The 143,554-nt window shown below is 42.3% G+C and overlaps 9 protein-coding genes across 12 annotated transcripts in view; 4 read left to right on the forward strand and 5 right to left on the reverse strand.

Moving 5' to 3' along the window:
* Positions 1–32,904: 32,904 nt before the first annotated feature.
* ankrd66 (ankyrin repeat domain 66) lies at positions 32,905–33,931 on the reverse strand (the record flags this gene model as incomplete). The annotated part of the gene is made up of 3 exons (XM_080849824.1): positions 32,905–33,064; positions 33,401–33,629; positions 33,793–33,931. The coding sequence occupies 3 exons, from the start codon at positions 33,929–33,931 to the stop codon at positions 32,905–32,907; spliced, it is 528 nt and encodes a 175-aa protein (XP_080705950.1).
* A 10,797-nt stretch (positions 33,932–44,728) lies between these two features.
* smc6 (structural maintenance of chromosomes 6) lies at positions 44,729–60,973 on the forward strand. The gene is made up of 27 exons (XM_080849792.1): positions 44,729–44,827; positions 45,804–45,957; positions 46,065–46,182; positions 46,334–46,439; positions 46,697–46,833; positions 47,426–47,487; positions 47,569–47,649; positions 47,753–47,854; positions 48,224–48,343; positions 48,438–48,533; positions 49,188–49,334; positions 49,943–50,031; positions 50,197–50,361; positions 50,913–51,091; positions 51,321–51,522; positions 51,705–51,819; positions 52,159–52,322; positions 53,381–53,516; positions 53,995–54,075; positions 54,163–54,333; positions 56,762–56,899; positions 57,430–57,575; positions 57,764–57,889; positions 58,141–58,246; positions 58,715–58,867; positions 59,516–59,613; positions 60,403–60,973. Exons 2-27 carry the CDS (start codon positions 45,820–45,822, stop codon positions 60,500–60,502), a joined length of 3,276 nt encoding a protein of 1,091 aa, XP_080705918.1. The 5' UTR covers positions 44,729–44,827; positions 45,804–45,819; the 3' UTR covers positions 60,503–60,973.
* Positions 60,974–62,961: 1,988 nt separating this feature from the next.
* On the reverse strand, positions 62,962–64,877 carry vsnl1b (visinin-like 1b; the record flags this gene model as incomplete). Of its 2 annotated transcripts, XM_080849586.1 has the most annotated exons (3): positions 62,962–63,159; positions 63,796–64,011; positions 64,716–64,877. In XM_080849586.1, the coding sequence occupies 3 exons, from the start codon at positions 64,875–64,877 to the stop codon at positions 62,962–62,964; spliced, it is 576 nt and encodes a 191-aa protein (XP_080705712.1). The 2 variants fall into 2 exon arrangements, with proteins under 2 accessions (XP_080705712.1, XP_080705713.1); XM_080849587.1 differs by lacking the exon at positions 63,796–64,011.
* A 3,918-nt stretch (positions 64,878–68,795) lies between these two features.
* On the reverse strand, positions 68,796–79,164 carry LOC308373956 (sex comb on midleg-like protein 4). Of its 2 annotated transcripts, none has more exons than XM_080849635.1 (8): positions 78,824–79,164; positions 76,182–76,440; positions 74,757–74,886; positions 72,509–72,709; positions 71,942–72,118; positions 70,827–71,048; positions 70,350–70,480; positions 68,796–69,751 (listed from the first exon to the last, which is right to left on the reverse strand). In XM_080849635.1, exons 2-8 carry the CDS (start codon positions 76,410–76,412, stop codon positions 69,626–69,628), a joined length of 1,218 nt encoding a protein of 405 aa, XP_080705761.1. In that variant the 5' UTR covers positions 76,413–76,440; positions 78,824–79,164; the 3' UTR covers positions 68,796–69,625. The 2 variants fall into 2 exon arrangements, with proteins under 2 accessions (XP_080705761.1, XP_080705762.1); XM_080849636.1 differs by having other exon boundaries at positions 76,182–76,443.
* afg1la (AFG1 like ATPase a) lies at positions 78,533–87,567 on the forward strand (the record flags this gene model as incomplete). Its single annotated transcript, XM_080849634.1, has 13 exons — positions 78,533–78,650; positions 79,056–79,261; positions 79,621–79,672; positions 79,787–79,888; positions 80,559–80,689; positions 81,072–81,171; positions 81,411–81,469; positions 82,083–82,165; positions 82,259–82,329; positions 82,833–82,933; positions 83,054–83,194; positions 84,915–85,022; positions 86,094–87,567. 13 exons carry the CDS (start codon positions 78,533–78,535, stop codon positions 86,220–86,222), a joined length of 1,401 nt encoding a protein of 466 aa, XP_080705760.1. The 3' UTR covers positions 86,223–87,567.
* A 556-nt stretch (positions 87,568–88,123) lies between these two features.
* On the forward strand, positions 88,124–102,544 carry foxo3a (forkhead box O3A). The gene is made up of 3 exons (XM_080850744.1): positions 88,124–89,435; positions 100,157–101,455; positions 102,066–102,544. The coding sequence occupies exons 1-2, from the start codon at positions 88,875–88,877 to the stop codon at positions 101,429–101,431; spliced, it is 1,836 nt and encodes a 611-aa protein (XP_080706870.1). The 5' UTR covers positions 88,124–88,874; the 3' UTR covers positions 101,432–101,455; positions 102,066–102,544.
* A 28,923-nt stretch (positions 102,545–131,467) lies between these two features.
* On the reverse strand, positions 131,468–136,069 carry zbtb24 (zinc finger and BTB domain containing 24). The gene is made up of 7 exons (XM_080850242.1): positions 135,907–136,069; positions 135,110–135,219; positions 133,687–134,671; positions 133,378–133,545; positions 132,870–133,037; positions 132,571–132,652; positions 131,468–132,434 (listed from the first exon to the last, which is right to left on the reverse strand). The coding sequence occupies exons 3-7, from the start codon at positions 134,648–134,650 to the stop codon at positions 131,495–131,497; spliced, it is 2,322 nt and encodes a 773-aa protein (XP_080706368.1). The 5' UTR covers positions 134,651–134,671; positions 135,110–135,219; positions 135,907–136,069; the 3' UTR covers positions 131,468–131,494.
* Positions 135,250–138,445, forward strand: ddo (D-aspartate oxidase). Of its 2 annotated transcripts, none has more exons than XM_080850747.1 (5): positions 135,250–135,565; positions 135,963–136,269; positions 136,414–136,522; positions 136,946–137,119; positions 137,340–138,445. In XM_080850747.1, the coding sequence occupies exons 2-5, from the start codon at positions 136,098–136,100 to the stop codon at positions 137,899–137,901; spliced, it is 1,017 nt and encodes a 338-aa protein (XP_080706873.1). In that variant the 5' UTR covers positions 135,250–135,565; positions 135,963–136,097; the 3' UTR covers positions 137,902–138,445. The 2 variants fall into 2 exon arrangements, with proteins under 2 accessions (XP_080706873.1, XP_080706872.1); XM_080850746.1 differs by having other exon boundaries at positions 136,016–136,269.
* A 1,276-nt stretch (positions 138,446–139,721) lies between these two features.
* Positions 139,722–143,554, reverse strand: part of LOC308374806 (uronyl 2-sulfotransferase) — a 9,412-nt gene continuing 5,579 nt past the window's right edge. The window contains exons 5-8 of the mRNA XM_080850745.1: positions 142,720–142,873; positions 141,063–141,160; positions 140,375–140,532; positions 139,722–140,071 (exon numbers count right to left, since the gene is read on the reverse strand). Coding sequence (XP_080706871.1) covers positions 139,824–140,071; positions 140,375–140,532; positions 141,063–141,160; positions 142,720–142,873 — 658 coding nt within the window. The 3' untranslated portion in view covers positions 139,722–139,823. The remainder of the gene's footprint in view (positions 140,072–140,374; positions 140,533–141,062; positions 141,161–142,719; positions 142,874–143,554) is intronic.

Consider the following 143,554-nt stretch of genomic DNA (forward strand, 5'->3'; position numbering starts at 1 on the left):
ATCATTTTATCTTAGATTATAACCATTTATAATTAACTGACATAACGTTTCAGAGCAGTGGATATGTGTAATTGTGGAGATGCTAAACATAGTTATAAAGAGTGCTACAATGACTTCTAGATACTTTTAAACGTCATCATTGAAGTCCTTATAAGACCTTATAAAGGCAGGCTTCATAGCAAGTGTTACCCGACAGTCACATATTTATAATGCATTATTCCGTCTTTAATTATAACCATTCATAATGAACTGATATAATGTATCATAAAGGTGATTATGAGTCATCATGAAGACATTATACACAGTTATAAAGTAACTATAAGTCATTGTAGCAATCGCTATAAGTCATTATTAAGGCCCTTATAATGTCCTTATAGGGCCTTATAACGCTGGGCTTCATAGAAAGTGTTACCGAATAATCTCCTTTACCGCACGAGAGGATCATGCATTGTGGAGCGAGACCTACTCACCACGTACATTCGATTTTTCGTATGACATATAATTCTTGTAAATATCCTGTATAGTCAGATTTTGTAATAATAATATTATTTAATGGACATAGTGCATTTAAGATATCATGCTTTTAGCTGCAGTGGGTATCTCAGACACACTAAACTTTGATTAACAGATAAACATCCCATATACAGCTGCTTCTCTGAACACTAACTTAGAGCACATGCAAGACACACCTCCGGGACCCTCTACTGTAGCCTCCCAACACACCTTACTGTGCCGTCACTCCTGTGGACTCACACCTGAGACTCTCACCCCACTGTGCCGTCACTCCTGTGGGCTCACACCTGAGACTCTCACCCCACTGTGCCGTCACTCCTGTGGGCTCACACCTGAGACTCTCACCCCACTGTGCCATCACTCCTGTGGGCTCACACCTGAGACTCTCACCCCACTGTGCCGTCACTCCTGTGGGCTCACACCTGAGACTCTCACCCCACTGTGCCATCACTCCTGTGGGCTCACACCTGAGACTCTCACCCCACAGTGCAATCACTCCTGTGGACTCACACCTGAGACTCTCACCCCACTGTGCCATCCGTCCTGTGGACTCACACCTGAGACTCTCACCCCACTGTGCCATCCGTCCTGTGGACTCACACCTGAGACTCTCACCCCACTGTGCCATCCGTCCTGTGGACTCACACCTGAGACTCTCACCCCACTGTGCCGTCACTCCTGTGGACTCACACCTGAGACTCTCACCCCACTGTGCCATCACTCCTGTGGACTCACACCTGAGACTCTCACCCCACTGTGCCATCCGTCCTGTGGACTCACACCTGAGACTCTCACCCCACTGTGCCATCACCTGAGACACACACCTGAGACTCTCACCCCACTGTGCCATCACCTGAGACACACACATGAGACTCTCACCCCACTGTGCCATCACTCCTGTGGACTCACACCTGAGACTCTCACCCCACTGTGCCATCACTCCTGTGGGCTCACACCTGAGACTCTCACCCCACTGTGCCATCACCTGAGACACACACCTGAGACTCTCACCCCACTGTGCCATCACACCTGAGACTCTCACCCCACTGTGCCATCACTCCTGTGGACTCTCACCCCACTGTGCCATCACTCCTGTGGACTCTCACCTGAGACTCTCACCCCACTGTGCCATCACTCCTGTGGACTCTCACCCCACTGTGCCATCACTCCTGTGGACTCTCACCTGAGACTCTCACCCCACTGTGCCATCACTCCTGTGGACTCTCACCCCACTGTGCCATCACTCCTGTGGACTCTCACCCCACTGTGCCATCACTCCTGTGGACTCTCACCCTACTGTGCAATCACTCCTGTGGACTCTCACCCCACTGTGCCATCACTCCTGTGGACTCTCACCCTACTGTGCCATCACTCCTGTGGACTCTCACCCCACTGTGCCATCACTCCTGTGGACTCTCACCCCACTGTGCCATCACTCCTGTGGACTCTCACCTGAGACTCTCACCCCACTGTGCCATCACTCCTGGGGGGTCTCACCTGAGATTCTTTTTTGCAATGCTTCTTGTGGCAATTCTCCAGGACGGCGAGGATCTTATTTTTGTCCTGGATGTGCTTGTAAACGCGAGAGCCGGGAGGAATGCTGGAGTCCAGGAAGTCTCCAAACGCCAAGGGCTCGTTTATGAGAATCTCTGCTGTACAGAACATCTGGGGCAGGAACAGAGGTGGGAACACTGCTGTAAAGAAGAGGCAAGATGCACACAGACGATAATAATAATAATAATAATAATAATAATAATAATAATAATTCATTTTATTTGTTGAGCACTCTTCATTCTAAGCAGAATCTCAGAGATAGCTAACATCCACAAAGAAAGTCAACAATAGGTAAAGTGTAGAGAAGAGGACTACTTTAAAGTTGATCTGAAGCTCGTTGGCGAGGATCTGGTAGAAGAGCACCCTGTCTCGGTCCTCTATGAGACGATCATGGAACACACGTGTGGCCTCATGGGCGAGCAAGTTAGCAGCCGCCTTCTCTGACCTCAGCTCGGATTCATGGGACTGCATCAGGCCATGGACCACCTAGGAGGATGTTTCCATAGAGTACTATTATTCATGACTAACTGTAATGTTTTAAATGGCTTAACTTCACAGCCTGAGACATTTAAAAAAAATACTTACGAGAAATCACTACAATCTTTGCAACATTTAGGGTTATTATTTAGCAGCACATTCCTGAAAAAAGCCACCAAACCCTGTCATTCTACTTACATGTATAGCACATACCATCACTTGATTTTAGAAAATGGTTTTGTGTGGTATATGGTATTAGTGGTATACGGTATTGTATTGTACAAGTAATAACTGATCGTTAGTATAATTATAGGCCACCACTAGTAGCTGCAGTGATGTGTCGTACCTTGGACAGGTCTCTGAGGTTGAATGTGTAGTGGTATTTTGCAGGCGTGGGCAGCACAGTTTGGCACATCTCGGTGTAGACAGCGATGGACGCCGACACTAGTGGCTCACGGCAACTTCGCACCTCCTTACAGAAGTCCTTAAAGCCAAAGAACTTCCCCAATTGAACCTGTTTAATAAGGTATGGTAAGCAAAAAACACGTGTTTCAAGATGGGTGTATGTGTGGGTGTTAACATTAACAGTCACTACAATGTAACCCCTCCCTTGAAATCGCCTCATTCAAAATTCATTGCCTCAAGCTTCAATTCTGGTTTCCAGTCCGACATTTTAATAACTGATTTGAAAGTGAAATGATGTAAACTTCACTGGTAAAATGACACAAAAGAGGCCACTGTGAGAATAAACACGACATCTGAGAAACACTTTGAGTTTCATACCGGCAATAGTGTCTACACCAGATAGATTCATACCTGGAAGATGTGCTGCATGGTGTTATAGGATGGGTGTGGCAGTACCAGTACGGAGAAATGCCTGAGCAGCCGCCTGCTCAGTTGCTGACGCCCACCCCCAGGGGGAGCACATGCCGCACAGAAGGTCACATCCTGTATGCCCTGCAGCAATAATGGCAAAGGGGTTGCATGTGGTCACCTGTGGGAGCCTCATAGAGGACATTTTCTATCTGACTTGAGGTTTCAGGAAGTTGTTTGCGGGTCGAGATGTATCTCTTTGGACATGCTGATGTCCCCAATCTTTCATAATTCAAAGGACATTTTAGGTTCTAATTCCCAGATAATTGTAATGGTAAAACCTCCCATAAGACAACTTGAAGTAAGCCAGGAAGGACTAAACACAGACTCCTCCTCACATGTGACTGAGGCAGAAACAGGAGCATGCCTGATGCTTTCATTTGAAAGGATCACGATAATGACCTGCTTAAAGAGAGGGCAGCCTAAGTACCTTCCAAGTGAGTGTCTTGGCATCATGAACTCCCTGGAGCTCGATGAACTGCCGGACCAGCTCCATGGATGGCTGATCGCCAGCGCTATCTGTGACTGGCATGTTTATGTCATCCAGAAAAAACAATACCTGGAGACACCAAAAAACTCTTTCAAATTACTGTTCGAGGACATGGGAATGAAGCAAAACTATCATTTGAAAGAGGCAAATAAAAATAAAAAATTGTGTGTGTGTGTTTATGAACCTTCTTATTTTTGGGTGCACCCAGTAGATTCTTGCCCCTCTTGGTAAGGCCTTGCAGCACATGGGCTTGTATCTGCGGGGGCTCCGTGTGCGCGGTGCACTGCAGGGTCTGTGTGAGGATGCCCGTTTCCACTGGGCTACCATCAGACTGCTGCTTGCTACTCAACCTCCCAAACAGATCAGCTGAGGAAAGACAAGACCACACATACGTTGAGTAAGAGCCGTTAACAGTGATTTTATAAAGGTATTTCTTTATCCTTTCTGCACTTTGGGCAAGTCAGCTACCTTAAACCCTTGCAACTTTACTACACATATTTTGTGCAACATACTGCAACATTTCAGGGTGGTTATGAGTGTGTGTGTGTGTGAGAGAAAGAGAGAGAGAGAGAGAGAGAGAGAGAGAGAGAGAGAGAGAGAGAGAGAGAGAGAGAGTGAGTGAGAGAGAGAGAGAGAGAGAGAGAGAGAGAGAGAGAGAGAGAGAGAGAGAGAGAGAGATAGAGAGAGAGTGCATCTGAGGAAATCAGGCTGATAACTATAGCACCACTATAGGAAAATGGCAACAAGGCAGATAAGTAGGACTTTGAAAAGGAAACTCATACCCATAGCTCCCACTACATCAGGGGACTTGTCACCATCTGTTAAGCCAGCAGTAAGTTGAGACACATCTTCCAATATGCTGTAACAATAAGATCAATACAAATAAATTCAGTTAGTCCCAATTAGTTGAGTTAATTCCAATGTGTTGTATGTTTGTTTTTTATTATCAGTAAGGCAAGTTAACTGTCCCTCCAGTCACCCTCCTGTGTATGATCTGTTTGGAATGTGGCCTTTACTGGAATATATCACCTGGCTGTTTTGGCTTGGTGATGCAGGAACACATGTCCAAGAATAGTTGATGGGTTTCCGATTTCCTCTTGATCCTTCTGTAATTTCTTAAGCATGCTCTCAATCAGCATTGACTTCCCCACCCCTGATTCTCCTGTGGTTTAGAAGCCCCGGAGACAAACAGCACAACATGACCTATTGCATAATCTGACTCTTTTGCATATTCACATGCAGGAAGATGACTGTGCAATACCTGTGAGCAGAACTGGCTGGTGGTGCAGCAGCAGCAGACTGAGCAGGAAGGAGTAGCGGATGCTGTCGATGTTGCTCACGTGCTCGCCACTCAGGCTGTACTGTTGGGTGGGTTTTGCTTGAAAGCAAAGAGAGTCATGATGACATGGGGCCAACATGCTCATCCCTGAGGAAGAGCAGACACACACACATTTTTACCCTCAAGAGCAGGGTCCACTTGCGAGACGTTGTCTTTCAAAGATTAAAGACTACCTTTGCGAATGAGGCCGTCTGTTGTGGGAACAAGCTCTTGCCACAGCCTGAAGGCATCGGTCTGCATATCTACAAAATAACTGAAGAGTGTGCGATTCCCAGTGGGGAGAGTAATGCCTTTGATGAACAAAAAACAACATGCAAAACATCATAAATAACAAATCAGGATGAAAGGCAGTGTTTCAATCTGAAACAGCAACACATTTATTTCAGCTATATGATAGTAAATTGTAAAGAGGACCTATTATGCTTTTTTCCTTTCCTTAAGTGTGTTATATAGCTTTTCCCTTTCCTTAAGTGTGTTATAGAGCTTTTTGTGCATGTAAAAGGTCTGTAAAGTTAAAGCCTAACACCTAAATGGAAATCCAGCCCTTATTCTGTCACAAGAAGACGCAATCTCACAACACAATCCTTATTGCCTGCCTAGCTGACCAATCAGAGCACACTGGGCTCATCAAGTGTGTGTGTGGGGGGGGGGGCTTAAAGACATATGAGCACAGGAGAGTGAAAATCAAATTATGAACATTGAAAATGTGGTCTTCTTTAAAGAATGAATGTACCATGTAACACAGTGTAACACATCATCTTGGGTACATGTAATTATCTTGGGAAAGGCAAAATAAAACTACACAGTACTAGTTACATCTCAGCATACCATAACGATGGCCTCCATCAAATAACTCTCTGAGCAAACCCTGAAACTCCTGTGACAACATCGTCAGGGGGTCACTCTTTTCTATTGAGGCCATGTGAGAAGCGTCAAATCCATCCACATGGTTGAGGACTCCACCAAAGGCCCAGGTGTAAGCAAACACATACAGCTTCCCCAACAGAGACGTCAGCTTTTCCGGATACTTCTGCAGGAACCAGTTACACTCCTCACTGTGGAAATAAGGTGGAAAATACAGACATAAGGAGAAAATGTATTAGAAAGTGGTGAAAAGTGGACACAGGGAAACAGAAAGAGAGGGAGATTGTAAGGAGGGAAAACAGGAGGCAAATGAGAAGAGGAGAGGAAGAAGGGCTGTCTTTATGAACTTGAACCTTGCTTTTGATGTCTCACTGTGACAGCCTTTTGCTTCAACTAAGGTGGAAGTCTTGGGAAAGTCTGTCGAAGGTGGAGGTTTATCTTCATTCGTACGTCCTTCATGAAAACAAACACAAGAAAGTTATTTACATTTACATTTAGTCATTTAGCAGACGCTTTTGTCCAAAGCGACGTACAAGGGAGAGAACAGTCAAGCTAAGAGCAATAAAACCTGTTGTAACAATAAATAATGCTTTTTTTTTTTTTTCAAGAAGTCATGCCATGCAGAAATACAAACCCATGTGTGATTCTTTCACCATACCTAAACCATTGTTCTTATGCAGCAGGTTGAAGATGGAGCCCATGATACTGCACAGGGTCATGACTAGAGACAGCTCGGGGACGGGGAGGCTCAGCATCTTCCGGTGCTTGTACACAAACGCCACACCGGGGCCCACAGTGCCATCAAAGAGCTTCTGCAAGTAGGCGACGCCCTGGCCCTGTAGGGGGTCGGGCAGCTCAGTGAGCCAGCGCCTCACGTACAGCTTCCACGCCATCCCTAATGGATCCTGCCAGAAAAAATTATACCTCTTATGTAGTTTCATCTATACTAGATTACTTAAGCTGGAATAATCATACATGTTGTAACATGGTGTATTCTGGATAAGGTCTGGACACCTGTTCGTACATGTGTACTTCTCTACTTATGTGACAAGCTGGTAAAAGCCCATGATAAATGAATAACTTGGGTGTTTTAAGTGCATTGCACTCAAATTGGTTGTATCCTTGGTCATTCAAAACAAAGTGTTTCGGCAACTATTTAAACAGGTTCCCTAACAGCGTAACCATATTGATTGTGTGCAGATCTCTATGTAATGTCTGATAACACAGTCTATTCACTGTATAATACAAGACATTCACTGAAGGCCCAAATGGAAAGCTGTACCACATAGACCATAGCACAGCGGCTGATGGTGGCCGGGGTGGCATGAGTGAGTGAGTCGACTTCAAAGATGAAGTTGAGTCCCTCGGGGAGGATGATCCTCTCCCCGTTCATCAGGCACATAGTGCGGCTATCGTCCAGGGCTGTGTTCAGGCTCTCTACCCACTCGCTGTCAACCGGACCGTCCATAATAACCCAACGCCACTTCTCAATGTCATCTGTTCCTGAGCATCACAGAGGGGGGGTGGGGGGGGTGGAGAAATTGCGTGACATGTTACAACATTACAAAGAATTAAAATCTTTGAAACTACACTATTAACACTTCCTGTAGTAACTAGCATGATACCTTGCGTCTCATTATGTATATACTTTATTTAATTCTGCTTTGGATAAAAACAGTCAAACATGTTTTTAGAGCATAAAAGCATTTCAAGTGCATATTTTGTGTGTGCATGGACCAAGTCCTCCCTTTAGTGGGGAGCAGTCATAGAGCAGCACCTTGATAACTTTGCCTGTTGCCTGTTGGCGCCTGGGTGACTGAGCGGGGTTCTGTGTCATCTGAAGTAAGTTCCTGGAAGAGGTGGAAAAGAGGGGAATCACAGGTTAGGTTGTGTGGGTGCTCAGTGAGCATTCAGAGCAAGCTCAGTTCCATGGAACAGCAGAAATATTCCACCTTACAGAAAGCTGCTGGGCTGGTTTGGTTTGGTGCTATTTGCAGAGTTGTATGAACAAACAAGGTTTTTTAAGTTTTATGTTTTTTATAGCATTGCTACATTCGATAATCGTGATCCGAACTTCACAGTGCAGCAGCCTGCAAACCTAAGTGCGTAATTCATCCACCAATACAAATGAAAAATAAATTAGGGTGAGAATGTTCATTTAACCCTTTTAACTGATGATCATGCCTGGTCATTGCACACAGCTCTAGACTCACATTTGAGGATGTGCGAGTTCTCTTCTTCTCCACCTGTGAGAGCTCTTTAGCGTATGTCCTTACTGCCGAGGCTACCAGGCCGTCGGACCACTTCAGGGTGATGGGGTTCATGTGACCAAAGAGATCTCCCAGGCCCAAACACTTGGCGTTAATCGTGAAGCAGTCCATACTTGGAGCGCTCTGTGACAACAGCCCAAATAAATAAGACACACAGGAAGTGTATTATTCGCTTGTCCAAATATATAGAGAAACACATATAGAAATATTACATACTCCATAAACAGGCATACGTGTATCTAACCTGAAACGCGTTACTGGTTTTCGTCCTCCTGAGATCAGGCAGCAAGTCTAGAGTGTGTTGCAGTATGAGTCTGATTGTGGTCTTCCCTCCTCCTGTGGGCCCCACTAACATGACTCCCACACGGGCCTGTGTCACACAGGAAAATATTTACAGTTACAACACAGGTAACATGGAACTGCCATTTAAGATACAAACGTAAAAAAAAAAACAGAGGATATCAAAACAACATACAGGCATTAATGTTTCAAGTAAATTCACATACCATTGGATGTATTGTTAAATTATATTCACATAATTCATATAATTTGTATCATACAACATTTATATGTAAACTTATGTTAGGTTTATGTTTAACATTATGTTTATGAATTAACGCTCACCAAAATCTGATTGTAGAGCTGTGTGACTTTCTCTGCTTGACTTGGACATGGCTCCAGCCCTAGAATCTCTGTAGCCATGGTGATGGCCGTCTAAAGGACCAATGCATTTCATTAACGCAATTAATTTTAGTTATGAACTACTGGACATGTGTTCCTATCAGCCTATCTGTTACAGCCCTTATCCTCTTCTCTGATTACCTCCAGTTGAGGAAGAACAGCTTTAGGAGCCACGACACCCGGAAACAGGTCCTGCATGATGCTCTTGAAGAGGGGCACATCTTCAGAGGTGAGCTTAGGTAGGTTGAAGTCTTGCAGGGCACAAATAAGGATGTAACACTCTTCCTCTAAACTCACCCTTATGATGAAGAAAAATACTTTTGTGAGACTGAGAGGAAATTGTTCTGTCTTGGATCTTCAGTGAATAAAGATACCAATTCAATAGTGAGTAAAAAAAAACATTTGCTCACGACATAGAGGCTGGTTTCCTGTGACCAGCAAGTAGCAGAACAGACTTGATTGACCTCATGCTAAAGTCATAATGATCCTGTGTTAGATCACAAAAAGGTCAGCTAACGGTTAAAATTCTCTAGATTTTAGAGGACAAACACTTGTGAACAATACAGTACAACACTTTTACACAGAAAGGGCTACCTGCAGGGACAGCTGTTTGCTTGCAATTTGGTAGCAATGGACAATCTTTCTGGAGAGAGTTTTGGCAGATTTGAATCCCTCCGAAAAAAGAATGATTTCAGCAATGAGGTGGAAATCAGGGACCATCATGGCCACCGGTCGAACCAGGATCTTCAGGTTGTCTGGGAGCTCTACTCGACCTCGACAGCTGACAAGAGCAGTCATGGTCAGTGTTCAGATTTCATTTAATGCTACAACAAAACCAAGATGCAAACAGCAACTCTGGGTATATTCAATTGTTAAGCTAGGATAAGACTCAACTACAGAATAGCATATAGACGGCACGTGCTCTGTAAGAAATGTGTGATGACCTGCATACATTTCTCTGCAAGAATAGACTGGCTACTCAACCTTAAGACAGGAGTTTTCATAGTTGCTAGCCAAGAGAGAAAGGGAGTGCTGGGACCTACCTAGGGTTCATGGTAATGAAATAACCACATGAAGCATTCAGACGTATATCTCGTCCCTCAAACATAAACCTGCATTCACAGAGGCCAATGCTTAAGGTTCGTATTTTATGGAACTTAAATGCTACCAGTTAAAACAACGATGGAATAATTTATATCAGACAAAACCATGCACTCAAATGGAGCAAAACTGTTGTGACTTATGCATACCTCAGACTGTGGCTGTTCTTGGCTGCCTTAATTGCCTGAAGCTGGGCAGCGATGACCGAGAGCACCTCCACGCTGATGCAGTTGAACTCATCAAAGCAGCACCAGGTGCCAGATTGCACCATGCCAGAGTACAGCCTCCCCATCATCTGCCCACAGATAGTTGATTTAAATTCAATTCAATTCAATTTTATTTGTATAGCGCCATAACAATATAATTGCCTCTAGGCGCTTAACAGAGCCCAGAGCCTAAACCCCCAAACAAGACTGAAGCAGTCACTAGGACAGATGTGAACAAAAGGACATTTCTCCTCACCTTGTAATCCAAACTAGCTGAGCAGTTCATGACTAAGCAGAATTTTCCCAGGCCCTGTGTGTCAAAGTAATAACAGCTGGAATGACACTTTCCAGAATCCGTATTTAGTGTTGGGAAAAGGAAGTCAAGTGAAAGTAGTTTCCTTAAAAAAACACAAATACCACACCTTTGCCAGGTCTTTCACAGTCTCAGTTTTCCCTGTGGCTGCAGGTCCAACCAGCGCCCCCCCTAGGTGCAGACTCAGGGCCCCGGTGATAGTAAGCCAGCAGCGGTCAGTCAGTGGGGTGATGACCAGTCGCGGGGAGCAGCCCTGGTACTCATACCCATAGGGGAAGGAGGCCTTGGCCTGCACCACATAGCAGAGCGAGGTGGTGTCATGCCAGTCATAGAGCAGCTGCCTGCAAAGCAGCACAAAGGAGCATCAGTCAGAGAGCCATGACAACCCACTCATCACTACAGCACAATCATTTAAACAGGCTGGTTGCCCTTGAAAACAAAGTTGGCCTTAATTATAGGGCATAGCATTACATGAATAACCTATGTGACTAGGCAAATACAAAAGTGGACTACTACCCATTGATTGCTAAAATGCTCACTTGCAATATTAATGGGGGAAGTTACACTGCCCTACCTGATGCCAATCCCTCCTATCCCTTAACCAATCCCTCATGTGTGAAGGTAGCAGGACATTCACACCATTGCAAGCATCCAAAAAGCAAATGAGCCTCTACCACTGATAATAATTCAAATTATGCATTATGCATTTGATGATCAGTTGTTTTGTTTACCCAAATGCACTTCCACTTGAGCGGCACAACCAAATTGTAATTTGATTAAACCGCATATAGCATTTCCAATTTCCCTCTATGAACTATGGTACCAGGTAGATGCAATGTATCATGAACTGTACCAGGTAGATGCAATGCAGACAGCATTGAGATGCACCACCTGCAAATTAATAGCAAAGCAAAAAGGGTCTGAGTTGCGTCACCTCCTCCACTCAAAGTCTTCTGCACTGGAGATGTTGTGGTGGATCAGGTGGGAGAGAATGTCTCGGCAGTGCACCAGGATGGTGAACAGGGCCTCTACGGTAGCCTGCTGATGGCAGAGAAGCGGCTCAAACACCAGCTTCATCAGGTCGTCAAGGCTGCCAATCACCTGCTGCTGCACCGCCACCAGCCCCTCCCGCTGACCACTGATGCCACTCAGACACTTCTCACAGTCCATGCTGAACATAATCTGAGTCTGAGCGAGAACGAAGACCATAGAGGGAAACACAGCAAGGGAGAGAGAGAGAAAGCGAGAGAGAAAGAGAAAGCCAGACAGCTTAAGAGTGAGTGAGACAGAGACAGTAATCCAGTTTGTATCATATGCAAATGCTAAAATAAGGAAAGTTAAGGTGACGTTCATCCTCCCTAAATTCACTTACCACAGTGAGTACAACTTGCCCGGGATGGGACAGAACCCAGCTCCTGAAGTCTGCAGGGTTCCAGTCCAACACAGCCATCTTCATATGTCTGAAAACGTTTTTTTTTTAAATGGCCCTGAAGGTCACTCAGGTACAATCACATTTAGTTTGTTGCTAGAAAAAGCCTCACCGTTTAACTGAGTTGTACATGGCTGTCTCCACATTTCCCATCCACTGCTCAACAGGCCCACGTATCTGAACATTTCTAAAAAAATCAAGAGCAACAAAAACTAATTGCAGAGTTAAACTCAAAGTCTTCAATATCTGAGCCAGAGGGAAAGGGAAAGTAAATACTTTCAGTTGTATGAGTAGAAGAGTATTTCTGTTCTTATACCGTGGGCAGGTATTTTATTTTACTCATAAAGAACAGATTGGATTATTATTCTCTGTTGTGTTAAACAGCCTTTCTGTTAATGTACTTATTGCTGTTAACTATGTCTCTGTAGAAGTAACCTATCTGTAAGCGAGACTACCAAACTTACTTGGGCATAGTGACAATCTCCCCTTCCACTGAGTGCAACTGAACCAGTACTGGATGCACCATGGCCTGCTCCTGCATCTCCAAGTGATGGATGTTAGAGAAACATTTCACCAGATAGGGCTGCAGAAAATTCCAGAAAAAAAATAAAATCAAAAAATACTGACCTACTTACCTTTCATGGCAATTTTTATTTTGAATAATAAATGGATTGTTTCAAGAGAATTTACCTAAGCATTTAGTCTCAATTTTCTTTACCAGTGGTTTCACTGAAAAAAATATGTATTTATATAGTATATACATAAAAAGTACAGCACCTGTATGACACTGAGGTTTCTACTCTGTGACAGAACATTAATAAGTTCTTCATTGCTGAGGAAGTAGAACCTTGGAAAAATGGTTCTCTTGGACTCCAGATAGTCCTGTAAAACATCAAACACTTAATAAATGTCTATATTTTTTATGAATGTCAATACAGTACATCAACACACATTCAAGCAAAAATGCAAGAGTGGTTCAGGGACTATAGGTGGCTGTTCACAGCACCTCCAGACACTTCTGTATCTTCTCCAACTGCATGTTGTTGTTTTGAAGGATCTCCTGCACCCCAGCGAAAGTACCATTCCTCAAAGCATTTGGGCACTGTTCGGTTTTCAGCATCAGTTGCTTCCAGGCCTTGTCAACCTCCCAGAATAGCTTGGCCTCCTCCGGAAGCTGTCTGTTGAAAGACGGGCGAGGCTTTAGGTAGCTGCAAGGATCTACAAAACCTGCATGCGTGCGTAGATGCTTCCTTTCACTTGAGTGTGTAGTAAAATACTCATACTTTAAAAGCACTTTTTTTCAACATATTAGCACCAGTTAGCTGACAAACCTTTGGACTCCCCCAGATGAGAAGATGGGCTCCAGGTACAGCCAATGCTTCTGGCACATGGCCCATTCCCGCAACGTATTTGAAAACTGGTACAGTTTGCGTTCCCACTCATCTATCAGACCCTGCCCGCATCACAAGATCAACAAACACATTTAAATACTCTATATAATACACTTAAGAATTCAAGACTCGCATAGCAGAAAATGAAATCATATGATCAACACTTAACACATCAGTATGACAATCCAATACTACTTGGAACTATTTTGGGGCATAGGTGAGTACTATATTCTATATTCCACACAGTGGAGTTTCTTTCCTTAAGCTGACAATCAACAGGTGTCCATAGTGAAGCCATGGCCATAGAAACCCAACCGTGAGGGATACCTTGATTGGCTGAACGTAGCGTGACGACTTCATGCTCATGATGGTGGTCTGGCTCTCCTCCAGTTGAGCCATGACATCGTCAGCTGAGGCGATAATCTTCACAGTGCATGAGTCCGAGCTGTGGGCGATGAGACGGAAATCTGTGCTCTCCCACAGGTTGATGACTTTGTTCAGCATACCCTCAAGGGCGGCCTCATGTGTTGCTGTGGTGGAGATATCGCTTATCAATCGGCTGTACTGCAAGATCTGAGGGAGAGAGGGTGATGTCTTAGTTCCAGTTTCATGGCTTTGTTCAAAAGGCTGAGAAATAATATCTAAATACCTAGGGAAAACACTCCAAAACATGAGACAAGATTCAAAGGTTTCCTTGAAGTGTTAAGGAATATTTCCCTCTGATAAAACAAAATGTGTTGGTCTTGTTTGTGTATAGGCTTTGTTCACCTTCAGATCTAGCAGGTGTCCCAAAGTGAAACCCTCATCTGACACAGAAAAACATCCAATATTTCTCTGGATTTCCACTATGTGCCTTTTGCGAAGATGGGGATTGCGCAGGGCAACAATGATAGGCAAGCAGAGCTTAAAATCTCCCAATTTCTGCTTCAGGTGTGGCACTATGTCATTTTCAGGTAGGCCTGGAAAAGAGAAAACTGTGTATAAACTTTGTAGCTATCATGAACCTAATCATGTCCTGTCAAACCTACAAGTTTCCATAAAAAAGCCTGCTCATATATATATATATATATATATATATATATATATATATATTTAAATGCACCTTTCTCCAGCATGTAGATGTTCTGGGTGAAGTGGCTGACATTGTTCTGCAGGTTGTCCACATTCAGAAGATTGAAGGCGGTTTTCCTCCACAGTCCATACTGCTTGTCCCATTCCTTCTGCATGTCCCATAGCATCCCTCGGAGGTTGAGTGCATTGCTCACATCTGTCACCTCGAACTCGATCACAGAGGACGCCACTTCCTCCCTGTTGGCCACTGCCGGAGCCTTCTGCTTGGAGAAGGAGCTGCCCAGCAGCTCCCTGAAGCTGAAGCAACTGTAGGCTTTGCTGGAGTAGATGGCCAGCTCCTCTGTAAGGGCCTGCAGAACCTCACTTGCCATCTCAGGAGGTGTGGTTGAGCAGAGAAGTAGTGGATTGTTTATCTGCCAATACAAACATCAGCAACAGACTGAAAAGGTGGATTTTGCATTTTTTTTTATGCATCTCCATCACCCTTGCTTCTTCTAACGTAGACATTCTCAGGTGTATTCCAATGCTTCCTATCCATACAAAATCAATGTTGACTGATGAGGGCTGCAAGTCATGTGCCATCTCCAATTTACTACCAGCCTACCACCATTTTTCATTAGCCCAGAGTACAGTTCCACAGGGAGCTGTAACACTCTATACTATGCACAACTCCAACCGCTCTATACTATGCACAACCCCAACCAACCTCCCCACCCCTCCTTTTTTCACACAACAATTTCACATTGCTCTTCCAGGGTCTCCACAATTTCCAGAAACAAACTGAAATGAGAATTGTTCTGCACATGCTTATGGTGACTGTCTTACCTTTATCTTGATGAGAACGAGGTCATGTCTGAGTTTAGTCAGTTGTTTGTTTAGGTCAGCATTAAACGCAAAAATGTTATCATCCCTTTTGGTCTCACAGATCAACACTGAAGACTTGAGGTGGTAGAAGCTGGGGACAAGGTGATGGAACAGAGCCAAATCCTCGGGTGAAATAATGATGTTGAACTCTTTTATAATAGTATACAATTGCACGAGGAAGTAGTACTGTCTCTCCAGAGTAGGGAGCTTCGTACAGATTTGAGTCAGGAAGTTCAGATGGTCAACAAACTCCTCCAGGGTGTCCATATGAAATTCAAGCTTTTTCAGAGCAGCTTGAATGACCTGAAAAATGGACAACAAAACATTTGTACAGTGTCAAAGTTTTACACAACTGACAAAGTTTTAATACACAACAAAGTTTTAATACAACCAGACAGCTATAACTATACTATACTATACTATACTTTACTTTATATATATAACTATACTATAGGGTTGCTACTCTTTATGACGACTTTGCCTGTGCCTTTGGAACACAACCAGTTTATCTGTCACTGATTTGTAAAAAATAAACTGCCCACCTCCATCAGGTCAAGGTTTTTCTTCTTGGCGAAGTTGGGCAGCCCGTAGTGGATGTCGGTGATGACTCTCTGCGGGTAAGGCAGGCAGTCCCGCTGGTACTGCTCGCAGCACAGCATCATCATGTTGATGCGTGTCTGCATCTCCATCCTTTGCATCATCTCCACGCTATCGGTGTGGGCCATCAGGATAGCCTTCATGTCCTGAGCCATCCACTTCTCCCCGTCCATAAACCTGCCGATGTCCAATGTCATGGTTGTTTGCACCATCTTACAGAAGCCCTCTATCTTGGTGCAGTGTCTCTCCGTCTCTTCAAAGCCAGTCTGCACCATGCTCAGGATCTCTGCGACCTTAACACAAAATGGTGGACAACTGTGAGTGGAAACCTCAGCCAGGTCAGCACGTCTTAGAGCCTCACTCATCTTATGGAACCTTTACTGGGTCTACTTACGACCATCTGATAAGGCACTAACTTTATTGCATTTTTCGGATTCTAAGGATGAATGATTTCCAGTCCTGAATTATTCTGAATTTTGGGTAGGCTGTACTCACATCATCACTGAAAATATATTAGTAAAAGCTAAACCAAGGTTATGTGCATATGCTGCATACATAGTAAGTGGTAAATACCAAGGCTAGATACCTGCATCTGGTAGACCGAGTCTTGACCCAGCAGTAGCTCCATGTCAGGCCAAGGCCTCAAGATCTGGCTCCTCTCCTCCTCAGAAATCACATCAACGGACAGTTTACGGTCAAACACTGGAGGAGAGTACAGGGCCAGCAGACTAGGATCCTTCTTAAAGGAAATCTGTTTGTCTAGTGGGGAAAAAAACAATGGAAATCTCAGCCATGAAACAAATTCCAACATGATATTAAAAAGTGTCACGACAGCAGCTACCCTAACAGGAGCTGAGGGTGGAGCTGATCTTGGCTGGGTCTTTGCCCAGTCTAATGTTACCCGAGTTAGACACAGAGCACCCATTTTGGGTAATCCCTTACCGATGACACCCCGGAAGCCATCGAGCACCTCTTGTATTTTCATCACAAAGTCATCCATGGAGGGGCTAAGGGTCATTTTTGACAGCTTATTTGGTGCTAAACTGAGAAGGAAAGTGAACAGAATGGAAAGCTTATACAGGAGGTCAAGGTGCATCGACAGACGGCAGACAACATGCTATAATGAAAAGAACAGCTGTGCAGGGCCATGCAAAGTGTTTTAATTCAGCCCTTACATTTACAAATGTTCCATACTGAGAGTAGAAGGTAGATTGCGATGGAGTACCTTACAAGAGGTGTACCTTCATTGGGGACTTCTTTCTGACACTCTGGCTCCCCTGCTGTGGATGTGAGACGGCATAGGATGTAACAACATTTGGATATCCTGAAGATAAAGATCCCTAAATATTTGCAACGTTAACCTACTGGACCAGTTGTTCATTGTCTTTGTCTTCAAAGAAGTGGTAAGCTTAACCATAATTCTGTGTAATTATCTTTTGCCAATACCTTTGCATATAAGCACCTAGATGCCTAGTGAAAATTTGAGGGACAGATTCTGGCTTTGAAGCAGAATTTGTAGCAGAACTTTTTGAACAAAATCAGGAACTATTTTCATCATCAGGGTATGTTTGAGGACCTCTGTATAACAGGGTTTGGATTTTACAATCTTTTTCAATCCTTGCTCTTTCTGTTTGTGTGACCTTTAATACAAAGAATGACATTAATGATCTTGGCCAAACCATATTACTCATTACATGTGCAACAAGGGATGACTTTTTCCAAATTTCCGCATACTATCACATTTTGACTAAGCTGCTAGAAGAGATATGTTCTCTTGAGAGACCGGAAACAGAATGTACCAACATACGGTGTGAACAGAACAGGCTACACCCACCCTGGTCACCCGGCTGGGGGGTGCTTCCCATGGCGTCTGTGGTGGCATCTGTGTAGATGGTAAGCAACACATTCACTTCGAATGCTGCTCTCACTTCCTGCGGGGACTTACAGGCACATAGACTGCACAGTCAACTAAAAACCATTTCACACTGACAGTTGTTTCATGTGTCCAATCAAGACAAGGGTTAGCAAATTGGAACACATACATGTAAGTCGCTTTGGATAAAAAGTGTCTGCTAAATGACTAAATGTAATGTAAATGTAGAAAATTCTTCATCTGGATCTTCAATTACGCCTCTGGTTCTGAAATATCCTCTATATTCTGAAACCTCTTCTTCTATTTCACTGTCATTTTGCTAATTTTTGTGCTTTTTACAACGGCAAAATCTGCTTCAGCACTTAAAAACTGACTCCTCCTACCTTACTCCCTGAGTGTGAAAGTCCAATTTCCTTGTGATACTGATAGATATCATCTCCCTGATGGCATCTGAAAAATGAATTATGGATTTTATAATTAGTGCTGGCTTTAATACGTTTATGTAGTACTAAACCTTCATGGAAACAGAGCATCACTAGGACTGTAACTCAAACTTCTAATGCTTCATGAAAATAATGGCCTCCATGTAGCCCCTCACCTGGTGCCAGTGTCCAATTTGACATCCGCCCGTGTATTGTGGAAGGACCCCCAAAACGCTGAGTGCAGAGTGAAGACAGCCGCCTTCAATAGGTTGCTCAGCTCAGTCTCGAACAAATAGTCCACCATGCTAAGGAAGCATCCAAATTGGCACAACAGGGTCCGCCACTGTGCCACCTGGGCATACAACGGGCGCAAGGCATGGTCCGGCTCCCAGGAATGGAAGAGTCTCCCTGCGCCCTGCAGCTCTGCAGTCTGGAGGGGACAAGCACACTCAGGTGGCCTCAAAACTGAAATGTATGCTCAAGGCAGGTAAAAAAGAAAAGAAAGAATGAGTAATAGCACATGGACAAAAGGGGGAGCAACTTACTTTAAAGCAAGCCGATCGAATCATTGAGGCCACTTTGTTATGGAGATGCTGAAGTTGCTTTGAGGCAAATTCTCTCTGCTGGTTTTGAGCTTCGCAGAAATCCCACAGGGAGTGTGTTTGTGTTTCATCCCACTATGAGAGACACAGTGAGTTAGCTAAAGCAAAGCCTTCAGCAATGGTCCCTCTAGTTATATCTTTAAATTGAAGAGAGAGGACTAGGTCCTCAGTAGCACCTTTATTAAAACAATGGAATCATCCGAGGTAGCACGGTATCCAGGGTTAAATGATGCCTCCAGTAAACCTTTGATTTGCACCAGGCATTTGGCAAGTAAGTCATCTAGAAAGAAAAGATTCTTGGACAACCTGATCCTGCAAACAGAAATCCTTGTTACTTGGAATCAGCCAGGCCAATTTAATATTACATTTCTTCAGGATTTTACTCATTATTTAAGAATTATCATTAATTCTTACTTTGATTTTGAAATTTTTGAATGCCTTATGACTGTCTTCCAGATATTAAAAGATTTGCATAACCTACGATGATAAAAAAAAAAACACCAAATAAAACAACTGTGAGTGTTATTAAAAATGATAACATATCAATGGTCTCAACTGATTGTCATTTGGCCTTTGCCAGCAGACAGTGACTGAACACCACCTGAACTTTGAAAAGAAAAGCAGCTGGTGGATTTTTTGGAAGAGCTCCCTCTCGGCCAACCAATCCAATACTGGCATGATCTCCTCACTGGACTGTTCCACTACATATACCTGTATGAATGGGTAAAAAGTGCTCTGTCTAAGAGTCCAAACAATAAAACCGTACAAACATGTGTACCAACGACACAATTTCTTAATCCCTTGTCAACACACGGGTGTCTTTTGCCAGCTGCCTTTGGTGGTCACTCAAATTGGCATTGATGGAGTTAAACTGCAACTTAGATTACAAAGACTCGTGTTGTGACAACCCAGCACAGCTAGGCACAACAGAGGTGATATGGGACTGACCTCATGTATGTAAGAAGCACTGACTGTCCAAAAGTGGTTGTGCTGCTTTGCTGTCTGAACCGAGACCACTTTGAGATCATACAGGCCATGGTCATCATCTCCGCTCCTTTTTATGCAATACACATATTCCCCTGTGTCTTTCATTTCATGTGGGCTTTTCTAGAATACACCATTAACTCTTGATTAGCCACACTTTCTTAGCCACTCTTTCTTTTAGATAGCAGTCTATATTGTTCATCACAGCTAAAACAGAGGGGTTGCTTATGTAGATCAACTTCAAGGGAAAGGTAAATGATAAAACTTAAACAAGACAAAAGCCAAACCAGAGCCTCCTACTATGTTTTGCAGTTGCACATTTTAAAATCAAATAACTTCACATAATGATCTATAATTGAATTTCTGCATACTGTCTGCTTAGTCAAAGAGATAAAGCATAGACCTGACAAACCTGTGGATAATCTGAGCATTGTCTTCTGCCAGGTAATTTGGTAGGCCAACCAAGTTTACTTCGGAGTCTTACAATATGATTGACAACATTATCATCTTCAGGTTCTGAGGACAACAAATAAACTGTAATTTTCTATGTGCAGAACAAATCTCATTGATACCTTAATGTAGAATTCATTTCTGACACAAAATGTGCTCCAAATAAGAAGATAATTACAACTAAGTAAAGCTAAAATGGACAATAAAATTTAGATAATCTCTCTGGGCCTCATCCAAGACTTCCTCATTTAAATGATATTTTTAGGTTGACTGGTATACCCTGGGATGCAAAACATGACAAATAACCCCATTAACCGGACCCTCCATTTTAACATGAAGATGTTGCTAGACACATGAAGCACATCTTCTCATGTAGCTTCTCATTACATGGTCAAACAGATAAGAACAGGACCCTCAGACCTGCTTGCAAGCAGTTACACGCTACCTGTGTTGTCAAAGCGGGCACCCTTCACCCTAACCCCTTTGTAATTCCATGTGGTTGGAATGACGAGGGAGTCCCATGTTGCTTTATGTGATGTAGGCGCAGCTCTCTTTGTCCTAAGAGGCTCCAGGCTGACTCTGCCGTTGGATCTGGCAGGATCTGGAAGTAGAGTAAGCCCTTATAGCCATTGTATGGAGCAAGCACTGATTTGCCATCTGTGTTATGGAAGGGAACCAACCAATGTAATAAACAAAGACTATCTGGTATCGCACAAATAAGGCCTTCTTAAAATAGCTTGAAATGTTATTACCAGCAGAGAAAATCATGCAGAATACTTTCATCCATTTCATCCAATAAACCTATTCCTAATACTACGTTGCAAAATGTGCAAAACAGACAGATAAACATACTTTTATCTGTGGACAACGATTGGCGTGGTGTCCTTCCTAGAAATGATTGTTCTTTGAAGTATTGCTGGTCCATCTTTGGATCAGTTTCCAACTTGGGTAAAGTCACGATGCGTTTATCCCTCGCAGCATTGACGTTACGACCTAACCTAAACCAAGAATATGATGTATAAGAGTAAGCTAGAATTTATAAAAATGTAACCTATACGGCTCCTCAGAATGTTTCCAAAAATGTCCCGTTGATTTGAATGCCCCCCCCAACCATCGGAGGTCTTCTTTATATTTACCACTTTGAAAAATGTATGACCGCTCTCATTGGCAACAGGTTTTGAGCTTCTAATTCACACCGATCATATCATTCCGCAAGTCAGGTCATTTAATCAATGAAATGGAAAGTCATTGTAACTTGAAGTCAGGAAGTAATGGCTTGCTACGCATCCCTCCAGGACGACACAGTTCGTGGTAGTCCTGTTCGTCACGTCGGGATATTTCGTTTTGATAATGACCGCCGGACTATACATTATCCCTTACACATGGCATATAGCATAGTAGCCGTTAGCAGTTAAAAGTTACACATTCCTTCTTCTCGGGCATTGCAAGAGATACTTACATTAAGCTGCAAACGTCTTCATCCTGACGCACCTGTTTCCGATGCATTAACGTGTCTATCCGAAAATTCGATGGCTGTTTGAAGCAAAGACTCAGGTTATGATTTTGTCTACATTCTAACATTATTTATTACATTCAGCCATCAACAATGCAAATTCAATCCAGCTTCACTGCCATACTTTTCTTGAAAAGGATGCCCCCCCCTTTGTTTTTTTTACCTCGATAACATTGTTTGAAGAATATCTACGTGATTTAACTTCTTAGCTAGTAAAATAATAGACATATTTTCCTACCCAGAGAGTTTGGCACAGGCCACATATCGATACATACCTGCATGATTGGGAAAGAGACCTCTTTTGAACATAAATGAAAATGGAAAATGTATGCCTTACTCCAAGTAACATTAATGTATTTTCTTAGAGAGAGAGAGAGAGAGAGAGATAACTGCAGCAGTAACATTAGCTATCTATCACGAGCTACAGACGTTAAACTTGCCTGTTGCTAGGTAACAGTGGCCACTAGGCAGTGCTTGTTTACAGCCATGGTTTCAGCTTGTTCAACTGGAAGGCCTACTGTGAGGCATTGGGTCAAGTCTAGTCACTCACTTTTACATAGTACATCTGAAATTAACAGTTGTACCAAAGTTGTACCAAAATGTTTTCCAATCGAGGTCAATAAATTGACCATAAATATAAACTTTAATACAAATAATAAGCGTTAAAAGGACTAAAAGCATATACTATACTAGGAATAAAAGTGAAAGAATAAAAGACAAAATAGACATAACAAAATAGGCTAACAAAATAAAACAAGACAGAAACAAGTAAAAGCTAATCGCAATGTATGTGAGTAAAAGGAATAAGAATTAGGCCTCAAAAGCAACAAAAAAATGAGAACGGGGCCTAAAGGCAAAAAAAAAATGTTTTTAGCTGTTTTCTTTGGTGTATTAATCCTTTTTACCAACTACACATTAAATGTTGTAGGCTAAACAGTGAATAGAACTGGAATTTATTTGAACATTTTGATATTTTTTTATGGGTTGATGCCGGGATCAGATTGGCCTGTTCAGAGGGTCCTCAGGGCATGTCTACAACCATTCTTGTGCATGTGCTATTGCAGTGCTTATGCACGCAGGCTAATGCAAGTCTTGTCTATCACAAATGAAGTCAGCATACAGCAGCTGTTGCAGTAAGCACCACACAAGCATCTGTATTAACTTACAATTGGTGTGCCTGCCTACATGGGAGGAAGGTTTGTCTGTGGGTTTTGGGTAGGTTTGGGTGGGTCAGGTTTTCTTACCTTGGAAGCAAACTGATTTCCATGTCACAGATGTGTTGAAACAAACCTAAAACATTGAACCTTTTCGACCCCTGTAGCCTAGTGTGTAGTCATTTCACATTCAAGTAAGTACAAGCTGTATTATGGTATCAATAATTTGACAGTCAAATCTGTGGGTTTTAACATAGTCATACAAGGAAGCTGTATTTGTTATCTATCAAAAGCAAATGATGAAGGACTACTCCTTGCAACTGTTTGGCTTCTCATTTGCATATGGTTATGATGAATACACAGTAACTATGCCTAGTTTAACACAAGGCATCAGTTCAGACACCAGATACAGTCTCATGTTCACAGTACAGATTATGGATATTCTGGTCATATTCACACATTGAATTGTAGTCATTTCTTCAAAACCTTGGCAGTAAGTGATTATTTTCTTTTCTCAGTAAAGAGGTGGTTTGATTTTAACCCCAGACGTCTTTATTTGGATCAACTGTTCAGTCAAGAGAAATATACATGGAGCTGTTACTTCTGATGAGCCTGAATTCCCTCCTACTCTTCAATGCGTATGTAAGTATATTTCTGGCTGACCATAAACATTAAGCTGATGAAACCCTTATGAAAGCTGACCACAGTGAGACCTGGAGTTAATATAATGTATTTTGATCACATGCATGTATTACTGCTATTATTTTAAAAAAAGCATTGTACCTATATACTGTGCAGTGTTCATCATTGGAGTAGCAAAATCATTACTTAATTAACTAATACATTAATTTGTATCACTCTTTCAACCAGATTACCTCAGCAGGTAAGATCATTTAAAAACAATTATCATAAATCATGTGGCTTTCATTAAGGTTAAAGGTACAGTCAGCGATTCTAATACACTAAAAAAACCTGTTGTTCACACACATTCCTGGCTCTGTAAATAGCAATCAAACATATTGGCTTTGACTGAGACATACACATTTCCAGCCAATCAACACAATGCTTCAGAGACACAGAATTTGATTGGCTGTTGAGTTTAAATATCATTAATCTCCCACCAGAGTCAGCGGACGCACCTTTATATTATCAAGTGCTGCATGCTGTAATCAGCATTGAGGCCGATGCAGAGGGAAACTTAACAGAACTACTGAACACCTATCCTAATGTCACGCATGGAAATGAAAGTATTGGAGAGATTAAGACCACCAGAGGTAATATTAGCTGATTTCTATCAAATATAATTCTCTACATTTTGAAACTGTACAAATACGGTAAAATTAAGTTTGATATGTCGTTACCATCAGGTTTATTGATTTGTGTCGGTATGTATTTCGATTTTGATGTATTTATCAAAAAATGCATGTTTCTGCTTTACGCAGATTGCCGGAGAGAAGGTAATACTAATAAATGTGAGTGCACAAAAGACTTTAAGGAGGATGAAGACAATGCCAACCTGTGTATCCCTGAACAAAGAGGTAGAGTGTTTAGGTTTGCTCTCATCTGCATCTCTTATAAGATCTCTTTTAATGAGCGCCTCTAGCTCTGCTTTCATGGTTGTATATGTTGAGAACTTTTAAACTGCTTTTGTACATATAAAATTAAATACTACATGTGAAACTAGTCTCTACTAAGTAAGTACTGGGAAAATTGAAAATTGTGCTGTGATGAATGATGTATTGTACACATACAGTGCATTTCAACATCTTCTCTTCTCCTTCATCTACCAATATATCAGTCTCAGTCACCGGAAAAATTGTCATGGTAAACTACACGTATGACAACGAACTCACAGATCAATCCTCTGAGAAGTTTAAAAAATGGAACAAAAACCTGACTCAAGAGGTATTTTTACTGGTGCTCCTGGGGGGGGGGGGGGGGGGGGGTTACATTTCTGAATAAGTTATTATCAAAGTCATAATTAGTGCCTATAAACCTGACCTGACTTGATAAAGATTTGATTTAATAGGGCAAAGCTTTGTGAAGTGAGAGGCGAATAGTGAGAGTCCACTTATCCCTTATTGCTATTTTTCACCATCTAGTGGTAATATACTCACACTGCATTGTCCACTGGTGATTGATGTCTATGGGGGGAAATAATCAGGCAGGTGTGGAATATTTTAAAATAAAATGAAAGAACAGAATAATCATAGCCCGACATTCAAATATGATCTCTTTGGGTACGTTCTTGACCGATTGCTATTATTTATTGTAATCAATAAATAAATCAAGATATACTACCATCAAAGATAATTAGGCCTATAAGTAGCACATCTGTTGCCAGTTGTTGTAGAGGTATAACCATGTTTTGTAAATCAACAATTTCTTCTAGTTTTCAAAATTTTACAGTACACTGAAGTGGTTTCGATCCCTGACCATTTTGCAGTTCAGGTAAGCACATATCACCGTAACATTTCAGAATTTATTCACATACACTATATCTTAGTTTAAATAGCATGAAACTAACTATCTCCCCCATTTACCAGGAAGGGCTCTGTCATTGTAGATCTTGAGATTACTTTTGATACCAAGGAAGGACTGGGGGATATTAGTGAAATAACCAAGCGCTTGCAGAATTATTTTGGGGAAACTACACTTGTTACTCATGGTATTTCCTATTCACATTCTGTCCCAACCAACAAGTAAATTGATTTGAACCAAATTTAACTGTTGTTCTCTGTGTTATAACTTCTTCCCTCCTCTAATCCTCCTACCTTCTCCATCTCTCACAGGTTTTGTCACAATAACAGCACCAAACTCTATAGTTAAATTTAATACATCAGTGCAACTTAGCTGTCAAACAAGTCAACTCATAGGGCATGCTAAATGGTATTTGGTTTTCTCGGAAGACGGAGAAAAAGAAGAAGACGTCAGTAATGGGACAGAGGTGAAATTGGTCAATGATGAGAACAACAGTGAAATTAAACTTAGTAACACCTCACATTTCTGGAGAGGTAAGTTGCAATTGGAGCTGATCTTGAGAAACACAGTCATACATCACTGACAACATCGAATATAGTTGTTTCCTATCTAATTAAGAGACATTACGGAAAATGTACATTTACTGTCTATACACATTCCCATGCAGAACAATCACAAGTTGCATACCCTATGGAGAAATATTTGGATTTGGTCTTCTGTGGCTAAGTTTAAAGTATTTTTTAAATTATTGATTATCTGCCCTTTTTATTCTTTAGGTAAATACATATGTGAATTTCAGGAGGAATCAGTGAGACACCAAGCTGAAGCCTTTTTAGATGTAGCCCTCTTGCCAGTAATACATATGTACGCCAAACCTCAGTTTCCCAACTGCAATGAAAAAGGACGGGTTAATGTACGGGTACGGGTGACTTGTGCCATTAGAAATACCACTGAACCGTATAAAGTTAACTGGCAAGATGGTGACTTCATCCCTGAAGATATCAGTAAGTTAAGCAAATATAACTTTGTATAGTATGTTTCATATTTTTATATAATACAACATGCCTGTCCAGTCTGTAGCTATTAAAACATAAATACAGAGCTAATTACATTTACAGAAATGTGTATGTGTGTAATTGTGTGTTTATGATATGAATATATGGTGCATGTTATATTGACTTGTAGACTTCAAACATTATTGCAACTTTTTTTCTTGTTTATTTTCATCACAGAGTATGAACATGGTGATCGATTGTACGTCATCCAAAAAACCATAGATTGTAAAAAGAACCACATCAATGTTTCATGTCATTTCACAAACAGGCTTAATCAATCTCAGATTCAGGATGTCACTATTCCTGTCATCCAGAGTAAGTCTTTAATGTTAACTGTATTCAGGCCTCAAGTGGTCACAAACAATACACAAAATCTTAAGGTTATATATACCATTCACTGACTTTGCACGTTTGTATTTTGTGGCATGTTTTTGCAATTCGTTTTGATATCATCTTCAAATTCATTTCGATGTTATTATAAATAGCATGGCTAGATGGAGAGAGCATTTGTAGGACATTGATGAAAAGAAACATAGAAATATGGAAACTCTCCGTCTTCTGCTCACTGAGATGTTTTCATACCCACCCAGAGGACTCAAAGGTGTGCGACAAGGATGGAGACTGGCCACAGGCCAAGGCTGGTTACAATGCCACACTGAAATGCGAGGGTGCTCAAAGAGGGGAGAGGACAAGGGAATGTTTGCTAAACGAGACCTGGGCAACTGAGATTTCTAGTTGTGTAAACCTTGACCTGCAGAAGATAGCTGGAAAGGCTGAGGTAATAGACTGGTGTCACACCAGTATGTTTTGTATGTTCCCATACCAGTGGCCTACGGCCGAACACCACCCGTGGGATTATCCCTTACCTACACCACTCCCACTCGTGCTATATTGCTTAATTATTAAATGGTTAAAAGTGTTAAATGGTAGCAATCTTGAAAATATTACATGTTGCAGTCACTCAAGATACACAAAATTACTTTTGTTTATTTAATGTAATGTAATGTCATTTAATGTGCTTTTTACTTTCCTTGCTCTATGTCACTACATAGACAGTGGTATGCTATTCAGTAGGTTTCACACACATTACAGTCATTTGGCTACTAATACTTCCTAGTAAGAGTGCAGCATTGGCCAGTCCGTATTTACAGATTCATGCATTGACTAAGAAAGATAACGGTGCGTCTAAATAATGTGCATCACTGCTGGCAGACCTCTCGGCTTCATAGATGCGATGTATTCACACATGTCAATCTGTGAAGTGTCCTGTATAGTTAAAGCCTCAAAGCAGCTAAAAACCTCATACAGTAGCTTGCAAAACTATTTGACCACACACACACGCACACAGACAAACTAGTTATCTGCTAACATTAAAAGTATATACGTTTAAAACTGCAATCTACTACTTCCATAAGTATTCAAACCCCCATGCCTTTGAATTCCAGATTAAGGCAGATGACAAATTATTCACAAAAAGATACAGAGGTGTTCTTTAGTTGACCATTATTGATCATATTAAGGTACTACCTATTAGTGGTTAAAGTAGAGATTTCATTCTGACAATGAAAATCAACATGTAAGGGTCATTAGGCAGGCTGTGAAATAACAAGAAATGAGGACTAAAGTGAGAAAAAACGTAAGTAACGATCCCTAAAAAGAAATTGCAAGATGCGTCACACTACCCAGATGCCTTGTAGAAAAAGCTGTCCCCCAAACCAAGATCAGAGGAAGTTATTAAGGGAGGCCACCACAGTCCAGCCATCACCCTGGGAAAAAAATGGCTGGAATTGGGTGCAGGTGTTGGCCTCCCTGATTTTAAGAGCTATTCATACAACTACTGTAAAACTGTAAAACAGTAGAGTGGCTCAGTAAAGCCTTGATCAAAATCCTACCAACAATGTGTGGCACTACAGTCCAGCAACGCCATTCCATCAACATAGATCTTGATGTTGGCTGCCAAGTCTTAAGAATTTCGCTGCACTGAAGCAACTTGGTGTATGCGACACTTAACACTTTGACTTTGACTTATCTGCATCAACTCTACCAAAACACACCACAGAACCATGTGCAAAGCTGGTACTGTCTCACCTCAAGACTTAAGGCTGTTATTGCTAACATAAAATACAGTATATGTAAGTATCTTTTGTAATTGTAAAAATGGTGATGAATTTCAGGGGGGACGAATACTTTTGCAAGTCACTGCACCTGTCTAATGACCACTGCTGTAGATTATGTTGTCCTCTGTAAGCATCCAAAACTGTGTTAAAAAAACTAAACAAAGGCATACATTTTCAGAATTTGTGCTACATCGGCTGGTAACTTTTTCTTGACAATCTATCCATACCACTCCATTTGTAGAACCTTGAGAGAGGCCTCGGGGATTTCACAGAAGTGGCTCCAAAGGTGTTTGAGGAAATGAAGGTATCGACACAAGGAAGCATAAACTCCACAGCAAACATTCTTACGTCAGTGTCCATTTTTGGAACCATGAGCAGGGTTTCCTCCCAAAAAAATAAAACTCTTGGTGAAACTGTGTTACCGGTAAGTATAGCAATGCTCAATGAGTCACGAGATAATAATGAAAACGTATTTAATCTCTGGTTTTATTGAAGGCATGCAATTGATATGATGTAAACCAGTTGTAAGACAAACCCAACCAGTCTAAAAGTCTGTGAGCACTCTGAGGAGTTCTTGATTATATTTATGTTTTATAAATCTGCACTAGAACACTGCACATAATGTCTCTTCTCTGTTATCTGTTGCCTTTAATGTTTGGTATCTATGAATAATTTATCTGTCAACATTATGACCATGCAAAGGGTATAGGCAACTCTCTTTGTTGTTTTACCCAGTTACAGGTTCTAGGAATGAAGTTATATGCAGGTGAAAATATAATATTTAATACAAAAAGAATAATACCTCTTTGTCCACTCTAGGATTTTCTGATATCTGCAAGCAACATCATAAATGATTCACTGAAGGGCTCCTGGAACAGTGAATTAGCTGCGGAATACCTGCTTGATGTTAATGAATTATTGGAGCAATCGTATCCAAGTGAAGATTTTGACGACAAAAAAGCACCAAACATACAACTGGAGACCTGCCCCGGATCAAAATGCGGAAAGGTCTACAACGTAAGCATGGACTTTCACATGGACGCTGGCTCATCAGAAAGAGTAAATGTCACTGGATTCCGAACACTAGGGGAATACCTGCCACTTCAAATTGAGAATAAAACTGACCTGGAACCCCGTGCCACAGTTCTACAAGTTTTGGCTCCGAATGCCGAGAGGGTTACATTCAAGTTTAACAATGTCAATCGAACCAAGAACCATGAAATGCACTGTGTGGTTTGGTTGCCTGAGAAGAAGACATGGTCCAGCAAGGACTGTAAGTGGGGTGGTGCAAATAACCCAGACGTGTGTGACTGTAAGCTCAGCAATAATGTCAGATCAGGCAAATATAAAGGAGGGTCATTCACAGTGCTGATGTCCAAACACCCGGTGAACATCCCCTATGTGGACCAGCTGACTACCATAGGCCTGGGCGTGTCCATCGTCTCTCTTATTTTGTGCCTCCTGATTGAGTTTGCTGTGTGGAACTCAGTGGTCAAGTCACCCATTTCCCATTTTCGCCACACGGCCGTGGTCAACATCTCTCTCTGCTTGCTGCTCGCCGACAGCAGCTTCATGGCCACAGCATTCCCAGACTCCCATCCTTCCCAGTGGTGCCGCTGGCTCGTCGTCATGAAGCACTACTGCTTCCTGGCCATGTTCTTCTGGATGCTGTGCTTAAGCGTGGTGCTCCTGCACTCACTGATTTTCGTATTCCAGAGGCTGAGGAAGAAGATTTACTTGGGAATGTCATTCTCTGTCGGCTATATCTGTCCTATGATTATTGTGGTGTTGACCGTCATTGCGTTTGATAATGGCGAAGCCGACTCTTACTACCTTACCGAAACTTGCTGGCTTAAGTATGAGGGTTTGTTTAAAGGGTCCTTTTACGCATTTGTGATGCCAGTCGGCATCATTGTTGCAATTAACGTGATTTCCATGCTGGTGGTCATTGTACAACTGTTGAAACCATCTGTGTCTGAAGGCCATTCTCAAGATGACAAAGATGTCATTAGAGGCATCCTAAAAGCCGTGATCTTCCTAACTCCTATCTTTGGAGTGACATGGATTTTTGGATTTTTTGTCCTGGCAACTGACCACACTATAACACCCTTGTCTGAGATTGTGAACTACACCTTTACAGTGTGCAATGCGTTTCAGGTAAGGCTTCAAGTTTATCCAGTGACAATTTTTAGAGGTTATTTGTACAGGGTTACAGATGTCCATGACTTCATGTCCATGTCCATTCATTTCAGGGGTTATTCATTCTTCTTACTGCATGCCTGGGAGAAAAATTGGTAGGTTTACCACAATTTACTATCAAATAAATACAGATGCATGCAATTAAATAAATGCATTAATGTCTTTATTGTGCTTGTTCATCTTTTTTATCACTGCTGTGTTTTACAGGTCCGAGATACACTTTTTAAGAAGTTCTGTCGCCATTCAAAGGTAAGAACAACGTATTTTCAGAACACATTATGGGCATGTCTGGAGTACACTATAAAATGTTATCTGTATTTTGAGGTTGAGAATGAAGCTTCATTTTGTGGAGCTGGCTATAACGAATCCTCTCGATAACCCTCCATTGCTAGGTTTACACTACATCTAGAGGCGAACGCTCCAACTCCAACTCCAGCTCCAACTCCAACTCCAACTCCAAGACCTCCACTGAAAGCTCTTTTAAAAAGAAATAACATCGGAGTCCAGTCTTGTGGAGCACCATTGGTCCCTTTTCTTTTTTCAGTTCTTTTAATGTACTTTCACTTTCCTGTTTCACATAATGCTGTTTTTGCCAGCCTAATAGGACCTTAATGCGAGTAAAGGGGAAGTGTAAAGCTGTTGCCTTGGCTCAAGATTCAGTGCAAACATGCATCTGAATGCTATGGTTGGAGTCAGTGCAGTACACAGTCATCCATCAAAGAAACTCTTCTGTGTCCATGCTGTAGAGCTGCCATGTGTAGCTTTTGATACCAAAAACATAAAATTCTTTAAAATTGACTTTAAACAACATCATTTTAAACGCATAATTAAAACACCATTTCCGGCAACAACATTATCTACAACAAAAAACTTTACTTTTCTTTAACTTTTTGGGGTATCATTTGTAAAAAAAAAAAAAAAAAAGGAATTTCGTTATTTCATACCAAAATGTACCAATAGCTGAAGATGTTGCTTATGTCATACTAATATCAGAAATGTTCTGTGATAATACTAATAAGAATTTTTGCTAGCATCTTTTACAAACGTCAATACTGGGATTTTACGTAATGTCAAAAAGTTGTGTGTGTGTGTTTAATAATATTAAAGGCATCACACAATACAAATGTTACGTTGTCTTTTTGTCATATGAAGATCACAGATCTATTTTCATTGTCTTTGCTTCTCCCTCATTCAATGTTGGCTAGTTATCATGTTTCTTTGCTGTAAAGTAGCATCATGAAGTTTTGGTCTATAACTAGTGATTTACCGACCTAAAAAGCATGTAAAAAAAAATTGCAAACACTACAGCCCAGTTGGCAATGATAAAAGCATGCCAACATGCTAAGTGGCGTCTTATGGCAATATTATGTGCAATGTCGTGCTTTGAAGGGTTTTTATTACATTTTTGAGAGGGTTTCCGACCAAATCCACAGAACTACACAGCACGTAGCATAGTGCATAGTGTAACTTTAAGATTCAGTGTGTAAGAAGTACCAATCGCATTCACATAACATAAGCTGAAGTCAAATTTGACTGAACACTAATATTCTCATCTCGAGCCATACTGGACTGTAGATTGTGGAATGGTACTAATGAAGCAAGCCGGCATAACGTGAAAGTAATTTGTATGTAAATGTAAACTTTCATGTAAGATTCTACAGAGCACAAAGGCAGGTTCCTTGTCATACATCCAATTTTCCATTGCAACTAAGCCATTTGTATTTACTGCATCTTCACCATTTTAACACAGTGATGTTATACGTTAGGAATGTCTTGGAAATCTGCCTTGAATCATTTAGATTGACGTTTTAGAATTTCGCTGAAATGACTTGGACTGACTGGAATCTTTTTCCTTCATATATTTTGATATATTAAAGTTACTTTTTAATTACAAAATGACAGGTTTCAGGTTTGCTTTACGGCATCTAGAGTTTCTGTATCATCTGACAACGGTGCAGAGTAAAGAAAGTGATGAAGTTCATATACGCAAAGTCAGATTCATACCCAAGTTTTACATTGATTTACGTTGATTTCATTTCTGGTGCGTGCGCCTTCACATTCTGTGCCATCCTTTTGTGCTCAGTGGACTGCTTTTGCTCCTCCCATTCTTCATCCCTGTCATCCAGAGACAAGCCTGACAGCAAAGCAGAACGGCGATACTCCTGATGCTCTGCCTCTGCCCTGCAACAAACAGTCCATGTTCTCATCAGAAAAACCGCAATGCTCCCCTTTGCATCATCATGGCATCACCACAAAGACACACTGCTTCACACTTGCAGCGCACCTCAGCCTGCTGTGATGCCTTACGATGTCTGTACTGCACCAGTCAGGTATATCAGCTGGCCATGTGAATGCTCCAGTGTATTTTTGCTTCCCAGGTAATTTGTAAAATATACAAGTGATATTATGGGGTCCCCTGATCTCTAATAGCACAAATATGAGTCTGATGATCTGTTGATGGCCTAGAAAAATGCTCTAATGTCAAGGAGGGCAGGGTAAGTGTTTAAGTGTCTATACCTTTTAAGGAACTGCACGCAGTCCTTGTGTCCATAAACCTCAGCAATCTGGACAGGCTTGTCCCCACAACAGTCCTCCTTGTCGAGAGGTGCATGGAAGGCATGGAGAATCCGCAGCACTTGCAGTCGCCCTGCCTCCGCTGCAAAGTGAGCCGCAGTCCACCCACTCTCTGTGCAAAGGCATGGACGAGCCCCATGCTCGATTAGAACCCGCACTATCTCTGCCTGACCTGAGAAACAAAACAGGTGTGCAACAAACTGTTGGTTTCACATAAACACATTATCTATCAGACTTTTTCACCAATCAGATGAATCATCTTAAAATATCAGAGAAGTCTTAGTGAAGGTGAAGACACCTCAGGTTGAATCGGTAAATGAACATAGATAGTTTACCTCGAGCAGCCGCCCAGTGTAGGGGAGTCTTGTTGTTCCAATCAGCATCCCTCTGATTGGGATCATATTTGTTCTGCCTCAAAATCTCCTCTACTAGGTCAGCATCCCCTGACGCTGCAGCCTGATGGAGTTCTGTCATCTGTTTAGAGCTGCTGAAAACACACATGAGAAAACAAACAAAACTTTTGATTGCTCAAGACCATTTTGACACGCGTCAATCTTAATCAGTCTCAATCAAATCACATTGATTCTGCTAACCACTCAGGGCAATGAAATACAGAAATCTGCAGAGTCTGTAAACCTGCCTGTAAACCTCACAAAAACTGTGCAGTTTCTTGTTACTGCCGGATTAACCTACCTAACCCAGACCTTTTAGTTTAGGCTATGACTCAGTTGAATATATTTTTGGAGGGGGAGGAGTTGACAAAGATGCATCTAATTGAAGATGATCCTGACATATTGTATGCCTGGCCTATAGGCTACTCGAAACAAAAACAATATAGTCCAGGCAAAATAGCCCATTTTGGAGCCAAAAATAGAATTAATTGTAAAAGTCCCCTTTACTCCTATCAAAATAAATATTTACACAATGAAAGTACCCATGAAAATTTAAAAAAATGTTGTATTACAAGTTTCTTTGAAAATGAATTTGAATATGCAAATGAGCCATACACTAATCGAATATGCCCAAAATACACCTAATAGGCTTAATTTTTTCCTTTACTCCTACCACAATACAACTTTATATAGTAAAAGTATAGGCCAACTTAAAAAGTAACTTTTTTTGTATTACAAGTTTCTTTTGAAATTAATTTGAATATGCACATGAGCGTCACACTTATTGAATATGTCCTGATTGCATAGGCAGAAATACCATACCCCTGGCAGGTACTAGCAAGCCAGGCAGTTTTCAGGTTAGAGGCCAGTCTAAAAGCAACATTGGCATCTCCCATTGGCAGTAGGATGATAGGATGAAGATTGGGCAGATGTATTTGTAATACATATGAATGGTGTTTCTGCCTATGGACATAATCAATAAGTGTGGAGCTCATGTGCATATTCAAATTAATTTCAAAAGAAACTTGTAATACAAAAACATTTACTTTTCATGGTTACTTTCATTGTGGAAAGTTTCATTTTGATAGGAGTAAAGGAAAAGATTACATTTTTGAGGCATATTTTTACCATGCATTATTAGCACACATCTCAGATTGATGAGAATTAAACATATTTCCTCAATTTGGATTTCTAAGGACTTTTAGTATGTTGTTCTGGACACCTCATAGAAATTATCTATGCTGAAAAAAATATTTTACAATTAGTCTGTCGTAAAACGCTATTTTGCCTGGACTAATAGGCAAGTCGTGCAAAGGCTACTACAATTATACTGTAGGCTACTGTGCCGTCATTCGCGGCATCCAACAGACTTGCCAACCTTCACTTTAAAATGGTTGGTAGGCCTAATGCCTAAAAGACAGAACGATTACATTAAGTTCTAAAACAAAAAAGTGAGAACAGATGAAATAAACAAAGGTCCTGTCTGCGGCATTTTACCAGACCTCAACAACTTTCGCGTTATTGAGGTTCATTGAAGCGTCAAAAAAATACCGTTTTTTTATATTAAAGAGGCAATGAATCATCACATAATCAAAAGTATTCAACCGCATACAAATATGCCAATGAAACAGACTAAAGAGCCACCACTGCACACCTTCCCTACCTGATTCCAACAAATCGTGCTCTTCCTTAGTTACAATGTTTGTTTGTGCCCTGACGTATGCAGCGTTCAACACTTACTGTAGCAAGTTCCGATGATGTGGAGATTTCATTATCATGAGGAGATCGATCGTTACTTTTATAATGTTGTTTATCTTTTCAAGTAGGCAGCATGTATACTAGACAGTCCCTCCACTTTCTGGCGATTCCGCAATTTGCGAATTAAACGCTGTAGCCTTTATTTTCTTACTTTTCGCATTACTGAGAATGAGAACCAGGGCATCCAGAGGATGTTTCTTATACCTTAACTGTTATTTCATTTAAAGTTAAATGAAATATTTACATATTATGTTATTGTGTCTTGTATTCAGTTGTGAAATTGTAAATAGTATTCGAACATTTGATTAAACGTTAGGGCATATTGTTGTGTGTGTCCAAGTGTTCAGTCATCCGTTTATGTTGCATGGGGACATTGCATTTCAAAATAAAAGACCGTTCCTAAATTCAAGCACAGGCGTATTGAAGGGTAATTTCAGTGAGTAAAATGCCAGCAAAGTAAGGCTACGAGTGGTCATCAACACACTTTGAATAATCATGTTTTCGGTTCAGTTTTCAGTGCACAATTACGGTTCTGAATACTACCAACAATGTTTGATTTTGGAATAGCAAGGTTCAAACCAAGGAATGACATTTTTTAACTTGACCATGTAAATTAGATGACACATTTAAGAGTGTACTATTGTCTATATTGCAAGATATGAGGATAGAACACACAAAAACTGAAAATAAAATACTATTACACAAAAAAAAAAAAAACCTCAGTCAATTAAAAATTACACAAACCAAAAAAAAAAAATTCTCTAAATCCTGGAGGGACTGACTAGGCACTCCCTGAAATGGCTACAAAATGCACTCCACAACAGACTTGGACAAAGGGACTACACTACAATAGCTTTTAAAAATCTTGGTAAATGGTCAATCTTAAAGACAAATGGGCAACATTAAAACGACTAAAATCAGTAGCACTCATCAAAACAAATGAATACTTAAATGCTTGATAATGCCATGATTTAGAGACAGGCAAAATGTCAAACTAACCTGATCTTCCATCCATAAATGCAAGGTGATAATAGGGAAGGCTATAGATTGAAGAATCACACATTATACATATAAAGTATTGACTTTTATTGAACATTTTCATAAACCACAATAATCAGTGATTGCTTGCTTTAAAATTGACAGAACTCAAGTTGTTCCATTTAAATATCCATGTACAGATGCATATTAAAAGTTTGTATATAGATGACGTACGTCTTGATATAATTTGATAGACATCCATGAAATGCTCTAAAAATCCAGTTATTCAAAAAACATTGCCACTGAAATCTGATCTCCGATGGCTTCAAGTTTCATCAGATGATACAAGGTGATGCTGCTGAAGAAATGACTTAGATCAGTTAACCATCAACACAATGCATGATCAGTGAAAAAGTGGTAGATATATCAAAAAAGGAGTATATTCTTACAATAGATATCAGTTTAACAGCTTCTATATATTTTTATATTTGTTGTAAATTTTACCTGTTGCTGGTTCTTCCACCGAAGTTGAATGGTCAGTGAAACCCATTATAACAGAATCTTCAGAGAATTCTAACAGAGATTCGGGTTCTATAGTGGTGCCTGCCTTGTCAAGACGGATCTCCCAGACACGGTCAGAGTTCTTGATGAAAATACAGTTCATTTTCTTGACTTCTCCATCAGCAGTTTCTCTCAATGTAGTCATCAATTCTTCAGCAGACAGAAAATTGAAACCATCATAAAGGCAGCAGTGAACACTGAGTTTTGGAACTTCCAGAAAGCTCTTCTCCAAGCATCTGATCTGGCTAGACACAACAGTCGCTTGATTCCCAAAATCAATGAACTCCACAAGGATTGTGCCATTGCCATAAACCTTCTTTACTACTGCTCGATACCAGGACTCATCATCAGGGTATAAGGCACCTACCACATCTCCCTCCTGTAAAGTTCTCACATTTACATTAGACTGACTGCATGGCTGGTCTGTATTCAGTTCCTCCACAAGAGAATGTATTTGGTCTTCATCCTCCACCAACTGGACAAACAAACTGCCTGGAGAGTTGACATGGGAAATATAGACTTCTGTTACAACTCCTGGTCTGATGGGTTTACTAGGAAGATCTGTGAAGTTGAGCAAGCCTTCTGGATATGATTCAGAGGGGCAGGGGACATCTGTTGAAGACTCATCCTTTTTTGTCTCCAAGAGATAGTCTTTGGCCATAGGTGAAGTACTTGCCAGCTTTGCCAGGGCGTTTTCTGGTGTGGTTCCTGGATCCGCAAAGCAAATCTCCCAGACAATGCCACACCGCTTGACAAATATGCAGGTAATCTTCTTAGTCTCTCCTTCAGCCATGCCCTTCAATTTGACAGTCATTTCCTCATCAGATGTATTTCTGAGCATGTCATGCACATTAATACTGCAGTGAACGCTTAGTCTGGGAGTGTCCAGAAAACTCTTCTTCAAACTTCGCACCATGCTGGACATAACTGTTGCTTCGTTTCCGAAGTCTACGAATTCAACAAGGATGGAGACACCGTCACTCTCCTTCATGACGACAGCACGATACCAGGACTCATCATCAGGGTATAAGGCACTCACCACATCGCCCTCCTGTAAGGTTTTCAGATCCACATCAGAGACAGAATTCGGCTGATTTTGGTCTGCATTTAGTTCCTCAACAAGAGAATGTATTTTATCTTCATCCTCCACCAACTGGACAAAGAAACTGGAGTGAGAGTTGACATGAGAGACATAGACTTCGGTTGCAACACCTGGTCCAATGGGCCGGTCAGGAAGATTGGCCAGTTTGGGACAGGATGCAGGACATGGCTCAGAACGGCCATGAATGCCTTGAACAGAAACAAGCTTTTGTGTCTGTGGGGGATTCGCTTTGGTTGTAGATGGGGCTATGACACCCATGACCCAATCTTCTGTTGCTCTTTTCACTGGAGGGCCAAAAGGTTTAGTCTTACTGACAACCTCTCTCCTTGGATTATAAGAAGGTTTCCTGTCAGGCTTTTGAGACATGGGAAGGTTGGCAGACGTATTTCTATTATTAGGGACATTTGTATTTCCAGGAATTGGTTCTGCATCACCATGCTGAAAGGATGGGTTCCCTTGTTGTTTTATACCATAATTTCCCTTAAACGGTGCTCTCAGGTCTGACATTTTGCTCTCTCTCAAAGTAGTAAGATCATGGGTTTGAGACTGTGTGGAATGGTCCAGTACTTTAAGAGAATTTGGTCCTGCTCTCTGTGACTTCTCCCTGATGGCTTTGTTCACATTTAATTTACCATCACAGAGTTCCACTGTACATTTTCCACCAGGATATTTTTCCAACAATGTGGCTGTGAAGTGTTGACCAGTGGCATAATTTTCAAACCATTTGTTCACTTCACCGCTTGTGTCTGCAGGAGCATCTGACAAATTAAACTCTACAGCTTGAGCAGGAATGGACATGATTTCACTTGCCCAATAAGGAACTGGGAGTATGTCTGATTTGTTTACAGCCACAATGTCCCCATAGTCTAGGAAATGCACCAGGACGATAGGTTTTGTTATTTTAAGATGTCCTCTGTACCATTGCCCATCACAATACTTTGCAAAGCAATGGGCACCAGGAGAAAGAGAGCATTTGGTGCCTTGTAGCTGACCACGGAAAAACTCAATTTTTTCATTGAGTTTCTCAATCTTGCTGGAATGCCTCACCAGCTGGCCATAGAATTCATGTACATTTTTAACACACGTTATCCAAACCTTCTCCTCTGACCCTACCTCCATGTCAAAATCTGAGCACATCATATCATATGTGCCATCGCTTCTCATGCTGTCCCCTTCGGTTAATTCTTCTCCTGAAGCCTCGGCTGTGGAGCACCCAGAGTCTACTCTCACTGGTGAATAGCGGTCACCTGCCACATCTTTTACTGCAAGGCCCTCACTGCATATCATTTCATTGATGGATCTTTGTCCAGCATTCTTGTAAAACAATTCCACCGTGTGTTTATCCTGACAGTGGGCAGAAACATGCATGTCCAACAATATCTGACTAGCCTCATCCACGAAGAAATCAATTGCCTTTTGACTCCAGTCGGTACCAATTGGGCTTATACCAGAGAGGGAGCATTTGAATGCAAATGCTGGCAATTGTCTGTGTTCGCTGCAGAGAATCCTGAGGTCTTGCTGATCCACTATAGCCTCATTTCCATAGTCGACAAAACACACTTTAACTTTCGTCTCATGGACTGCTTTGACGACTGCGCGATAGAAAACTCCACACTTGATCAAGGCTACACACAGAGTGCCCACTTTTGGACTTTGGAGGATTAAATAATTTCCACTTCCATACATGTCAGACATTTCCATCTGCATTTCATCATGTCTATCCATAGCCAGTTCTGTCTGAACCCAGAATTCAGAGGGAGTTTCAACAAACTGCACAGTCACTGTGTAATATGAATCTGGTTTCAGTACCTCAGAGAGGAGAGTATTTGTATTGTCTTTATGAGTTCTGGGCAACGAGTGATTTGTCCATTTTGATCCATGATATTTAGTCCGGAAAGAAATGCCAGTACCATTGCTTCTGTTGCTGCATCCATTGGACCACTGTTTATCTGCTGCTTCTGTGAAGCAGAAGAGGAAAAGTTACAATATAATCAAGGCCTACTTAATTATTTGAAAAACAAAGACAGAAATGCAGGACTCCAGTCAATTCAACAAAAATGACCACACCAGCTATTTACTAAGAACAAGCACAGTCACACAGGCACATAAGAAAACCATGATCAATCCTGTTAACTTGGTTATGGATCCGGTGCCATCTAAGACCATTCAAAATGATTAGCCAGTTGTTATTGCATATTGACCCTAAGCCAGGGTCTTGAAAGTGTTTCTCCCCTGAATTTGCATGAATTCTCAAAATCACAAGATTGCAAAAGGAACTGCTAAACTATTGAGCTTAAAATCTGGGTGTAGTAGTGCCTGGGTTCACACCATTAAAGGATATAGGGGTGGGCCATGTGGATTATTTGTGCACTGTGTCTTGTAAAGGTGCAATCCGCGATTCTAATCTTAAACACTTTTTGTCAAATGCTCCTCACGGTCCTCTAGCTGTCCGTTCAGTGGTAGGTGAAAACCTACTTGGCAGTAAAAAACCTTTCTGATTCTGATTCAGGAGCATGGAGGCCAGGGGTGTAATTTGATTGGCAGTTGAGCTCAAATAGTAACAACCTTCCACTAAACCCAAACGGAATATCAGACTGTATTTTTAAAAACTGTTCAAATGCATATGTATCTTTAAAGAATATTTCTCTCAAAAAGAAATAATTAGGCCTACTCACATGCTAACTGTAGGAAGGCATTGGTAGAATGAAAACCGCACTCTCAAGCTTTTCTCTTTTAACAATAAGACCAGTTTATTTTAGTACAGACGCGTTTCGGCCTTACGCCAACGCGTCTGTACTAAAATAAACTGGTCTTATTGTTAAAAGAGAAAAGCTTGAGAGTGCGGTTTTCATTCTACCAATAGTTTACATTCTTTTACTCGAACCCGAAAACGCATTTATATATTTGTTTTGAAGTAGAGCGCGCCTATCCCTACGAACTGTAGGAAGGCAACTGTCGGTAGGTCGGCCTATGGCCTACAACATAAGGCCTAGTGCTTGGGCCTTAAATCACTGACGGAAGAGTAGGTGAGTGAAGTAGGAGTAGCCTACAAACAGTAGGCACAACAAGCTGAGGTCTGATCTCCGTTTAACAAGCACTCCTTAAAGAAGTCACATCCCTGGGTTTTTTCACACTATGTCAGTATTTTTTGTGTCAAAGTTAAATCTTGAGCAAGTGCCATCAGACAGTTCTAGCCTAGTCTACTCCTGCCGCGTTTGCTCAATTATTTAGCGTTGGTTTGGAGTGCTTTTGGTGAAGTCAACTCTTGATAAGCCGAACGCTAGACCACAAGACATCTGCATGTAAGAGTAATAGGTTTCTGGTACTTATAAGAGAGAAAGAATAAAGGTAATAAAGGCACTCCTGAAAGGTAGGTGATACGTTGCACACGCGTGTTTGAACCAATGAAGATTGTCTTTGTCGAAGCCACAAGCAGTAGGCAGGTGAGACACAAACGAGAAACATGTACAAACTTACCTCTCCCTCCAAACTCTTTAAATTTGCGTCTTTGTTGAGATGACATTTCTGACGACAACTAAACAGCAGTCTTCAGCCCTTTGCTTCCATTTGTCGTATCCGTTACTGAAGACTATCCAATCAGTTTGTTTCATGTCTGGACAACGTTCTGACGTAATCAATACGGATTAGTATACGGTGTGTGTTTTTTTGTTTCAAACTTGGACAGAGAATTTAAGGGGCTCTGGTTTGGATCCGAGGTTAGGTTAAGGTCAAATCCGGCCTAAGGTCAGCTGCCTCCCGGGCAGTATCCAACATACAGAAAACCTCTGATGTCTCTGATGTGGTCTGATGTGGTCATGGCCAGATATGGCATCGGGGGAGTCACCCCAGACAATCGCCAAATGATTAAGATTAGACAAGACTTTTAAAATATCGTTCATATTTTCTACAAATATAATTTAGTGGAAGAGATGCACACATTTACAAAACGCTAGCACTGACGTGCGTGAACAACAGCAGCCGAGCTGGTGCGGGATTTGGACTTTGGCCCGAGCAAAGTCTAGGAAAAAGATGTTTTAAAGGTAATAACTGTTAGTAAGTAAGTAAGTAAGACTTTATTTATATAGCACATTTCGTACAGGAGTTGCAATTCAAAGTGCTTTACATAAAATCAATAAGAGCAAGCAGCAGGAGCAATAAAATATTGGTCAACATCGTATCAGAACCTGATGTTCCGATAGGCTTAAAATATTAAAATCATAATAAAAGTAATAAAACCCTTCTGCCTGGTATTTAGCGCAGTCGAAACCATAGTGCTGCTCCATAGATTCCGACCTACCCTATTAAATATTTTCCCTAGCTATGTTTCCCCGGCCAAAGGCCACCCTTCCTTCTATACCCTTCCTTCAGAGGCCTCTTCGTCTTCTTCCACCGAACGCACTTCAGGGCTTCGGGAGAGACACTAGCTCTCTTTTACAGGCTTAAGGAAGGTGACTGCACCTAGGGGACTAGAACATTTGTTATGGAAATATCTCTGAGAATAATATGTGATATAATGAGCCACAATATGGTTTCCGACAGTGCCATGGTACCCTCAAAACAGTTTTACAGAGAAATAGTAAAAGTAATAAAAGTCATAAAACCCTTAAAACAGTTTCAAAGAGAACAGAGAAATAAAAAGTGCCAGATAAAATTAATAAAATGCTTTGGTAAAAAGGTGTCTAGCGTGTTTGCTTCCCTAATATTAACGGGTAATGTGTTCCATAATTTTGGGGCGTAGTTGACAAAGGCTGCATCTCCAATCTTCTTATGACTGCTTCTGGTGACCTGTAACAGACCTGTATCTGATGATCGCAGTGTTCTAGCTGGTGTGTAGTTAGTAAGAGAGTTAGCAATGTAGCTAGGTCCTTGTCCATTTAGAGCTTTGTATGTGAGGAGGAGGACCTTAAAGTCAATTCTAAAGGTAACAGGAAGCCAGTGTAAAGTAGCTAGGACAGGACTAATGTGTTCTCTCCTTTTAGTTTTGGTTAATAGTCTAGCTGCAGAATTTTGAATGAGCTGGAGTCTTACAGTTGTTTTCTTGGGAAGACCAGTAAAAAGTGAATTACAGTAGTCTAGCCGGCTCGATATGAAGGCATGAATAAGCTTCTCGGCATCATTTTGGTTTAAGAATGATCGTACCTTTGCTATGTTCCTGAGGTGAAAGAAAGCTGTTTTGGTGACTTTGTTAATGTGGGAGTTGAAATTCAAATCTGAGTCCAGGGTGACACCAAGACTAACCACCTCAGGTTTAATCCACCGGGATAAACCTCCTAGATTCTTGGTGAGCATCTCTCTTTTTAATTTAGGGCCGATAAGTAGGACTTCAGTTTTGTCCTCATTGAGTTTTAGAAAGTTATTGTTCATCCATTTGTTTATTGCCAATAAACAGTTGGTAATGGAGTTTATTGCTGTTGCATCATTTGGCTCAGCGGAAATATACAATTGTGTGTCATCCGCATAGCTATGAAAATCTATACTATGTTCTCTGATGATGTCACTGAGTGGTAACATATAAAGAGAAAAGAGCAATGGACCTAAACAGCTCCCTTGTGCAACCCCGTAGCAGCTTTCATGTTTCTCGGACATATGGTCTCCTAGACTGACATAAAACTTCCTTCCTCTAATATATGTTTTGATCCAGTTCAATACACACTCAGAGAACCCAATAAGATTTTCAAGTCTATTGATTAGGATGTCATGATCAATGGTATCAAATGCTGCAGTAAGATCTAACAGGATAAGGATAGAAACTTTATTTGCATCAGAGTTTTGTCTGAGGTCGCTAATTGGTGAGAGCGGTTTCGGTACTGTGATATTTTCTGAAACCTGACTGAAAGACTTCCAAGATGTTATTTTCTTCCAGATATGAATTTATTTGGACTAATACTATCTTTTCCAGGACTTTACTAATAAATGGAAGATTGGATATGGGTCTATAGCTTGCTAGTGTACTGGTATCCAATTTGGGTTGTTACCATTATTATATAATTCATAATGGAATTGCAAGGAAGTGTCATCTTGATATACTTCTGTGTCTAATGTACACAAGTGTGTTTAGTGTTTTGCAAATTACTTGTGTATTGTTTCGCAAAAAGTGTGATGTTGACACGTGCTTATAGTGTGCAAATCTGAGCCGATGTTTTGCTCCTTGAGTGAAGGTTTTAATAATTGTGTAATACTTTTGATTTTAGTGTTTATCCAATCGTAAAACACTGAAAATACAAAGTTCTGCTGTAGCGAACGCTTTTATTTTGGTGACAGATGTGTTCAGCGCAGTCTAGGCTACACTCGGACAGTTCAGGCAGAATCTATTAAAATTACATGATGCCTCACACACTGAGTCTCCGTGACAGACCATACGGACTGAAGGTTGAGTTTCGGAGACTGATCAAGGACTAGTGGCTCAAAATGGAAAGTAAACAGAAGTCTGATGTCTGTTACAAACACGCCTACTCTGTTTTAGATGTCTAACCCGGAAGTGTTAGAGATTCAGCGTAGTTTACTTTTTGCGGTAAGACAATACATTCTTTCGCTATTTATTTAAGATTCAACACCAAATGGATTAACTGGAAAAGAGAGGTAACATTTCTGGTTTTACAATGGGAATAGCGTTAGGCTAAGGCTACGTAGCCTAAGATAAGCTCTGCTCTAACATTTGACCAAGGGCCTAACAGTCGCGACATTACAAGTCCATTCTCGCAAACCTTCGAACCATTCATGTAGGATAAACAACCTAGACCACGGGAACATTTCAACAAGTGCTTACATTGTAGTTTTACTGTAGATGTATTCTGCGTTCCTATGAATGGCTGCATAGTAATGAGCACATCACCACACTTTCTAGCCAGACTATTCTTCGTCTGTAGAAATTGTCAACACGCGACGTTGAAATTAGAAGCATTAGACTGCTGTTTGCGACCTTTTCTAAAAAAAAAATAAAAAAAACTATGAAGGCTTAGTGACTCATATTGTCTAGCCTACACAATTCAGCATTTAGTGTGAAGCGTCTTACAGCAAGTTTTAAATCAGGGGGTCTAAAAATTATATTGATCAAAACGAAACGCCGCCTTTACGGTTCAAAAGCTGCGCGGCAGGCTATTATATTACAGGTAGGCTAGGGAGTCCATAGTCCAAATGCAGACGACGTGTATGTTGTGTTTTAGGAGGCTTTATTTTGCTGCTGCTTGTGAACGTAATGCAGAGTTAATTTCCACTGCTCACAATTTAAAGTGAGCCCAACAAGGAGTGTAGCCTACTAAACCCTCTAATTCGAAAGAAAAGCGGAAGAAGGAAAGGCTGAAGTCATCCTTGTTGACTGCCTATGGGTTTTGTAGCCTACGCTATGGGAATTTGCTGTCTCGTGTTGTAGAAATGTCTGCTAATCGAATAAATTAGTTTTTTTGGTAAATACTATGTCGCCTAGGTTCAAATACTTCTGCTTAGGCTGTTATACCATATGCCTGAAACATGTCACAGACTACTATCGGGCCTATACGTGATAGAGTAATATATAATATAGTACTTGTTCTGTTTGCTTTGTGTTGACCGTTCACAGACTACATGTTTTGCTCATGACCATGAAAAGAAAGTCAAAAACACAGACTGAGGCAAAAGTCAGCAAAAGTGTCAGAATAGATGAGCGATGTTCTGCACAGGATGATGATTTTGAAGATGAAGAGAGTTTGGAGGACCATTCGTTCTCCACTTCGGTATGGCTGCATACAGGGTTACAAACATGCTGTTTTTTTGGGGAATTTATTGAAGATTTCAACACATTGAGTTGGCAGATTTGGTAATTGCGTATCCTTGTTTCCAGAGTTTGGGAGATATCGGTGTCATTGAGAGCATTACACTGAAGAACTTCATGTGTCATCAAAACCTTGGTCCTTTCCAGTTTGGGCCAAACGTGAATTTTATTGTTGGAAATAATGGGAGTAAGTGTTCAGAATGTTTTGCAGATGTTTTTTTAAGCATATTTTATTAATTAGTGAGCTAATAAACAACACTCATAAAATCACACATCAAAGAAAGTATATATAAAAAAAGTGTTCACCATGTCCTCCTCTCATGATTTTGTTATTTCAGGTGGAAAAAGTGCAATTCTCACTGCCCTTATCGTGGGTCTTGGGGGGAAGGCCACCATGACAAACCGGGGAGTTTCACTGAAAGGATTTGTTAAAAATGGAGAGGGGTTAGTAACATGTCATACACTACACATGCTTAGGCTCAACATGTCTGCATTATTTGTGTCAGTCAAAAATGCCTGTTTGAAATGATTAAGAGAAGTTAATAAGTCAATGTTGTTTAAAATGCTTCTTGATACCCTGGGTCTACTATGTGTTTATTTACATGACTTTAAATGATAAAAGGAAAAAATCAGTTGGACAGCTATTATTGTCTCATCTGTATGCCTATATATGCTAACTGAGCTGGTGTTCACATGTACAGCCATGCAGATGTCACTGTCAAGCTGCGCAACAGAGGGTCAGATGCGTTTAAGGGAGACATATATGGAGACTGCATTATTGTTGAACAGCGCATCACCAGTGATGGGTGCAGGTTATGCAAGATCAAGAGTAAAGCTGGTAAGTGAAGGCATTCAATTCACTTTTCCAATGTGTTACATTTCATGTCAAAGAAAAATCCTACCGTATATTGCCGTCAATTAACCGCACCATATATATATACCGCATTACTGTAGTTTTACAAAAGAAACCAGTGAATTGACTGCACCTGTGTATTGACCGCAGCTTGTTCAATGATACGTCATCGTAACATGTAGAAATGGATGCTAAATGTTTAGGCCTTTTATGTTTTACACCTCTCATGAGTGACGGAGGTTCACACTCCATAACAATCTGTTCATAACAGTCGGGTGGGAAAACACAACACTTACTTTATTCTGTTATGGAAGATGGAAGAGTGTGAATGAAAATTTGTTATCTATCCCATATTGTTCTTACCTGATACATTAATGGGATTTACCTATTAATAGAGCTTTACCTGGCAGATTTGCTGTGCATGTTGCTGACCTCCAGCAGAAAAAATGCATTTCCATTTAAAGGCCGCACTCAAATATTGACCACAGGGCTGCACAAACTTTGCAAAATGAATATATAAACCACAGTTAATAGTCGGGACGTTACAACATAATGTTTGTCTGTGTGTCTTTTTTAGGACAAGTTGTCTCCAACAAGAAGGAGGAGTTGATGTCCATTTTAGATCATTTTAACATTCAGGTATGACATGGTGTCTCTGTTTTTGTCTGCATACATCATATGGTCATCACAGCCCATTTTTAAACGATCCTCCTTTTTTAGGTAGACAACCCAGTCTCAATCCTTAACCAAGAGATGAGTAAACAGTTCCTCCACTCAAAAAGTGAATCAGATAAGTATAAGGTGATGATCCCATCTTTAAGAAACCTGACTTATGGTTTTCTGTCCCGTAAATCTTTATTGTGGGCAGTGGACGCCCTTGTGATATTGTTGTTTCTTTGTGAAGTTCTTCATGAAGGCGACACTGCTGGAGCAGATGAGGAGGGATTATATTCACATCAAGCAGACCGAGGACGTGACGCGGGACCAGGTGGAGCGGCAGGAGGAGGTAGGAGAAAGGGATGATGAGGAAGGTGGAGGAGGAGTGGGAGGGAAAGTTGGGCAAGATAGGGCTTGTAATTCACACACACACACACACACACACACTTATACAGGTATACAAACATACACACATACACACACTCATACAGGAATACACACATATTTATTAAACTCTTTACTCGAGCTTCAGACCAGACACCTTTGTGATTTTTATCAGCTGGCTGGGCTGCAAAAGTGGACTAAGCCTAAAACCTTTCTGATTATTGTTTTTCTGTTTTGCTTTGTGCAGTCTATAGAGTACATGCGAAGAATAAGAATGACTCACACGCTCTTAGGATTTGCATCACTTTGCATCATTTTTGCATCATTATTGCAGTGTCTGAAAGACGTCAAGCAAGACTATGTACTGAAGAAAGAGAGGTACGAGAGTTTGGCATCCCTCGACGAAATGAAGAATAACCTGGAGGGCCTGCAGAAGAAGATGGCCTGGTGCCTGGTGTGTTTGACAGAAACGCCTATACATTAATTCCTGGCCTTTCAGTGCAATTAAACAAACAAATAACAACACTGTTTGCTTTCATACTGTTCAGGTTAGAGAGAAAGAGTGGCAGATTGAGCAGCTGAAGGAACAGGTTGAAAAAGAGGAGGGTGATGGCAAATTCGAGGAGAAACTTCTTCTTTGTCAGGTATGTGTGACTGTTTTCTTTGTATTGGTGACCATGAACAGGTGTCTCAAACAATGGGATGCATTGAAGAACACAGTGCACTGTGATTAAAACTGCCCTAGTGCTAGAGCATATATGTAACATATCAGCTCAATTATTGGGTGAAATTATGAACAAAAAGATTTAAAGCTGGTGTATAATAAAAATTTGCAGTGGTAAAAATATTTTTTATGCAGTGGTGAATTTGTTTTTGCATACAGATATAAATGTGTAACGAAACTGAAATTACAAGTTTACAACACTCACAATGAATTTTGACCCAGTTTTTAGCTGACTAGCATCAGCACATTGCTTGCTGGCCAATCAGCACTTTACCCATTGACTATTGACCATTGACTGAGGGTCGCGTTATCAGAATGGACTAGAACCTTACCACCAAGATCGGTAGCAGTCACACAAAACTTTTTCACACGTGCACAAAAAACAAATCTTTTTGTACCTAATTTAATACTATGGCAAGTAGCCAACTAAGTCAGTTTGGAATATATGACTCCTCTGACGTGGGCTGTTAGATCTCATCTGAGGCTTTTATCTTGAAGGAAGTATCCAGCTATACCATTCATTCCTAACATCACATATTAAAATGCATTTAATCCCTGTTTCTTACTCTTCCAGTCCAAAGTCACCCAGGCTATGAAGAAGAGCAGTGACATCCAACAGAAGCTGGACAAGGTCAATGAGGAGGAGCAGTCTCTGGCCGAGGAGAGTCACAAGCTGAAGGAAGAACTGAAAGTCAAAAGTAAAGATCAGAAAGGCCAAGAGGTGAGCCGTGCTTCTTTATCTATCCCTCCTTGGCCCACACTGCCTGTAGAGATGGAACTATGAGCAATGACCAGTAACCATAAACTGGGACTTGAAATGTAAAGCCATCTCTGCAAATGCAGGCTGGAAGCTAGTTTGCATCCGATGAATGTCCCCAGCTGCATATGATGTTCAGTAGATAGCACCAATATCTAATATTGGTAGAGATCATCTGTATAAATGAGATGGAAATAACACAGCATGCTTGGTATTCTGAAGACCCGTGAGGTCAGACTGATGGAAACACTCATAAAACTCACTTTAGGGCTGAGAGTAAAGGACCCAACAGTATGGCCTAGTGGCCATTATACAACTTAGTGCTCGACCAAATGCCTCTGTCAGGACCCCTTACATTCTAATTAACTAGAATTCAATGCATCATTATTTTTCTCTCAGTTTGCAATAGGCTAATCTTTTCTCATGGGATCAGCGAGTGAAAAATGTGCTTCTTTTCTCTCCCACAATATTTGCAAGTCGAAGTATAGCAGAGAAAATAAGTTGTTAAACTCAACTATAACATTTGAAATACACCACAATAACTCTGTGGGAATGAATTTGAATTTTTCCAGGTTGTGTACTTTCGAGCAGAAAATAAACTCAAGCAGTTGGAAAAGGAACGGTGCCTTCTCATGGAGAGAATACACAAAACCAAACATATGTAAGTAATCCTTTCAGAAAGCTATCCTTACATGTTGACTACATTTTGATGCACAGTTTTGTTTGTTTTCAAACAGTTGTGTGGTAGGGGTGCTGCGGCTGACGGCTCTAAATCGGCCTGATTGTGTGGATATATCTCAAGTGCATGTCTCATTTCTGTGAACAGTGAAAGTCAGAATCAGGAAGTGGAACGCGTCAAACGCCTCAAGAAGATATCTGCCCTGAAGAAGCAACTGGAAAAACATGAAGCCCAATCAGCTGCACTTAATCAAGAGATAAAGGATAAGCAACAAGCTCTCTTCAAAGGGAGGGAGGAGTATGACAAACTCAGGTGACTACATTTGGTTTGGAAACCAAACAAGTATTTGCATTTCAGTTCACAAGAGAGTCTTAAGAGCAAGAATGTAGAAATTCTTATTATTAAGATAATAAACTTGTTAGATTATAGTCTTTTTTGAAGGCTCTTTCAGTATGTATAGTAACTGTGTACTACATGTGTTGTAGCTGGGATGAAAGTCAAGAAAGGAGAGTTTTAATCTCCATGACAACAGTACTGGTTTTACAGAAGTTATCAATCTTGTTACTTTAGCTGTGAATGTGACTAATGCTTTGGGTTTGAGTGGTTTATCAAGATCTCTGAAATTCCCCTGGATGTTATAAATGTTATGTTTATTTCATGGAAAGATAGAATTCTATAGCAAGTGTGAAACTCCACCCTATGTAGCTTTTTAACTGGGCGTGACAGGGCAAGGTTTTATGGGGATCATTTTGACTAAGTGAGTGTTTTCAGATGAAAAGAAATCCCCAGCTTTAGCGTGCCATTTTCCTTACAGTAGCCTGTCATATTAGATTATAATCCTCTTCACCATTGTCTTCTGACAGCATGGAGGAGAAGAATATCAAGGTCTCCTTGGAAGCTAAACTGAAGAGGAAAAACCAGCTGCTGGCCAGCAGGTCCAACAGGCTCAGGATGTTTGGAGATCGGATGCCAGAGTTAATAGAGTCTATTAACAAGGCACATGCCCAGGGACGCTTCACACACAAACCGGTTGGGCCCATAGGTAATGCCACCTCTATGGATTTAACTGAAAGTGTTCCCATTGAATTTATTTCCTATGAAGTATTTTCCATGTTATCTAATGCTCGGTTATTATTGTAGGACATCCCAATGAATAGTGTAAATTGTTAAATATCCTAATGCCATTGGAAAGTGATTATATATGATAATATAATATATAAATGTGTTGAGCTGTAGTCTTTAAATAAGTGTGTTGGGGATTGTGTCACAAGGTTCCTGCATCTCCCTAAAAGACCCCAGTCTGACCGTTGCGGTGGAAAGCTGCTTGCGTAGCTTCATGAAGACGTTCTGCTGTGACAACTACCGCGACGAGAGGGTCTTAGAGGAGCTCATGGCTCCACACTTTCCCCGAGGAAGTCGGCCTCAAATCATTGTGTGCCACTTCGCTGAAAAGGTTTACAATGTCCAGGGCAGGTAAGAGTGCCCTCTAGGGGCGGAACTCTTTGGTCACATTTCATACTTCTTCACTGACTTTACCTGGATATCAGGTACTTTCACTGTAATGTGAAATAAAGTTAGTCATGTCAAAATGTATTCTGTACTGCGCAAGTACAACAGGATTGATCTCTGAACTGTGTGTGTGCTCTTGGTGTCAGAGGGGTGAAGCATCCTGAGTTTCCATCTGTGCTTGATACGCTAAACTGCTCCAGCCCCGTCATCACCAACTGCCTGATAGACATGAGGGGGATTGAGTGCATCTTGATCATCAAAGTAAGTCTTGCGTGCACGTATACATACACATTTCACAGTTCTTGTCGCCATCATCCGCATATACCACAGAAGATAGTACTTGTCTTTTGGATCTCAAAAACCTGGTCTGTTGAAGGAAGTGTTGGTGTACACATTTTTGAGATGCCATTTTATAAAACATTGCGATACAAGAAAAGATCCTTGTTTTTTATTTCTGTTTTGTGACTGTTAGGCATTAATGGTTCTCTTGTAGTATACCGAGTTAGCCTAACCTTTGTGTCTTAATTGTCAGTTTAAAACAAACCTACAATCAGTATATGCTTTAGCATGGTACAATTAGCAATGGTATCTGTGCCCAAGGATAGCGCCATGGCCAGGAAAGTGATGCAGCAGGGCAGGCCGCCTCGTAACTGCAGAGAAGCCTTCACTGCAGAGGGAGACCACATCTACACCAACCGCTACTACACCCCAGAGGCGGAAGTGCTCGTCAAGTATCTGGGGGGTGACCCTGAGGCAGAAATCCGGCAAGTACAATTACGCATGTTTGGAGTGTCATTTTTTTTATTACAATTTTCTATGAATTTTTAGTGATTTAATGGTCAACTGAAGGTATTATTAACTTTGAGCAGTATAGATTCTTGTAGTAACAGAGCTACATTTGAAGAACTTTGTCTATTTATAACATTAAGGTCATACATTTTACCTTATCTATCTGCCTGGGAACAGACTTGTATTTCTGTGTCCTGTGTCTCTTCGGTATATGAAAGTGAGTAAAATTTCACCTACTGTGTGGTGTGGAAGAAATTGATCAAACCTATTTGCATTGATAGGAATTGCTATGGAAGGCTGTATGTCTTCAATATAATCAATATGATTTAAGTTATTGATCGAGCTAATGTAGTAGTCACTCACACAGAATGTTTCCTCACGGGTAAAGGGTAAAGATTTTCTCCTCCCCCTGTGTCATTTACGAGGATCCATAGCTGTTTCTCTTTGATTACCCACTGCAGTAGGGTCTCACATTATTGTAGATCACAAATAGATTTTTCTGGCTTTATGTTGTCACACAGAAATCCACAGATAGGAGCTCCAATATAAACACAAGATATTAGTGAAGACTGATTTATAGTTGTTCCTATGCAGAGTCTATGCCAGTGGCCTATACGGTTGAGAAATTATACTTGTAAGCCCGTGCGGCAATGCTAGTTAGAAAAAATAAACAAAGATGCAGGAGCAAACTCAGCAGACGACCGTGTTTGGGGAGAAATGTTATTTGTTTGTTACAGAGCAATAAACACTGTACAATCTTATTACCCGTTATTGTAACCATAAAATACGTCTGAGGTGATTTGTGAGGCATCTTTTGTTGTGTTGTGTTGCACTACACTTATCCATGGATGGGCAGAACAAGCTGTGTTGCCATGTGATTGTGCAGAATGGAGAGTACTGTTGTATGTTGTCTGTGTGCTGCCTTGTGTCACAGGCCACAGGGGTGTGATGTGGTGTTTTTAATGTTTTTATTTGAGGAAGTACAAGTTCTGCGCTGTTCTTCTAAAGTTGTGTAGTGTCTCTTCCCATTCAGTCTGGTGGAGTCTGAGGTGGAGAACCATCGAGCCCAGCTATCCCGCTTCCAGCTTCACCTGAGCTCCGTCAAGCAGGACATCCAGGCCATGGAGGACAAAATGAACAGTGTCATCATCGCCTGCAAGAAGAATCAGGTGAGGGGAAGAGGCTCTACAGTTAAAACCACACACCACAAAAAAGAACTATAGTTGAACCTTCACCACTCACGCACTCAGATGCAATAACTGTCTGCAGTTAAACCACAGCAGGCTTCCATTCAGCAGTCACGAGAACCCTCAATCTCCAGAAGCTTTTCACAGTTTAAAAGTACATGCTCTCTCTTAAAGGCGCAGTGAATAGGTTTTATTGTCGGTGAAATTAAAACACCTCTAGACATCGATCTGAAATCATGATATAAAATGTTGAAGATTTGTGAAGATCTAGAGCTATTTTATGTTTGATAACATAAGCTACACACTGCACCCTAAAAGAGGAGGAATTAAGAAAAAAAGTAATTTGATCAATACAATTCATGTATGCATGATGCAAATACTATCAAAGTAGAGTGGTTCTACTGATAAGACATGAATGACAAATCCATGCAGAGAACAAAGGAGTTTTATTTCTTTGCAGGCAAGTGTGAATCAAGTGAAGGCCTCCATTTCTGAACTGGATAACATTGAGGAGTCCCAAATAGAGGACATCAGCACCCTGGTAAGCTGACCTTTTCTTCACAACCCAGTAGTAATTAGAAGTACACAAAGCGCTCTCTTGATTGTTGTTTTATATCATATTTAACAGGAAGAGGAGGTGCAGGAGATTCAACCGAAAATTGACTTGGAAAAAAAGAATGTTGAGGAAACGAAGGCTGAACTGGACAGGCACGATAAACTTCTTTCGGATATTGGCCAGAAGTTACAAGATGTCAGGGATAAAAACGAACATCTTACTGACGACTCTGATCAACTGAAGGTGAGAGTAATGTGTGAAGATATCAGAGATATCTACCTAATCCCTTCAGTGCACACTTTGAATATTTAATTTACATATCAGATTAGTGTTTGCTCTTATTTTATGGGTGAATGGTACTTAGATTGGCCTTGGTTCTCCTGAAGTCATTAATAGTCATAAATGTCTATCTTTCAGATTATTTGAATTTGGTATCACTCCCTCACTTAAATATTGAGATGGTTTTTCTGTAGTAATGTAGTCAGTAGTTTATCTGTCACCATATCAACCCTCTGATTATATTTTAATGCTGACTGACTATTAGATATATTGTGATCTGTTATTTTTCTGTAAATTATGTCCTGAAGGATATTTGAAAATTATAGATTTTCTTTGCTTAAAAACGTTTACAAACCATAAGAGCATTCATAAGCATTATATGGTCAGCACAGCAGTACAGGATGCAAGGGGAACAAACCCCTCTGCCTCTCCCATAGCTCTGTTGTTCAGGAGGCCTGCTTTCCTCCTGCTTGGTGGGGATACTTAAGATTATTTATGACACCACAAGATTGCTCCTTGGTGCACGAAAGGGATGCAGCTGTGAAATCAGCTCTGAGGTTTTCAATTATGTTTTTTTTGGGGGGATGATCAATTAATTAAAATCCATTGGATATGGCAAAAGACGGTAGGTTAATGATTTAGTAAATACAGTAGGTGTAAAGATGTACAGAATGACATGTACAGTACCTTGCGTAAGTATTCACCCCCTTGGATGTTTTACCCTTTTATGGCTTTTATAAATCAGTCATGGTCAATATAAGTTGGCTTTTTGGACAAAAAAATTCACAAAATAGCTCTCTTTAATGTCAAAGTGAAAATATATTTCTACACAGTTATGTAAATTAAATACAAATATGTAATGAAAATAAGTGCTTGCATAAGTATTCACCCCCTTTATCACCCCCTTTGTATAGACTGACCTAATTCAACAGAGGTCCAGCCAATTGGTGCTAGAAGTCTCACAATTTGTGTAATGGGGGTCAGTGTGCAGTGAATGTGTCTCAAGTGATTGTAGTATAACGACACCTGTGTCTGGAAGGTCCATTCACTGGTCAGTATTCAGTAATCAGTATTACTGGCTATTGTTAAACCATTAAGACCCAAGATCACTCTAAGCAACTCAGAGAAAAGGTTGTTGAAAAGTATAAGTCAGGGGAAGGATACAAAAAAATGTCCAAGGCACTAAACATCCCCTGGAATTCTGTTAAATCCATCATCAAGAAATGGATGGATTGTGGCACATGTGTAAATCTGCCTAGATCAGGCCGTCCTCACAAACTGAGGGGCCGTTCAAGAAGGAGACTAGTAAGATAGGCCACCAATAGACCTATGACTACTCTGAAGAAGTTTCAAGCTTCAGCAGTTGAGATTGGAGAAACTCTGCATACCACCACTGTTGCCTTGGTTCTTCACCAATCTAAGCTTTATGGAAGAGAGCCACTTTTGAAAAAAAAGATCGACTACAGTTCGCCAAAAGGTATGTGGAAGTCTCCATGGTCAAGTGGAAGAAGGTTCTGTGGTTTGATGAGACCAAAGTGGAGCATTTTTTCAACAGTGGCTCTCTTCAATGAAGCTTTGATTGGTGAAGAACCAAGGCAACAGTGGTGGTATGCAGAGTCTCTCCCATACCAGCTGCTGAAGCTTGAAACTTCTTCAGAGTAGTCATAGGTGTCTTGGTGGCCTCTCTTACTAGTTTCCTTCTTGCATGGTCACTCAGTTTGTAAGGACGGCCTGATCTAGGCAGATTTACACATGTGCCATATTCCTTCCATTTCTTGATGATGGATTGAACAGAATTTCAGGGGATGTTAAGTGCCTTGGACATTTTTTTGTATCCTTCCCCTGACCTGTACTTTTCAATAACCTTTTCTCTGAGTTTCTTAGGGTGATCTGTGGTCTTCATGTTGTAACAGTAGCCAGGAATACTGATTACTGATTACTGAATACTGACCAGTGAATAGACCTTCCAGACACAGGTGTTGTTATACTACAATCACTTGAGACACATTTACTGCACACTGATACTCATATCACTAATTGTGAGGCTTCTAGCACCAATTGGCTGGACCTCTGTTGAATTAGGTCAGTCTATATAAAGGGGGTGATAAAGGGGGTGAATACTTATGCAATCACTTATTTTCATTACATATTTGTATTTAATTTACATGACTGTGTAGAAATATATTTTCACTTTGACATTAAAGAGAGCTATTTTGTGAATTTTTTGTCCAAAAAGCCAACTTATATTGACCATGACTGATTTATAAAAGCCATAAAAGGGTAAAACATCCAAGGGGGTGAATACTTACGCAAGGTACTGTATTTGTTTGAAATTTGAACATGGAGTGAATGGGGGAAAGCAATATGTCTAACATTACCATGTACTGTTTAGGAAGAGCAAGTGAAGAGGGAGGCTGAGTGCAGCAAGCTGGATCAGACCATGAAGATCCTGGAGAAGAAAGCCAAGGTCCACGAAGAAAACGTCCAGGGCATGAAGAATGAGCTTGAAGCCAAAGAAGAGGAGATTCTGGTACAGCTTATAAATGTCAAGATAATTGTTATTTCATGAGTGTATAATCACCTGTACCTACAAATCGTTGTGTTGTTGTTGGCTTAGAATGAGCCTTTAGTATTTACATAGGGAGCGGGTCCTCTTCCTCATCAAGTTGCGCCGCCATGTTCTAACAGTAGCCAAGAAGGGACACACCAAGACTCTGGCTCTCGAGAGGCCATTTAGCGTTTTTATGGAACTTGATGGCCACTGTAGGTTGTTTTACTTGCTTGGAAAGCGAGAGGTATTCAGTTGGTTGAATTTCAGAAACCTCACCCCTAGATGCCACTAAATCTTACACAACGCACCTTAAATAATGATCTCAGACTGGTTTGTCCTCTCCTCTCTGGCATAGTTGTTATGTAAGCTTTGCTAAGCTTAACTATGATATGTGTGTTTGGAAATAAATCCAAATGTCATCTTAGGTAGTGGCATCCTTGGCCCATTAAAGTGTTGCAATACAAGGCCAGTGGTGAGTCATATCTTGCTTTTTGTGCTTTGGAATTCAGGATTTCATAGAGAAGGCCAAACAAATCAGCTCAGAGCGGCAAACTGTCGACCGGAGCACAAAAAGTCTCGACACAGAGATCACTCGTCTGCGACAGAAAATCACTGCACAGGAGCGTAGCCATGGAGACAAGGAGAAAGTAATGAGGTAAGCAGTCAGGTACAATCAGTTTATCTGTGACAGGGTTTGTGGCTGCCCATTGATTTCTTTCTAATTGAAATATATGCATCTCCAAACATGACTCCTAGCAAGCAAACCAGTCCTGACGTAATCAGAAAATATAAGATTTTTATTGTGCCTAATATAGTAGATCTTATATCTTTTTTTCTTTTCAGAGATTATGCTGAAGCTCATGAAAACTACAAGAGTAAGTCAAGCCAGCTTCGGGATTTGAAGAAGTTTATCGATCGTCTGGACAACATAATGACGGACAGACAAGCCCGTTACAAAACTCTTCGAAGGTACAACTTTTAGTGCTGAAGTCACTTACAATATTTAGACTGGTCCTGGACCAAAATGCCACTGCTTGTCAAAATGATAATACCCTGTAAAGACTACTTTGCAGAACATATTAATGTATGACATCCATACCAATTATACACTCACATGACAGTCAATGCCAAATTTGGGCTACACCCCTTTTAGAGTAACATGCTGACCCATGTTGATGGGTGAATTCTCAGATATGAGTATTTTTGTGTTCTTGTTGCAGGTCGCTCTCTGTGAGGTGCAAGCTCTATTTCAACAACTTCCTCATAAAACTACAGTGCTGTGGCTCCATGAGATTTGACCACAACAATGAAACCCTCTCAATATCAGTAGGTTCCTCTGCACTGTCTGTCACTTAAGTCCAAGCAGTTATGGTGATGCTTATGGCATCTGTTGTCATATGAATAACTCCCTATTGCAGAGTTTCCATTGAAATCAACTGCTGATGTCACATAAGAAATTATTTACAGATTACAGATATAAAGACATTATTTACGGATTGACTGATATTATTCACAGATTGATTCATGTTTTAACACTGTATTTTTAATTGGTTAATCCCTTACATGATTTTGAATTTAGAGACTTGATGGATGTGTTTGTGTGTTAATGCAACATAAACACACAAAATATGCTCTTAACACATCCACACACAGACAAACATATTCTTTGTTGCTGTCTCAGTGGTTTCACTGCTTGTGTGCTTATGTGTGTGTGTCTGTGTGTGTGTGTGCGTGTGTGCGTGTGTGTGTGCGTGTGTGTGTGTGTGTGTGTGTGTGTGTGTGTGTGTCTGGCAGGTGAAGCCACCTGGTCAGGAGAATGACAGTGTGAGTGACATGCGAACGCTGTCAGGAGGGGAGCGCTCCTTCTCCACCGTGTGCTTCATCCTGTCCCTCTGGGAGATCACGGAGTCGCCCTTCCGCTGTCTGGACGAGTTTGACGTCTACATGGTGAGTCACTGCAGACGGGTCACTAGGCCGGAACTCCCCCGGCCTTCAGAAATCCCCAGTCAATGAAAAAACAAATGTACAAATGTAATGCCATGCCAAGGGACAACTGATGAAAACTAGCTAATCAATGTACACTGTCCTTTTTTAAATAAATGCATAAATAAAATAAATAAATAATGGATAACTCATCATTTCATGACACAGGGCTAAATAGAAAGATGTTGTGTTGGTGTTCACGCATTTGAGGAATTCGTACTATTTTTTCATTGACCAAACTATAAGAACAGCACTATATATGGAACAGCAAGAAAGGACAGACAGGGGGAAGCTGAACAGTGTCTTTCTTCAGTAGAAGTCAGTCAGCTTTCACTCCTCTCCTAACTTTTCTGACAAAAAGATCTTAGTTCCTGTGTGGTGGCAGAAAGGTTTTATCTGGCACATGAGTAGAGAGCTACAGCTGAACTGAGCATGCTCAGGTCTCTGGTCATACCCTGTAATGTTGGAGATGGAAAACGGGAGCACAGTCTCATCGACAGAACGAGTAGAACTACAACTCAGTGGGGTTTTGTTTGTTTGTGTGTATGTATGTAAATATCTTGTTTTGGATTTACATCAAAGACCTGTTTGTTTCTGGATGTTTCAATGTAGGATATGCACAATCGCCGCATCTCGCTGGACCTGCTTCTGGAACTGTCTGAGCGTCAGCATCTACGCCAGTTCGTCTTTATCACACCTCAAACGACAAGGTAAGCATCAGTGGCCACCTTTGATATAGTCTCACTAAGGCCATTCTAGTCCTAGCAGTTATATCAGAGGACATCTTCAACCTCATAAACTGTTTAACATTGTAATAGCCGGATATAATACTGTACATTTTCTTCTCCTCTTTGTCCCTCAACATTGTCCCCTGCTGGTCAAAGTGAGGAATTGGTCTGCTCCTAATCTAATTCAGTTAATTTTGTAGTGTTTAAAAGGCAGAATTCCCTTAAGGGTCATGGTGATAATTTTTTTCTGTGTTCTTTTGCGTCCCCTCACAATACTTTCACATTCCCTCACAACACTTTTGCATTTCCTTACAATACTTTTAGGCTCCCACGCAATACATTTTGCGTTAGCTCACAGTACCACTCCCTTGCAATACTTTTGTGTTATCTAGAAAACACACAGTACATGCAAAGGTTTTCAGCGGGAATGCAAAAGTTGCCCCTAATCACCACTATATGACCCTTATGGGACTCCGTAGCATTTTTCTGGTCCTTGTGTAGTTTTGTTTCTTGACGATCCAGTGGATTGTTAACAAACAGACTACCTTGGTTAATCTAAAACCCACATAGCTACATAGACCTCTCCAATGGTGACTGAAGATGATGCATTTCATGTAAAGCATTACTAGAACTTAACATAAGGAAATTATATTTATTAATACTGTGTGCAATGGTTTGTTCATATCAATTAATGGGTTAACCAATGAAAAAATATTGTATGTGGGTTTTCTGAAATTCATTTTTATTTTGTGCTTGTGTTTTTTTCTCCAGCAATCTTCCCAAAAGTGATCACATCAAAATCCACCAGCTGGAGGACCCAGAGAGAGACCGAATCAATGAGGAGGAAGCTTCACAGAGGCCCCGGAGTTGAGAAACAATTGTGTTCGTGTGCCACAGACAGATGATGGGCTCTAATGTGGTGCAGGTGTCATGGTAATGGCTTCTATCACTGAAGCTAAACAAGAGAAGGCTACCTAGTGTAGGACTGACTAGCACAATTACCCATCATCACAGAGGATTTTATCCAGTGCAGCTTTTTTTATGTACAGGGTTCATGTCAGGGGATTTTATTCTAACTTTTCAAAACGACATTTTTTTAAACTTTATTTTTGTAATTGATTCATTATCATTTTAGGAATATATGTTTTATTATACATTTTAAAGCTTTAGGTTTAATTAAACCAGACCAATGTTGCCACTGTGTGTGTTCTGCTAAAGGACATTAATTGTAAAAGATAAATGCTATGCGCTGCTGCTAGTTATCCTGGTGCCTTTTTGGGATTTGACTGTACTGTTGGTATGGCAAAAAGGCAATAATGCATAGGGTTCGGAGTCACCCTGTTGAATAGTTTAAATGCTTTTATGACCGTCTATTGTATTTATTTTTTAACAAAATAAAAAAATGTGGATAAAGGCAAATCACTGAAATATCCCAGTGGGTATGCTTTTTTATTGTTGATTTTTGAACCACAATGTAAGTAGTGCAATCATGACATTTGTTACACCTGGAATTAAACACATGCCACATATAAAAACATGAATATAGGTCTGACACTGTTAAATTACTCACTTGCTTAATTTTGGTATTTCCTTTATGTATTAAGTACAAATATTTACAGGGCAAAATACACTGTAACCAGCAAGAGTTGGAGATTGTACAAACAATGTGTTGTTTTTTTTTCTGTTTTATTTTTTATTATTTTTCTGCTTTTGTTTTTTTTTTGCTCAGGAGGGTTTGTCTTTGTGTGTCTGTGGGATGCAGCATCCGAGGATAAGTAGTACTGGAATGAGTGCTCAGTGCAGGGCAGAGCTAGCAGGCTCTCCACGCACTACCAGTGGAACACAAGGTCGCTGCCCTGTCACATGAGAGTAGCATTTAACAAATACATTTAATCCCTAGAATCCAATTAACCTTAGTTTGCCAGTAATCATTTCCACCTAATGATTATTTATAGTCTTTTCTCTTGAGGGGGATGCTGCATCCCTGCCAGACCTGTTCTTAAAATACTTGGTGTGTTGGTCTTCGGGATGTAAACTTGAATTAAAAACGGTATCTCAATACAAAAAAAACAGTCAATAAAAATGCAGTGCCCTTCAAGTAAACTTGTGTGACAAACACATTGGGAGGGGCTTGTCATGTACACAAAATGGAGAACTTGAGCGGGGGAGGGGGCGGGGGCACTTTACCAAACTGGGGAATACTCGTAGCATATTGCCCTTTTCATCTAAAACACTTCTTGTGGTAAAAACACAAATAGATAATGCAACCACACTGAACATGTTCACATCAATGTGTTATAAAACCAAATTTCTGGTAATAAAACAGCAATGTGCTACCTTTCATGTTCCGTATGGTTTGATCTTTTTAAGCAGGGCTTGTCAACGTTGACATTTTTTGCTAGCTTGAGATGGGAGTCAGACCTATTATGGTCTGTTATCTTTCAGGAAGGTGACCCCCACCCCCAGCAGGGGAGCTCTCCATCCCATTTGCAGCTCGATGCATAGACTGACATTTAAACACGTTAGCGTGATCGAGGACATCTCTCTCGGGGCAAGGGTTCGAGAGGAGTGTGCTGAGGGAGGACCACAGACAAACACACATACTAGTACGGAGACATGCTGGCACAGGAATGTGAATAGTTTATAAATGGATCACGAGTGAATATCCCACACAGCGAGCAAAATGATGTTCAAGGGCTTTTTCTTCCTGTTTTACTCTTAAAGAGGCCTAACCTGAACACAGCACATGCATGCACTAGCGACATTTAGAGTTCGGTGGTCTGAGCATACCGGGAAGGGCTAACTGTTTGCCCTCAGGTTATCTGACAATAACTGGTTTTATCTCTTGTTGTATTGATATAACAGGTGGTATTATGTGAAGTATTTATAATATTTTTATGGGGATATTTTCTCCTCTTGACAACTATTTAGAACAGAAAAGCAGGCTTGTATGCCAAGCATGACTGTACTGTAAAAAACATAAATCTATGGCGCACTGCACTCAACCACATTCTAATGATCAAATGGGTGGATATGGAATAAACTAATTTGCACACTTTACAATTTATTTCATTATATATTCATTTTTATAAGTACGTGTGTGTATATAGCTTATTTGTAGCAGGTGACATTCTCATGCATATATAGATTTATTTATTCAACCAGAAGAAGCAAGTTCGTTGAGAAAAGTAGTCCCACATTTTTTTTTCCTCCTTTTTTTTCTTTCTTTTCTTTGATCCGGTGGAGATGGGAGAGAGTGGATGAAAAGAGTAAAAGGTATTTTCCCCAGTCCTGGCAGCTGAGATGCAGAGAGAGAGTGATGCGGCTCGCTCACTTCTGCATGTCGCACTGCAAGAGCAGCACAATAGACGGGTCGCTCTTGGCTGCCTCCTTGAACTCATCCAACGAGATCTGTTGGTCGTTGTTCTTGTCCATCTTGCTGAAGATCCGGTCCACCCGCTGCTCTGGGGTCAGCCCGTCTTCGTTCATCTTCATCATGATCACAGTGCCCACCATCTTATAGATGGCCTACACACACAGACACACACACACACACACACACACAAGCAGCACAATTAAGGTTAGTAAGGGAAATACACAGTGACTATGTAAAAATTGGCAAAAAATCTAAGTCAGTGGCAAAACTGAGGAACACAGAACCGGAAAGGAGGGAACAGCTTAGCAAGTGCCAAATTAGTACAGAATTGGTGACTACACTATGGCATTATATTCATATGGCATTTATATTCACTCAGTTTTAAACCAAACTTTGTGCACACTCAGCAGGTTCTCAATATGTGTGCATTTGGAGACATGCCACCAGTCAAGCAGGTGGCCCCTTAGGAAAGTACTGACATTTAGACAGAGCTGTCCTTGTGTGTGTCCTTACAGAATAACCATCTGCTCCTACTACGGGAGTGCCTGGGACACTGGATAGCCCGACAGCAGGGGCTGATCGAGATTTGTTACCTGTTATAGAAGTGGGCTCCGTCCAGAATGAAACTCAGCATCTGATCAATACGTAGTTGGTGCTAAATATAGTTCTGTTTTTGTATCAACAGAACTAATCGTTCATGTCTGATGTGAACATGAACCTTTCGGTCCATTAAATGTTCACTGAGAGGACAATCTTCAATGAAGCAATGAGAGCTATTTGATCCATACCTCAATGATCTCCAGCATCTCCACCCTAGTAATCTTGCCGTCTCCGTCCAGGTCGTACATATTGAAGGCCCAGTTGAGTTTCTGCTCGAAGCTGCCTCGAGACGTGATGGACAGGGCGCAGATGAACTCTCGAAAGTCGATTGTCCCATCGCTATTCTTGTCAAAGGTTCTAAATGCATGCTGTGCAAACTTTGAGGCATCGCCATATGGGAAGAACTGCAGAAAAGACATTGGACAAAACAAAGTGAGGGGTGATGTATGAGAAAGAGGGGTAGGGGAGATGTGAAAGAGATTCATCAGGAGGGAAAGGGAGAAATGTAGCAGAGCTTGCCATGACAAAAAAATGTGTCCCATCCACCTCTCCATATTTGTTTTCGGAAAAAGATTCAGACTCATCATTAAACAAATATTGCCCCTTCTCTTCATCCAGCGTGTGGACCAATTCATTTCATTTCTCATCTATCTGCTCCATCTGTTTCTGCTGCGGAGTGACAACATTTTGTATGTTTGCTATAAATAGCTACCTATTTATAGTGCTATGTGATGTGAATGATTAAATGAACCACATCTGAATGTGTTCAGTCTAAATTACATTAAAGGAAATTGATTAATGGTGATTTAATGTGACTAGAAAAAGCCATCTTGCCTCAAGTCATTTCAGCTAGAAGAACCATCTCGCCTCAAGTAATTTCATTATGGCAACACATGTGGTCTGAAAACCTGGCCTCCAATTCAGAGGAGTATTACAGGAGCCTGTCTATAAAGTAGTGGTATGATGAAACCAATCATTCCCAAAAAACAACCCCCCCTCCCCCCAGCCCAAATCATGCTCACTTCAGCCATCTAGAAATCTCTGAAATATTAGTAGCCACACCCGCTTTTCCATATTCACCTCATCACACAGGTGTAAATGCCCTTACCTTGACATAGAGTTGCTGGAACTCATCCAGGTTGAGGCGACCACTGGGGCAGTCCTTCAGGAAGCCCTTGTACCACTGCTTGAGCTCATGTTCATTGAACTCTGTGTTCTTCACCAGGTCCTCCATCACCTCTGGGGTCAGCTTGCTGTTTTGCTTGCCCATAGTGAGTTCTGTGCAAGAAAATTGAGGTCGGTGACCTTCCCACACTGCTTCATTTTAAAGCATCAGCTCTAGAGAGCAATGCAATGAGAGGCTGGAAAGTTTGCTCTTTCAGAACATTTCCAGGTGACATTGTGAATAATGTATTAAATGTTATACATAACAAAGTATCTGCCATTGATCATACTTTAAATTAACTGGTATCAGGTTTTAGTAGATTGTGAATAAAGTATTAAATGTTATACATAACAAAGTATTTGCCATTGATAATACTTTTAGTTCACTGGTATCAGGTTTAAGTACAGTAGGTCCTGTTTTTGCTGATTTAGATGGTAGACACCATTGATAGAGAAAACATTTTGATTTCAGTTTAAGCTTTTTATAGTCATTAATCTCAAAGCTGCCAGCTGTCAGTTGCTCTCAGTCTGGACCAGCCACGTGATGACGACCAGCAGCACAGTTTCATTATACTTTGCCCATAATCAATAGTCCCAAAGAAACATAATCTCAAAATGGCCATTTAATGACTCTGACAAAAAAAAATCAAAAAGCATTGATAGCCTTACAATGTGTCTTTACATCGAAGCTGGTCTAGTTTTGTGCACTAGTGGCCTAGATGTTCTTGTTTTCTATTTCTGTTATGGCAAAAATTCCCCAAAGTGCTTGTGCTGGCTAAAACAGTCACTGTTGAAAGTATTCCCACAATGCTCTGAATGTGTGACCTGAGACGTCCACCTGAGCATGACCAGCAACCCAGAAACATCCCTTGACATGGGAACTATGCCGAAATATACAAGGTCTTATAGGCTACACAGAGGCAAAGCGATGACTATGAGATGGCTATTGCCATACGAGTTAGCACTTTGTAGCGCTGCTGGTTAGCACTTACTTATTCAAAGATATTCAATGGCAAAGCTGCTTGTGGAAAATCTTGGATGTGTTGGAACCTACAGACCCAACTGATGTACAGATGTATAGAATGTGTTTAATAGATCTAGAGAATCTCAACCAGCAAGCTATCATTGTGCAGCTCATCAATTATCTGTTCCACATCCAGTTTTGTGCTAGTATGGCCATAAAAGCATTTCTGTGATGTGTGTCAGATGCCTCCATGTAGCTGAGTGCTCTTTGCAGTGAGCCTCAGACATCATCAGTGCTTCAGTCATGAGGAGTCTGCAGTAGCATGTGACCCTTCACCACCATACTCCACTTAAAGTAACACTCCCCTGTACTGCACCCATCCTCCCTTCTTCTGGCTCTGTGGAGGATGGCTGCTCACCTCATGAGGCCAAACAATTCACCTTTTGCACAAGGGCTCACATCAGTTGCAACAGCGTGAATTATTTTAGACCATTTTAATAGCACGAAATGCACCATGGAATGAACGTGGCATGCGTGGAGAACAATTGGCTCTTTAGTCTGTGTTTGTTTTACAACACGGGGGAAAAAACAGTCTTCGACTGAGTCATCTCTGTTTTTTGAATTAGCACAAAATAAATTACATTTTGAGCTCAACTGTACCCCAACAAAACATACATTTCAGATGATCAAAGCGCTGCGCCAAATTAATTGCGTAAATGAAAGAACAAAATATAGCGGGTCAATCTAAATTATTTCCCGATTTCTTGGTTATATAAAAAATAATTAGCCTAAAGCAGATATCATTTTCGAATCTATTCTGTTGACAAAAGACTCAGTCCGTTATGTAACGACTGTTTCCCATCAATCTTGGGCAACCGTATAGAATGACCTTGGGAACACAAAACGTCAAGGAGTAAATGTCATTCCTACACAACATACGAAAATGACTAAATGTGGTTACATGGGTTAATTCATGGGATGAAATGGTGGAATACGGATCATACGACCAGTGCTGCTTTGCAACCACGTCAAATCTGATGACTATTCACCTCAAATAAATCGCAATTAAGTGAATTAACTGAAATAGTGCTCAGTGACAGGCTATGCACACTAGCTCAGGATGGGATAAATTAGGTAGATTTGCAGTCCTGTGCATTCCAGCAGAGCGTAAAGGAGAAAAACGCAGTCCCGTTTTGTCTGCACTGAACTCACGCACCACATCGCCGAAGCTAATCAACTGCTCTTTTGGAGACACATCTGTACACATCTGTTACACAAAACCAATATCTAAGAAGTGTCGTAAACCTGACATAATGCATATGTTAATGCGGACACCACTAGGCAATGGTGGTAAACAAGAATGGGCTTTTCTTCAACGCTTATTTCAAGTTAAATTAAATAATGACCATTATCATTATTGTATCAAGGCATTATGGTGCACGAGCGAACATTAGTGATCATGTCACTACCATCCATGTGCCAAATTACTCCGTCATGGAGGCTACCGCATACGCACACCGATTGAAATAATTAAATGTACCTGCTATGACTCTGTTTTACAAAACACTATTAGAGTACAACAATTACCTGAATATTAAAGCAGGCACGTATATGTACAGTTTTTTTTTCCGAACCGACACGACGACAAACATTAGGTTACCTCTTACCTTAAGATGGATCTTGGAGAGGCTTGAGGAGGTGAGCCCTGGCGGGTATCAAAGCGGTTCAAATGCGCTAATTGTACTGTGTCCGGATTTTCTAGACCCGTTTGTTTGGCCTTGGTTTAAAATGGGGGACTACGCTGACACGCAGTAGGGACCGTTCCCACTCGCGTCTTAAGAGCTCGGGCTATGCGACTCTAGACATGCGGCGTCATACAGTGTGAGCATCACGCAAGGGAAGAGCCAGAAGAGCCTCGATAACAACAGGACTCCAGCGATGCACGACGGGGCTTTGAGCACGGAGTTTGTGTGAACTCTAGCTCTACGCCTTCCTTTAATGCGTGTCGTATATTAAACCATGTAAATGAGATTGCAATATGTAGAGTTGCCGAGGCTGTAACATAGAATGGCGTGGTGAGGTAGGCTATGAGGTGTCGTCAGCCTCGCAGCTTGAAAGGGTAGGTTAATCACTTAGGACTTAATGATTTCCTATATGCCTTTAATCAGGATGCCGCAGCAGGAACCTTGTTTTCTTATATTTGTTGTAGCGTGAACTGGACACCTCTGAGCTGATTGCTACTAGAAAAATCTGGTAGAAGCCCATGAGACATTGCCAGCTTACATGTCAAGTACTTCAGGCAGGGCTCCACTCTAGATTTATGTAAACTTTTTCTGTTAAATAGGTCATTGGCCTCCCTCTTGGGGTTCTCTTGGCACTGCCAGTGGGTTGAGGTGATGTGCCCATGTAGGAAACCAGGACCATCTTTAAAGAACAGGTTTTGTCATAGTAATCTACTTTTAATTTCCAATTAAATTGGGTGTTGTTTTTTTGCTTGTCAACATGGGATTTACGCTACATTCCCGTTATCTTTTCCTGGTGATCCCTTAGCTCTAGCATGTAGGCTATACTTCTCTTTTTCGTGATATGTAGAATAACGTCTTTGACCAATCTTATGTGCACGTCCCTCACATTTGTTCTGAGAGGCAGGAAATGTCACAGGGAACCCAGCAGAGTTTTGATTAATTATGGAAATGCAGGGGATCCGTGAAGCACTTGGTGGTGCTAAAGATAGCTGCTAGTAAGTATGGGGGAAAGGCGAGCCTTCATTAGAATGATAGCTGCCAGTGAGGCTTCATGAGAGGGGTGCATGCTATGATTAATACCACAGAGAGGTTTCACTCTTTGCCTTCAGCTTCAGGTCAGAGGAGAGATACCAGATCACGTTAAGAGATTATATCTTTTAATTAATGGAGTCAGTTCACCAAACCTTTTGGTTCATTGTAGTGGATTATTTGAATGATGAATTGAATGATGAAAAAAGTCCAGTCAGTGGCCGATCAGTACATATATGCTGGTCAAAGTAGTCAATTTCTTTTAATTGTGGCATGCATAGTAATTTATTTAAATAAGTTGCTTCCCTAGAGGCACATAAAAAGAGCATTAAATCACATTTGATATAATCATTTCCCCCTCATCGGATCAGGTGTTTTAAGTGCATATTGTTTCCCCGAAAATGTTTGGAGAATTGCACACATAAGCACCTGAGAGAATGACAACTTCAGGTCTGAGTCTGATGATCGTATGCTGGTTGTAGTAGTACCCCATAGGTCTGATCAAAACAATCCAGTGTGATAACAAGCTATTACTGAAATGATCCAGTCCCAATAATGCCAGTAATGCACTCACTTAATACAGTAGGCTAACACAAAATACTCTCTCACTCGCACACACACACAAACACACACACACACACACACACACACACACACACACACACACACAGAGACACACACACACAAACACACACACTCCTTGCACACAGATTGAGGAATGTCCACAGAATTACAATGCTATTGTGAGACCACCATCTTGACAAAGAGAAAATTAGCGTGACACTTGGTCAGTGTCACCATTTGAAAATTACACTGCACAAAGCTTCTGCCAACAACTGCATGCTGACTCAATAAGGGCTACACAGTGGGCTTCTTTTTCTGATATCCGGTGTATGTGCTCGTTTAGGACCTGTTATGCATAGCATATCATGGTTGTGTCATATTATTACTCCTATGCAAAGTAGTTCAGATATACTTTGTGGCCCACAATTTTAAACTAGCCATAATGAGAGAAACTGGCAGGCTACTGTCATGAGTGTAGAGGGTCTAGGGCCGCCTGTGGCCTTGTTGGGAGTGAGAAGGGCAGCCCCCCAGAGGTGATCCCCAGTCAGCTGATCAGAAGCGACTCTGCTTCAGTTTGTCGATGTGGTAACACAGCTTGAGGGCAGGCCCCAGCTTCAAGCCCAAGTACTTCATGATCATGTCACTCTTCAGTAGAAGCAAGGCATTCCCATCAATCTCCTGCAAATTACAAGACCAAGACAAACATTTCCAAAACGAGTTAGCGGCAGGAAGCATCCGGGCGCCAAATGTAATTAGCATTAAACAGTAATTAGCATCAGCGGTTTCTGGAAGTGTCAGTGTAAATGTTGAACGCTCTGCTTAATTAAATAATGGGGCTAGCACTTATTAGGATGTTTTCACAAAACATAGCATGGGGATCACTCAGACCACATATTGTCAGTGACAGCCTGTTTTCCTTGTTTCATTTCCAGCAAGTGCACTGGGAGGATAACAGAAAACTTAAAGGTGCAGTCTGTGATTCTAATTCAATACACTTTTTGTCATTAATTCAGTTAATTGTTCCTCACAGTCCTCTAGTTGTCCTTACTCAAATATCTCAATTATCAACAATCTTTCACCAGAATAGCGGACTGCATCATCATCTTTAAGAAGTGCGAGTATTCCCTCCAGTCAAAACGTCAGGGTAGCGTACAATAGGGTATCTTCAATTCATTGTTGCCCACTCTTATAATCACATTAGAGTATCAAGTGAGCAAGCTGCCTGCTCTGTGTTGTGCTGTGTTTGGTTATGTGGCTGGGGGTTTGTGAAGCATACATGCTTCCTGAACACGTCTATGTGTGGTCCCAGAGCTTGGGCATCAGCCTCCTTGACGAACCAGATGACATCCTCCACACTCCAGGTGGAGGGGTCCTTACTGAGGTGGCGCTTTGGAGGATCCTGGGAGTCTGGAGGGGTTAAGGGGGGAGGCACAGCAGTTTGTCAAGGGAACATCATAAGTTTAGGCTGAACTGGGTTGATCTGAGGGTACATTTAATTACATTTTTAATTGAATGAAGACGAACAAAAATATTCCATTCCGTCCATCTTATGTACTACATGTTATACTCATCATGAGTGCAGAAATTATGCACCATGCATCACATTTTACATACACAAATTATACACCAAAGTGATGTAGGCTTCTTGGCCCTGCCTCCTGCACTCTGCCAATACCACACAATGACATGATGATGTCTCCCTCAAACACCTCTACAGGAGTTGGCTATCATGTTAGACACCTGCCTCTCCTACCTGCTCTGTTCCCCTCCAGGAAGCTGCTGCTGCTGGTGGTGTGCCCGCAGTGGGCACTGCCAGGGGGTGCGTGGTGTGGCTGGCAGAAGCGGGAGCTGCCGAACACGTGCTTGGGCGGATAGGGTGAGTTCATGCAGCTAAAGGCCGAGTCGCTGGGGTCCACAGAATAGCGCTGAAGCTCGGAGGCTTCAGACAAGTAGTCGTCCTGCATGGGTGCCTCACCTAGAGGGCAGCAAGTAGATTAACGCTATAGTACTCAAAGTTCAAGGCTTGAATAACACACATGTGATTAATTAAGATGCATTGCTATATGTTTATTGCGTCATTGTGTACAGCTCTAAATATTTACTTTTGGTATGTATATCATTAAAGATGACGTGTACAAATGTCTCCTTCAGATCATAATATAAAAGGTTGCAAGCCCATAATTTAAGCCTCAAGTTTGGCAGGGCATGTACAGCAGTGTTAATGGGTAGGAAGCCAGATTGTCTCATTGTTGCTGTCAGATGAGGCTCAAGGTTTTCTGGAACTGTCAATGATTGACGCAGCAGGAACATAATGGAACATTTCAAGCCACTGAATGAAGAAACAAATGAGTGTGATGAATTAAAAGGATGCTACACAGCACTCAGTACATTAGGTTATACACTGATACAGAGATGATGTTCTCTGTCCAAAAGTGCACTACCATTTCAAGGTTGTAAACAACTGTTGTGTCAGCTGCTATGATATGAGTTTGGCTCCCGGTGCCAACGCTTTGTGGGCACAAGGACTCCTACCAGCTATAAGAACACCCCTGTGGTAAAGCATCTGTACAAGTTGAGTCATGGTGGTAGTTCCTATTGTGGCAGCATCTGTCCGATTCAAATTTCACAGATTCCCATTCGCCACCGTATAGAGTATGCACTGCCTTTGATTATGAAGAGGTTATAACAGTTTGACTGAATAAAACTCTATACAACTGATAATACACACCCAACATACTAGACTTAGACTAGTGCCATGACAACAGCACAGGGTAAGGTTAACAGGAAGCAGTCTTGTATAAACAGGTTGAAACATGTGGTGTTAACACATAAATCCTGTGGTGACTGGTGTGCGTGTACACAACCTACCAGACAGTGGCATGGTGTCAGTTTGGTAAGAGGGCCCATTGTGCTGAGTGATGGGCTGGTCGCTGAAGAGGTTTTCACAGTGCAGGCTGCGGCAGAGCTTCTTAAGAAAGCGCAGCACGTAGCCCACGCTGTTCACCACCGGCAGGCTCAGCAGGTGCTGCTTCCCATCGAAGGTGGCTGTAGACGGGAAGACAGCGGTGAACGTTAGCTGCACGCTAGCTCTCTTATTTCCCCATTATGTATTAAATAACATAAAATTGCAACATTGACTTTGATGATGTGAACGTGGAAATGAATACAAATACATATTTCATTTACTGAAATCGATTTGTGTGTGGTCAGCACAGATGAGTAAAGAAAAAAAAACGGCAAAATGCAGAGTGAGAATGGGGATCCCATAGATGGAAGATCAGATGTCCTATGCAGAGTGAGAATGGGGATTCCATAGATGGGATGCAGAGTGAGAATGGGGATCCCATAGATGGGATGCAGAGTGAGAATGGGGATCCCATAGATGGGATGCAGAGTGAGAATGGGGATCCCATTATGGAAGATCAGATGTCGCACCTGAGATCTTCTCTCCTCCGTAGCCCTGGGTGAGCAGGGTGAAGACGGCCTTCTGCTGAAAGGCACAGTCAATGCAGGCCTGCACAGCCTGCTGAAGCACCACAGACGGCCGGTCCGGCCCAAAGTGGTCCGGCAGCTGCTGCACCTTCTTCCGGTCCAAGTTGGGCCCCACGTGAGCCAGCTTGTTTATGTAGATGCACACTGCACATAAGATTAACAGAGAAAGAAGGTTTACTATGTTCTTTGTCTAAAATATACATAGGAAATGGCAAACTGACTATGATCACATTTTCACTATTCTTTAAATTTTCATCTCGGTAGAATGAATGGATGCTGTATTTTATCTTCTGTGAAATCCTGTGGAGAATAATACATCTGCCTGATTCAGTAACATCATTTCTCAAAACTTGATGGTTGTCTCTTAAGCAGTATATGATGTTTTATAAAATGTGCTGTATTTTGATAGCACAGTCTGATATAGTGCATGGTTAAACAGTTACGCAGTGGTGCATAAAAGTCTGTGAACCCTATGGGATAAATATGCATAAATATGACCTAAAACATCATTAGAAGTCCTAAGACAAAAGACACAATGAGACAAAAATATTATACTTTGTGATTTATTTATATTTGAGGAAAAGTATCCAATATTACATATCTGAGTGGCAAAAATATGTGAACCTTTCAGTATTTGGTGTGACCCCATTGTGCAGCAGTAAATGAAACTAAATGTTTCTGGTAACTGTTGCTCATTCCTGCTCATCAGCTTGGAGGAGTTTTAGCCCATTCCTCTGTACAGAACAGCTGCAACTCTGGGATTGATTGGTTTATTGACAACACATCAGCTTTTTCCTTTACAGGAGCACTGTTCTTCCTGTGGTCAAACTTGCTGCATGATGTTGGTGGGTTTCCTCACATGAACTGAATGCTTAAAATCCTTCCACAACATTTAAATTGGATTAAAGTGTGGACTTTGACTGGACCATTTCAAAATGTTAACTTTATTCTTCTTTAACCATTCTTGGTAGCACAACGTGTGTGCTAGGGGCACAGTCTTGCTGCATGACCCACGTCCTCTTGAGATTTAGTCCTGCCATTTTCCTTAAGTATTCGTTTGTATAATTTGGAAAGTATTGTTCCATCAATGCTGGCAAGTCATCCTAGTGCAGATACCGCAAAACAGGCCAAGACCATGATACAACCACCAACTCTAAATATATATATTTTTAAGCAATTCGTACTGTTTATAGATAGTTGTTATATTCTTGTATTGTATGTTGTTGTTGTGTTATATGTTGTCCCTGGTCGCACCAACATGAGCAGTACTCCAAATTTCGTTCTATGCGAATATAATGAAAATAAAGGCTTTTCAATTCTATTCTATTATATTCTTTACACAGATTTCACAGATGTGATAAGGTTATTCTGCTGTAATACAGTGTTTTCCTTTCTTTAAACATAACGCTTCTCATTATTACCAAAAAGTTCTGTTTTGGTCTCATCCATCCACAAATAATTTTTCTAATAGCCTTCTAGCTTGTCCATGTGATCTTTGCCAAACTTGCCACTCACAGATGTAATATTGGATCAATTTCCTCAATGAATAAATGTCCATGTAAAATATTTTGTACGTGTGTAATATTTGTTTAAATGGGTTCGCTTTATCTGACGATGACGATCATATTTATGTAGAGATACAGAAAATTGTAAAGGGTTCAAAAACATATGCCACAGTACATTATTTTATAATGCACGTATTTTCGTAACTGGATCAAATAAGTCAATTAATGCTTTTTTAATAGTGTGTTAAACTACAGGATTACTTTTGTTGATCTCTCAAAATGCTAAGGGAGGGGATATTTAGATTTGCTGGTGTCTGCTAATGGTACTGGTGTGAGCTGCATGAATGTGTTTTAAAATAAGTTGCAAGCTCTCATATGAAATGATAACTGACCCCTTGGTCCTGTGAGGCTTATCATGTTGACATTATAGTGCAGTACGTTTACTCGGCTCAGGTGTGACCAAGTAACCCTTACTGGCTATGCAATAGATAGAGGCTATAGATGCTATATGCCAGCAACATTCAGCTCAGCTGCTCACATATGGAGGACTGGGCAGTCTGCACAGCCTGGAAGTCCCTAGGCACTTCTCCCTACCAGTGAACACCTGGGCAGTCTTTTAATCTGTCAGCTCCTGGGCAGTGTGCCTTCTCTCTGTGCACACAGGCGGTGGAGGAGACTTACTGTACCTGTGAGCTCCTGGTCGGTGGAGGAGTGAGGGACGGTGGCAGCGTCCTGGGGGATGGAGCTCATGTCAGGCTCAGGTGTGCTGCTGGGCGGGGAGATGGCCAGAGGAGTCATCAGCATCCTGGGCTTCAGCTGTAGGGGAGAAGAAGGAGACAGCCGTTACGGGCCTGACTGTCCTTAACTGAGTCTGTTTGGATGCGATTGAAAGCATGAGAACGCAGATGGCACTGTGTGTTATGATGAGTCTGATTCACAGAACATACTGACAAATGATAGGTCAGTTGCATGAGTCAGGAACAAAGAACATTGGGGGCGCAGTTTGTTTTTCTTATCAAATTAAACAACTGCTTTACAACATAAAATTATGTTTTTCCCAACATTCCTGTTACAGTTATTTACGAAGTTTGTATAGCCAATACAAAATACTTTTTACAGAATGTAGTGAGTTTCAAATAAGACAATGATATTAAAATGAGCAAAATAAAATGCCTAGTCTCAAATTAAAATGATAACTTTACTGTACTAATGGAAGTTTTTTTCTTGTTGATAGCATATGTTCCCCCTTGGGCCTTTAGTAAATCAGACTGTAAATATAAACAAGATGGTGACAAACACCGAATAATGATAGGCATTAGAGTGATTCAGAGAAGCACACTGTCAGTCTACGCCAAGACAGATCATAAGCGCACTAAATATCAGTTTCATAAATAACCATCAGAGACACAATGCAGGACTCTCTCTGGAACTGAACACCCGTGATGCTTTCAGTGAAATGAAAATATTCAAGCTCGATCTGAAATGGAGTGTCAAACCTTTTCTCTGAGTGAAGCCCTGAAAATGAAATGGAATATAATCTCATGGTAATACCTTCATTCTCAATTTAATTGTAACTTGAGAGAGAGAGAAATTCACTCATTGCACCACATGATCATATAGGCACTAAGAGTTGAGGAAATGAGAGAATAATGCAAATCGCTTGGCAGTAAATGATGGCATTAATCTATTTGATAGTGACACTGTATATAATGAAAATTCCAGCCGCAAGCACACATTGGCTGATTGCCAGCTACTCTGTTATGAGCTTTGCCAAATGACACACTCAAAGCATAACACTGTCCCAACCTATGTGTATAAATCTTTCATTCTGTGGATGATCATTTCAAAAAAGATTCACAAAATGGTCTTTCTCTACTCTGTAGACATATAATACACTCAGAATATTATGGTGCATGTGTGCGCTTCTCTTTAAACATAACTGTATTCTAAATAATAACAAACAATTGATAGGTCTGTCATTATTTGGAATAGCTATAGCTATGTAATAGCTATGTAGCTAACAGACACACGTATCATTACAAAGGAAAACCCCAGACACCATGTGTATCAAGAACAGGAGACCCCCACATCTTATCTCTGTGTAGACTGACCTTGAATCCTGGTTTTCTTCCCCTTTTCTTGGGCACTTTCAGAGGAGGAAGCACCTCTGGGTAGTGGTTGGGAAAATCCATCTTAGTGAGGTTGCGGTGCAGTGGGGGTCTGCCCCTCTTCCGGCCCGGAATCTTCCCTGTCGGAGCCGGCAGGAAGGAGGATGTTGCCGGGGGCGACTGCATCTCGCTGCCGCTGTCTGCTGTCTGTGCTGAGGCTGCAGGACTGCTCATCAGCGCCAGCACTCACTCACACACAAACCTGCTGGCGCACACACACACACACACACACAACATATCTGCTTAAACATACATGCTTAGTTAAAACCCACACATGCTCGCTACATCCTACACATTGACACACACACACACACATTGACACACACACACACACACACAGACATACACCCCCCACACACACACACACACAAACCTTCTGAAACACATTAGCATTAGCCTGCTCACAGACATATGCTCAAATATACATGAGCCCTTGCTTGCTGCTCCTCAGACACATACGCTTACTGGGACATACACACAGGAACCAACATCACTGATTCCTCTCTGTCCAACACACACACAAAGAAAAATGAGGGAGGTACAAGCAGGCTCAAAAAATGACTGTGCACACAAAATACATCCAGATATGATTTACATTTACAGTGGCTGCTACTGCATTAAGCACATTTATGAGCTCCCGCTCAAAGCCCCACTCTAGTCCAGCCCAGGGGGAGAAACCCCCAGCAGGGCAGGGCTGCTGTTACCTGATCCTTATTCCCTGGCTCTCTGGATCTCCTCTCTCCTCTTGGGCTTGCTAAGCTTTTTTCTGTGGAGTCTGATGTAGCACAAAGACAGATTCCTTCAGAGGGCTGCTGTAAGAGACATTTTTCTTCCTGTCTCTCGCTCTGCCTCTCTCTCTCTCTTTTCCCGTTTTCTCTCCGTTCTGCCACTCTTTCTCCTCCTGCTCCTCCTCCTCCTCCACCTTCTCTTCTCTCTACCTCTGTCTGTGCGTGGCTAAGTTCCCCACGCTCGCGAGGGCTCAGTGCTGTTGCTTACAGGAGCTCAGGCTGCAGACGGCTCATTAGACTAATGCATTCAGCTGTAGCAGCGGCAGCAGGACGAAAGGGGGGGTTTGCATCACCGTGGCGACACACAAGAAATACCATCACAGCTTTGAGCATGGCAGCTGCATGCAGACTCTTGTAAACAAACACACATACAGCGGTGTAAGACTATAACACAAACACATCTGTTTCTATTTCTATCCATTTATATGAATAATTTACAGTGTGGGTAAATAACTATGAAATGTTGAAATCAAAGTATATGATATAAATAAAATAAGTGTGAGTAAGGGGGGGAATCTGCCCCAGTATTCTCTTCATCTGTGTTCATCTCTGTTTTATTCTATATTTTTGTAAATATGTTTCCAAAAATAACACTATCAATATGTGTGTATCTGTGTATTTTTGTCAGGGAGTGGGCTAGAAATTGCATGTGCATGCCAATGTCTGTGTACATGCACTCTACTAGAAACAGATCTACTGTTGTCATGGCAACAGGACCCTACTGCCTGAACCACACAGTTTCTGCCTGTATGACAGAACGGATACACTGAAATGTAAAAAATGAATGTTAGGTTTAGGATCAATGTAATAAATACATGATATTGCTTCTGTTTGTTTTGGCACTAAACACACCTTGAAATTAAGATGAACCCAATGTAATATTGAACCAGGCCACAGTAGCATCAGATGTTTTGCAGGGGTTGGTTACAGTTATTCTTAATGTTCCTGAAAATACATTTTCAACCAATGACTGGACGTATAGAATCAACATGCCAACCTGTGCTGCAGAATGGCTTAGGAAAGGTGTATTTGGTCCCCAGTATTTTGCCTACAGCTTACATATTTCCAGTTAAACGCTGAAAAGCAGAGGTGGTCTGGACAGTCTCTTACCTGAGTGTGCTTTAAACAATATAAAACAGTAAATAAAACAAAAACGGGATGTGGCAACGAACACTGTTATGATTAGGTCTTCAATTCATTAGCATGTGATAAATCAAATATTTAAACAATATTTCTGTTACCCTATTAGGCTATAGCCACTAGTTTTGCTGCTCCTTCGTGTTTGATATATTGGTTTGACTTTAATCTAAAACAGACTAATTTAGAGGGTCGGGAAAAATAGTCAAATATCCTGATCATTTATATAGTACTCGCGTATTGTTGCCCTTATTAGTCTGTCTGCATCCTTCCCACCCTCCGTAACATAGTGCATAGCAAACTGCCCATCTCGATGACGCCAGTGCTGTTTTGTCTCAAACAACCAATAAAAGTAAGTCTCAAACCAAGATGGCTGCCTGCACAGCGCCCTTGGGTGCTGCTAGCATTCGATTTCTCTTTAAAGACCATTATCTATTGAAAACGAAGCTATTAACAATACCTTACAACTTGAAATGGGTTAAACGAGGTGAGCAATTTTACTTAAAGCTATTTTGATGACAAGCTTAATTGGAGGTTGTGGTGGCATAGCTCACGTAATGTTTCTAGCTAATGTAAAATAGCTAGTGTCATTCTAACTTGTTGACATTTTGATTGTTTAAGTTAGTCTGCTAGCTGATAACAAAAATGAGGTTAACATACCTCGATCTTTTAGTCTTGGATCCTTGTTATGTGTGGCATGGTTTCGTTTGGTAGTGTAATGTGTATTGACTACCAAGCCCATAAACAAATTGAATTGACAGAGGATTCAGGCTTGCTAGCCAGCTGGATGAGGTAGCGTGTAATGTCCACTTGAAAAGTTGTACCCAAGAAATGTCCCTTCTATCAACAGTGGTGACACACGGTAATAAATAATTAGCTTTTTTAACTTCAGGGTTTGCGGCGAATGTGTTGTCACCACAGTCCGTTGAAGACAACGTAAGCCCCAGCTACGGAGGACCTATCGAACACTACACACGCCTTGTTGAAGAGGGTATTCTGAACACTGACCCGCATCAGAAAGCGGTGTTGGAGAACCTGGAAAAACTGCAACATACGCTAAGGGGTTACAGTAACCAACCTACATCTTTCTTTTCTAAGGTGACATGAGTTTTAAAATTGACCAGGGTTAGTTGTAAATAAATGAACTGTTGGGTATTCCAAATACGTGGTTTAGTGATAAACCTGGTTAAATTAATTCAGAGTAAGTGGTAAACCTCCTAGAAGAGCCCTATCGCGTTGTTTTGCTAGGAGAATGAAGCCACGGGGCTCTTCTATTAGGAGGTTTAACACATACTCTGAGTTCCCTTACCCATGTTTGTCACTAAACCACTAGGATACCCTCCTGGAGAATATCACTAAACCACTAGAATACCCTCCTGGAGGTTTATCACACTAAAGCAAACATTTTAAAGCAGTTCGTGTTTGTTACATATCATGTTTCACTGTTTCTCTTACAGATGTTTTCTAAGCCCAAGGCACCCAAAGGTTACTATATCTATGGAGATGTTGGTAAGCTATCTTTAATGTGGCATTCATTCTTTAATTTATAGAAATTAAAAATGGATTTCGTAGGACTTTTTTTTACCAACGCTGTCTTACTTGATTACTTGGTGGTCCTTGCAGGCACGGGTAAAACAATGGTCATGGACATGTTTTATTCCTATGTTGAAACTAACAAAAAGAAGAGGGTCCATTTCCATGGCTTCATGCTAGATGTGCACCAGAGTGAGTTGCTCATTGTTTTGTACCCTTACCTGTGAAATAGGGTGTATCTCTTGTTTTCTCTAAACCAGGCTTCATTTTTCAATTCTACATTATCCTTCAAAGTTACACTATGGAGTTTCTGGAGCCACCAGGTAGAGGGTTACTTTCAGCTGGACTATTCAGTAACGTATTTGCTGTCTTGCTTTGTCTTGTGTTTCACTTGCTTTATGTTTGACTGAGTTAGGAAAGTTGTTGGCAAGCTAGCCAACATAACTGTCACAATAACATTACAAAGAAGCCAACGCAAGAGCACTTATTACTAGCATCAATGTCCAAGCGTGTTATAACATGCTTGCTAACTTCGCTAACGAGATGTCTTGCTAGCGGCTAAACTTAGCAAAACATGTTGAAATGTCTTACTTTGTTTATGACAAACTAGCGGGTCAACAACTTTCCTAACTCAGTCAAACATCAAGCAAGTGAAACACAAGACAAAGCAAGAGAGCAAATACGTTACCAAATAGTCCAGCAGAACCTGGTGGCTCCAGAAACTCCATAGTGTTACTTTTCACTTGCAATAGAGACGGCATAGATATTGTTGTTTAATGTTCTCTCAGTTTAGAAAGTATGTCATATTCAATCTGTTAAAGAAAGCTAAATCTAAATCTTGACCTGGTAAAATCATTTTCAGGGATTCATCGTTTGAAACAGTCTATGCCTAAGAGAAAAGCGGGAAGAATGGCCAAGTCTTATGACCCCATAGCTCCTGTTGCAGAGGAAATCAGTGAGGAAGCATCTCTCCTTTGCTTCGATGAGTTTCAGGTACACCCAGCAAAGCAGCTCTCCTGCAACTCAGGACACAGACATTTAAGATAAACCACAATTCATTGGCTTACTCACTTGCCTTTTTGGGCGACAGTGGTACAGGAAGTAGAGGAGTCGTTTAGTAATCGGAAGGTTGCTAGTTCGATTCCTCTACTCCTCCTTACCAAGTGTGTAAGTGTCCTTGAGCAAGGCACTGAACCCCTAACTGCTCCTGATGTCAAAATGCAGTTTCCTTGTATGTTGCTTTGGATAAAAGCATCTGCTAAATCTCTAAATGTAAATTTTTAGTAAGAATAAGTGAATGATCAGTTTTTGCGTTTCAGAATTGTGTTTTAGGATTATATGCCTTTTTCTTCAAGAGTCTTTCTTCATTTTGTAGGTGACTGACATTGCAGATGCAATGATCCTGAAACAATTATTTGAAAACCTCTTCAAAAAGGGTGTTGTTGTTGTGGCAACCTCCAATCGTCAGCCTGATGGTGAGCTACTGACTTATTCCCCTGATTTATGTCATAGGGAGGATCTGACGCATTTGATCAAAGTAACTGCATGTAGAATACTCTGTTGCAGAAATGTAGTGACTTAAAGCGGAACAGTTTCAACAGCATAATGGCGTAATTGTCAGGTGCATATCAGTTGCAACAGTCGTTTTCGCAACCGTCTGTAGGGAAAGAATGTCAAATAATGTGACCCTTCTGTTTGACTCTTCCATTTGCAGACCTATACAAGAATGGACTACAGAGAGTGAACTTTGTGCCCTTTATTGCTGTGCTAAAGGTAAGAATTGTATTTGTGTTCATGTGGATCTCCTTAGTAAGAGACAGGGATGATTGTACTGGAAGATAACATACTGGAAGATGACCTTCTGCACTGTATGTTTAAACCAGAGAGGACTAACTGACTTATTGAGAGAGCAACACCATACCACTGAGCTGGGGAAAAAGGAGGACTGGACTACTCAGACCTTTTTTGTTTGACACCTTTAGAACACAATTAGTCTGCGATGTTTAAAATAACAAATGCCTTCCCCCTGAGCTCAGCTGAGAGAGGCGAGCTAGAGTGTTGTGCTGGAGCATAGCGGGCCTGTTTAGATGGGGAGCTGGTGAGCTCAACAGAGCAGAGTGCCCTGCGTGTAGTGTGAAGGTTAGCGTTCACTGTTTGGATGGAAACTTGAATCGTGTGATGTCAGTACATTTCTGCCTTATCAAAATCCATGCTCATGGGTGTTATGACTTCATTGTTTTTTTTGAGGTACCTGTTCCTGTAAACAGTCTCAAAGGAGATGCTTGCAAGATCAGGGGCAAAATCAGGGACTTTTGTATTTTGGATCTCACTCTCTGTCTCTCCTTTTCTCCTCCTCTCTCACAATTTCTGTATTAACTCCCTGCAGGAATATTGCCAAACACTCCAGCTGGACTCTGGAATTGACTACAGGAGGAGGAATCGTCCTGGTGCTGGAAAGCTCTTCTTCCTGTAAGCACTGACATTCTGTTGCCATGTTTGTAATGCATATTTGACATGGGACTTGCCAGAGCTCTTTTAAAATGCAGTTTATTTTAAATTCAGCACAAGTGACCCAGATGTGCACGCTACCTTGGACAGGATGTTTGATGAGATGGCATTTAAGCAGAATGATAGTAAGTTGGTTTTCAATTTTACTCTGTGTTGCTTGATGGAGATGTGTGTGTGTGTGTGTGTGTGTGTGTGTGTGTCGAGCGTGCATGCATGTGAGGGTGCGTGCGTGCAAGAGCATGCACTGTTTAAGCTCTTGGCTCTGAACCTCACTGTTGTGAGTTTGGTCAGTTTATGTGTGATCTCATGTGGCCCTGAGAGTTCTGACATTGTGTGACAGCTATGTGAGTTGGAACGTTATACATGTATACATAAATGTGATGTATGAGGGTCTGTGGGAGGTACAAGTCTTGATGCTTGCTGTTGAGGTGTCGTGCAGCCATGGACTGCATCTCGGTTGTATTAAGTGGAACTTGGTTATGGTTATGGTTGAAGACTTTCTGTTTAGTCTGTACCCTATCCATGACAGGATTCTCCATAACTAAATAGAGGTTCTTGCTTTTGTCACAGGTTTTTGTGCATGTCTGTTGTCATGGCGTCATGGTAACATCGTCTTGGTTTTCTACAGTAACGAGGAAGAGGACTCTTAACGTGCGTAATCGGAAGCTGCTTCTTAGCAAAGCTTGTGGGACCATCCTGGACTGCACATTTGATGAGCTGTGTGACCGAGTGAGTGAGCCATTTCTCCTTCTTTTTTTTTTTGTTGTTTTTTTTTTTCTTCTTCTGGTGGTGGGGTTTTTCCCCATCTTCTTTGAGTTTCTGACTGAAACCTTTTTTTGTGCCTTTCAGCCCCTTGGTGCTAGTGACTACTTGGTGATTTCCAACACCTTTGACACCGTGTTCATCCGGAATATTCCTCTTCTCACCATTTCAAAGAAGTCACAAGCCCGGCGTCTCATTACTCTCATAGATGCACTTTATGATCACAAGGTGTGACCTCTTCTTTCTCTATCTTTGAAGTTCTTGTTCTGAACACACCTGCTGAGTTTCATTTAAGATTATAAATTGAGTTATGATGAGATGGCCAAGCAGGCCAGAGTTGCCATGGAAACTTGATGTCAGTATGCCAAGGGCATGGCCATAAGCTCACAGCATGTTCCATGTCAATTCACTAAAGATTGGCTGAGATTTAAGCTCATTTCCTGTTTGGCAGCTTCAGGGCCAAATTCGATTGGCTAAAATGGATGACTATACTATTGTGAGGCTCTGTCTGAAGATGATCAGTGTCAAATTTGGGTGAAGATTGGACAAGGTGGCCACATACATTGTTGTCAAGTCCTGTCTTTGGGGTCTTCTAAGATGTCACCACACATAACAACCACTTTTATATGACCAAATCAAATGTTATTAAGACAAAGGCGTTTTTTTTGTTTAGTGACAGTACCACAATCAGTTGCTGAGATATGACCTCACTTCCTGTTCGGTGGCTTCACCACTGATTTTGATTACCGGTACCTGTAATGGACAAATGGTTTTGAAAATCTAAAATCCATATTATGACTTTCACTCTATACTAAACTTGGTCAGAAGATCTTTTGTGGCAGCTTTGGTCAAAATTGCTATTTGTGAGCTGTGAAGACATGTTAGTGGCACTTTCTCGATGGGAGCTCTCACGGTATTACCAAACAATAATTATATTTTAAAACGCATCAACAGTTATTACTCAAAATGCATTTTTGTTTAGTGCAGTGTACCCTAGTGGTCAAATGACACAAAATAGGCTCCTGAGTACGAAGTTTGTTTTTGATGTATCAAAGCGTTGCTGAGAAATTAGTGGCCTGTAAAGCCCTTTTCATAAAATCCAACATGGCGAAAAATCCGATTAACATGATGTGATCAACTGTGACCAATTGGGGTGCCCGAGTGCTCGAGTGGCAGACATAAAACTTGGTGAAAAGAATCAAGGGATTGTCCCCCCAATCAGCGTCACAAATTTAAAAACCCGTTTTACCATAGGGTATAGGCTATAGACTCTACCAGATAAGGATTAAGTGTAACAATAAGAAAAGGTAGAAACCCAATGGGTGTTTATGCAGCCTGGTGCTTGGTCACAACTGGGGGGGGGGGGGGGGGGGGGGGGGTTGACAGACACTACACCAGCGCTGGCCTGTGTGCAACGGCGAGCCTAACACTGTTTTCATAATAATGTTTTCATGCAGTTTTTGGCAGAGTATGACTCTGTGTCTGTACACATCAGCAAATCCACTGCATACCTGAAAGCTTTAGCATCACAGTAGTGACCATTTAGGCAGGGTGAAGTTTGCCATACTGGCCTTTGTATGTACACAAAGATGATAGATGGATACTTTATTAATCCCGAGGGAAATTTTAGGACATCCAGTAGCTAATACAATTTACACAAATCACATTCACATAGGGAGAACATGTTCAAAAGGAGTAGGGTGATAACAGATACAACAATGGTTCTGACCATATGGTGCAATGTGCATGACTGTGAGGGACTGTGTAGATGAGGGCTCCAATTCAGTTTGATTTGTACATGACTGCCTCAGTGAAGCAAAAGGCAATATTTCTAGTGGGAAAGGAGAAACGTTTTCAAACACCTTTTTACAAACTATAGGAAGACTGGTATTCACTGTTGGATATTAATCAGAAGATTGTCCATACGTGTTGTGGTGGTTTTTCCTAGGTGAGAGTCGTGATCCTTGCTGATGCCCCCTTGGATGACCTTTTTTTTCAAGATGCACACCACGACGATCATTCCCACGAGCTTTTGGACACACTTGATATCAAACAGGTAAAACATAATGCATTGAGGTTAACACTTCCAGAGTTTTTGGACGAACGTGGTATCAAACAGGTAAAATATATTGCATTTAGGTTAACACTTCCAGAGTTTTTGGTCCTTTTATGTTCACAATGTATGTCCAGGGAATCAGTTGTTGATGTATAGATAATGGTCAAAGTCATTCTGATATATTGTGTGCATCCTTAAATATATTTCTTTTATTGAAGATGAGAATCATATTTATCATCTCAACCAGTTTATTTTCCAGAATAAATATGTTTGGTCACTCTGTAGAAAACATCTTGCACTCAAACAATTAGCCACTATTTGCATATGCATATACATATATAGGCATTTTTTGGGCATCATCTTCAAATTAATTTTGATGTATATGGTCATGTGCAGAAACAACTAATCTTTCCAACTAGCCGTGATGCACTATGTAGCTCTGGTCTGATATTGACCACCCCTCGAAAATGTAAAAAAGCTTTCACAGCATGACATGGCGAACTATATAACTCTTATTCTATGTAATAAATATGTATGGTCACTCTGTAGAAAACATCTTGCACTCAATCAAACCCTATGTAACAATTAGCCACTGTTTGCATATGCATATACAGGTATGCATATATAGGCATTTTTTTGGCATCATCTTCAAATTAATTTTGATGTACAGTGCCACTTTAAAGTATGACATTTCATCTATGGAAAATTGGTGATAAAAAAATGAAAAATCATGGTAAAACAACAGAAAACGCTTAAGTGCTCAAGGGGTTCACATACTTTCAAGTGGCACTGTATATGGTCATATGCAGAAACAACTAATCTTTCCAGCTAGCCGTGATGCACTATGTAGCTCTGTGGTCTGATAGTGACCACCCCTCTGAAATGTAAATATATATATGGCTATCCTGTGTGTCCTCTGTAACATATCAGATTTTGTCATTCTATGGTAGGTAAGATAAGATAAGGTTAGAGGTAAGAGTATTGCCTAGTAGAGCTGTTAGCAAAAGTTCTCTTCAGCCTTTCTAGTCTCCAGCGCTGAAGTTCACATGTTCTCATTTCACCCCTTTCCAGGATGCGGGCAGCAGCCTGGCCATCTTCAGTGGGGAGGAGGAAATGTTTGCCTTCCAGCGGACAGTCTCCCGCCTTACGGAGATGCAGACGGAGGAGTACTGGGTCGAAGGAGACCGCAGCACCACGTGACCCCCCTGCTGGACACACATCACAACCCTCTTAAAACTCCAGCAGAACCTGGCCTGTCAACAAGTGCTGGCTCGTGGAAAGAGGAACACTTAAGATGGTGGTGGTGGTGAGCTGGTGAACAGATGAGCTGTGTTCAAATACTCAAAGAGTCACTTCTTTTTGATGCCATTCCAGTTCACTCCATTGGCCTGACGGGGGAAAATGTATCTGCCCATAATCCTTCCTCTCCTCTCCTCTCTTATAGAGTACATTACCCCAGTATTCTGAATTCAAATGAAAGGCCAAGTGTGCTGTGTGAGCTGGCTATACCTTGGTCAGGTGTTTTCTTCAGGTCTTTGTGGTTACATTTACATTTAGTCATTCAGCAGACGCTTTTATCCAAAGCGACTTACAAGGAAATTGCATTTATACATCAGGAGCAGTTGGGGGTTCAGTGTCTTGCTCAAGGACACTTACACACTTGGTAAGGAGGAGTGGGGAATTTGAACTAGCAACCTTCCAACCCTCCGATTACTTAATGACTCCCCTACCTCCTGTACCACTGCCGCCCCAGGTGAACTGGTGAACTGGATTGGCATCACACATCAGTGTCTTCAGGGGAATTTGAAGACAGCCATGCAGAGCGGGCTGCTGATCGAGATGTCACTGAAAAAGTTCAGAACTGTCACTGTGGTTCTGTACAGCTTAGTGTGACCCATAGCCATCAGACCTGCTCGTATAGACATCTGTTCCTGTGTTCCACACTAACACACTCAGCTTAAATACAACCTCAAATCTTGCCATGGGATCAATGTTTAATCAACCTACTATTGAACTGGAACTGATTATGTACTGTATGCCTTCTGCACTTCATACACACGTTATACGCACATGTTATAAATATCTAGTATTACATAATGTTATAATATAAGATGTAGGAGATTTAATGCCGTATTTTAAAGAAAGGGAGCAGTGGCTGTGCCAATATTTTAATGGTTTTGCATTGGTGGCTAAATTAATATTATTAAGCTCACTTTTCTACAATATCTGCCATCAAGTCTTATTTTTTTAGTCATTTCAAGCTTTTACAACAGAAACCGTTATAAAATAATACTTTGTAGTATACAGCTGCAATGGCTTAATGCATCAGATGATGCTCTCTAGTTATTATGCCCTATTATCCTTTAGTGCTAAATTTGAATTCTGAATTGATTGAGATCTCTTGTTTTGAAATAATAAGATTGGTGTTGGCTAACATACTAGAAAAGTGAGTTTGATAGCCACTGGAAATTGATCTGACCTTTGAACTGTTAACCCTGGTATATCAAATAATTAATTATGGTGTACAAACTTTGTAAATGGGAAAAATGACGAGTTTGAACAAATGAATGACTATTTAAGTAAACATTTTATTTATAAAACAAGATGGTGTAGGAGTGTTTTAGGCCTGTATTTTGGGTGACTGAAATTCTTCCCAGTTGTCCTTGTAATAACACAGTAAGGGAATGCGTTGCTGACATTTACTAGTGCGGAAACGCATGAATTGTGGAGACGCAGCCGTCATGTCCTACGTTTACAAACAAAATGTAGATAAATAGATCCACCTCCTCTCGGGGAGGGAGGAGAAAAACTGCTGAGCGGTGCAGTCTCCAGCCGCGCACACACACTGTCCATCCATGGGGATTGTGTCTCTTTAAAAGGCTATGCCACCCATGTAATCTAGGGGGCAGGTCTGTCTTCCGTGGCCAGCGACTGCAGAGTTTCGCGTAGTCCAAGCGAAGGCAGGCGGAGGCACGAGAGCGAGGCTCCGCTTGCATCGGATCGCCCAGGATGCAGGGGCTAACGAGTTAGCTGCAGAACAGAGAAAAAAAAGCTCCTGTCTCTTTGTGAATCGGCGGAGATGAGATATTTCGATGAACCTGCGCACGCAAAATGTGATTATAGCACCTTGGAGGACTCGCTGGTTGGAGGTTCTGACGTCCTTACTGAAGCCCTTGCTCAGCCTACAGATTATCAAGGTCTGGAACTGGGAGCTGACGACTCCCCACTCGGGCTGGATAAAACGACTTGAAAAGGAAATTGTCAAGATGGCAGCTGCATTCTGAATGACTGTATCCATATTAAGGGCACGTTCTCTGTCACTGAGTGTACCATGCATTTCAAAATGATCATACTCAGGCTTAACGTTGGAGTGTTTTGATTTAGGCTAGTTGTTTTTTTTTCTGCTCTTGAGCCTTATCATATTTTGTGATACTTTGTCGCGTTAAAAACCCTCCAGCATTGCATCACTGCTGCTGAGTCGTCCAAAAGTATTTCTGAGGAGCGTATTTAAAGTTATTTTTGTGTGCGTTCGCTACCACTGATGCTGAAGCAATCAACTGGGTGGGCACGTGGAGTTAGCTAAACATCAGGTAGCAGGACTGCATGAAAAGTGTAGACCAGTACCAATAATCTAGGAAATATGTCCATTGTGTGTTAACTTGGTTCTTATAAGTGAAATTGTTTTCATTCTACTATCCAGGGCATTGACACTCCACACCCAGGCTAGAAGCATCCTAGACAGGTAACTATATACAAATTAAGCTCATTAATGGAATGCAACTGGAAAAGCTTCCAATTTAGTTATTTGAATGATCAAACTCTAGCTCAGAGAAGGCAAAGAGTGGGGAGAACATGGCTGAGATGTCAAACAATGAGCATGGCAACACTTTGGACGTCATGATAGATCCAGATTTTGAGCCACAGAAAAGACCGAGGTCCTGTACGTGGCCTCTCCCGCGACCGGAGTCCGATACAGGGAAACCCGAATCGACCGAGATTATTCCCGAGGAGGAAGATGACACCGTCACTGACAGTTGTGCGGGTCACAGTGCCAACGATATCTCGAGAGAAACGGACACTTCAGAGGGGGACCATGCTAGTTCCGATACTACCCCTGTTGTGCGACATAAGACCACTTACAAGGACAAGGAACTCGATGGATTCCCGGTACCCTCTCAGCCCTTGTCCACGGCGAGCAGTGAGACAAGTGTGAATGGCCTGGTAGCACAGCCAAGGAAGTCCTCTGCACGTAGGAATGCCTGGGGCAATTACTCGTACGCGGATCTCATCACTCAGGCTATCGAGAGCTCGCCCGAGAAGCGGTTGACTTTGGCCCAAATCTATGATTGGATGGTCAGATCAGTGGCGTATTTCAAGGACAAAGGCGACAGCAACAGCTCCGCAGGCTGGAAGGTGAGCTTTTTGTGCACTTTCCTCACACGCAGAGTAGTCTTGGAACTGAAACAAAATCTGGCATGATAGAGCTGGTCTTTGACAAATTCTGCATCAATCAGTGTGTCTCAGACTGCAGGTGGTGAAACGCTGTTTTTGCAAAACATTACAAATAATGTTCAGAACACCTGTGACAACCAAAGTTGCAGCAGCAGTCAAAATTAATAGTACTGTAGGTCTGCCACAGATTCTACTCAGATGACACTTTAGTCATTGAAAGGGAGGCCAGGTTGATTAGCAGCTGGTGAGACGGTAACTGGGGGTGGCTGATAGAACTGGGTGAGACAGGGCGTTTAAAGAATGTTAGATAAGAGGAAGGAGCCGGGTGACAGCTGACGGTCCTCTGTGGTCACCACATGCCCCTGCCCTTACCCCTGGCACCATTCCCTGTTGGGCTGGCCTTAGACCCTGGCATCATGCCGCTGCATGCTGACATATTGCTTCTTATCAGGCCAGCAAGTGGTGAAAGGGAGCCCTGTGAAACTGTTTCAGCGGCTAAGACCATGCTGTATATACTGTAGTATTTTCCTTTAGATCTCAGTCTTTGTACAGACCGTGTTTGTATACATCACTAACATGTGATGCACTGAAGGTGTTTCAGAAATCATGTGGCCTCCAGTATCAGATCCAGAGTTGCTGAGTGCCGTCACTTCTGCACACTAGCACAACATCAGGCTTTCTTATCAGTATGACGTCTGAGCTATTTGTGTTACACCATATTAGCTTTCATAATCCACTAGCATAGCCACTGCATTAGTAGGGATAACTGTCTGTAGATCATTAAGGTGGAGTGATTGGTGGATGTTTGTGTTCCTTTTCTGTGTGTGTGACTGTCGAGGCCTGCTAAGAAAAGGCTTTAGGCATCTGTTTGTGTTTTGTTGTTAGTGAGTTGTGTCTGATGCAGATTTACAGTCATGTATTTTCCTTCTGATTGGATCGTCCCCCGGCATAAAGAATTGTCTCTTCCTACCCAGTGCATGTGCATCCATCCATCCCACCCACCCGTCCATTCAATCAAGATTTCTGCTGGAAAAATAGCATCACGTTAACAAGTGTTACACAAAGGGCAGCTGTACCCCTCATGACCTGGCATGTGATCCCATAGCTTAGTAGGAACCCATTGTGATCCAATCAGAACATGTCCTACATGATTAGTTGTAATTAATATGAATGGTGACAAATTATGATAATAATTATTTTAAAATCAGTACTCCGAACAACACAATCAGTATTGATTTTAGTTGACATTACTGTACTAAAATACTGAAAATTTCATTCATTATGTAACCAGACTCAAATTCAAACATCAGTAGCCTGCATTAACATAATAGTTTTTTTTATTAATATTTTAAGAGTGATATTTCTGCTGAATGGCTTTTCTCTAAAATGTGAATTGAAATTGTAATCTTTTTTTCTATTTGTCATTTGTGAGATTTGCCTGTGTTCTATATTTAGGTGACATACATTTTCTTGTGTATGTGTGTGTTTGTTTAATGTGTCAACGTTGCTGTGTGTGCTGGTTCTCCGAGCACGTGAGAGTGTTTGCAAAGACCTTTCACTATGCTCGTCTCTACTGGCGCTGTCCGGGTTCAGGGATTATCCTGGCCTGGAAAACCAATTCACTCGTCATGGAATAACATCTAATGAATGCTCTGGCCTTGGCTGGATTTGAATGAAAGAGGGGGGTTGAGAAAGTGTGTGTGTGTGTGTGTGTGCGCGAGAGAAAGAGATGCTCTTGAAATAGGTTTGTAATCCTGCTGTGCAGAGGACGGCTAGGAGGTGAAAATGTGTTTGTACGTGTGTGTGTGTGTGTGTGTGTGTGTGTGTGTGTGTGTTTGTGTGTTGAGTGGGAGGGGGGAGAGAGTGTATGTTTGGGAGAGATGGAGATTCGTTTTGCAGAACAAGAGAATGTCCCATCTGAGCGAAAACAAACAAACACACCCAGCGGAAATGAAAACATGGGGCCCTTCTGATTTATTTGCTTTGTACACACACGGCTCTTCTGAACACTATGGCTTCCCTGCCACCAAGGCAGAGAAGGGGTTGGAAGGGCGGTCCATCCAGATGTGTGTCTACTCTCAAATGCAACCCTTCGTCGTCAGCTATTAAAGAAAATGAGAGAAATTGCACAGTGCCTGGAGTCTCACGCTTGCTGCAGAGCAGTATGGATAGAAGAAAGAAGGAGAGAGAGTCTGCATTGTTGCTAGGAGGACTAGGGGGCCCAGAGACATCCCTCCCAGTGCACACTCTGCTGCATCAGAGCCTGCCTGCTCTTCTAAACCCACGCCCCTCTACGATGAAGTAAAGGAAGGAAGGTAGGAGGGAGGGAGGGAAAGAGAGGAGAAAAAAAAATACAAACTTAAAATCGGCATGAGGTTTTCATCAGCATCTGTCATGTAATTGGCTCTTGTGCACCCCACCTCCACTTTCCATTGGCTGGCAGCTCTAGCACAAGGATCAATCAGCTGACTGGAAACTATGTAGGTCAGTGTGAGTGTGTGTGTGTGTGTGTGTGTGTGTGTGTGTGTGTGTGTGTGTGAGAGAGAAAGAGAGAAGCTTGCTGTTTGACTCTAGGATCTGGCTTTGTGTGAACTGGCAGAACGCCAGCCCTTCCCTGAGAGGGGCTTGGCTTAGAGAGGGCTGCAGCAGAGAGGACGGGAGAGACAGAAAAAGATAGAGGCACAAAGAGACAAGGAAGGTTTTAGATAACAGATACAACGAGATCGCGACCTCTGTCAGGACAATGAATTTAGACTGCTAATTATTATATTTAATCTGTTTCTATTAGTGTCCGATAAAATGCTGCATGCTGAATGGTGCAGCTGGAAATCTAAATAATTTTCTTTTAACCTATGGCCATGTAGTCGTATTGCCATGCAGTAACTTAGGCAGCAGTGTATAATATATAATGGCAGTAGAACAATTGTACTATTGTGAGAAACAGAAATAGTAAAATGATTTAAAAAATACTTGGTATTTGGATGCATTAGCCAGTTGACCACTGCTGTTCACATGCATACAAGCACTTCTTTTTGGCCATAAAATGAGGACACCATTTAATTTTGCATGCAGTAGATGTCAGATCCCCCAGAAAGCTTGATATTATACAGATCATTGCCTTAATCTAAGGCTGCCATGCACAGCTATATTTGCGTTATAGGCTGTATTTAGAGCAATGTGAGCTTGCCCTGTGCCCACGTAGCCCTGCATACAGCATCCTGTGCTGTACTTGCATGACATGCCACTTATGGCAGATATGCAGTGCCATTACCTCCGTCCAAAACGGTACGATTTTTCTCAAGTTGTGTGACTTCCTGTTACAGCACTGACTCAACAGCATCAGGCCTGTGGAAAAAAGAAATATGTTTAATCTGGGAAAACTCGAAGTCCAAAGGGCTGAGAAGGCTGTAGAATTGGATGTGTTTCTGAGTTAAACGCTACAAAACAACCCCCGCCAGATGCTCCGTTCTAAGGCAGAAATATGGAGCAAGACTTGCAGCAATCACTCAAGGCTTGCCCTTTTAGCGAGAGGAGCTCTCGGCTTAGTGCTCAGGATCTGTGTGTACTGTTTGGACATTGGTGGCCTGCCAACCAATCAGGACTCGGTATCTCTGTGATGTTTTTTCATGTCTTTGTTTATTTGTTTCAGTCCTGTTCTGAAACAGTGACTCCCTGTCTTGTTTTTCGCATGCAGACATGTTGGTTGAAGATTAGTGGATTCTTTGTGGCGGTGGTGTGACCCGGGCACTGTTGGTCAGGGAGCGGGCAGAAGATGAACTCATGGCTGCGGTGAAAGGCCTCTTATTGTTGGAGCCACAGCTCCACCTCTGTTCTGCCCTGCCGTGGCACAGTGCCAGAGCTGGGCTCGGGTATAACGCTCCCCCACAGACTACGCAAACGTGGGCAGCCTTCATCGGGGAGGAGAGTGTGAAATATAGTTTCTGAGAGTGTTTGCATTTTGGAGGAGAAGATTGTTTTCAGTTTATCTTTGGCAATATTGTCATTCAGTGAGACATACTGTCCAATAGGCATGACTATGTCATTGATCTCTAAAGCCAGATTTTATTTGTTCAGCTGAACAATGGCTCCTACCATAACAGTACCTACCTCGTATAGCCAGTGAGTTTGTAAACATTGGAATAGTCTTTGTTTTCCAACTCCTCTAATTGGGGGATGTGTAAGCTAATAAATTGCACTGAATCCTGGGTGCCTCTGTCCAGTTGCCCAATCCAATCAATCCTGCCGGCTAAAGCCAGGAGAAATGTCTGCCTGTTTTAGCCATTGACAATGGGCTATGGTACGTGTAACCGGGCTGACTGCTGAAGTACAACCCCAGGGGATTAAAGGGCCAGTAATTGGCTTGACGTAGAGCCTTTCTCTGGAGCTCCACGTCCACAGGTCATCGCTTTCACCCACAGGGTGGAGTCAGGCTAGTGATCAGGGGGTCGCTCGCACGCAGTTGTTGGGTAGCTGGGAACTGTGTGCAGTGATGCATTATTGCTGCTGGTCTCTCTCCCACTCACTCACATTCTCACAGCTGCTGTGCAGTGGGTGAACTAGCACAAAGGTCAGGGTGGAAATCCCCACAGTGGAAAGCTGGAGACTCCAGCACTGCTAAGAAGCACCAGCAGATTAAGCATGTGGCTATTGTGAGCCACTGCGCTCACTATGGGCCGGCTAAAGATGGCCACAAAGAGGTCTGTGGTCAGCTCTGGTGAAACAGTCTACTCTAATTGATTGTGTGTGTGTGTGTGTGTGTGTGTGTGTGTGTGTGTGTGTGTGTGTGTGTGTGTGTGTGTGTGTGTGTGTGTGTGTGTCTTCATGGCTTGTACCATTGGCCAGTGTGATCAGTATAAAATGGTGTTGGTGTTTTTAAGCTGTTGTATATTTCACCAAACCAGCACTCACTTCCAGTTGTGCACCAAATACCCTTCAGGTTGCCCTCATTTGACTTATGAACTATACCAGTGTAACCCAATATACACTGAGCTACAAAATGTACATTATTTCGATGTCTGTGTCCTCCAGTAAATAGGCCAAAGGAACAAGAGGAATGCAACATCCATATGTCTTGTGTGCAGGAATGCTGAGTCAACGTGGTACAATACAATATTTAACTGCAAATGAGCAAACAAAACAGATAGCATCCACAATATTTCAGTGAAGCAATGGATGTGTTATTGGGAGAGAAGGATTTAGGTGGCATGACTGTCAGGAGCTAACCACAGGATGATAAAGGTCCGTGTTTTGTTATGTAAAAGAAAAACAGCATGTTTATGTGTTTTGGTGGTCATAGGCTAAATGTTATTGGTAAGAAGTGTGAACTGTGAAGAAACCAAAAAGAGAACAAATGTATATCCCAGTCCCACTACAATAGCGTGAAATCATTTCGGAAAAATATAAGGACCATGAGAGCTTCCTCTGTTTTTCCCTCTGTTTGATTTTGAACTCAGTTGATCAAACACATTTGCTTTATGCATAAAGGTCAGAGGTCCTCCAACTTAAGCTTGCAGCCAAGGATGAAAACGCAGGCATACAGATAATCCTTCACATCCTACACATTCTTTAATGTAAGTGAATAGAACACAAAAGCCCTTTTTCAGTTGAATCTGTGTGAGGCTTATTTTTTAGCATTCTACTTTGTTAGCAGGCTTCTCCTGCAAGATGGGCTCTGCTTTTGTGATGGGGCTACCAAGTTCTGTCCTGTGCTGCAGTGGTTCAACCAGGGCGATCACAGACTGCGTTGTGCTGCAGGGTCGTGGGATGAGATACTGGCTTTTGAAGTCTGCAGCACGATCCTCATCTGGTTACTTCTGCCTCAGTTCTTTAAGAGTCCACCCCTTTCATTTTGCACTCAGAAAATCCTTAGTGTGGTACCGCAGACTTCCCCCTGCTGACAGGAAAATAGGCTGGAGGAAAGATGGGTCTCTAAGAGGATCTTTCATTCTGATAGATGCCGTCCTCAAGGATGGGCTGTGCCAGTCCTAATTTGGTCAGTCGGGTAAACACTGTTTTCCTCTGCGGTAATAAATACTGGCAGGTACATTTGTTAATGAGACAATTAGTCCAAAATCAGATTAACACCTATTTTCCACTTTACTGTTCATATAGTCACCATGTAGTAACCTAATAGGCAGAAATAAATGCCTTTACTGTACCATAGACTTATCACATTTGATAGAAAATAGAAATGTCTGCTTAAAAAGGACATTATTTTGAAAAACCTTAGTCAAGAATATTAGGATGTCTGCAGACGACTCGCATCCCAGTTGTTCTTGTTGACCTTTACCAATGGGTCCACACCCTTTGTCCCTGACCCTCGGCTCCAGAACACACTGTACTGGGCAGAGTGCTGTTGGCCTAAGCTCCAGTGAAGCTGCTGGCTCGGAACAGTGTTGCAGGTCCTCCTTTCCTGCTTTACAGCTTGAGCTGGCTCTCTGCCTGGCTGCTTCATCGCTGCCTGAGCAGTTCCATGTGTGACTCTGCCGTAATGGTTGGCTAACACATAAGCGGCACACTTATCTAGTGGCTACTTCTACACTGCTTCCGTACACAGGGTTTTATAACCATCTGGTGCTGTTTGATGATGACTATAATTAATTCTACATATATAAATTACTTTCAGGATTTTTATAGAATTTGTATAAGTATTTGTTTATTATCAAACAAGCTGTACTGGTACCTTAAGTAGATTTGCCTTGCCATTTGCCACTGTCATGTATGCCTAATAGAATATAATGGTTACTATCATTTAGATGTTGACCATCTTTAGTTTAGTAATAGTAATCGACAAGGATAAGACATTTCAGTCATATAATTACATGTTATTCTACAACTGGTCATACACTGTTCCCTGGTGTAGATAAAGACTTGTTGAAACAGATGGCAACCTCACTGAAGGTTTGCACAAACTAATAAATACTGCCAGGCTGTCCCCAAAAGAGTTGTTTCATCAATTACCTGTATAAATGAAATCTCATGCAGCAAACATTATGTTTAACTCTGCCGTTGGGTGTCCTTGTAGTTTGAATATGAGAAAATAAAAGGCCATTTGTTGAAAGCTTATCCTCACTCTCCAAAAATGCCAGTGTTGGCCTCGCCTGAATTGGAACATCGGCCAAATTTCCCTTAAAGGTGGCCATATCTATTTTAGTTAGTAATCTTTGAGAACAATTTGGCCTGTGAAGCAATTCAGTATTTGGGCTACAGTGAGAATGTCTTTGGGCATTTATTCATGTAGATGTGGTGACAGAAACAAATCTATTGTCCCTGGATGCAGGCAAATATCTGCAATGTTAAATATGTCTCCCCTGAATATGTTAATTTGGCTGCAGTGAAGAACAGGCCAGGCTCTGCTAAAACTGAAATCTTTCAATTAGACATCTAAAATTACTTCAGAATCTGGCAAGACCGCCTGTCAGTGACCCATTGGGTCGCCCTTGTCCTCCATTAGGTTAACACTGATATTCACTCTGAAATTAGTTTGAATTCTAATTGGTTGTCAGGAGCTGGAAAGTATTCATTGCTCAGTGAACATTAAACTTCGTCACTGAACAATTACAATTCCAGGCCTTAAAGGCCAATGCTTAAAGCCGTACAAATTTGAATACGTGACCCTGACCGGTCAAAGGGTCATCTAAACCTTTAGGCTTCAACTCTGCTAATATGTGTTTTGCACAGTGAATGGAACACCCCCCTGTTGAGTAAAACAATAGAGGGAAGCTTGGATTCGAGAAAGCTCCTAAACATTCTGCACCTGCATTGTGTAAGGCTGTGTGTGTGTGCACGCGAGTGGGTGCTTTTGGTTACTGTTCACCCTGGCTGATCTTTCTGCAAAGAGGGCAGAAAATGTGTGTGTGTGTGTGTGTGTGTGTGTGTGTGTGAGAGTGTGTGTGAGAGTGTGTGTGAGAGTGTGGGTGTGTGTGTGCAGTTCCGTAACCTCAGAAACCCATTTGTTTATCAAAGCTCTTGGATACCATAAAGTGAAACTGCTTTAAATTAGTGTTCTTTCTCTCTTGCAAAACCATACCAGGTCACTGGGTCATGACTTCTCTATTCTCATCTCTGCTTGTGGTTGCATTCCAGGTTCTTCAGACCACATAATTGCTACTGGTTTTGCAAATTGTGCTGCTTCTACTATTGGTTTTTACTCCAGTTGTTAACTTGCAATTGACCCATAACTTTAATATAGAGAGTCATATTTTTACAGTTGTGCGGGTCATTGAACACCCACACAAACCCATTCCCTAATCTGATGTTTTAATTTTTTTTGTTAAAGTTAATATATTTTCTACTTTTCAGAACATTCTAGAGCCTTCTGCAGTATTTTTGTGTTCTTTTACAACCCTTTATTCATTCATCACCTGGAGCACATCTATGGATAAAGACATGTGAATTGTGATTTATTTATAGATCTATAGTGCAGGTCTATACGTATGTGAAGAACCTTGTCCTAAGAGTTGAGTTCATTAGCTTATCAGGCATGTTCTCTGCTCTCGGCAGACACAAAGGCCAGTTCTCCAGAGGCCATGGGGGTGTTGGCTGTAGACAAAGACCTCCACTGAGATCCTCCCTCAACCAAACAAACCAAACTAAAAAAAGAGTGCTGAATGCTGACCCATCGAGGGTTCTGTAATGATGTCACAGGAGGCCTAAGGCACTGCTGTTCCGCCCACTGAGTGGCAGAAAGACTAACTTACTGAATGGCCACGTTTAAAAACACTACTAGTTGAACTGTAACAACTTGACCGATTCGTCACACAATTACATTGCTACGGTTCTAGTAAACACGCATTCATAGGGCTGTCCAGTTAATCGAGAATTTGAATTACGACTATGGCTTACGACTACGATGACTATGAATGTGAAAACAACGCAATTGAGGTAAGATGATTAATCTGCCGCATTCCGTTTTTGAATATGATGCTCTCGTTTCATCTTGTGTTTTAAAAAAAACAGCGCACTCATTTACTTTACAGTGGTGCGCTTTCACCCCTCCTTTAAAGCCTTACCAATTCTCAGCCACTGAATAAGTTACGCCACTGCTGAAATTTCACACGGTTTAATATTAAGTTGTTATGTTAAGAAACGGAAGATATTAAAGTTTAATGTCTCAGGCCCATTCTACAGGCAAGATGTTAAATAAGGGTGTAGCCTACTGTGTAAGGCTAGTGGTGTAGTTGGAATTTTTTAAACACTAAGTTATTAATGTTGAGTGTAAATAATTGTCTGTTTATTCAGGAACTCTGGAGTCTTATCAAAGTTGGGTGTATATATAGGCCTAAATGTATGGAAACCCGATTCCTGGCCACATGTCAATGTCCATGGACCACTGGTTCTTTGTTAAATTGTAAGGATCACAATCCAACCACCTTTAATTTAAGCCGTTTCACAGTTTCCCTTGCCATATCGCAGCATGTTTTGTCACTCAGTCCAACCGAGAGGGTGTATTTTGCTGCGAAAGTGTTGTAAATGCATATCCTCTGTTACGTGGTAACTTAAACATTACCCAAGTTCACAGACACAAGATTTCCTGTGTGGCCTCCTGCTGTCTCATATTCTAGAATAGGTTGCGTTAAGCAGTAATTTGTTACTGTCAGGTCCTGCCATATTCCATATATAAGTCGATGTTTGTGAGCCAAGGACTGACCAGATCAGACAGATTTTGATCATACAGTGAGGACATTTATTAAGACTGTTTAAGTTGGCTTATGGCTGGAACTCCAATCTACACACAAAGCAAGACTAATGGTCATTATCACCTCACTCCTTTAAGTGCCGTTTGGCATGTAATGGATTGTAGTGCAGAAAATTGTTCTGTTATCTTTTTTGTCATGTTCTAGATGGAAAGTCAAGGATGGCTCGTTTTGGATTGTGTGGTAGTAACGTTCTTTGCTTGTGTTTTAGTATCACGCTAGAATAAGACGATCACTGTACCTGAGGCTCTTCTGAAGGAAACTGTTCTGAGTGCTTGTGTCATGTTGATGAGGATAGTGTTTCGCCTTGGAGTTTGAATTGTTTCTGTTAAAGTGTTAAGGGAGCTACAAAATAAAGTGGCCTTCTGTTTCAGAGGATGTAGCAAAGCCATGGGTTAAATGACCTAAAATGTCTCAAAAGAATATGGAGAACCTAGTTTGTATGCAATTCCATAGCAAAAGTTCTGAACTGAACACCTTTTAAGGCCCTTATGCGAGTCCTGAGTGTATAAGGCCTATGCTGGCAGCATGGAATTGTGGGTAGACTAGATAGTCTGAGAGAGCATTTATAAAATCTCACACCTCGGGCTGTTCTGTTCAGCTCCAGGGACCTGGAGAAGGAGGTCTGAGTGCCAGATGTATGAAGGCTTGTGTAATTCTCTGTTGATCTCTGTGTTGCAGCCTTACTGCTATTTCAGTCATGTAAGAGTTCATGTAAGTCTTAAATGGATGCCCCCATTGTGCAAAATTGTTACTACATTACCTAATGCCTCACTGGAAGCAGTCACATGAATGAAACCGCTGATTATGACTAAAAATGTCTAATAAAGGCTGGCATCTCAGGATTGGCTATCGGTATGGACCAGTGCTGTTGCTTTTCTTATAGATGAAGGCTTAATGAGTGCTTTATAGTAGTTCAAGTAATGGGTACAGTGTAGTACCATACCTAACAGCACAGTAAGTCATGAACTCCGTCTTTTGTTTCAGAACTCCATCCGACACAACCTGTCTCTGCACAGCAGGTTTGTGCGAGTCCAAAATGAGGGAACGGGCAAGAGCTCCTGGTGGATGGTCAACCCTGAGGGTGGCAAGGGTGGCAAAGCACCGCGACGGCGCGCCGTCTCCATGGACAACGGCAACAAGTACACTAAGAGCGCCCGAGGCCGGGCCGCCAAAAAGAAGGCGGCGCTGCAAGCCGCCCAGGAGGGCGGAGCAGACGCTACCGGGCTGGCCCGCTGGGCCGGAAGCCCCGCCTCGCGCAGTAGCGACGAGCTGGACGCCTGGACGGACTTCCGCTCGCGGACCAACTCCAACGCCAGCACCATCAGCGGCAGGCTCTCGCCCATCCTGGCCAACCCCGAGCTCGACGAGGGTGCTGATGAGGACTCGCCGCTCTCGCCCATGCTCTACTCCAGCCCCAGCAGCCTCTCCCCGTCAACAGGGGGCCTCAGTGAGCTGCCGTGCCTCGCTGACCTCGCTGGCACCATCAACCTGAACGACGGCCTGATGAACGACCTGCTGGACGACATTAGTCTGACGGCCACGCAGCAGCAGTCGCCCGACGGCGCGGAGGACAGCGGCGACGAGCACGGCTCCGTGTTCACGTTCGGCTGCCCCTCGCCCATGTTCGGCCCCACCCTGCGCCAGTCACCCATGCAGACCATCCAGGAGAACAAGCAGGCGTGTTTCCCCAGCCTGTCGCCCTACGGCGGCCAGACGCTGCAGGAGCTGCTGGAGAGCGACGCCCGTGGCTGCAGCGAGATCCTGCTCACGCGCTCGGACCCGCTCATCTCACAGGCCAGCACAGCCGTCACCTCGCAGAACTCCCGCCGCTGCGCCATGCTGCTCCGCAACAACGACCCCATGCTGTCCAACCAGCCGGGCGCTCCGGGCCTCAATGGCACGCAGGGCTGGCGGGGTCTCAACGGAGACCCAGCGAAGCAGCCACCTCACCAGCAGCAGCCACAGCTTCGCCCCTTGGCCCTCCCCGGGACTGCCGACCCTTCCCTCCTGTCAGGCCTCAACGGAAGCCTAACCCCTCAGGACCGCTTCCAGGCAGACCTGGGACTGGATGTGTTCAACGGTAGCCTGGACTGCGACATGGACGCCATCCTGCGCGGCGAGCTGATGGAGGCCGACAGCCTGGATCTCAGCTTTGACTCCGGCTCCAACGTTGTCTCGGCCCAGAACAACGCCAACTTGAACACAGGCAGCTTCTCCAGGGCCAAGGGCTCCGCGTCGCAGAGCTGGGTGCCAGGCTAAAGCCCTCCAAGCCAAGCGAAGCAGGTGAGATCATGTCTGGTGCTCTCTATATGAAATAGATCTGTTTAAGGGTTTAATGGTTATTCAGAAGGTGTCCTACACATCTTTATAAAACATGAATGCTTTTCGTAAGATAAAGAATTTGCTGAGGGGATATGAAAGAGATCCATTTTATGACAAAGGACTTCACTCTCAAGTATGTTATGCCAGTGCTGGAAATCTTCAGTAAATGATCTTAAAGTCTGTAAGACTGAGTCACTGATAAAATAATCCATCTCATACAATCTTGTGCTTTTGGCACTAGATGCCATGCTTACAGGGAAAACTCTGCAAAAACTGCGTTTTATTGTAAGACGAAAGGTGTGGATTTCAGTCTGTAGGGGATGGGAGAGTTAATCAGAGTAATCCTTTTTAAATAAGTGATTCTGACTGGACAATTTCACACAAATCAGATAAAGGGTGACAGCATATCAACCATTCAATATGAACACCTTTGAACTGTACATGATAATTCTGGATTCTCTAACTTGATGATAGTCCTGTAAAATGTGACGGTAAAGTTTGGAGTTTACCAGACCTTTTAATTACAGAATAATATGTTGAGTTTCTTGTCCTGTCTCCTTTCTCTGTGCAGATCTTTAAGTTGACCGGAGAATCAACTCCACGTCGTTTGCCAAACCAGCTATCTGCTCCGTGAGGCCGATGGCCTGTTTACTGAACAAAATCCAGAGAATGTTACCATTGTCTTCACCCAGCAAAGACACTCTAATAATACAAAGGATACTTGAAGAAGCTGTCACTGAGTTCCCATGCCCAAACCGCAAGAGAAGTTTATTAATTATGCAATCATGTTCTTTTTACCATTCCCTGGTCCATTACACCACCATTACACACACACAGACACACAACAACAAACAAACACACGCAGACACACATACACACACACACACATAAACACACACAAGATTTTGTTATGAAAAAGGAAAAAAAGAGAAAACGAATTGAAATTCAATTAATTGGTCATCATGATGTACCCCTGACCTTCCTCACTGTACTGTGGAAAAAAAACAATTGTGACGTGTTTTGATCTATTAAGTGTTCTTATGTATGAAATGTTATAGTTTTAATAACACCATTCTCCCTCCTCCATATATTAGGCTCTGAAGCAACCTTGTTGCATTCGATGTTAACATTTCAAGAAACGCTCTTTTGGACTCCCATGAAAAAAAAAAGGCAATTTTTGCCCCCCCCCCCCCTTCTATTTTTGCTCCCTGCCCTCCCCACTGTATAGGGCTCCCTCCAAAATGTAGTCATTGAGGCCAGTGGTTCACAACCCTCGGTGGCTGTGTGTTCTCCTTTGTTCTCCCAGTGTCGCAGACTGTAGGCGTGCGAGTCTGAGAAACTCATCTGAGGAGCTGTTTCCTGGAGCTCACTACACAGAGAAAACAAACAGAGCATCAGCCAGGGTTGCTGAATGTTTTGCGTTCAGGGTTACGAGGCATTTTATTTAATGGTGTGAAGGTGTTTTTCCTTTTTTTTTAAACAGAATGTTAACCATCTGAAGATAGCCATCCTGCAGTGTTATTAACTCCAATGAAATGTGATCTACAACTGCTTGCAAAGGTGCATCTTGCCACTTGGGTCCTTCCTTCACCTTATCTTTGTACACAAAGACACACAACATAAACACATGCACGCAGATGTATATTTGTGTGCTTGTGTCTGTATTATGACAGGTGCTCAACAGTGTTTTCAATCCACCATGCAGTATATAGTAATACTTTGAAACTTTGCATGGGTATGACATGTCGGATGGGCCGTGCACTGAATAAACACCCACTACAGTGTCTTGTACTGTATGTTGCCAAATTTTATGACGGTGCAAGGCAACCAAATCACCTGAGCCTGAAAGGCTGTAGCAGAAATGTCACATAATGTATTACAAACATCCTTTGGAACTCCAGGTAGACTCAGTAGTGTAAAATACTTCCTTTGGAGCATCACCTGTTAGAGAGCAAAACCTTAAGAATAATTATTAAAATATATCATCTACTTTAGCATTATTATTTTGAACAAAGAATGAAAGCAGTCACCTGCAGACAGTAGTGGCCCTCAGTTGCCAACATTTGAACAAGCACTCTCCAAGCTTAACTCCCCAAAATGTTTTTATCACGGGCTCCTTTCTCTTCTTGTTTATTTTAACCTCCTCCTCCCAATCCCATCCGCCATTTTGCCAGCCCATTCCATGCTTCTTGTCTGTGTGCAGTACAGTTTGTACCATATGTGTGGCTGACATGTGATATGAGAAATAAAAAGTCAGGAAGCTCCTTGTTTATGAGTCACATTCATGCCTAGAGCCATGACTGTCCATGTTTGAGCTTTCTCACTGATGTAGATTAGTGTGAACCATTTGTGACCCCCCCCCCCCCACTATAAATGGTCTTGTAGTCTGCCCCAGACTGGCATGTAAATAAAGTTTGGCTGAGCATTCAGGAAGTCTAACAGACTATGCGATAGCAAGTTTCCTTTGTTGACTGTTCGTTCTTTTTTTTTTTTTGTGGGTGGGAGGAGGGGTACATGGTCATTTGGGATACCTGGTACCTGATATGTCAACAGTGCTGACCCAACTGTTCTCAAGACTATTTAATCCGGACCCAAACTCAACATGGCTGATTGTTGTGCCTCAAAAAGTCCAGTCCTTCCTAACACATTTGTATTAGGCAATTTCACCTACTGTGCTGTTTCTTTGACAGCTGTACAAAATGCTGAGTCTAGGTCTAGACTTTGCCTAAAACCATGATTAACTTAACACTTTATTAGCCGCAGACACTTGCAGCATGTGCTAAAACCAAGCCCTGAGCCCCTTGCTGGGTATTTTGTGTCTTGCTGTGGTTTTAGGTTTCTTTTGCAGTAGAATGATAAGACAACAATTGTGCTGATTGAGGCAATTAAGAAGTGACAATTCAGTGATTTTACTGGACACCAAGATATACACATGGATAACTAGATAAAGACTTAAATCGCTACCTTTGAATTTATATCACACATTTGTAATTCATCAGATCTATTTTGTCAGAATGGGAATTGAATGGATTGGATTTCAATGGATTTCATTTTTACTATATACTGTATTATTAAATAGTGGATGCAACTGTTTATGTTGACATGATTTAGGATTAATCTAATGCAGGTGACTGTGAATTTGTGACATTGAATCCCAATGTTCCTGTACAATTTCAACCACATCTTACACGTTATTCTGTAACTCGGTAAGGTGAAGTGATCTTCTCCAGCATCTAATGACGTCTTCTTCTTCTCATGTTTCCTCTCCTGTGTTAGTCACACTCTCTGATCACACCATCGTGCGTTAGACCTGAGGCCCTGACTACTGTTTCCTCCTGTGGAGGCTGGGTCCCGTAGCTTGTTATTGATGGTGCATTTGACATTCACATTCTTTTTTCAGCTGCATCACCTGTGTGATTTGGATCAAAGCAAAATGTACCTGCTTTTCTGCTCTGTCCCCAATTAGCGGTAGATGGGTGACAAGCTACTGTCAAGTCCTCAACAGGAATGATTCAGCTTATGCATTGAAAAAAAAAACAGGCTGGATAAATGTTGCTGGCATGCTGAGTGTCGCATTGTGTTCTCTGATGGGTTGGAGCTGTGCGAAGGGACACCTCTCTCCGTTTGGCCGGCATCACATACCTCACACACATAATGTCAAGAGACAGCATGCAAGGATATGGTTACCAAGGAAACCCAGTGCTCGAAGGAGGCTGCCTGCAACAAGACTGTAATCCTTGCTGCAGTGCATGTAAGTGAAGACACACACAGCTTATTTTGGGTTGAGTATTCTTATGTGCAAATCCAGCGCTGATATTTATTTATATTACACTAATGTGTATTTTTCGTTGAGAAAGGGAACACATTAACTTCACTAGCAATTCCCTTTAGTGGCAGTATCCTATGGACATTTAGGCTGTGCTGAATGTCTCCCTCCCCCAATGACAATGGAATCAAAGCGGGCCATATGTCCTTGCACACCCATTGGTTGGAATATACCTTAGTGATGATTTCTTATTGGATACTGGCAACCTTTGCAGTGAACCAATCGTTTGTCCTGTATCTAAGTGAATTGGGAATGGTGTGCTATTTAAATCCTCTAGACGTGGAAGAAATGATATTACCTCCAATATTATTTTATTATTTTTTTTTTTTGCTAGATTATTTCAACCCACTGCTCATTGAACAAGAAATAGCCTAATCAAACTCCACATTTTATCAAAACAAAACTAGGCGTCATATTTGGAGGATATTCTTTGTCTAGAAAGAATGAACCTTATGATCGATCATAATGTCATTATACAGCCTTCAGAATATGTTCATGTTATTATTATCATTATTATTTAAAAAAAAAAAAAAAAACATCAAACTGAAACAATTAGAATGCAGAATCTGATGCAATGTAGGGCAAAGGTCATGGTTTTCAGAGTTCTCTGAAAATATGTGCAGACAGGGTTTCTGAATAAATACGTAATAATCCAGCAGAAATCTCTTTTTAGGGACTGGATTTATCTTTTAAATATTCCATCAAAAATTGAGAGGCTATGTTTTAATCTGCACAATTTTTCAGACAGCAGCACTGGTCCAATAACAATAATACAAAAAAAAATCTGTTAGAGGGGAATAGTCCCGGACCATATCTGGTGCAACAAGATAAACAAGCGTATAGCATGGTCTTTCATTTTAATGTTGTCATCTATGGTCGTGTGTTTGTTGATATTTTTTTGCAGCGTTAGTACACTCGGTGTGGTTGTGAGGACGGCCCCGGGTCTACAATGTCTGATCATATCAAAAACCTCAAGAACAGAAAGGAAACACTTGAGTTGGTCATAGGCCAATTATTTACCATTAAATTAACCCTACCGTGAAAAGATAACTGCTCGTATTTACCGCTGTATGCACAGACTCATCATCCCCTGATACCCAAGCAATATTCTCATTTAGGCTATAATCCGATTGTAATGTGCGGATAATATTCCTCTGTAATCGCAGCACAGCAGCGCCCCTTTGAGGCTATTTAGTCAAAGAGGCACCGCAGTTTCGGACTACCTGGAGAGTTTTTTATTTTATTTAAAAAAAAAATATTTGTAAACTTTTTCTGTAAACTCAACAGTATTCCACAGCAGAGCGCTACCAACAACTGAGCATTTTTCAAAGGTAGCTCCCATATAGGCTATGTGAGGTGAAGTGAGGTGAGTTAAAGTCCATGTCCTCCAATTATCTTAAGGCTGTATAGTAGAGTAGGTTCTTGCTCTGTGACCACCACGCCCAGACAGTTCTCCAAGCACCTTAGGCCTCTACTCTAAATTGTCCATTAATTGACTACTGGTTTCAGACAGTAGCTCTCGCAGCAATATGGTTCCCATGGGTTTCCATCCAACTTTTAAAACAAATTTGGATTATTCCAACAGGACATCCGCAGTGTAGCCTACGTGCTTGAAATTCGCATAAACTCTTCTAAATCCAGTAAGAGATCGAGCGCAGGCGGGTGGGGGTGGATTAACGATTTTCAGAGTATCCTAATGCGACTAAAATGCAAACAGATTTACGCATAAATTCGCATTTGTTGCAATTTTATTAGGTCCGTTAAAGTTGCCCTGACAAGCTTAGGCTACAGCAGTTCAGAACTCCTCCCTTGATAAGGAGCGTGTCCAGTTTTATTCGCATAACTCAGCGAATGGAACACACTTGCACACTTGCATTTTCTTTAGCTGAATCTTCATGAAGCGCTTACAATATGCGAATGAGTTGGATGGAAACCCAGCTAGTGAGGGATGCTTTCATTAACAGCACAGAGACAATAGTTTGTCTACTGCTAGTTGACTCCTTCAATGGGAGTCCACGCTATTGTGTGGGTAGGCTATGTTGGTTAGAATGTAGACTGTAGACTGCTACACATTTTCACCTGTCTGAAATGTTATAGGCTAAATAAATTCAGATGTTTTATACATTGTCAATAGGTATATGTCCATGTCAGTGGTGGTAGAAAAAAAAAAATGTTAGTGTTCAATTAAGTAAAACAGTGATTGATTATGATAATGTGAAAGAAGACCAAATGTGTCACTTAAACTTCAGGTAAAGAAATACAGAAGTTGCACCGAAAACAGACTAAGAAAGCATTCACGAACATCAAGTTCCAATTTAAAGCTCGAGAGAACTACCTTCATTCATGGCTTGCTGTTAAGTGGTCACCATGGATACTCTGTAGCAAACACCACTTAGGAAGCGCGCGGGACAGTAGCAGTGAAGCACTGAGGGTCTGCTCATTAGTGGGAAGTTAAAACAGAGTAGGCTCACGCTTTGCTTTGACAAGCACTTTCACAATTTGAACAATTTTAAGGCAGGTTTAGCAAATGTACAGTCGGACCACGTTTCCTCTTAGAATTTGAACGTAGCCATGTCCAGAACCAGGACATACAAAGTGTCCGCATCGGTGCGCGTGGAGCAGATTGAGTCAGAGCTGGCCGCTCAGTTGGATGCACTTCGAACAGATATCGCGGAGAACGTATTTGTTCAGGGAACTACTGCAAAATCATACTGGTATGGTCAAACACAATGGAGGAGTTGACATGTGATCAAATCTGTTCGTTGAATAACTAATTATGTCCAGTAAGTGCCACATATAATATTTCGATTATTTACATTATAGCTCCGTTCTGATTCCCAAAGACATTTCTTATTTCCGCGTGGAGAGAGAACATAGCCTTAAAAGACTCCTGCAGGTTAGTTGAATGTATGCTTTAGATTGAAACTAGTCTATAATGCCAACCTGGTGTGAACATATTTTTTATTCTGGTTGTCCGTCAAATGTGGCATGCGAAATAGGTCCCTGCTGCACGACCTCTGGTGTCACAGACTGAGGTAATTCAGCATGAGCTGGAGAGCTGTATCAATCGGGAATACACACCTGAGAGTCTTCCTCTTCTGCTGCACCAGGTGAGAAGTGGAAGAAATGTAGCCTACCTCTTACAGGCTTGGGTCAGATGTTAAAGATTGCCAGAGTGAATAATGAAAGTGAAGTGAAGTGAAAGTGACACATGGCAGAGGTGGTGTAGACACACACACACACTCTGAATTCCACCTCTGCATTTGACCCACCAGGGAAGTGACACACACAGCACCCAGTGAACACACACAGTGAAGTTAAGTTACACTGTGGGAAAAAAAATATATGTTTCACATTTAATTAAGTAGGTTAGTATAGGATTCCATAGGATAACATAAATTGAATTGGTAACTTAGTGTGGCCATGTATTCTGTTTGACCTGTTGGGTAAGGTTTGATGAGCTGAGAGAGTTAGTCAAGACTTGGGGTAAGGGGATCCTATGTCAATAGTCTTATCTATAGTGGAGGACAAGGTGGCCACAGTGTAGCTATTAGTCCGAGGGAGGGGTTTTAGGTATAAGAGCTCAGTTTGCCCAGAGACTGATGGGCATTGTTGTGGGACATTTCATGAACATGGATTGCTTGTAACAATGCTCCCGATATCGTTAATAAATCTGCAGTACCACTCCAGTTGTCTGTAAGTCATTTTGACCACAACACCAACCCGGAGCAGTGAGCTGCCTTTGGCGGCGCCCGGGGAGCAGTGATCCGGGTTAGGTGCCTTGCTCAAGGGCACTTCAGCTGTAGATTCATGACCAATTATTTCAAGGTTCTTACTGCATAATCTGCATTACTGACATAGTGCAAACATAACTGAAACATGAAACAAGTTGTGAACTGTTTTTTGGGAGTGAATGAGCTCATGACTGGTTGTCAATTTGAACAAATGTATTAGTTACAACCCCAAATCAGGAAAAAGAGGGGACGGTATGAAAAATGCAAATAAAAAATGAAAGCAGTGATTTATACATTTACCTTGACTTGTATTTCATTGAAGACAGTATGAACAAAATATATTTCATGTTTTGTCTGGTCAACCTCATTTCATTTGTAAACATCCATTCCTGCCATTCAGGCCTGCAACACATTCCAAATAAAGTTGGGACGGGGGCAATTTAGGGGTAGTAATAAGGTAGAATAATTAAATAATGATGTGATTTGAAACAAGTGATGTCAACAGGTCATTGAAATCATGATTTGGTACAAAAGCAGCATCCAGGAAAGGCCTAGTCCTTTAGGAGCAAAGATAAGCCGAGGATCGTGTGAGCAAATCATTTAAATGTTTAAAAACAATGTTCCCCCAAGAAAGATAAGAAGGGATTTGGATATTTTACCCTCCACGGTGCATAACATAATTAAAAGATTCAAGGACCCGGAGGAATTTCAGTGCATAAAGGGCAAGGGTGCAAGCTTAAGCTGAATAACCGTGGTCTCCGATCCAACATAAGGCACTGCATCAAGAATCGTCATTCATCTGTAAGCGATATAATCACATGGGCTCAGGATTACTTAGGCAAACATTTGTCAAGCGCTACAATACATAGTTACATCCACAAATGCCAGTTAAAACTTAACTGCCAAAAGGGAGCCTCACGTTAACCGTGTCCAGAAGCTCCGTCGACATCTCTGGGCATCTGGGATGGACCATCACACAGTGGAAACACTGTGCTCCGGACCAAAGAAGAAAAGAACCATCCAGACTGTTACCAGCAACAAGTCCAAAAGCCAGGGTCTGTCATGGTATGGGGTTGTGTCAGTGTCCTTGGCAAAGGTAACTTATACTTCTGTGATGGCATTAATGCCGAAAAGTACATAGAGATTTTGGAGCTGCATACAAGACGACATAATTTCCAGGGAAGCCCATGCAAATTTCAACTAGACAATGCAAAACCACATTCTGCACACATTTCAAAGGCATGGCTGAGGAAGAAGGGTGTGCGGGTGCTGGACTGGCCTGCCTGCAGTCCTGACATGTCCCCCATAGAGAATGTGTGGTGCATTTTGAAATGCAAAATGCGACAACGAAGACTCCATACCGTTGCACACCTTAAGACTTGTTTGCAGGAAGAATGGGACATAGGACCAAGTTATACCTGAAACGCTTCCTCACTTGGTGCCATCAGTCCCTAAACGTCCCTAAAGTGTTGCGAAAAGGAATGGCAACATTATAAAGTAATAAAGGCTTCACTGTCCCAACTTTTTTTGAAATATGGTGTTTATTTTGAGGTATTTGAGGTAAAACATCAAATAAGAGAATTCACAAATCACTGTTTTCAGTTTTAATTTTGATTTAACATACCCTCCCATTTTTTTCTGATTTGGGGTTATATATTTGCTGCTCATATTTATTCTTTTCATATATTTTTGCTCATAATACATGAATGTAAAACATTCTTTAAAAATCGTTTCCTTTCCAGCACTACTTGGACCGCTCCCATCAGTTGACTCAATGCAAGCACCTGCTAATGTTGAGGTGGAGAAGATTCTGTCGCCACTCCACAGTCTTAGAACAGCTGTATCCTTTGTACAAGGTAAACCATGACAAGTAAAAGTTGAAGCGGTCTTTGCTTAGTACAGTGGTTCCCAACCTTTTTTCCTTGGAGCCCGCCCTACTTGTATCTTAGAGAAACTGGGATTAATCAGCACCTATACATATAGCTCTGTCTACCTCAGAACAAAGTTTGAAACCATGGGCCTAGTATAACATTTTTACTTTGAAATGTGGTGTTATTTTTGCTTTGTAAAAGCAGAAGAGAAACGATGAAGAAGACTGTGAACAGACCATCTTACCCAGCTATGGAGTCAGAGCCATGCATTGGAAAAAAAATACAGAATATCCTCACAGTGACAGTAGGCAGTAGGAAGAAGGCGATTCCCCAATGCAAACCTAATAATGATAAAGTAGCACCTTTTAACTGTGAAAATGTGGACATTTCTTAAAAGCACACCTTCACAGAGAACACATTTGCACACTCCTACATGCCAGACACCTTTTTATGTTTGTGTCCTCAGGGACAGATGGACTTGCTGGTGCAGGAATATGAAGATGCAGTGCAGCGAGCACACAGGCTGGCCGTGTCCAGAGAGAGACTCCTGACACGCAGAGTGGGCCCGAACATCACGCTCTCTCAGGAAGATGTGGCCATATACCTCCAGTGGCTGGTGACCCACCTGCATTCCCTGAAATCTATCCACAGCTTTCTGCAGGTACAGACACCCGCACATTACTGCAAATAATCACTTATTCATCTCCAGCTGTTTGTTGGCAGGCATAGAGGCATTTCCAAACAGGATACAATACAGTAAGAAAACACACAAACAAAATAGCCCTTAGAAAGAAAAAACCTTAGAAGTACAGACATTCAAACTGAATTTATTTATAGAAAACTAGACAGACATACAGATACACACAAAGACGTTATGTCAAAACATCAACAGCTTACAAGAAGCCAGGTATTGCCATATCTCAGTGTTATTCTAGGAGTTATTTAACATCATTGTCCGTCTTCTCTCTGGAGCACCAACATCACCTCATTTATCTTCCTGGTGCGAGAGTTGTCCCGCTTTTGTATAATCATGAACATATGAGTTATCTCAACTGCTGGATTTTTCAATGGAAGGCTCACATCATAGACATCATTGATTGAAATACTTAAATAATCTGCTGTTGCTGAGGTGGTCAGGTTACTCCTGCGTAGACTACTTAAGGTTATGGGGACAATTTGTGATCTGAATTTATGACATGCTGCTGAACATCCTGATTCTTTTAATGTTCTAATGACATGGGAATATTGTGGCAAGCTAGTCCAGAAGAATGGAGGCGGACACAGAGATCTCTGGTTTCAAAGATAGCACCCATATCCCATACACCACACGATCCCGGGATTGTTGTTTATTAATGGGACTCCCGAGCAAAGAGCCACGCAGAAGCAGGGAACACACAGGAGTGCTTATACACAGACACAGAGTAGACACACACACACTGACGGTGCACAGATACGCTAACAGAAGGCAGAGCTAAACTAAGGCATTAAACAGCACAGACTTAAATGATAACTCACGCTAACATACTGGACTCAAGAGGGAAGGCATAATCATATTTTTCCAGAACATTAAGTGCAGCATTACACATTAACCACAAATGCAAAGCTTAATGGGGGTGAAACTACTTACAGTCGTCATTCAATCACATCAGCACACGGAAGCGCCGCAACAGCCTTGTACGCTAAAGTATTGAAATCCAAGTTGTTAGATTTTAGATGCGTGAACACTTAACTAAATGATTGGATTATTTTAGAGCCCCTCAGGGGCATCAATGGTCAGTATTGTACGGTAAGTCCTTTTTTGCAAAGACAAGAAATCCAGAAGATTTTCTCATTCTATGGTAGGATATTCAATGTTTAATCTTATGAGCCATTTTTACTATGGGCATCTTATTATGACAAAGATGTGGTTATGGTTAACAAGATCTCTCTGATGTTTTTCACACAGGTTCTCCATTACCTACCTGCAAGTGAGAGGAAAGACATGGGGTCAGGAATGACTCAAGTAGATGTTGTTTCTTCCTCTACTAAACAGCTGGCAGGTGTGATATATCTCCTCGAAGGAGTCACGAGCCTGCAAACACACTTTCTAATCTACCTTCACTTATCTTTAAACCTCACTGTGCTGCAAAGTATCAGGTTGTCATGTAGGGTGACACTTTGTGTACACAGTCTATGGGTTTTCTGATGAAAGGTTCAACAGTATTCCATGCCATCTCCAACAGGAGTGTCTTCAGCTAATGGGATTCCTGTTCATATGCTGAGACTGGACCAGGTTCAAAAGCAGCTGCAGTACCTCGTGTCCCACTTCCGGCTACAGTGTGATACTCAGGACCTTAGGACCCCTGCTGATGAGATGGAGCTCTTCAGATTGGTATGCATACACATTATACATACATACACATTAGCACTTTGAGATCTGTATGATGTAAAGTGCAATACAAATAAAATGTATTATTATTATTATTACATAATACCATCGAAAATAGAAAGAGTTCAAGCTAACTCATTCAAAGTGCAAAAAAAGAAATAAAATATAAAATGTATATATATTTGTTTAACCTTTAAAAATAAGATATAAAACATGGATGCCGTTGCCCTCCCAGACCCACTGCGGGTGGTTGTCAATCTTCCTTCATTGAAATTGTATCGAAATGAACTGAAGATGCAGCTATTTATCTGTGGTGTTATGGGGATGGTGGTGATTCTGAAGATGCAGCTATTTATTTGTGGTGTGATGGTGGTGATTCTACAGATGCAGCTATTTATCTGTGGTGTGATGGTGGTGATTCTGTGGTGTGATGGTGGTGATTCTGCGGTAGGTGTCTCAGGAGTTCCGGGGGATCTTCAAGGAGCAGGAGGAGGCGAGGGCCCTGGTGCAGTATGGAAGCACTGAGGCAGTGGAGAGACAGCTGGGGAGGAAGGGCTCCGGGCCGGCCCTGAGGAAAGAGGCCAATTGGGTTCCCTTCATTCAGGTGAGACACACGCTTGAGTTTGGTCCCAGGTCCACCTCATCTGATTCATATATGAATTCAATTATTCAACAATTTTTCTTAAGATGAGTATTTATAGTGTAAATCTGTATAGTTATATTGCATATATTTGTATTGTTTTTGTTTTTTTACTTTTCAATTACACTGAAATGAAATGAAAAATAAATATATTCTATTCTATTCTATTCTATATATCCCCTACATGTTCAAATCCCATTTTTTAATTGTCAAACAGATTAAGCCTAAGCTTGACCCCTGGCAGCAAAAGTTCATCACTAAGCTGAAGGAGCAGAACTCATTGGATGAGCTTCTGCAGATTCTGTCCAAGGGTTGTCAGGTATGCTGGTACTGATTTAATAGCAGTGGCTAAAATGTCAGAGAGTGGTCCAGACAGCTGCATCATTGCTATTAGTTCAGGATAAGGTATTAGAGTTTCTTTAAACAGTTTCTGTTTCAAATCAGATTTCTTTCCCCTGTCTTTTTTTGCTGAAACCCTTTTTTCAAAAGTTGTCAGATCATGACAAAGCTATGGAGGCTTTGAGGCAGCATACTTCTTTTGTGGTGAAGCCTGAAAGTGCGGAACCTTTCACACTGGACCCAAAGTCCACAGGAGGAAACAGTGCTTCACAGATATGGACCAGTCTGTACAATTCTGCTCTTACTTCTCAGGTAGACTAATTACTGATGTGGCCTGAGCAGTAACTAGAAAGATAAGATTATAGTGAATTTAAACGTAAGTCTCTGTTATGTATCTATGCAGGTTTGTGTCTTGACCCGTTTAATTGTCGCATTTATTTAAGAACAATTATCTGTCCATCAGGATTCCATGGGTAAACATGGTGGGTTATCTCTGCAAAAAAACAAACAAGGATTAAGGAAGCCCAGGTATGGGTAAAGTTACATACAAATCTTTGGTCTTCTAATGACCTTTTGTTTTTCATTCTCAGTTCATTTTAAAACAAGGTCCACATTCTAGTGGTGAAGACTATTTGAATGTAATGTTGTGTATTTGCCTCATCCTTATATATTGACCATTTAACTTTAGGATTGGACACCTACTTGTTGTCAATCTCTTCTCCATTTCTCCATTTGGCTGTCCTTCACTTCAGGCTTGGCAGCAGCACTGAGCTCCTGGGACTTGAGGAGTACTTTGGGGATGGAGGTGTGGACTCAGCGGAGGCAAGAGGGGCCTACCTTTCCCTGGTATACCTGCGTTACCTCAGGATGCGGGAGCTACAGGTGAAGGGAGCAGTACTGCCTCAGGAGGAAGTGTGATTGCTGTAGCCAAAATATCTTTTACCTTGTTTTCGAGAGTTTAAACTGTCAAAGTACTTTTTAGCTTTCAAGATCCCCATTGCCAACTACTGGATATTGGGAAAGGTTTCATATGGAAACTAGAGGACTTAATAATAATCTGAGTTTTACTTCTCTGTTCCCTTGCTGGTTACAGAATGCCTGCCTGAACATGCTGAACTACATGCGATCTGTGGAGAGGACACTCACCTTTGACACAGCAGGTGTGGTGATGGAGGGAGGAGAGCTGAAAAACAGAAAGGAGGAGTGGGGGTGGATGAGTGCAGTCAGGAGAGACGCGGGGACCAAAGGCGGTATTGGGTCCCATCACCAGATCTACAGCACACCCACTGACTACCAGGTGAGACACGGTAGCAAATGCGCACAGACTCAGTCATGAGGATGAAGCTGAGGTCCAATGTTTGTTTCACATCTCAGAAAAAAAGGGTGTGCCGCCACAGGGTCAGATTGGTGCAGCTTCTGATTGATGTGAATGAGATTTTAATATAGGCATCTCACCCTAGATAAGCAGTCCTGTTTTTAGACAACCACAGGCACATGGCATGTGTATGTTTATACATGTGTGTGTGTGTGTGTGTTTGTGTGTGCGTCTGTGTGTGTTTGTGTTTGTGTGTGTGTGTGTGTGTGTGTGTGTGTGTGTGTGTGTGTGTGTGTGTGTGTGTTTGTGTGTGTGTGTGTGTGTGTGTGTGTGTGTTTGTGTGTGTGTGAGTGTGTGTGTGTGTGTGTGTGTGTGTGTGTGTTTGTGTGTGTGTGTGTGTGTGTGTGTGTGTGTGTGTGTGTGTGTGTGTGTGTGTGTGTGTGTGTGTGTACAGGTCCACTGCTCCGAGTTCATGGAGTTCCCAGAGGTGGATAACCACCATGACTACTACAGTGGAGAGGGGAGGCATGTGTGCACGCAGGACCAGAGGGGTCTGTCTGTGGTGTACAGCGCAGCCCTGAGAGACCTGGAGGAGCTGGAGCACACCCTCCTCCTCATGGCCTCCCACTACACCCAGACCTGGAGCACAGGTAGGAAAGACTTACTCAGTGACATAATGAAGCCATTCATAATGTATTCAGTCACCTGGTAGGTGTAACTGTGGATTTGGAGGGGAGAGTGGATACCTGACAAGTCTGTCAATTGAAGATGGAGCTCAAATGAGGGATTATGGAGGTTTGGAAATCTGTTTACGTTTAGTTTCAGCATTTGTAGAATTTTAAACAACGAAATTGCCACGCACTAATCCTGGATTATGTTCAATGAAGTACCTCAGACAGCTTCTTAAGACGTGTTGTTCACTGTAAATGTTTTATTTTAAGTCATAGTCACAGATTTCACATGTTTGTGTTCTTTTTGGTGCATAATGATAGCTTTTCTCAATGAGGATTTAAGGGTGACAGCTTGTCTTTGTCGTGTAATCTCTCTCCTCCTTTAGAGAGGTCAGAGGCATCGGGTCAGTCTAAGCCGGACCAGAACTCTTGGGCTGGGATGGACGTGGATCGCCAGGCTGTGTTGTTGGACCTGTGGACATGTGAGGCGGCTTTTATAGAGAACAAGATGCAGGTACTCAGCTGTTGGAGGAAGTAATCTCTCTCAATATTCACTCATTTTTTATCAAGACAGGTTTGTGATTGCTTAGCCAAGCGGCAATACACAAAGACAATACAGAACAGACCGGCTTTGGAATGTAATATCTGTAGCTGTTTGGTGCTCAACTGAAATGCAACTCTTTGTGTGTGTGTGTATGTGTGTGTGTGTGTGTGTGTGTGCGTGTGTGCGTGTGTGCGTGTGTGTGTGTGTGTGCGTGTGTGTGTGTGTGTGTGTGCGTGTGTGTGTGCGTGTGTGCGTGTGTGTGTGTGTGTGTGCGTGTGTGTGTGTGTGTGTGTGTTCAGCTGCTTAACTGCTACTTTGAGGCATACCAACATGTAACCGACTCAGAGGAGAGGATTGCCATGGCCCAAGTCATCACAGACATCATCCACCGCCGGCCTCAGCTGGACCCCACAGCCCTGTACTGCGTGCAGGCCTACCAGGAGGAGCTGGTCTGCCTGCAGACACACCAGCAGCTCATTAAACATGTCCTGGACCACCAGGTGAGGGACCCTTAGTGGGAGTAGTAGTTCTTCTTGTTCTTGTTTTTGGTCACTTTTGTGTTATGAAATGTGCTCCAATTTTTAAATAATGTGTTCAGAGTAAGATTGGCGTTGTTAAGGGGTACTGACCAGGGGTATGTGCTTGCCCAGACATGTTTGGTCATGTTTGTGTGCTTCTTGTCAGATTGATGAGCAGCGGCGATACCTCCAGCGTGTGTGGAGAAAGGAGGAGAGGGTCGCCGCTCTGGGGTTTGGCCTGCCCCCAAACTATACCCCAAAACAGCTTGTGACTCTTTGTGGGGGCAGGTTCGTACTTCACTTGCACAGCGATGCTCTAAAGTAAAAGTGTGTGCGTGTGTTTCTGTCAGGTACAATTTACATCCTAGTAGCAATGACAAAGAGGCGAGTGATGTTTGTGCTTCAAGCTTATTATCCCTTGTCATGGTTGCTGTTTGTCTCTCTGTGTGTGTGTGTGTATGTGTCCGTGGTTACAGTCCTGCCCTGAAGGGTGTTTTCCTGCTGGAGGTCCACCCCTCTCTGTGCCAAGCCCGGCAGGTGTACCAGGCTCTGGGAAAGGCCCATGCTGATCTCTGTCAGTTGCATGGAGCCAAGGGAGCTCCAGAGCGAGTGGCCCTGGAACAGAGGCTGCTGAAGCAGGCACTGCGCTACTGGCACACCCAGGCTCCACTCGGGGCCTCCTACAGTCCTCAGATCCAAAAGGATGTAGGTTTAAGCACTCAGACATTTGCACTCAGAGGTTTTGCATGTCTTTTGCAAGTCCCTTTATATTCATAGTGTTAAGGAATGTTGTTGGTAGACACACACACAGCAGTGAATAACCTTTAATCATTTTTGAATAACTGACAGAAAAAAGTAATATATCATAAATAGATGTATCTTTTGTCTTTTTTGTCAGTTGTTTTCAGGAGTGTATTTTGAGGACCCCCTTCTGGTGAGGGATGTGGGTTTGACTGTTTTGAGGTCAGCAGAAGACAATGAGATAAGGTCTGAGAGGGACAGACAGCTTCTTGGTGTTGAGACGTTTTCTAAGCTTCTGGAGCTGGTCACCATACGCCATCGGCTGCTAGAAGCTACTGTTGAGAGCGAGCATCTTGCACAGTTAAGGCAACATTCATACATCTTTTTTACTTTTTCTCAACGGTTGTATCTTTAAAATAGTAACAGCAACCACTGCATTTTCAAACTCTAGCTGAAAGGAACCCTAAAGGGAACTGTTTCTCTGTGTGTTTGAAGGTTATACAAAGCTTCAGCTCTGGAACTGGGCTTTGATGATTTCCACCTGCATTTGCGACCAGCTCAGTTTGAGTTTGCTGTGCTGAAGGATGTGGCAGAACAGAGCCCAATGTTCATCACCGCTCTGCTGGAGGACAGCACCAGTGTGGACAGGTGATGCTCAGCTTCTGGTTTTATAAATTCATGGCAGAGGGAAAGGAGACCAGGGGAGACAAACCATCTGACACCCTACACTGGCCATTCTCAATTTTGATTCAGAACAGAATAAACACTGGATCATTAGTTTTAGTCATTAAAGTTACACTCTACAGTAAATGTAGTTTTGGTGCCCACCTGATGCCCCCCTAATGCAAACTCTCCTATCCCCCTGGCAGATATGCCCCCTCCAGTCTGCCTCTGGCCATTCAGGAGCTTGATGCCAACCACATTGGTAAATTCAGCTTCCACACTCGGGAGGCAGTCATACAAGTGAGTGAGTACAATATCTGTGTGTGGATGTATGGATGAAAATATAATTATATGACAATTGTGCATAATTTGCAATTTTTCACAGCTCCTGAATGGGTCAGGCATTGAAAACCTGCAGGTGACCCTGGCGTGCCAGGTAACACAAAAGAATGCCTTAATTAGCGCAGTCAAGCAAGCCTCCCTATGCTATTGGGCAGAAGTTGCTGCAGGATCACAGGAGGTAGGCTTTTCTCTAACTATATTTACACCCACCACATTGGTAGGCTTTAGGAATCCTGTGGTCGTATGCGTATATTTGTGGTGGACTAGAATTAGTATCTTCCTTCCCCTTCAGATGCAGATTCAGTGTGAGAGCGGAGGCCCACAGGAAAGTGCCCCCTCCAGTAAGGGACTTAGAGGTCATGCATCAGACTCCAGAGGTCATGCATCAGACTCCAGGCACAGGTCAGAGGAATATACAATAGCAGTGAAAAAAAGGATTTGAATGGGTATTCTGTGCCTTACCATTACAGTAACTGACTGACTCTCTTTCCCTCTCCCTCTCTCTCTCTCTCTCTCTCTCTCTCTTTCTCGCCCTCTCTCTCTCTCTCACTCTGTATGTGTGTGTGCATGATCATTTATTTAGACTTGCAGAGTCATTTGTGTCTATCCAGCTGGAGAAGACAAGGCCACGAGATGAGATGCTGAATGCCTTCATCAAGCGGAGAGAGGCTACAGGATCCCTCATGCAGAACCCAGTTAGTAACAGTACCTGAGGCAGAGCTGACCTCACTACATCACCTTTAAGCAGCTTGAAGCTGAAACTAGCTATCCTTTACACTGATAGTAATCTATAATCAGGACTGACTGAGAGCTTACTTCCATAAACTCACCACAGGATGAAGCAGCAAAGACCAAGAGGAAGCTGATCCTAGAGTTCTGTTCAAAGTGAGTAAGCTTCAGCTTGTGGACGCTGGGGCTTCTTCAGGAGGCCAGGAGCTGGAAGAGCGAGACATGATGAAAGGCTGGCATCTTGCCTAAAAACCTTTTAAATGAATGTTCCTGTTACTTAGATGCGTGTTAATGACAACGTCTTTGTTTTTGCACACACCCTGCAGGTTCAGTAATAGCATGTCTCTGTGCTGTGTCAGAGCACAGATAATTGCTCTGTACCACAGCCTGACATTACTTCTGCAAGACTTTCCTACCATCTGCGAAAAACACTTCATGTTTGGTAGACCCAATGAAGCCAAATCAAACCAGGACTCAGAGAAGGCACTGAGAACAGATCCCAGGTAGGCATTAGTCTGGAATTACTATACATACACAAGATTTGTCTTTATTTATCGTATTTATTTTGGTGTTTTATTTTACTTGCTCCAATGTAATTCTAGATCTTGTAACTTGTGAGATAACTTCACTCAAAAGGTTGAGTTGATACTCCAGAAAGGGATTGATTGTAGTTATATAATGTATTACCATGTGAAAGGACCAGGTTAAGTTGCATGCTAGTAAACAGAAACTTCCTTTTAGGCTTTAACTACTGTTCCACTTTGGCGTGACTTTTGGGTTGTAACCTTAACCATAAGACTAAAGACATCAGCTGTGAGAGCCTCTAGAGATAGTGTGTGTGTGTGTGTGTGTGTGTGTGTGTGTGTGTGTGTGTGTGTGTGTGTGTGTGTGTGTGTGTGTGTGTGTGTGTGTGTGTGTGTGTGTGTGTGTGTTTGTGTGTGTGTGTGATTGTGTGTGTGTGTGTGTGTGTGTGTGTGTGTGTGTGTGTCATACCATACCAGGGAATTCCAGCAGCGTCCCAGAGCTCTATTGTCAGCAGATGGAACTGTACTCCTCAACCTGTGGTTCCTGCCACACTACACAGAGACACTGCTCATGTTCCGAGGCTTGGAGGAGAAGGTGGGCTGCCATCATACATGCACCCGACCATAATTTGCATCCGAAACACACGTACACTTTCAACATGCAAATCACTGTACACACTGATCACAGTCACCACAAATACACACTGATCATTCCCTAGATTTAAAGCCCATGTTAATGCTCTCATTCAATACATACTGTTTAGAATATCACATTTTGAATGTTGAATATATATTATGTGTACATTATATATAATGAATAAACTGTATGTGCATGAGATACTATGTTTAAGTGTGTATTTGTATCTCTGTGTTTGTGTATTTCTAAGTGCATGTGTGTCTCCCAGGCATGCAACAGGGCACTTCAGCACGCATTGGACATTGCATCTGCTCTTCATGACATTGTGTGTTACAACATCAGCTTCGCTCGCCTGGGGAACTCCGCCTCTCTGCTCAGCTCCACCAGCCAACACACTCTGACAGCAAGCTGGGGCAGCACAGAGAGCATCAGTACGTCTGCTCACAACCCCCTCTCCCTTTCACTCAAAGAGCACTCATTATACTGTACCTGCGAGGCTCTGTTCAAGTTTGTTTAGTTAATATCTGTACAGCTGATATCTGCATCGCTTGACGTTCATTCTGTGTGTATGCAAACCAGGTTTCTATAAAGAGATCACTGACTGTGTACATGACTGCAAATGGCAATTAGATGATATAGTGCATGTTTTTTTTTAATGCAAGTGGCAACTGTCAAATCCATAGAATAGAACTGAAACTGGATGGCAGACTGCATGTTTTTGGCATTAATCTAAGAGTGTGTCAAAGCTCCTGATGTGAGCTGGGATTTGGCATGATGTCATTTCAGATGTACTCTGTGTTATAGAGTCTGTTTATGCTGAGGGGCTCGGGTCTCAGTGCTGTAGTGTTAGTTAGTTAGACCTTTGTATTCCTCTCGAAACATAGGCCATTGATGAATTGTTTCCACCCTCGTCTGTCCTGAGTCAACCTCTCCAGCTGTTTCCACGTCAGCCCCTTCTTCTTGAATTCCTGCTCTGTGCTCCTTCTCCAGGTGTTTTGCTGTAATGTTGATGTGCTCTTAAGGTGCTGAGCTCTGGGATATTCAGCAACAGATGGACTCTCTCCGTGACCCCCGCAACCCAAAGGCCGTAGGGTATCTGCTCCAGCTGCGCAGACAGGTGCTCTTCCTGCTCTTTGATGCAGCCACGCGTCGCATGGTCAGGTAACTCAGAGGATCTATACTATAGACAGCATCACCTGATACAAACTGTATTTTACCTTTCTGTGCAGGGACTTTACTCACCAAAACAAAACTCCCTCTTTAAGGTTGGATAAAGTGTTTGGTTCATGTTAAAATACTCCTGTTTGAGTAGTGCAAATGTGCAAATGTACTGCACACTGTTGCTTGTGTATCCCTACATGTTGACAAGTAATTTGATCTGCCTCTTTAAGAAAAACCTTCCTGTCCACTGGCAACACTGCTGCCTGTCATACAGTGAATGACAACATGGGACACGCCCTCCCCCTCTTGAGTGACAGCTTGAGAGGAAGTGACCAGAGCTACCAGCTGCCTCTGCCCCAGCCTCTGGAGCCACAAAGCCCTCAGGTGAGTTATGTTTACGTCAGAGGGATACTTCCTGACCCCAGGTCAGTGTCTGATCTTATGTGAATGTCTGTACCAAGGTGCAGGTTACATTCACAGGTATATAAGGCTAGGCCATATGAATGGGAATGAGCCCACAGTGAAGTGGTTCTGTTGCAGGCACAAAGACTGTTCCCATGGAGATGGTTTGTGTTGCGCCATGGTCTTCATCCACTAGATGTTTGGGACGTTCCATCCATAGAGTTCTGCATGCAGGTATAGTGCATTTGTAGTATGGTGGTTTGTTTGTATGATCTCTGTTGTCTTCTGCCCTCTTTTTGAAACACCACATCCATTACAGTATTCTGGTGTATTTTGACTAACTTGGGTCCTCTAACACGTGTCCTCTTTGTCAGTGAGAGTTGGGGGGGGGGGGGTGGTCTCAATTGATGCTGTTATCCAGCTGTGTGTCAATGGTCTGAACCTTTCTTCATTACTGTTTGTCTCTGCTATCACCCATACCAGCTGTGTTTGAGCGGGTTGGATGAGAGCAGCCGTCAGGTGGCCAATGGAGAGCTACTGGGCGTGTCTCTGCTGCTGGAGGAGGTGCTGAGCAGTAAGCAGGAGGCGTGGCCTCTTGAGCTGGAGATGACGGAACCGGGTACAGATGCTATGCAGAAAATGTCAATTCAGGTAAATGAGTACCCATCGTTTTGTATGTCCCTTAAAATACAAGTATTCACCATAAGGGCTATAGGACATACTGTTGTAATGCTCTACAAAATAGGACTTAGGTGTGAAAATATAGTTGGTCTTATATTTCAGACACATTTATGACATAGTTCTTACCCAGAATTTCTTCATGAAATACAAAACAAACTTATCTCTGTAGGAGCCTGAAGAATGTGCTGTTGCTGAGGGTGATGGGGACTGCTCTGTGAAGAGACAGAAAGACCCTACCTTTGGCCTGGAGCAGCAGAGAGGGTTTTTGCTTCTGTGGAAGCAGCTGGAAACAGTGAAGGAGAGCTGGGGCTGCCATAGACTAGGCGTACAGCAGATCCACAGCCCTACTCTCTACCAGCACTTCACCACGCTCTACAGGTGCACAACAGCTCTGCTCTGTGTGACACAGGCTGCCATTGCTTACAGGATGAAGTAACATAAAAAGTTACTGTTTTTGATAGGGCTGCATCCAATAATTAGGTTGTAATCACCAGTTGACACAACAGCACTACAATGTGAGTGTGTGTCTTTGGGTTTTTCTGTGAGTGCTAATCATTTTAGCCCAAATAGGTGTACATGGTCATGGTTTGTGTGTGTGTGTGTGTGTGTGTGTGTGTGTGTGTGTGTGTTTCTGTATTCCAGACAGGAGATCCAGTACCCCAGTATGAAGGCTCTGGCGCAGTACTTAGGCACAGAGCGGGAGTATGAGGCTCTGCTGGTAGATGGCCAGCCTCTGCCGCCCCCTGCTGGAGCCACGGAGGTGGAGCAGAGGAGCTGGGAGGTGCGGTATAAGAACCACTGCATCATACAGTACATCCATGTGTGATGTGTTCAAGTGTATTTGTGCTGTCATTTATGGTGTCGACAAAAATGTTAATGCGCAGAAGTGTCCTTAAGTAAAAATGTAATTCAAATGCTATTACATTACTAAATAAAAATGAATGAAATGAAATGAAAAAGAAGAATGAAGATGGTTCTATGTTGATATTTGTGTGTGTGTTGACCCAGCTGTTGAGGCTGCTGGAGAGCACAGAATGTGACATGATTAAAGCAGCGCAATGGAAGATGGCCAAAGAGATGACTCTGCTGCTGTCAGAGAGAGCACGCCAAGACACCGCCTTACCCACAGGTAGCACACACACATCACACACACATATTTATATAGCGCCATAACAATACAATTGTCTCAAGGCGCTTTAAAGAGCCCAGAGCCTGAACCCCCTTAGTGCAAGCAAAATGGCAACAGGGGCAAATAAAAACTCTCTGTTAGTCAGGATGGACATCAGGACTTGTACAAAAAAGATAGAGATTTTATATTCTAGCTCTGATCTAATATTCCACCACCTGCATGTGTGTATTTAGATGTGTGGAAGCCAGGTTCCCTGAAGCACTGTCCAACCCCAGAGAGGCCACTGATTGTGGAGAACTTTGTGCAACAGCTGCTGTCAGGAGCACGGGACTCTGAGGGGCAGGTAAAACCGCAGTATTGATAACCTACTGTGTATTGATAACCTACTGTGTATTGATTACCTACTGTGTATTGATAACCTACTGTGTATTGATAACCTACTGTAGGGAAGAAGTACGAGGGCAGGATCATGATGAGGCAGAGATGATGGTGATATTGACAGAGGATAATTGATAGTGAATTAAATGATTCAGGATGATTTGAATGACCTCGATGTTGGAGATTTAGTTGGTGATGATGAAGACGATTATGGTGTATGTATGTTGGTTAAGATATGGGTGATAATGGAGATACTGATTCAGACAAGGATGATGATGATGCGCTGGTCCTCCAGGTATCGCTCTCCAGTGCCCATCTGCAGGACTGTCTGGGTGCTCTGTCGTGTGATGTGATTGGCCGTGAGCGGAGCAACTTCCTGTTCTACTCACAGTTCTATGAGCACCTCCTGCAGCAGGAGACCCAACTGCTCCACCAAAGGGAACAGGTAGCCATGAGCTCAATATAATATGTAATAATAATAATTCATTTTATTTGTATTGCGCTCTACATTCAAAAAGAGTCTCAGAGTGCTACAAGGTTAAAAACAGCTCATAACAAAAGCATAGTTAAAAGATATAGGTTTGTGTGTCTTACCACTGCAGTTCTCAGCAATTGACAAGGTGCAGGGGATCCATGCACAGAACAATGGTGGCACTATTTATTGGACAAGGGACTGGGGTGGTGGCGAGGGGGTTCATATACTGTATGTGAACTTGGACCAGTTTTTTGTTGTGATGCCATGTAGCATATTTCAGTTTCACATTATTTTGGGGCTATGCCTGCAAAGATATCTGGCATGTGTTGCACAATCTCTTTGCTGAGCTGCTGTGGTTGAGATATATCATCTATTTTTAAATTATTAAATGAAATGAAATGAATTATTAATAAACCCCAAAATAACCTTAAATGACCTCAAGGGTTAAATTTGACTTGAGTAAGTACGTATTCTGCACATAACAATTCATTTCTGGTTCATTAGGATGTGAAGAGCCTGGAGGAATATCACATCCAGTCAAATGACCCTCTCAGTAAGGTGTGTGTGTATTGCCAGTCACAGGTCCATTATTTTCACTTATAGACACTTTGTTTAAAAGCACACAACTCTTTGAGAACTGTGTTCTGTAAGAAAAGGCTCCATAGAAAAGTACTCTGATGTATCATTTTTCATTTTAGTTTGAATCCACATTCTTATGAGTTAAGTGTGCATCATATGTTCATGAGTTTGAGTGTGAATCTGTGTGTGTGCAGTGCACATGCACATATGTGTGTGTGTGTAGAGATGGGTCATACCGTGTGTTGCAGCCTTAGGAAAGCGTGAGCCATGTTTCCTGTGCTGTCTCCCAGGCGACCGGGCTGTGTCGGGGGCTGATGGTGGAGCTGACGGCCCTGAGAGCTCGCCTGGCACACCTGGAGGAGGACCGCAAGACCCTCCAGCAGCAGCTGAGCCTTGAGCACAGACAGCATTATGACGCTCTGGTGCGACACCTCTTCACCACCTGCCTCCAGCTCAAGGTGGGGACCTTCCACTCCCAAGCACAGATATGCATTTGTGTGCATCCATACCCATACTTACCATGTGTACCCAAACCCAAACGTTATCATTATAGTAGTATACATGTGTTTAAGCTATATGTGTTACTAATAGGATAGGATAGGATAAACTATATGGGGACATGCTGTATGTAAGCATTATGACCTTGTGTGCTTGATTAGTCTCTGTATTCATAATCAAGTTCCTGTGGTGTATCTGTAGTCACGACTAGATGGCTACCATCAGAAGATGGAAGAGGATGTGCTGCAGATGGTAAGCAGAGCCCGGAGGGAGGGGGTCGACAGGATCTCCAGGCTGCAGAAGAAGTATGGCACCTCCAAAGACCCCCAGGATCTAGCTGAGACTCTGGTTCAGGTGTGGTGACTTTCCCTACTGTTCCTCTCAGGATATGGATAAGTCTGACATAAGCCGAGAAATGTACATGGCCACGAGCCAAGGTCTCATTGTCACTGGCATCATTCCAGGAGGTTTTCCTTATCACAACAAAGAAAACTATTTTGCAAAGACATTTTATTATAGATTTTGGTGTGTATAATATGTTGAAATTAGGTTGCCTGGTACGTCCGTATGCAGGTTGGCTCCTTTTATATAGCATTTATTTGCTCTTTTTGACCTTCCTCTCTGTTGCGTGTAGAAAGAGGCGCAGCAGGACCTCCTGATAGAGAACACCCAGCAGAGAGCTCTGATGAGGAAACGGCAGGTTCTTGGTCAGTGGAGAGAAACTGTTGCTCTAGGAAAACTACAGCGGGAGCTCCTGAACAACAAACAGGTACCTGACGGGAGTCTGGACTTCACTTGAAGATGAGGATGAAAGGGAGAGATGTATATTGATAGGGTACCTTCACAATATGTTAGGTTGTTCAACCATTGATATTTGCTGTAGAGTAAATGCCTTTTAATGTTCGAATCTGTCCTGTATGTGTGTAGAAGGAAATGCCTTTTAATGTTCGAATCTGTCCTGTATGTGTGTAGAAGGAAATGCCTTTTAATGTTCGAATCTGTCCTGTATGTGTGTAGAAGGAAATGCCTTTTAATGTTCGAATCTGTCCTGTATGTGTGTAGAAGGAAATGCCTTTTAATGTTCGAATCTGTCCTGTATGTGTGTGTAGAAGGAAATGCCTTTTAATGTTTGAATCTGTCCTGTATGTGTGTAGAAGGAAATGCCTTTTAATGTTTGAATCTGTCCTGTATGTGTGTGTAGAAGGAAATGCCTTTTAATGTTTGAATCTGTCCTGTATGTGTGTGTAGAAGGAAATGCCTTTTAATGTTTGAATCTGTCCTGTATGTGTGTAGAAGGAAATGCCTTTTAATGTTTGAATCTGTCCTGTATGTGTGTGTAGAAGGAAATGCCTTTTAATGTTTGAATCTGTCCTGTATGTGTGTGTAGAAGGAAATGCCTTTTAATGTTTGAATCTGTCCTGTATGTGTGTGTAGAAGGAAGTGCGACGGCAGCTAGCCGGCGTTAAAGTGCAGCTAGAATCCGAACAGCAGGGGGCGCTGCTGCAGCAGGAGCTGGAGGCCCTGAGGGAGGCTATGCAGCACAGCCAGCGGGAGGTCCACCTTGCCAGGAAGCAGCTCAGCCAACAGGTAGCCTACCTGGAGGGCAGGGATGCCCAAGTGTCCCGTGGAGTTAAGGTAGAGTCCTGATAGAATGTGAAGGCATCCCAGTGACATTGCTTGAGGCACTGCCGGATGCAAGGCTTCCAGCACAAGATGGAACTTGTTATGGCAGTGCGTGTGCAGTTTGCTCGGATTTTCATCTGCCCTCTTAGGAATAGCAAAACTAGTGCCTACATGGTGGTGAAGGTAACTGTTAGGTAACTGAAGGTAACAAGTACAAGTAACAAGGTGACAATGTACAGTCCATGGATTCAGAGAGAAAGGGATGGTGAAAAACACAGGCTGAAAGCACTGCAGCCACCTTGTGTTTGTGCTTACCTGGCTAGTAGTTGCTCACCTGGTAGAATAGCCAAACAGGCCAGTCACATTCAAAATAAACTAATTCACTTTTTGTAATGAATAACTGATAGTTATAACTGACAGTAAGCTGTTTTGTGCGCAGTATATTTCTAATCTACTCACTAGGAAGCTATTTTACAGTTTGCATTAGCTTTGCATGACTACTTTTTGGCTATAGTTGGCATTGGAGCAGGCAGTTGATAAGGAGGTTAAAAAGTGAGTACTTGAATGACAGTGGGATCAACACAGTGTGGTCCACTGCTTCTCAGAGCCAGCGCCTGCAGGAGGTGGAACATGGCTGCACTCAGGAGGCGCGCATGCGTACGCAGCTGCGCAGCTCAGGCGCATTCAGCCTGCAACGTCTGCAGGAGGAGGCTGAGGACAGGGAGAGAGTCATACAGGAGCTCACTGAGCAGCTGCACACTGGGCGCAGACACAGCCAGCTACAGCTGCAGCACAGCACCAAAGAACTGCAGCAGGTAAGCTGTACCTAAACAAACACATATGCATGTCAGAACTGCAGCAGGTAAGTTGTACCTACACACACACAAATGCATGTCAGAACTGCAGCAGGTAAGTTGTACCTACACACACACACATGCATGTCAGAACTGCAGCAGGTAAGCTGTACCTACACACACACATATGCATGTCAGAACTGCAGCAGGTAAGCCGTACCTACACACAGTGGTGTAGGGGTCCCTGGAGAAGTGGGTATACTCTTCATTTTGCAATTTTTTTTAAGCAGCCCATACAGCACAGGATAAGCGCCCTGTTTAGAGAATTGGGTAAACGCAATGCTGACTGAAACCTGCGTATACCCTGGACTGCACCACTGCCTACACACACTCATATGCATGTATGGGCACCAGCATGAACTCTCACAGAACAAGGCACAGGCATAGTCAGCTATAGCTGCAGCAGAACACTGGGGTGCAATAGAAGTGTGCAAACATACATATGCACCCACACATGGGACATTAACATGGGTTGCTACAGCTCCTGCACAGTGCTGAAAATCTGAATGTTCTGCACATGCTGTCACAGCCAGGCCATTAAGATTTTTTTCTTCAGTGGAGAGTGATTTGGCAATACCAGTTTGAGTGTTGTGCAAAAAGGGCTGAGCATTGTTGAACAATTGTGGTGGCTGGAAAAGTGGGGGGTGTATTTTGGGGTGTGTTGGAGGTGAGGAGTACATTTGGTTTGTCGATGTTAAAGTGTTCTATGTGAGGAGTGACTGGTGTGTGTTCTAGGAGAGGAGTAACCATGGTGTGTGTTCTAGGAGAGGAGTAACCATGGTGTGTGTTCTAGGAGAGGAGTAACTATGGTGTGTGTTCTAGGAGAGGTGTAACCATGGTGTGTGTTCTAGGTGAGGAGTAAACTCCAGCAGGAGAGGGGTCTGAAGCAGGAGGCCTTTCAGCTGGTCAGTCAGCTGCAGAGGCAGGTCAGTGTGGGGACCAGGTGCACCTCCACACCAGGTAATCACAATTCTGCAGATTTAAGCAACTGTTATTAAATAATCACATGTACCGTTATATTGCATGGTCATGTGATGTATTGATAGTGTGTGATAGAGTGTGTGTTTCACACTGTTAGATAGGTGATGCCATAGGGGGTATTTGTTTAGGAAGGTACTTCATGAAGGCTCTATCTCAGCAGGCAGAAGTTCTAGGACCTCCCCCATCCTCTTCCTCAGGAAGTCCAGGGCATCTCCCTCAGGTAGGGTTGAGTTGCTTCAAAAGCTTTAGCTCTGTTCACCTTCCCAAAGCCCATGTTCATGATGTTTGTCAACATTCACACATGCTCTAGGCAGAATTAGCGGTTTGAAATGAGAGCCTTCACAGAGTTATGGTCCCCTGTGACAGGTACGACTACCAGAAACATCAGGAGAGATGTCACAGAGGACAGCAGCACAGAAGCATTTCAAACAAATAACACTGACACAAAGATGCTCTTCTCAAAGTCAAAGCAGGTGAGGACAGACCCTTCAGTTTGTGATCATTCTATTTGGGCTTACATGAAGCCATCAGACATCTGTGAGCTCAATCTGTTATTGCTTTGCAATCAGGCTGCGATGCAGGACATTCACTAGTCTAATTAATTAATGTCCTGAATGCCCCTTTTGGCAGAGTCTCACTCAGCTGCGTCTGGACCCCACTGAGGTGCCGTTACCAAGCCTCCCTGATGGGTGTAGCACTCACCTGATCTTCAACCTGCAGCGACCATAGACGGAAGTCTGGACACAAACTGCTGTTTATGCATCACATTAGTAGGGATAGGTGTGCTCTACTTCCCAAATAAATGCGATTTTGGGTTTGAGTAAAAGAATGTTAACTTAGAGGAGAAAAAAAAACACACTCTCAAGCTTTTCTCATTGCCATTTCATTTAGACCAGTTTTTTCCAGACGGGTTTCGGCCTAATCCATCGTCAGTCACACACTGACGATGGCTTAGGCCGAAACGCGTCTGGAAATAAACTGGTCTAAATGGAATGGCAATGAGAAAAGCTTGAGTGTTGTTTTTTTCTACTCTTTTGTTGGCTCCCTGAGATAAATGGGTTCCCTTTAAGCCTCCACGCATGATCAAAACAAACTTATGGTTTAGACTTTTGGCTGCAACTGCTGTTACAGACTGAGATTCTTAGTATGCATCACATTACTCATCTACTACACATTTGTTTTCGTGGTCAACATTTCATTCTGGCTGGTAATGAGACACAAACATGGAAACGGGGTTGATTGTATTGGTTGTGTGTGGCCTGTTCTAAAATGGAGGCAGGGATTTACTTCATTTTGAAAATGTTTCAGTTGAATGAAATGTAGTGTGATCTTATGGTTGATTAAAGAGAGATTGTGGATTTGATTGAAGGCTCTTTACTTTTCCAAAGTATCTCTGATTGTTTAAAAGATAAATCTTAACAGTAAAAAAACACATTCTCTCACTTCTTTCATGAACAGAAATGGCAACTGTTTAGACAGATACAAGTTTTGGATGGAACTTTCCTGAATACATTCATATCACATAAGGACACAGATGAAAAAAGAACAAGAGGATAATAAAATGTAACTTTTTGTGCATGACTTTAAAATTGATTAACATTGACATGACATTAAAACTGCAACAGGCACAGAAGGTCCCTATAAAAAAAAAAATAAGACACCGCCAGTGACCCTACACCAGTGGTCTTTTACAGGATTTGACTTCCCAGTCTTTTGCAGTTTGCATTTCATAAGATCATGCTGCCGCTGGGGTAGATGCCTTGGTCAGGCACCTGGATCAGGTGTCGGGTGCAAGGCTGGTGGTGTACAGGTAGGAGACGCTGCCGGCCTGAATCTGGAAGGTCTGGCCCTGGATGTGGTGGCTAGGGATCTGCTGGCTGGTCTGGCTGATGCAGATTGGCTGGCCGGCCTGGCTGCTGATGTGAATGGCCTGGCTCTCCCTCTCCCCCTGCGTGGGGGTCGTGTCCGGGGGCACGGTCAGCTGTGGAAGGCTGTGGGGCTGCTGCAGGAGCTGGGTGGTGCGGGGCAGAAGCTGCAGCGCCCCCTGGCTGCCTGGCTGCGTTTGCACCCGAGCCTGCTGGTGCAGCTGCTCCATGGCCTCTTTGGTAAGGGTGATGACGTGCATCTGCTCGCCCTGCCCAGCACTGCCACCCCCTGCGCCCACCTGGCCCTCCACCATGCTGATCGTCTGGATGTTGTGGGCGCTGGGGTCAGCCGTGTCCTGCGTTACCAGCATGTGGTGCCCCGACGACTGGGTGAGGAGAGTGAGGCTGGGGGGGCCCTGGGGGTCACTCCCGCCGCCCGCTCCATTGCTCTCCGTCGTCGTCGTGGTGATGATGCTGATGCCTGACTCCTGGCCAGGCACAAAGTTGATGTTCTCCACGTCACCCGTGACGACGAGCTGAATCTCCTGCTGATCGCCCGAAGGCACTTGATAGGGTTGCAGCTGGATGAGGCCCCGCACATCTTCAGTGGCCGAGCCCGACACCCCTGAGCTCAACACCACCCCTTCCCCAGGGGCCCCGTCGGGGTCATGGGGCCACTCCTTGCTGTGGGTCTTGGCATGGACCTTGAGGTTGTCCGGCCGGGCAAAGGACAGGCTGCAGACAGAACAGCTGAAGGGCTTCTTCCCGGAATGTGAGGACACATGACGTCTGTGTGCACTCGCGTCTGAGAAGGACTTTCCACACACACTGCACACGTACGGCTTCTCCCCCCTGCACAGAATGGATTGACACACAAAACAGAATGTGAATAGAAGATAGAAGATATTGACTATAGGTCCAATTTAAATCCAAAAAATACTGTCTAGATGTGTTGGTTAGTATGTATCTGAGTAATCAAATTGCTCACCTGTGGATTCTGATGTGGGTCTGAAGGGTGCTCTTAGCTGTAAAACACTTTCCACAGATTTCACATGTGAAAGGCTTCTCACCTACAAAAGAGGAGATGGAGGTCTATGTTTGCTACATGATCCAGCAAAACGCAGAGGAGATTATAAATACCTTGCAACGCCTTATGCCTTATGAAGTTCTTAAACCTTGAACTTGTGCCATCAATTAGATGGTCATGGAGACAAGATTTTTATATTTTGACAACAAACAGCATCTTTTAAAACTGTGTCCCTGGTGAAGATTCAGGTAAGTATCTACCTGTGTGAGTTCTCAGGTGCTTCTTGAGCTGGGCGGCGTCCAGAAAGCGTCTCTGGCAGTGGGCACATTCAGGCAGCGACTGACCCGTATGAATCCTGTAGTGGCTCTTCAGCTGTCGCTTCTGCGTGAAGCTTCGTCCACACTGGTCACAGCTGAACAGCTTCTGCTCTGGAGGGGAAGTAAGTCAGTGTCATGGAGGGAAAAAAAGACCTATACCTATACCTTGTCAGCTTAGTTTTTGCTTTAAGTACAGTTTGAAAAATGTCAATTGAGAGGAAATTGGCCCAGTATATGGTAAATGTATGTAGTCAACTATACCCTTGAGTGATGCTCCTCTACTTAATTAATATTAAACTAGGGTTGACCACAATGGATGGAGAGGAAATAAGAACACCTCGCTGTATGGCTATGATTTTATCTTGTAGAGGCAGCCAGGGCAAGTTTTTAGTTTATTATCTTGATTACCAATTCAGATGTCAAGACACAAAAAGCTATAGCTAGAGAGTACCTGTGTGCAAATTCATGTGTTCCAGTAGAGAGTGTTTGGTTGACAGCGCTTTTTTGCAGATGGTGCAGACGTGAGGCTTCTCTCCTGTGTGCATCTGCTGATGAATCAGGAGGGTATGCTTCTGAGTGAAGTCCTTTCCACATATATGGCATGCATAGGGCCTCTCACCTGCAGGAGAGACACAGTTAACATTGAATCACTGAATCTACTAAATCTAAATGTCCAGTAAGAAACACTGTATACATCTGATGTTGAATTATGTTATGTTGATGTATACACACACAAACACACAACCATCCATGCTCCTACCAGTATGGGTCCGCTGATGTACCTTCAAGAACACGTGGTTCTTAAAGACTTTGCCACAGTCTTCACAACGAGCCTCTGTGTCAGGGTACTTCCTCTTCCTGCCTCGCTTCCCAGGCTGCCCTGGCTCGCCGGACTCGTCCCCGAGGCGGTAGCCACTCAACTTCACCGGCCGCTTGATCTTACGCTTGCTGTGGCGCAGGCCACGTGTGGATGGAACATAATCCGCATCTTCTGGATCTTTGCGGTCATCTCCCAGTGACCCAGACAGTCGCTCTGTGGCCTCTCCTTCATTCAGTGGGTCGCTGCCTCCATCCGGCCCATCTGTTGCCCTGGCCTCACAGACAGACTCCTGATTGGATTCGGCTGGGATGTGATTGTTCACAATTGTGTCTGTCATTTTCTTGACAACCGCATGTGTGTTTTTCCGCGGGCGCCCTCTCTTCCGCATCACTGGTGCCAGTGCCTCACCGCAAGGCTCCTCACTATTTTTGGATGCCCCCTCTGAATTAGAGCTTGGACCTAAGCCAATGGGCACCGGTTCATCACTGTTGCATCCTGATGGGGGAGCAGATACCCCCTCATCTTTGCCATCTGCACATAGCAGGTCAGCGACCCCAAGGAAGCGAGCGGTGCTCAGGAGTTGCTCAGTGGCACTGTGCTCCACACACACAGTAGCACTGTAGATGAACTCCAGCACTGCCCCAAAGGCCTGGGCAGCCATGCCTTCCAGCTGGTACACAGCCTGGGCTGTGCTGGGTGAGTCCACAGCCATCAGCAGGGAGGAGAAGTATTCACTACTGGCTGCTAGTAGGGCTTTGTGGGCTTTGAAGTGCACTTGCTCCACAATGAGGGTGATATCACAAAGAATGTCTTTCTTCCTCAGCATGTCAAATTTATTCAGTATATTGTCCTTGTGTGTCTTTGAATGAAAGGCCATCTTAGGTGAAGGTTGCAGTTCTGACATTATGTCATGCAAACACTAACCCTATAAGGTCAGAGGTAACTGTTAAGCATCATCATTAAAACGCACTGTATGTCACTGCAGTATATTCATTCGCGAGATACGGCAATAGAAGACAAACTAAATTGTCGAAATAAAATAAATACACGAGTTGGGCTTTGGGTCTTGGTAAGTAACCTGTATAACCTCATAACTTAGAAAAGAAGCCATTATAAGTTCCCTGAAGAATCAATGGAAGTATGCATTACATTCATTTAAACCAAGCGCCATGTTTTGTCGTAAAACAATGGCTTCCTAATGTAATTTTATGAAGAGATTTCCATCGATGTGGATAGCCTGTTTTTTCCCTGCTATTGAACCAAAAGAGACTGCTTAATTCCACGTTAACTTGACATCAACTAAAAACTACCCAGTCTTCGTCCAAAAAAAGTAAATAAAGATATTAAGCTTTCAGGACCTTACCTTCTTTAAATAGCTGACGGTCGTCACTCAACCATCGCGAGATACGAAGTCTTCTTCTAGGGGGAATGTGAAGTAGGGTTCTAGAAGAGAAGAGACCATATCGCCATCGTCTGGTGACAAAAAACACTGACATCAATCGCTTGTCTGTGTCCGTGTTTTTGTTTAGCCTTGCCAAAAGAAACTTGTTTGCTCAGGTTTCACGGTGAAACTAGAGGGGCCCTTACTTAGAGGGGACAAAAGGAGCTCGGGACTTCCAGGCTTTCTATCACCATTTTCAAGTTTCAGAACCGTGCAAGAACGCAGACGCGCTTGAGCTCTGTTAGCAACATTTGGCAGGGCGTTGGAATCTGGTGTGCTCAACTTCATGGCCATGCCAGCCATTTGACAGGCAGACCAGAATGCCATGATCGTACAGCAGCAACAAGTTACGGGGATAGGTTACACTGCGCACTGCAGGTGAAGCGTGGGTGTTCCTTATCCTTACTAGAATAGAAGATACGTACAATAGAAATAGAAGAGTATGTAGATATATGCTACAAGCTAGTTACATATGCTGTCATAGAAATACTCAGCAGAGCTAGGCAACCGAAATGTGCAAGGGGTTCTTTATTACCCCCGATTTCATCTAGCCTTAGTATAAACAGCGTGGTTGCACAACTGAACTTTGTACATAGCTAAAGTTCACGAATGAGTTGCAAAGTCATGCTTGCTTATTGGCATACATGAAAGCGTTGATCACGATAATGACGATGCTGCCGATTTATTTCATACTTAATTTTGATATAAATGTTGCCTACCGAAGCATAACAGTTGAGTAGATTTACATTTTCTTACACTTCTTCTTCACTTACAGACTTTCATTTCTTCATTGTGAACGCACTATCCAACCGTATTGCTTTCTTGCAGTTTTCCAAATCAACCAAAAGGTGGCACTATACTTGTATATGAAATACTTGCTGCATCTGCCAAGAGTCAGTAAGACACTATAATGCAGTCAGTGAAAGTGGTGGTTGTTGGGTCAGGAGTGGTGGGTCTGTCCACGGCGGTGTGCATCGCGGAGACCCTTCCCCACTGTTCCGTCACCGTCATCAGTGAGCGCTTCACACCTGACACCACCAGTGATGGAGCAGCAGGGATCTTATTTTCCTCTCAGTTTCCAGGTAGCAAATCTTTGACAGATCATGTAATTATTTTCTGTGCAACTCTACCCAAAAGCTGTGGTCTAGTGGTACATTTTGTATGTCTACTGAAATGACTGTCGCATCTTCTGAATGTAAAATGAATGACAATGTCACTCTTGACAGATATTCCTCTGGAGCGGCAGCGCCGGTGGTTCAAGGAGAGCTTTGATCACCTGCTGGCCATCGCCCAGTCCTCAGAGTCTGGGGAGGCAGGAGTCATTTTAAGCTCAGGGTTGGTTGGCAGAGAACTCTCGCCTTCTTTTGTATTTCTCCATGGTCCAAGAAAATTAAGAAAAGATAAATTAAGGTGAACAATGGACTCCTTTAAAGGAGTCATCGTATGCCCAGTTTGCCACAAGTTGATTTGGTGCGCTTGGTCCATAATACCCTTTCCAGATAAATCATTTCTATCGTCTGCATCTTTTTACCTTTAAGATTCTCCACAGCTAGAATGGCTTTATGCACTTTCAGATTCAAAACAGCATATTAAGTATGTTATGTACAGTTAGGGGCAGACACCATATATAATGGCATACTGCTTATAACCTTTGTTATGTGTCCACTACCAAGTAGTGGATCATTTACATATACAGTAAAGCCGGTTTAATGACTGATTGAGTGGTTTTACAACCCAAGTTATGTCTGATCTGTGAAGGTATCAGGTCTTTAAGGAGGGGCCATCTGAGAGGCCATTCTGGGCAGACTATGTCCTCGGCTATCGCATGCTAAGCGAACGTGAGATGAAGAGATTCCCTGAACACAAGTTTGGCCAGGCGTTTACTACAATCAAGTGTGAATGCATCACCTACCTGCCCTGGCTGGAGAAAAGGTTTGGGCACTTTCACAGAAATAAATCCAAGTGTAGGGTTACGTTTTTCGAGCAGATCACTGTTCCGCCCCAAACATAGTTTCAAACATTGTTCATTTTGGTCATCAGCTGCATCCGTTGCAGTTAGTTTCTCATTTACATCAGTCAATTCAGCTCTTTCAGTTTGATCTCATGTGAGATTCTTATAGTAATTAGAACAAATTCTAACTCTGTTGTGCAGGTTTAGGAAAGCTGGCGGTGAGCTCCACCATGGGAAGGTCTCAGATCTTCAGCATCTGGCCGAGACCTATGACGTCATTGTGAACTGTTCGGGACTAGGGGCCCGCTCCCTTGTTGGGGATGCAAAGGTATACCCCGTCCGAGGGCAGATTCTGAAGTTTCGTGCCCCTTGGGTGAAGAACTTCATCCGTGACGGGGACGGGCACACCTACCTCTACCCAGGGGTGAACAGCGTGACCCTGGGGGGAACACGGCAGGTCGGTGACTGGCGTCTAGAGGTGGACACAGGTGACAGGGAAGGCATCCTTGAGCGCTGTTTCCGACTGGAGCCCGCCCTCCATGGGGGAGAGGTGGTGGGAGAGTGGGTCGGACTGCGGCCAGGGAGGGAGAGCCCACGGGTGGAGGTAGAACGGCTGAAAACAGCGGAGGGCAGGGAAGTCCCGCTGGTGCACAACTATGGCCATGGGGGTGGGGGGGTCACACTGGCCTGGGGCACAGCACTGGATGCCCTGGGGCTAGTGAGGCAGTCTCTGGCGCAGCACCCCCCCATGGCCAGGCTGTGAACAGAATGGAGCTGTAGACATGTCTGCCCTTTATTGGCCTTCCCTTGGCAATATGGCCTACTTTTTTTAATCACAAGTGTATACCATCATAACTACTTAAGCCTAGTGACACAGTTCAATTCTAATAAGCTACATTAGCTGCGTTTCCATCCAACTTTTTAATGCACATTTTGACTTTGATTAAGAAATCCTGAGATTCATATTCAATCTTTTGAGTCGACTTAGAAATCGTTTCGCTAGAGGGGGTGGATTAACTTCTGATTAGCATAGCACGTAATACGGCTGCCTTCCAGGTCCAGGCATGTTCAGATGCTTTAGAACTTTGTTTACTGTCTGTCTTTGATTAAGTGAAATTGGATGACTTGGTGGAGCTATCCCTTATCTGAACACTGCCTCGAACTGGCGCTGTTTACTCTCCCACACTGAACTGTTCTGCAGACTGTTTTAAACTGATACTATACAAATGGTAATAAGGCAGACAGACCTAAACACACAAACACTGTTTGTAAATCTGCTAATTTGTGGACAATGTTTGTTGTATTTGTTCTCCAAATATGCCAATTTATTAAACTATTTGACCAGATAATCTAAACTTTCTAAACAGGAAAAGTGATTTATTTCCATAGATATAAAATGTTGTTTAACATAAATCAGACATCACATTCCTTTATTTCACATTACACCCTCAATTAATTAAATCACATTTATTGTTCACATTGCTGTTTATTAACATATTATTATCCTCCTGATGTAAATGTGTACTTTCCTACCAATAAGAAAATATGAAAAATGACAAATCAATAATTTACACATGTATTTCACACAAATCATACTATTGTGGGAGCTCACCAGCTTTTCCTAAGACGTTCTTTCAGGTTCCCTGTTCTTTCAACTTTCAGGTGGAAGGTGACTGAAAGATTACATATTATATGTTAACACTGACCGATCTATTGGTTTTGGTCACAGTTAGCAGTTACAACCAGGCCTACTGTAGTCAGTGTGAAGTCTGTGTTGGAGTGGACATGAAGGACCAGACCCTACTCATGTATGAAATCTAAATGCACATGGAAAAGCCAAAGTGCAAAGTTTAGGTCCTCCATCTCTTTACCATGGCAATACTGAGATGGTGGGATGGGGGGTTACTAAGAAAAAGTTTTAACACATCTCCAAGCCCCCTTGAATACTGAGACAAATATTTACATCATGAATAGGTGAAAAGGCTTACTGTGACTGCAAAATGATTTCAGGAGAGCCGCATACATTTTCTGACTCCTTCTTTCTATGAACTTCCTCTTCATAATAAGTTAATAATACTGTCACTTAAAAACATCTTCCTCATTTTGAACAATCAACCTTTGATTTAAGCCACAGACATGTTCTGAACTGTTAAATGATGCTTAACAACAACTAGTGTTAAAAACATGGTATTCTAATGTAGACGCAACTTTGGAACAAGGTGGAAGTTGCTTTTAAAAGCATTCAAGTAGCACTGTTCATATAAAAGGCCTTTCTGCACTGGTGACCATCTGGAAATGTATTTGTTTTTCAGCTCTTTCCAATTTTCTTCTTCCCCTTCTGGATTTGAGAAGGAGTACTGACTACAGAGTAAACAGTTTCAGCATCCAGTTACAGCTGGAACGATCTCTATTCTTCCTCCAAAGTGAATCACTGGATAACAAACTATGGCAGAAATCAAAGCAGTGTATTATTACTAATGACAAGGCCAGCATGTCTGAATAAAAACCCAATCCCGTTGAAAACAGCAGAATAAAGCTCTACTGCTCTACCTGAGGAGCTAGGAAGCATCACAACTACATCTGTGTTCTTTCCTGTACCTCTGTATGGTTCCCTCTCATTGTCAGACTACACATGTGAGGGTTGGCCCAGGAGATCTTTAACCGGTTCCTTAAGGACTGCTTAACTCAGTTGTGGCCTCCCTTGTTATCGTCCTGCTCGTCCATGTGCGTTCTGGAGGCAGGGCCATGGCGGCGGCGTGAGGGACGAGGCCCGGAGCGCAGTCCCATCTTCCTCTTGGTGAGGTGAAACAGGTCTCGGATGTAGTTGTAGAAGATGTACTCGTATTCCATGCGCTGATACAGCACCTGAAGTGCCTCCAGGCTCGGGGTGTGCTTGCGAACGGTCCCCGTCAGGTTGCCCAGCTTCTTATACTCTAGGGATGGAAAAGTGTGGGGGAGAAAATAGAAAGTACTGTAAAACTGTAACACTGTTCTCTAAAACATGCCTATATAGCTTCAGTAATGCAATTTAACAGGTTGTCACACTGCCAGCTGGGAAAAGTACTATAGCAAAAAAGATTAAACTGGAAACTTCTTCTGAGGTGGCTGGTAAAGTATAGTATGGTACTGTTGCTGCCACATGCCACACAATAGCTTAAGTTCATGTGTGACAGACATTGCTTATTGCCCGTTGCCCTGAATGTAATTAGGGCCCAATGAATGAGAAGAGGACCCACCAGGGCTTTTGTAGATGTTGAGCACGTCAGAGAAGAAATGAGGCAGGAGGCGTTCCAGCAGCAGCAACACGTCCTCCAGCTCCTCCAGAACACCCACCAGCAGGTAGTGTTCCAGAACATTCTCCTTGGCCTTCTCCAGGGCCCACTTACTCGGCTCCCTAGCAACAATAAGAAACAAAAGCACATATTTTTGGCCACCAAAAAATTAGGAATCTCTTACGGAACAACCAAAACCTTTGGGAATTGCGTAAATATTGAAAGTTTCTCAATAATACGCAAAACCTTGGTAAAACTCAACACAGTAAAAACCCACTGGAGCATCCATGAAATGTGTTTCTGTCTTACAAGAGTTGCTGTGGATGAGCTGATTTCACAGTACTGTCTGCAAACCGGCGCAAATCTTCCACTCACCTCAAATGCCCTGGCAACCAAAATAAATGCAAACAACCTCAGCTCACCTAGGTGATGAATCTTAGGCCGTAAATTTGGCTGTATTGACTCTTTAATTAACAGTCACTAAATATAAGGCAGCACTCATGAGTTTTGGCTGGGGGTAGTTCTGGCAGTGGAGAGGGCTTTGGCAGGGAGAGGTCTCAGACAGTCTGGCGAGGGGTCTGGAGGCACGGGCTAAAGCCTTACTATAACCTGCATGTCAGGTGTGAGGAAATGATTTGTGTGCGAGTCTCACCTGCATTGTGGATGTTGTCCACAGAAATATGGGATGATGTAGAAGAGGCGAGGGTTGGAGCACTCTGGGTAACCTTCCAGGATACAGGTATTGATATCCTGAGACAGGAAAGGTATGTGTTAGTACAGAGGTGTCAATGAGTTCTTGTTGGAGTTGAAACCTGCTGAATACAAAACTAGCACAAAAGAAATTCCACAGAGGAACCATTATAGGTTCTACTTAAGAGCCTACAGCATGTACAAGGATTCTTGGACCATTCGCCTGAAATACAAAATGCTTCTGTGGAAAACCTTTTTGTGGTGCAAATTATGTTCTATGTGCAATCCCTTGGCCTACTGAAGACAGGCTCCCGATGTATGAAGATTAGCTTGCTGTGTTCCTGTACCACAAGAGGGAGCAGTAGCTGAGCATATGTGTAGACAAGAACAGTCCCGCACTGGACCCGATCTCGCAACCTCGGACATTGAGAGGCGGGTATTCTGGCAAGTTGGGGATAAAACCCAGTGGTTCCCAAGATGTGGAACGGGCTGAGGTGAAGGGGGCACGGGCTGATGACAAAAAAACGTACCCTAAACAACACACTACTGATGAAAGAATTGAATTGAATTAGTATTTAAGTAGTATGGTAGTGATCTTACAGCATAGTAGCCTATAACAGACCTATTAATGTTTGATTCGGCCTCATATGATCCGTGTTAAAAAAGAAAAATGTTCAACTGATAAAAGCTTTCCAAATTAATGAAATTATATCGAAAATGTTTAACCACTGATATGTAGAAACAACAAAGAAAAGCTATGAAACAGCTGATGGGCATTCTAAAAAAACAAAACAACAGGTAATAAATAGGCATCTCAGTCCAGTTCAGCAATTCTCTAGGTTTACTCACTGGACAGCACTTTACGCACTGGCTAGCGTTACACTCCCAAAACCCAACTCCCACCGATGTGTTCACAAACACAGTCCGGCACCAGACTCAAACTCGTAATCTTGGGAATGGGAGGCGGTCATGCTAGCAAGGAGGCTTAAACCCATTGGTTCTAGCATCTGTCGCTAGCACATCTCTTCAGGTGCCGGGGAGTGAGGCAGCACTGTACCCGCTGGCTACCGTTACATATGGAGGCATTCAGCCCAGGGGCTGCCACAGGACTAGTTCCTGCCCAAAGTCAACAAGAGCAGGCTCCAAAAAAAGACTCCAGGGACATGAATACCCTCTATATGAGAAACATCACAGGCACGGTTTGTCGTCAGAGTCCCAGATCATTTGTGGTGATGGCTTTCAGAGATTTCCAAGCAATTTGAATAAAGCCAACAAGTAAACATAATAATAAAAATATTTCTGTCATGAGCAACAGGGATAACATAAATACCTATTAAAATAAATACCTTGCGCAAACAACTGAGAGGAGCATTTTGATTTGACTTCACTGCTTACACTTACATGGTATATTTCCCTTCCCCATACCCTTGTAAAAAAACATCGTAAAAATCTTAGCTTAAAGCTTGGAGTGTATCCTGTTTGGTTCTGAATGTAAGTTGTGTATGAATTGAGGAATAAATACAACAGGAAGATGGAAAGAAACTGCTTGTCAGTTAACTCTCGAGGCCATCGAGATGATCTTTCTGCAGTGGCAAGACCATGAAACAGGAAAGACTCACTAGGTATCTCTCCTCATCTTTCATCCCAGGTGTCCGCACCAAGTGGTTTTCTTCCCCACGCCAGTCCCCAAAGCGACGGAAAAAGTAGTTGGATAGGAAGCGGTTGATGGGGTCTCTGATGATGTTGACGTACACTGGCTCATCTATCCTGAACCTGTAGAATACAGGCATGGAGGTTTAGTTTGTTGTTAACTTCAACAAAGCAGATTTCAATACCTGTAGAATATCTGTAGTCTAAACTTTTGCATTAAATCATATTTTAAAGGAAATTAAATAAATATTTTAGAACAGTGTTTTGTAACTGGTGGGTCACAGAGTCATTCTGAACGGGTCATGGGTGTCTGTGTTCCTTCAGAACTTTAATGACTTTTGTAGAAAATCTATGAACAACATGTGAAAAGTAAATTACATTTTGAAATGGAAAAAGCTGAGTCTCCGTAGTCCCCATGGCTAGATCAAAACGGGAAAAGGGATCTCTCAGAGAGAAAGTTCTGCGAGAGTGGTAGATGCATAGCCTATACTGTATGTGAGTCTGAGGCGTCGGCTGGAGCAGTGCTGTGTGAATGAAGAGAGCTTCGACCTACTAGCCGTCTATAGGGATGCCACTGTTGGGCTAGTTGAATCTGTTATAATTGAATATGTTACATGCAGTTTTGTGTGCGGGTAAAGAAATCAACATGTATTGTAATTTGATGAAGAATACAAATGTGAAGTTTGAATCATTGACAAAAGGTGGAGCTTTAATGATTTAAAATCCCTATGATGTCATCCCTATGATGTAAGACTTAGGTAAATTTGCAATGCATGCAGTGATAAAAGTAGGCTCTATGTTTAT

This window comes from Sprattus sprattus (assembly GCF_963457725.1).
Source record: "Sprattus sprattus genome assembly, chromosome: 13".
Taxonomy (NCBI): Eukaryota; Metazoa; Chordata; class Actinopteri; order Clupeiformes; family Clupeidae; genus Sprattus; species Sprattus sprattus.

Bases quoted from the DNA above. Each gene is read 5' to 3' on its own strand.
- smc6 (XM_080849792.1), top strand. From the start codon at position 45,820: ATGACCATGAAAAGAAAGTCAAAAACACAGACTGAGGCAAAAGTCAGC. The intron at 50,032-50,196 runs GTAAGTAATCCT...TTCTGTGAACAG, and splicing joins ATACACAAAACCAAACATAT to TGAAAGTCAGAATCAGGAAG. The intron at 56,900-57,429 runs GTACAGCTTATA...TTTGGAATTCAG, and splicing joins CCAAAGAAGAGGAGATTCTG to GATTTCATAGAGAAGGCCAA.
- LOC308373956 (XM_080849635.1), bottom strand. From the start codon at position 76,412: ATGAGCAGTCCTGCAGCCTCAGCACAGACAGCAGACAGCGGCAGCGAG. The intron at 74,887-76,181 runs GTCAGTCTACAC...TCTCCCCTACAG, and splicing joins GAAGAAAACCAGGATTCAAG to CTGAAGCCCAGGATGCTGAT. The intron at 72,710-74,756 runs GTACAGTAAGTC...TCTTATGTGCAG, and splicing joins CACCGACCAGGAGCTCACAG to TGTGCATCTACATAAACAAG.
- foxo3a (XM_080850744.1), top strand. From the start codon at position 88,875: ATGGCTGAGATGTCAAACAATGAGCATGGCAACACTTTGGACGTCATG. The intron at 89,436-100,156 runs GTGAGCTTTTTG...CTTTTGTTTCAG, and splicing joins ACAGCTCCGCAGGCTGGAAG to AACTCCATCCGACACAACCT.
- zbtb24 (XM_080850242.1), bottom strand. From the start codon at position 134,650: ATGTCAGAACTGCAACCTTCACCTAAGATGGCCTTTCATTCAAAGACA. The intron at 133,546-133,686 runs GTAGGAGCATGG...TCTCTCCTGCAG, and splicing joins ACATCAGCGGACCCATACTG to GTGAGAGGCCCTATGCATGC. The intron at 132,435-132,570 runs GTGAGCAATTTG...CATTCTGTGCAG, and splicing joins ACCCACATCAGAATCCACAG to GGGGGAGAAGCCGTACGTGT.
- ddo (XM_080850747.1), top strand. From the start codon at position 136,098: ATGCAGTCAGTGAAAGTGGTGGTTGTTGGGTCAGGAGTGGTGGGTCTG. The intron at 136,523-136,945 runs GTTGGTTGGCAG...TGATCTGTGAAG, and splicing joins GGAGTCATTTTAAGCTCAGG to GTATCAGGTCTTTAAGGAGG. The intron at 137,120-137,339 runs GTTTGGGCACTT...TCTGTTGTGCAG, and splicing joins CTGCCCTGGCTGGAGAAAAG to GTTTAGGAAAGCTGGCGGTG.